General features: G+C 41.4%; 2 protein-coding genes across 4 annotated transcripts; one reads left to right on the plus strand and one right to left on the minus strand.

Moving 5' to 3' along the window:
* Positions 1-5931: 5931 nt before the first annotated feature.
* LOC124715975 (mediator of RNA polymerase II transcription subunit 4) lies at positions 5932-82255 on the minus strand. Its single transcript, XM_047243138.1, has 5 exons — positions 82038-82255; positions 81684-81918; positions 60319-60490; positions 27840-27959; positions 5932-6193 (listed from the first exon to the last, which is right to left on the minus strand). Exons 1-5 carry the CDS (start codon positions 82106-82108, stop codon positions 6021-6023), a joined length of 771 nt encoding a protein of 256 aa, XP_047099094.1. The 5' UTR covers positions 82109-82255; the 3' UTR covers positions 5932-6020.
* Positions 82256-82263: 8 nt separating this feature from the next.
* Positions 82264-121158, plus strand: LOC124715604 (3-hydroxyisobutyryl-CoA hydrolase, mitochondrial). 3 transcript variants are annotated; one of them, XM_047243111.1, is made up of 5 exons: positions 82279-82413; positions 94555-94682; positions 115066-116080; positions 119699-119852; positions 120992-121158. In XM_047243111.1, the coding sequence occupies exons 2-4, from the start codon at positions 94656-94658 to the stop codon at positions 119827-119829; spliced, it is 1173 nt and encodes a 390-aa protein (XP_047099067.1). In that variant the 5' UTR covers positions 82279-82413; positions 94555-94655; the 3' UTR covers positions 119830-119852; positions 120992-121158. The 3 variants fall into 3 exon arrangements, with proteins under 3 accessions (XP_047099084.1, XP_047099067.1, XP_047099075.1); XM_047243128.1 differs by lacking the exon at positions 94555-94682 and having other exon boundaries at positions 82264-82413; XM_047243119.1 differs by lacking the exons at positions 82279-82413; positions 94555-94682 and adding an exon at positions 83041-83104.
* The last annotated feature ends 738 nt before the right edge of the window (positions 121159-121896 follow it).

Below are 121896 nucleotides of genomic sequence, written 5' to 3' on the forward strand. Positions count from 1 at the left end.
TCGGTAGGCCTACATGTTTGGAGTCAACACATTAGTAATTGTACAGTATTGTTTTTGACATCTGTAATTCATTCTGCAGACGTTCGTAAACGATGCCAGGTTGTGCTGCATTTGATTGTTCCAATAGAGGCAAAGGTGGATTTCGCATGTTAGCATTTCCACGCAATGAAGAAACACGAAAGCAATGGGCAGTCGCAGTCAACAGGGCTGACATAAATCAAACAGGAGCCTTGTGGAAACCAACCAAGTACTCTTATCTATGTGAAGTAAGTCGTTTTTGCTTTTAACTACATGTAAAACAACTTGCAATATACATAGTTAAATTTGAAAACAGACCTGTAAATTGGCTGTGTGAAAATTATTATAACACATTATTCTTATAAACAAAGGCATTTAACGAATTATTTCGCCATATTGTCTTGTGCTTTTGATTCGGTGACTGTGTATTCCACTACTGGCCATTCAAAAGTCCCGCCCGCAGTTTGGCAGAAAAACGGCCGCCGTATCGTCCGACTGGCCACCCTCTCCCTATACAGGCTCTCTAGCAGCAGGTAGTGGTGGCAGCACTGACTACAAGCGGAGGGGAGTGGTAGGAAGGGGAGAAGCAGTAAGAATGAGGGAGTAGGGAAGCGGCACACATACTCAGGTGTGCCTGGCCAACAGCAAAGCATGACGTCTCAGTACACAAACCACTTCACGTACTGAGAAAAAAACGAGATTTTCCAGTGTTTTTTTCAAGTTTCTCTGATACTTCCCTGACATGTTTGAATTTCCCTGATTTCCAGAACTTGTGCCAACCCTGTGGGCGAGGGCTGATGGTCAGGCGTCAATGAGGTAGGCGGTTGTCTACTTTCCACTACAAATATGGCGCCTGGGTCCATCGTGGTATCTGATTGCTGGTACCTTGCTGCAATGGAGTCTTGCGAGCCTGCTGTGGGCACAGCATGGAGGGACTCGGCTGAGGCCAGAGCACCTTGGCAACTGTCAGTTGACCTGGCACTGCGCAGTGAGTGCTCCGTGGTGGTCTCCGTGGGTACTGCCAGTGTGCAGGCTGGCTGTAGATGCAACCAGTGTTGAAGTCGGTGCCGGATCTGATATGAGTGTTTATCAAAGCGTGATATTGTGTGAGGGCAAGAATGCAGGCAGCAAGGTGTATCCGGGTTTCCAGTGGTTTGTCCTTGTGCTTTAGCATGGACGTCTGTACATTTTAAGACAGCTTGAGAAGCTGTAGTGACCAGAGAGCATGCTCCAGTAAGAGGTCTTGTGTCAACACAGAAGTGTAACCTGCACCTGAGCGCTGACGGGGTATTGTGGCCCAGCAGTGTCTCAGCAATGGCTAGGTGGAGTTCAGGTGAACGTGAAAGGTGCTGTAGTATGAGCTTCTTCAATGTCTTGTAGCCGTCAGTGGTTGGTGCGTGCAATAGAAAGTCACTGATAAGATCAGTGTTGGTGAGGAAGTGGTTCAAAAGCTCGAAAAACTTGTCGTGGTTGTCTGTGATCCCGGCCGACTACATCATGCACTATCAGAATGCGAACCATAATTGCGGAGAACCAACTTGTAGCAGCAGCAGATGTAACTTGCTGTGCGGCTGGTGGTAACCTGCCTGATGGCGGGGAGCAGGGACCAATACGAGGTTGTTGTAATCGTGCGAAGAACATGGTGCGGATTCGTGAACACCATCTGGTGGCGCTGATAGAGGCGACAGCTGGTGACGCAGTAGGTGTCTCAGTAATGCAGGTGTCATGACTGATTATCATGGGATGTGATGCGGGTGTCGTGGCCGGTGATTCGGTGTAGTAGTGGAGTACCAAGGAATGCCATGCGGTGGATGGTCCTGGTTGGTGGCAATTGTGGTGGGTGGCGCACTGTGTAGGTCACCCAATGCAGCGGCTGTTGTAGGTACTCACTTGTGTTTCCACAGTCGTAGTTGCAGTCAGGCTCGCCATATTGATACGCTGTGATCGCAAGGTGTGAAAACTCTGCGCGGTTGCAGGTAGACACACTGTGCCTGGTTGGTGAGCGATATCAAGTGGCAGGCATGACTTGGAGCACAGTGCAGCCGTTGTTGGTGTGTGGTCGTCATGATGACGTGATGCGGATCGCAGTATGGCCGTAACAAGTGTGACATCACCCGGGTGACATACAGTATCGTGCGGAATGTAAAGTTAAGGCGTAGGCCGTGGAAAAACATGGTCTGGCACAGGGAGGTCACTTGTAGGGCAGATTTGTCTGTAGTAACTCATAAATATCAGTTCTCTGCAGTGGCAGGCAGTTGTATATGGTGGAGATTGTTTATCAACAATTGCGGTACTCTGGAGGGTGTACCATTTGGTACGCTGCCCACAGAATGTCGATACTCGCTGAGTCATTAGAATGAAAATGAGTGTGGTGTAGTTCATTAACACTGTCACCGATCGGTATATTAGTAGCACTGGTTGGGTGGGAGGTGGGGACGGCGGCAGCCAGCCAATGTTCACCATGATGGTCACCACTGATGTAGCACTGTTAATTACGGGGTTGGTAGGTTCCATGTCACTGCTTTCACTGATAACATCAGAATTGACTTGTAATTTAGTGCATTTGTCCATTTGGTGACAGGTAATGATGCCCTGGTTCAGTGGTTGTTGAAACAATGTGAACATTGTCAACTGTTTGAGAACCACAGTTGCACTGGTTATATCGTTTGGGAATCGGCGAGAACACCAAATGGTTGCACAAGTAAATCGTCTGTAGTGATGCCAGGCGATGAAGCACCATCATTGGGCGTATTCTTCGTGGCGTTAAGTTTGTATCCCAGGTGATCGGCAGTGTTTTGGTGCAAGTATAACTCGGTATTTTGCGGCGCAGTTGAAAAGGACATAACAGGATCTCCACTGCAGATAGTGGGGAGCAGGCTTAGTAATTACGGTGATAAATAATCACTTGCACTCCTATCACTTACTATGAATAATTTTATTCTCGTAGCGTATATACAATGTGTGTAGCTTAGAGCGTGTACTACAGAGAACTGATCTGGCAAAGATACAGTTGTGCTTACTGTAGTAGGGCAGCGATATTATTATGGGGTAGAGCCAATGGTTCTACGTCCTCACATTTCATTTGTTAGTGATTTGGTGAATAAATTAACTCATATGTACTCTCGTATTGAGTTATACTTTGTTTAGGGATGATTGAAAAACACTGCACCCTGAAAATGCTGTGAACTTGTCCAACTGTGGGGGCAGTTCACATTAATCCGTCTCTGTTACTGATGGTTTCTGTTGGGCCCTTCCATGTCGGAACGATGGAGGTGGCACTAGTCTCGAAAGAGTTGTAACAATAGGTTTGTTTAAGCAGCTGCCTTCAACCTTTAAAAAACTGGCATTAGCTACGATAATGTAGAAACCCGTGTTTGGTCTCTGCTCCGCTTGAACGTTTATCATCCAATTTCTGGATAGATTTCCACACATAGCAGTGGATGAACATCCAGTATGCTTGCCTTAGTACTGACAATGAAGTGTACACATGAAATAGCGGAATGCGGGAACTACAATAGCTGCGAAACAATTGAAAAATGTGCCACACGTCATGTGAAGTGTAACCCTCACTCTAACTCAGTCAGCTGTGCTCATGTGCGAATCTGGCAGCACCTGAAAAATTTTCGGTGTAGAGTCTGGCTGGCTAGCGCTCACTGCTTGTACATCAAACAGCAATACTCTTAGTAGCAAGAATCGGGGGAAGGCACTGCGTATACAAGATTTCAGCTCTGCGCATGCGGTTTGCTGTCTGGCAGCATGTCCTGTTTCAAAAACTGCTGTTGAAAGAATAATTCAGAAGTGAAGAAACCCACCTTCCCCCTGAATTCGTATATTTTCAAGATTATGCTCATCTTTTTTTTACTGAAAATCAGCATGTTGAAAAATCGCTACCAAGACAACTCAAAATTGTGTTTACAATTAACACTGCCCATGTCAAATCATCCACAGGAATTATCAATCATTATTACTAACAAACCATCTAGGCTAGTACTTTTGGCAGATATTTGCAATTTTGTTTGTGCAATGTGTATCTGGAGTAAGTCCAAACAAATGCTGCTCATCATGTCTTTCGTGTGATGCCCAGTGCTGATGGAAAGCATTGGTCTACAAATAAAATTATTTTTAAAGCATAATTTTATGTGCTCATTTGATAGAGTGGTTTCAGACCAATCTAGTGTGAGGTTTGTTTTATCGATATGTATTAACAGGGATCATAAAATATGAAGAATAACCAGTATCCCAGAATGACTGTGCAGCACTGCTGTACGGCGGTAGCAGCCAGTGTGGACTAAGATGGTGCTGTCGCTGCTGGAGTACTGCTTATTCTTCAAGTTTTAGCATACCTGCTTCTGGTAGCGCCATTTCAAAAGTAAGAACCAATTCGTAATGGAGTAAGAGAAACTTTATTTATGAACATAAATTGTATCACAAACAACAATATGCATATTTTTTTCACTTTTCAACATAGTCACCATGAACATTTACACATTTGTCAAGATGTGGCTCCAGCTTTCGCACACCAGAAGTCTGCCGCCTGACAGTTAAACCAGTTAGTAACAGTCGCTTTCAACAAATCATCATTTCCCAAGTGCTTTCCACCACGAAATTTCTTCAGTTTTGGAAAGAGATGAAAGTCTGATGGTGCTAAGTCACAGCTGTATGGTGGATGATCCCAATGAAACTTGTCCAGTTGCATACTTGTTCTTGCTGCAATGTAAGACTGACAATTTTCGTGAAACATAAGAGTGCCACTACAGAGCAGTCCCCTCTGGCGATTTTGCATAGCATTCTTAAGCTTTAACAATGTTTCACAGTACCTCTCAGCATTTGTTGTCATTCCTCTGGAGTATAGTGTGCAATCCACATTTCATCAGCGGTCAAAATGCGGCTCAAGAACTTGTACCCATCCTTGTGATAACAGTCCAAAATGGACAAAGAGCATGCCATTCAATTTGTTTTGTGTTCTTCTGTCAACATTTTCAGCACCCATCACACACACACACTTTTTGGAGTGAAGTTTGTCATAACAGTGTGACAAACTACTGAACTTGAAACTTGCGAAAATTTCTGATGCACCTCATCAACAGTGAAGTGCCTGTTTTGGTGAACTGCCTCATCAGCTTTTTGTGTCACATCTTCACTAATGACAATAGGCTGTCCAGATCATTCATCATCATGGACATTTGTCCTTCTTTCATTAAACAGCCAAATCCATTTACACACATTTCCATCATTCATTACACCTGCACCATAAACTTCAACAAGCTGCCAGTGAATTTCAGCAGGACAAACTTGTTTTGCATTTAAGAACCGAATAACCGAGAGCACTTCACAATCAGCAGGATTACTGATTGGCATGGTGACAAATGAAGCAGTATAACCATACAACCAACACTGGCAGAGACGTGAAAGATAATGGTGGCGTACTGAGAAACTGGCCAGGAGTGGCACCGTGAACAGACGTCATGGGACAGGATGCACGGACATGATGCACTATTGGTTCTTAGTTTAAAAATGAGCTTCATAATATCAGTTAAACAAATACCACAATAAACTAATCTGAGACCATTCTACTGAATGAGTACATAAAATTCTGCTTTGAAAATAATTTTGATTTTAACGGGAAGCAAACAGGCACTTTCCATTGACACTGCGTGTCACATGAAAGACGTGATGAGCAATATCTGTTTGGGCTGCTTCCAGCTATTCACAGCCAAAACATACATAAAATGCATGTGATGACACATTCTTTCTGGGCAAAGCCCGACTGGAGCTTGCCCTCTTTTCGGATGTGTGTTTCCTGTCATTGCAATGTATGCAGTTAACTCACAAATGCCTCTGTTCCCTGTACCACCAACAATGGAAACAAAACTGAAATAAAAATTCCAAGTTTTGGGAATTGAAGCACCAAAATTATATAAATAAGTAGTGATTTATTAATAAGCATACTATGATACTCATTATGAAAACAATTGTGACAATTGCATGAAAAATTACAACAATCACTGAGAATCACTTGATGAGCTGCTGCTCGAATCAGTAGACATCACTTCCACGTCTTCAGTCTCTTTATTATGATTTCGTGTGTCCATTGCTACACTTCCCTGACCAACAGACATATGAATTTCTCCAGATGGATGCCACGCAAACTGGCTTTGCTGTGATGCTGGAGGTTCTGGAACAGAAAATATATACTGTATTTTATATCAGAGCGGAATAAAAATGTTATGTTTTTTATTGACAGATCTTAGCAAGACAGATCATTTCATTTCATTATTACACCACTAACCCTAACGAAATGTTATGATTTCATTGCCACTACTGCCATTCATTTGAGAAATGTTTGGCTAGATATGATATTTTTATGCATTATTAAGGCCATTAGTGTTTCAATTTGTCAGATGGCATCCTCCATCCCTTTACAACCCGTGGTAACCTCTAGAATACAGCTGCCTTTAACACCTAATTGCAAATGTGCCATTTTTTATATTAGTGATAAGATGAGTTAGAGAACATGTCGTGCCCCGAGATATAAACTCGATATGGATGCAAGGCTTGTTATATATTAAAAGTTTGATAGTTATCTAACCAATATTTTTAGAAGGTAGGTCAATGTTATACCTTAAAGGTAAACATATTTCAATAGTATATCCAACGCTTATAATTTTATATTATCAATATGAATTTGGATAAGAATGAACCATGGACATTACCGTTGGTGGGGAGGCTCGTGCGCCTCAGTGATACAGGTGCAAGCGCAACGGAGGGGTATCTGTTGAGAGGCCAGACAAACGTGTGGTTCCTGAAGAGGGGCAGCAGCCTTTTCAGTAGTTGCAGGGTCAACAATCTGGATGATTGACTGATCTGGCCTTGCAACGCTAACCAAAACGGCCTTGCTGGGCTGGTACTGTGAACGGCTGAAAGCAAGGGGAAACTACAGCCGTAATTTTTCCTGAGGGCATGCAGCATTACTGCATGGTTAAATAATGATGGCATCCTCTTGGGTAAAATATTCCGGAGGTAAAATAGTCCCCCATTCGGATCTCCGGGCGGTGACTACTCAAGAGGACATTGTTATCAGGAGAAAGAAAACTGGAATTCTACGGATCGAAGCGTGGAATGTCAGATCCCTTAATCGGGCAGGTAGGTTAGAAAATCTAAAAAGGGAAATGGAAAGGTTGAAGTTAGATATAGTAGGAATTAGTGAAGTTCGGTGGCAGGAGGAACAAGACTTTTGGTCAGGTGAATACAGGGTTATAAATACAAAATCAAATAGTGGTAATGCAGGAGTAGGTTTAATAATGAATAAAAAAATAGGAGTGTGGGTAAGCTACTACCAACAGCACAGTGAACGCATTATTGTGGCCAAGATAGACACGAAGCCCATGCCTACTACAGTAGTACAAGTTTATATGCCAACTAGCTCTGCAGATGATGAAGAAATTGATGAAATGTATGATGAGATAAAAGAAATTATTCAGGTAGTGAAGGAAGACGAAAATTTAATAGTCATAGGTGAATGGAATTCAAAGAGTAGGAAAAGGGAGAGAAGGAAACATAGTGGGTGAATATGGATTGGGGGAGAGAAATGAAAGAGGAAGCCATCTGGTAGAATTTTGCACAGAGCACAACTTAATCATAACTAACACTTGGTTGAAGAATCATAAAAGAAGGTTGTATACATGGAAGAATCCTGGAGACTAGAAGGTATCAGATAGATTATATAATGGTAAGACAGGGATTTAGGAACCAGGTTTTAAATTGTAAGACATTTCCAAGGGCAGATGTGGACTCTGACCACAATCTGTTGGTTATGAACTATAGATTAAAACTGAAGAAACTGCAAAAAGGTGGGAATTTAAGGAGATGGGACCTAGATAAACTGACTAAACCAGATGTTGTACTGAGTTTCAGGGAGAGCATAAGGGAACAATTGACAGGAATGGGGGAAAGAAATACAACAGAAGAAGAATGGGTAGCTCTGAAGGATGAAGTAGTGAAGGCAGCAGAGGATCAAGTAGGTAAAAAGACGACGGCTAATAGAAATCCTTGGGTAACAGAAGAAATATTGAATTTCATTGATGAAAGGAGAAAATATAAAAACGCAGTAAATGAAGCAGGCAAAAGGGAATACAAACGTCTCAAAAACGATATCGACAGGAAGTGCAAAATGGCTAAGCAGGGATGGCTAGAGGACAAATGTAAGGATTTAGAGGCTTATCTCACTAGGGGTAAGATAGATACTGCCTACAGGAAAAATTAAAGAGACCTTTGGAGAAAAGAGAAGCACTTGTAAGAATATCAAGAGCTCAGATGGGAACCCAGTTCTAAGCAAAGAAGGGAAAGCAGAAAGGTGGAAGGAGTATATAGAGGGTCTATAAAAGGGCGATGTATTTGAGGACAATATTATGGAAATGGAAGAGGATGTAGATGAAGATGAAATGGGAGATACGATACTGCGTGAAGAGTTTGACAGAGCACTTAAAGACCTGAGTCGAAACAAGGCCCCGGGAGTAGACAACATTCCATTGGAACTACTGACGGCCTTGGGAGAGCCAATCCTGACAAAACTCTACCATCTGGTGAGCAAGATGTAGGAGACAGGCGAAGTACCCTCAGGCTTCAAGAAGAATATAATAATTCCAATCCCAAGGAAAGCAGGTGTTGACAGATGTGGAAATTACCGAACTATCAGTTTAATAAGTCACAGCTGCAAAATACTAACACGAATTCTGTACAGACGAATGGAAAAACTGGTAGAAGCCGACCTCGGCGAAGATTAGTTTGGATTCCGCAGAAATGTTGGAACACGTGAGGCAATACTGACCCTACGACTTATCTTAGAAAATAGATTAAGGAAAGGTAAACCTACATTTCTAGCATTTGTGGACATAGAGAATGCTTTTGACAATGTTGACTGGAATACTCTCTTTCGAATTCTAAAGGTGGCAGGGGTAAAATACAGGGAGCGAAAGGCTATTTACAATTTGTACAGAAACCAGATGGCAGTTATTAGAGTCGAGGGGCATGAAAGGGAAGCAGTGGTTGGGAAGGGAGTGATACAGGGTTGTAGCCTGTCCCCGATGTTATTCAATCTGTATATTGAGCAAGCAGTAAAGGAAACAAAAGAAAAATTCAGAGTAGGTATTAAAGTCCATGGAGAAGAAATAAAAACATTGAGGGTCGCCGATGACATTGTAATTCTGTCAGAGACAGCAAAGGACTTGGAAGAGCAGTTGAACGGAATGGACAGTGTCTTGAAAGGAGGATAAATATGATGAACATCAACAAAAGCAAAATGAGGATAATGGAATGTAGTCGAATTAAGTCGGGTGATGCTAAGGGAATTAGATTAGGAAATGAGACACTTAAAGTAGTAAAGGAGTTTTGCTATTTGGGGAGCAAAATAACTGATTGTGGTCGAAGTAGAGAGGATATAAAATGTAGACTGGCAATGGCAAGGAAAGCGTTTTGAAGAAGAGAAATTGGTTAACATCAAGTATAGATTTAAGTGTCAGGAAGTCGTTCCTGAAAGTATTTGTATGGAGTGTAGCCATGTATGGAAGTGAAACATGGATGATAACTAGTTTGGACAAGAAGAGAATAGAAGCTTTCGAAATGTGGTACTACAGAAGAATGCTGAAGATTAGATGGGTAGATCACATAACTAATGAGGAGGTGTTGAATAGAATTGTGGAGAAGAGGAGTTTGTGGCACAACTTGACAAGAAGAAGGGACCGGTTGGTAGGACATTTTCTGAGGCATCAAGGGATCACAAATTTAGCATTGGAGGGCAGCGTGGAGGGTAAAAATCGTAGAGGGAGACCAAGAGAGGAATACATTAAGCAGATTCAGAAGGATGTAGGTTGCAGTAAGTACTGGGCGATGAAGAAGCTTGCACAGGATAGAGTAGCATGGAGAGCTGCATCAAACCAGTCTCAGGACTGAAGACAACAACAACAACAACAACAACATGAAGACAACCACCAAATTGTTCAGTAAAACTGGCCCCTGAAAGCCTAGGAATGAACCAAAATGGGTCTTGCATCTATTGTTTGGCACATTATTGTTTAGCCATGGTAGAGTACACAACTCATAACCCTTTGGCTGGATGTTGTGGCAGGTTGCATCTCATATACTTTAACAAGAATAGAGTTTCAGCGGGTCCAAACACCTTTTCAGTTCTGATATTTCACAATTTATCTCATTCTTCCAGTTCAAAATTAATATTTCTTCTGCATTTTGGTCTACATCTACTGTTACTTATGGTCTGGCATGATCGTGTTCTTCATATTCTACTATAATTGCTATACTGTATAAAACTGACTGGAAAGGGCAACAAGCCATAGCGGATCAAATGCAAACCTAATGTCGGGTGTGCAATGGGCAAAAGGGCAGTTCTTGGGGGAACTGGGAAAGAGAGAGAGAGAGAGAGAGAGAGAGAGAGAGAGAGAGAGAGAGAGTGTGTGTGTGTGTGTGTGTGTGTGTGTGTGTGTGTGTTGGGCAGGTAGACTGCAGCATTGTTTGCACTGTGCAGGGTGTTGCAACAGTTCCTTTCTGTGGCTTGTTTGGGGTTTTAATAGGAAGCAGTGCAGTCTACATCAGGTACTCTATTTTGGCAATGTTCTGTAAAGGTTCACATCCCCCAAAGTTGCAAAACAATGGTGAAACCAGCTCCAAGGTAAGAAAGTAAAATTTCTCGTGAAGAAGCCCCCTCCCTGCAGATACCTACGCACATGACTATAAAAGTTCACAAAAATATGCCTAAAATTTAATAAATTTTGTATCAAAACTACATTCCCAGAGGTTCCATTTCAATAATACTCATAAAATCAGTAGTAAAAACTCAAATTTACATTACAATAACTTAAATATATTTACTTTCACTGCCTGTGATCTCCTTGATAAGGCCACTACAAAAAAAGCCGTAAGTCAGTATCTCCTACAATCACGTAGCATAATCTCCACGCTGACTGCTGCTTTGACTGCTACAATACACTACATTCGTAGAAGTACCAGTGAGCTTTATGTGTCTCACCTTGCAGGACATGTAAGGTTGGTAGCACATTCAAGTCTCACCTACATATGTTCCGTACACATGCTGTGGTAGGGGTGGGTTACAAAAGTGTTGTGTGTGTGCTGCAGCTGTTAGATGTGTTACTGTACTGTTATTGTGTAAGCTGATTTTTAGTGGAAGAGGTTTTCAGTGCAGGAGGAAACTTTATGGAGCATGTGAGGCGGCAATTTAGATTGCGTTTTCCTGCTTGGAGGTGTCCACATCATGACACTCTATGTGATTTAATATGCAAATTCCAGACAACATGTTCAGTTCATGATGCACCATGAAGTGGGAGGCCCACAATCTTCACCAAAGGGTCATTCCATGTCAAAGAGTCCAATATTAAAAAGTGTCCCCACTCGACCATCTCAAAATCTAATGAAATTTGGTGTGAAGGTTCTATATTGTCTTTGATGCTTATATACCAAACTTCATTCCAGTATTGTCAGTGGTTGAATTTTTAGGGGCTTGTAAAGAGAATTTACTCCTCTTCGCCTCACATACAAAGATGCAAATGCGCCAAATTTACTAGGCTTTTTCAAAAGTTCTAGCACTCATTTGGTCATTTCCTTTAATATACATAGACAACTTTTTGTGTTGAATCACACTGTGGCAAAAATTTGGGATTTAGCCACACCTAAATATAGATACAAGCCTCTAAAGTAGCTAAAAAATTTGACGTGCTATTCTGAGAGCCAAAGTTTGACCGTCTACTGCTACTTTTCATATGAACTATCACAGCAAAACTTGAGAGGGTTGTTCCTACCTATGATGTCTATATAGAGATCAAATTTAACTAACATTGGATGCCTAGAAAAAAAAAACATGCATCTGCAAAGTTGGCCAAAATTTTCTATGTGCAAATTTTAGGGTACTCTTGGGGGGCAATATCTCAAATGTGTCTTGTTTAATCCTCTTTTTCTTGCCACAGCTTGAAAGAGCATGCTTTAAGCTTTCAAAGCTATACTGTTTAATTTCTGGACCTTGCATATTGATGAGTAAGAATACCTATTCAAAAGTAGGGAAAATGGATTATTGGTTAATACAAAAAATTAATACAATTTGAAATTGCAAATCAAATATGTGTAATTATAGTGTCTTTTAATAGTTTAAGATTTGCCTGCTATTTAGGGAATGTAACTGTGCTAACCAGTATTTTTGCATTATTTTGCAGTATAGAATATAAATATAATAAAACCTCTGAAAATGCTCTTAAGATCATAAAATCTAGATGATTATAATGGAATGCTACGTTGTTTAGAATGTTTTAACTTTAAAATGCATCGTGGTGCATCTATGCATCGTCACTCAGTTTCCATCGAAATTATAAAGCAGCAGTAGTATTTTAAGGCTCTAGCCCTGCAGCAGTGGGACATTGCTGAAACACCACTTTCTACTGTTGCTTTCATTATTGCCAATTTTCACTGTGTCCATCATCTGTGAGGTGTAATCTTTGGTGTTGACATTGTACCACCTTAGTGTTGAGTACTGAGTGTTTGAATAATCAATAATCATTGTTGTAACTGAAGGTAACCACTAAAATAATATGTTTTAATGGCCTAATACATACAAGACTGAATCTTCTATGCTTCAAACCTGGATATTCATAAGCTTTCAAAATTGATTGTTATAGATTAATAAACAATTGTATAAAATAACCAAGAGACCCCTTCACCCAGCTACTTTGGTGGATCAGATGGAGCTGTTTGTCATAAGTCATCATCATCCTATTATGACAAAAGTCAACTACAATCAGTTAAGGAAATGTCACTGATGGACAAGGAGCTTCTACAATGTAGATCTGGGCTTGATGTTACTGAAGGTGCCCAAATTTCTCCCTACCATAATGCCTTGTTGATGACAAAATTTCAGTTCCTGAAGAAGACTTGCTGCTACCCATTTGGTAAAGAAAAACATGTAATCAAGAAGGCTTTAAGAGCAATGAACATTGCAATATCTGATAGGTTGAAGTTATTGACTAATGTTTTTAAATCTGGTCAGAAAATTTGTACCAAATGTAGACAAGAAGAGGCCTAAAAAGAATCATCCCACTAGATAAGCAAGAACCACCATCCACTGAAGACATGGGTGTCGTTGATGCTTGCTTTATTGCTAATACTTCATTATCATCACTTGTAGTGCCACCATTACAGGTTCTGCAGATCAGCAAAAGTGATTTAATGGGATATGTAAAGCACAAAGTTCTGAAAGGCCAAGTTAGCATTACTAAGGTAATTGCCACAGATACTGGTGTGAGCCAAGTAGATATTGCTCAAATACTAATGGAAGGGTGCCAAAAGTTTAAAGATATGGATATCTTAATTGAAGAACTTAAGCTCAAGGCTTCAAGAAATTGCAGTAAAGTTCAAATTTTGACACTGGCCCCAAATAGCTGGACTACTGAAAAAGTGGCTAAAGAATTTGCTGTTTCGAATAAAATGGAGAGAAAGTCTAGAAAATTAAAGATAGAAGATAGGATTTTGGCAACATGTGCAAACCGAAAAGGGAAAAAGCTCAATGATTAAGTAAAACAAAAGGTTCTCACTTTTCTTGGAGATGATGAGTTTTCTTGGTTATGCTCAGGCTAAAAGGATTGTGTTGCGATAAAAATAAATGGGAAAAAGATTCACACGCAAAAACATCTGCTCCTTTGAAAAATTTGAAAGAAATGATATGGAAATCAACTGAGCTTCTCAAAATTTTGTAACTTCAGGCTGAAATGGTGTACTGAAGTTGGTGCTTCTGGACCACATTCAATAAACGTATGTACAATTCATCAAAATGTCAAATTAATGTTGGCTTCAAAACATGCATCCAAGATGACTACAAGGCTTTGATAAAAAAAAAAAAAATGTATGCAGTTTGGAATCAAAAGATTGTATGCTGCAATGTTGTGAGGAATGTCTAGGAAAAATACAACTAGTGGCTTTTCTCGAAGATGCTTTTAAAAACTATGAACCTGAAGAAACAATGTAATACCATCAATAGGTCCACACACACACACACACACACACACACACACACACACACACACATTGGAGACTTTGTCAGAGAACTGTTGAAGATTTCATGGAGACATTGATTTTGAAAATTACCGGTTTAAGAAGCCATCACTTTGTGACAAAACGCTAGAGTTTATACCTTAAGCAGCTACTAATAAATCTTGCAGAAAATGAATCAATTATACTGGTGTGTTTTACTCAGAATTATTCATTTGTTGTTGACGATGCTGCACAAGGATTTCATTGGAAGAACAGTCAGACCACACTACTTCCATTTGTCATCTATTTTGATGGCAAGGAATGTCACAGTATTAGCGTTTGTATGATCAGCGATTGTCTCCATGATGATACCATTGCTGTCCATGCCTTTCAAATAAAGTTAATAGCATATTTCACATGAACAAGAAGATGTCCTCATCAGCTTTATGTACCCACCTGGTTCTGCTCGTTCCTTCCACTGGCTAGCTGCTAAAGACACCTGCTGGATTCCTGAGCAACATATTTGCATAACTTTAGAAGCACCATCACCAGCATCATCAGGAAGACAATAGTTTTCCTCAATCTGTCCTTGACAAAATTGTAGAACTATTTAACCAAAAATGGAACTGACTCTTTAGAGTTTTTGTTTTGCAAGTTTGCTGTGTTGTGTTTTATACTTGTTTTATGGCATATGTTAAATTAATTCTTGAAACTGATTTATATACTAAAAAAAATTAACTGTGGAGCTTAATCAGGGTGTATACGCAGACAAGGAAATAAATTTCCCGGATTTCTCGGTTAAAAATATGCTTTCTCCTGGGTGAAAACATACTTTTTCCCTGACATTATATTTTCTCTCGGAACTGTATAACTTTGAATGACTATGGTTTTATACTCGGGTGTAGAATTTCCTGGCACTTTAGAAAGCTAAACACAGGGAGAAAAACACGTTTTGGGAAGATCTTTGATGTGCAGCAACACGTACACTAGATATTTTCATATTACGAAAGTATAAATTCGAATTTCACCAAACACCACATGTTACTTTCCGAAGCATTGAAATCGAGATTGCGATGCGCTTTTGCAAGCCAGTCATAGCACATGTCATGTGATCTCATTAGCTGATGACAGCGGGTATTCAGAGCTTAGGACATGTGATGTAGTCAGCCAATAGCAACATCACTGTTAAGTAGTGCGAAGACACAAACAGAAAAAGTTAATGGTTTAAATTAATATACGTAGTATTGCTACACAAAACGCAAAGCTTTCACATATAATATTGGCCTATAAAATTAATACGCTGCAAGACAAGCTAAGCTTCCACACATAATGTTGGTCTTTTATGCGCATATTACAATTTAAGATGTATCACACAAATGTGCCAGTAAAATTTTTAATAACGACATAAATATCTGATCTTCTGGGCTCGAAATTCATCTAAATGGCTCGTCATCAAAGATCTGATTTTTAAATGAGAGTCAAACGCTCTGTGATTTAAGAAATTCAGCGTACATTCTCGCACATAGTTCAAGATCCGTAAAAGGAAATTTACTTTGATGGTAACGCTTTTCAAACCACCATTCGGAATATTTTCCCGCGACCTGTTAGAAACAGGTTCATTTCTGCAGTTGCCAGAGAGCGTCAGATGACAGGCACCACCGCGTTTGCACAGCTACGATGTCGCAGGGAGCCCATATGTTCGTACGTGTAAAACATTAAAAGATCTTACATTATGTCATAAAAGAAACAAGACATCAGAGGATACTCCAAGAGGATCGGAATTTCGTGACCCATACTAAAATGTGCACATTTAAAATGCATATTTAAAGTGCACATTCATATGTCTAGATTCCCAGTGAAGTAGGCCACTACCTGATGATATACTTTTCAATGTGGTTTTTGGGATGTAAATTTTCTTGGAGTACCAGTACTGTGTTATCTCAAGTTTGATTCTTTATTATGGCTTAATGCTATACGTGCTAGAAGTTGAAAACGAGCACTTGAAATGCAGCGAATAGTGTGTGGAATTAAACATTTCGTTTCAAATATATTGTCTGCCTCAGCGGGAAAGATTAATAAAAGGAAATTTCTTCAGCTAACCGACAAAAATAACTTCATTGTTCCGCAAGGCAATTAATGCTTGACTGTCAGAAAGGTGGAAATAAAATCTGCAACTAATAAAACATTTTAAAAAAATGGTTCAAATGGCTCTGAGGTCATCAGTCCCCTAGACTTAGAACTATTTAAACCTAACTAACCTAAGGACATCACACACATCTATGCCCGAGGCAGGATTCGAACCTGCGAGCGTAGCAGCGGACTGAAGCGGCTAGAACGGCTCGGTCATCGCGGCCGGCAACACATTTCAGCCTTCCATAATTATGTGAATGTATTTTAATTCACTTGATAGCTCCCGACCACAGCAAAATCACTAAATGTAAACACAGGTCACGTGGAGACTACCCATTCCCTCATTGTAACTCAGACTGCTCTGCCCATCAGCCTCGGATCTACGTTATTTCCGAACATGGGCAATACACCGCCACTCCCTCGAGCATTTGAGATAGGACGTCAATAATTAGAAAAAAAATCGAATTTCCAAAAATATGTTCATTTTGTAGCGCAGATCTTTCTGAAGAGTCTGATGCATAAAACATATGTGCTTGAGGAAATGTAAGACATGTTATTTGGCGGTAAGTGTGCCAAAGTGCAGTGCGTCGCCTCCTCTCACAGAATTCTTCTGTCGCACGTCACTGTATTTCGCTCTTTGGAATTGAAATGTGTATTTTGTAATGGATGCCATCACACCATATTCAGGACAGTGGAAATTAAAATGTCCTGTGGTGCCTCTCCTGCTTATAGTTGGCCGGTTTGACATCCTGTCCCTCTTTTTCTTTTTTTTTCCAAAAAAGAACTCTTCAGAAAATTTGTACTCTTTACTCCCTATCAGCTAAGTACTTGCTGCTTTGTGCGACATAATATTAAATACAGGTTACATAAACCCAATAAAGACATGAGACAAGCAAGACAATACACATTTCTTCAATCCTTAGCTCCTAGAATTTTTTCTCTCTAATCTTGCTACAGCTTTACGTGGTGTGCTTTCCTTTCTACTAAAGAATCTATTACCTCATCAAAGTTCGTCAAACGTTTTGCTACATGAAAAATCGAAATATCGTTGTCTAACACTGAAAAAGCTGTTAATACAAAGACAACCCAAGACTGGTGTAGTTTCCCAATCTGATTACATCTATTTTGTCACTGTCTGTTATATAAAAAATAAGCCTTTCTAATACCGCAAAAATTGTAATACACACCAAATAAACAAGACTGTTTTGGCACAAACGGTCTTTTTTGTAACGACAAAATATAATTCACGAAGTACCAATATAAAATGCTTATTACGACTACTACAAGCAAAAAGCTTTACGTTAGGAAATAGTTTCACACTTCATTCATACACTCCAGTTTCTCAAGCATTAGATAGAAAAGTAGTAGTACGAAATTTTTAAACTTCAAATCATCATATTGTTCCATAATTTGTGTGATCTCCCCGTTTCTTCTCCTTCCTCATTATAACAAACAGTCTGTCTTATTATCACTAACGCTGTAACTATTCCTGCCAATGTTAAAGCTTAATCGCCGGTTAACTTCACTAACTCTGCCGCAATCACCAGTTTAGTCATCCTGCGACTATTCTCCGTTTAGGTGTTGTTACACGTTCGTACAACGCGTTTTTCGCGCTTCTTCCAGAATAGAACTTAAGCAGCTGCTAGCCAGGGAATGTACAACTGGCCCTTACTAGTATAGCGATCTGGCCAAAAATTTTCGCTCAAAATTTCTTTTTCTTGGATACACCGAGAAGATAATACGTAATCTTTCTTACTTGTTATTCGTTGATTTCCACTCCAGTAGGCTGAATCTATGGATTTTGCTAGTAATTATAACAATGCTGATCATTTGCAAACCCTATCAACCACACAATCAAACAGTGGTTGGCATTCATCCGTTCGGCCTTACTCCGCTCAGCTCGTATAGCCCCTTTTGTCTGAAGGAAAGTTTGTTTCTACATGCGACGAGGATTCCCCTGACAGACATCATGTAACTATGCACACATTCACAAATCAACTTACGATACATTCAGAAATCAACTTAGAATGTGTTCAAAAATGTTAAAAAACCAACAGGGATACGTTTCAAAGTCATATAAATAATCGACAGACTAACATGCGCTGGATGCTAGTGGCTTTGTGAAACAAGGTTTTTTCCCTCAAGAATACGAATACTATTAAAAAGACACTATAATTAAACATTTTTTGATTTACAATTTCAAATTGTACTAATTTTTTGTATTTACCAATAATCCATTTTCCCTACTTTTGAATAGGCATTCATACTCATCAATATGCAAGGTCCAGAAATTAAACAGTATAGCTTTGAAAGCTTAAAGCATGCTCTTTCAAGCTGTGGCAAGAAAAAGAGGATTAAACAAGACACATTTGAGATATTGCCCCCCAAAAATACCCTAAAATTTGCACATAGAAAATTTTGACCAACTTTGCAGATGCATGTCTTTTCTTCTAGGCATCCAATGTTAGTTAAATTTGATCTGTACATAGACATCACATGTAGGAATAACCCTCTCATGTTTTGCTGTGATAGGTTCATATGAAAAGTAGCAGTGGACGGTCAAACCTTGGCTCTCAGAATAGCACGTCGAATTTTTTAGCTACTTTAGAGGCTTGTATCTATATTTAGGTGTGGCTAAATCCCAAATTTTTGCCACAGTGTGATTCAACACAAAAAGTTATCTATGTATATTAAAGGAAATGACCAAGTAAGTGCTGGAACTTTTAAAAAAGCCTAGTAAATCTGGCACATTTGCATCTTTGTATGTGATGCGAAGATGAGTAACTTCTCTTTACAAGCCCCTAAAAATTCAACCACTAACGATACAACGATACTGGACTGAAATTTGGTATATAAGCATCAAAAACCGTATAGAACCTTCACACCAAATTTCATTAGATTTTGAGATGGGCGGGTGGGGACCCTTTGGTCCCCTTGACGTGGAATAACCCTGAACAGAAGCTTGACAAGACTCCAACAGAGGGCAAATTGTGGAGCCCAGCAAAATCAGTGAAGAAAAAGTCACACATGGATAAAGTCTCTTGTACAACAGCAGCTAAAACAGTAACCAAAGAACTGTGGATGTTGTTGTTGTGGTCTTCAGTCCTGAGATTGGTTTGATGCAGCTCTCCATGCTCCTCTATCCTGTGCAAGCTCCTTCATCTCCCAGTACCTACTGCAACCTACATCCTTCTGAATCTGCTTAGTGTATTCATCTCTTGGTCTCCCTCTACGATTTTTACCCTCCACGGCGCCCTCCAATGCTAAATTTGTGATCCCTTGATGCCTCAAAACATGTCCTACCAACCGATCCCTTCTTCTAGTCAAGTTGTGCCACAAACTTCTCTTCTCCCCAATTCTATTCAATACCTCCTCATTAGTTACGTGATCTACCCACCTTATCTTCAGCATTCTTCTGTAGCACCACATTTCAAAAGCTTCTATTCTCTTCTTGTCCAAACTAGTTATCGTCCATGTTTCACTTCCACACATGGCTACACTCCATACAAATACTTTCAGGAACGACTTCCTGACACTTAAATCTATACTTGATGTTAACAAATTTCTCTTCTTCAGAAACGCTTTCCTTGCCATTGCCAGTCTACATTTTATATCCTCTCTACTTCGACCATCATCAGTTATTTAGCTCCCCAAATAGCAAAACTCCTTTACTACTTTAAGTGTCTCATTTCCTAATCTAATTCCCTCAGCATCACCTGATTTAATTTGACTACATTCCATTATCCTCGTTTTGCTTTTGTTGATGTTCATCTTATATCCTCCTTTCAAGACACTGTCCATTCCGTTCAACTGCTCTTCCAAGTCCTTTGCTCTCTCTGACAGAATTACAATGTCATCGGCGAACCTCAAAGTTTTTACTTCTTCTCCATGAATTTTAATACCTACTCCGAATTTTTCTTTTCTTTCCTTTACTGCTTGCTCAATATACAGATTCAATAACATCGGGGAGAGGCTACAACCCTGTCTCACTCCTTTCCCAACCACTGCTTCCCTTTCATGCCCCTCGACTCTTATAACTGCCATCTGGTTTCTGTACAAATTGTAAATACCCTTTCGCTCCCTGTATTTTACCCGACACCTTCAGAATTTGAAAGAGAGTATTCCAGTTAACATTGTGAAAAGCTTTCTCTAACTCTACAAATGCTAGAAACGTCGGTTTGCCTTTTCTTAATATTTCTTCTAAGATAAGTCTTAAGGTTAGTATTGCCTCACGTGTTCCAACATTTCTACAGAATCCAAACTGATCTTCCCCGAGGTCCGCTTCTACCAGTTTTTCCATTCGTCTGTAAAGAATTCGTGTTAGTATTTTGCAGCTGTGACTTATTAAACTGATAGTTCGGTAATTTTCACATGTGTCATCACCTGCTTTCTTTGGGACTGGAATTATTATATTCTTCTTGAAGTCTGAGGGTATTTCGCCTGTCTCATACATCTTCCTCACCAGATGGTAGAGTTTTGTCATGAATGGCTCTCCCAAGGCCATCAGTAGTTCAAATGGAATGTTGTCTACTCCCGGGGCCTTGTTTCGACTCAGGTCTTTAAGTGCTCTGTCAAACTCTTCACGCAGTATCTTATCTCCCATTTCGTCTTCATCTACATCCTCTTCCATTTCCATAATATTGTCCTCAAGTACATCGCCCTTGTATAAACCCTCTATATACTCCTTCCACCTTTCTGCCTTCCCTTCTTTGCTTAGAACTGGGTTTCCATCTGAGCTCTTGATATTCATACAAGTGGTTCTCTTCTCTCCAAAGGTCTCTTTAATTTTTCCTGTAGGCAGTATCTATCTTACCCCTAGTGAGACAAGCCTCTACATCCTTACATTTGTCCTCTAGCCATCCCTGCTTAGCCATTTTGCACTTCCTGTCGATATCATTTTTGAGACGTTTGTATTCCTCTTTGCCTGCCTCATTTACTGCATTTTTATATTTTCTCCTTTCATCAATGAAATTCAATATTTCTTCTGTTACCCAAGGATTTCTATTAGCCGTCGTCTTTTTACCTACTTGATCGTCTGCTGCCTTCACTACTTCATCCCTCAGAGCTGCCCATTCTTCTTCTACTGTATTTCTTTCCCCCATTCCTGTCAATTGTTCCCTTATGCTCTCCCTGAAACCCTCTACAACCTCTGGTTCTTGCAGTTTATCCAGGTCCCATCTCCTTAAATTCCCACCTTCTTGCAGTTTCTTCAATTTCAATCTGCAGTTCATAACCAATAGATTGTGGTCAGAATCCACATCTGCCCCTGGAAATGTCTTACAGTTTAAAACCTGGTTCCTAAATCTCTGTCTTACCATTATATAATCTATCTGATACCTTTTAGTATCTCCAGGATTCTTCCATGTATACAACCTTCTTTTATGATTCTTGAACCAAGTGATAGTTATGATTAAGTTACGCTCTGTGCAAAATTCTACAAGGCGGCTTCCTGTTTCATTTCTTCCCCCCAACCCATATTCATCTACTATGTTTCCTTCTCTCCCTTTTCCTACTGATGAATTCCAGTCACTCATGACTATTAAATTTTCGTCTCCCTTCACTACCTGAATAATTTCTTTTATCTCATCATACATTTCATCAATTTCTTCATCATCTGCAGAGCTAGTTGGCATATAAACTTCTACTACTGTAGCAGGCATGGGCTTTGTGTCTATCTTGGCCACAATAATGCCTTCACTATGCAGTTTGTAGTAGCTAACCCGCACTCCCATTTTTTTATTCATTATTAAACCTACTCCTGCATTACCCCTATTTGATTTTGTATTTATAACCCTGTAATCACCTGACCAAAAGTCTTGTTCCTCCTGCCACCGAACTTCACTAATTCCCACTATATCTAACTTTAACCTATCCATTTCCCTTTTTAAATTTTCTAACCTACCTGCCCTATTAAGGGATCTGACATTCCACGCTCCGATCCGTAGAACGCCAGTTTTCTTTCTCCTGATAACGACGTCCTCTTGAGTAGTCCCCGCCCGGAGATCCGAATGGGGGACTATTTTACCTCCGGAATATTTTACCCAAGAGGACGCCATCATCATTTAACCATACAGTAAAGCTGCATGCCCTCGGGAAAAATTACGGCTGTAGTTTCCCCTTGCTTTCAGCCGTTCGCAGTACCAGAACAGCAAGGCCGTTTCGGTTATTGTTACAAGGCCAGATCATGCAACTACTGAAAAGGCTGCTGCCCCTCTTCAGGAACCACATGTTTGTCTGGCCTCTCAACAGATACCCCTCCGTTGTGGTTGCACCTACGGTACGGCCATCTGTATCGCTGAGGCACGCAAGCCTCCCCACCAACGGCAAGGTCCATGGTTCATGGGGGGAACTGTGGATATATCTGCATAATATTACTGCAGTGCAACAACTATATTGTATGGACCATGCGAAATGATTATTTCAGCAATTTGGTAACTGATGTGGAGTTGGTATTTTAGATAGGCCTTTTTCACTGATGGGACTTGGTTTCACCTACCTGGCTAGACCAACTACCAAAATTCACAAATTCGGTCATCAGAAAACCCCACTGCATGCAGAGGAAATCGTAGTGTGGGTTGCCATAACACGTGCGTGAATTATACGCTGATCTTTTTTGATACTACCATCACTTCCGATGTCTATGGTTCCCAGACAATTTATCCATTTATTGCCCTGTTGAATGAAAATGACATCAATCATTCTCTTTTCCAACAACACAACACTACTGAGCATACGGGGCACCAGTCCCTATGATTTTTAGATGAAATCTTTGGAGATAGAGTAATTACAAAAGGTCTCTGGCCCCTGCGCTCACCAGATCTGTCTTTGCCCGACTATTCTATTTCCTTTGGGGTGCATCTAAAATATTTGTATATCAAAATAACCCAACAGCAATAGATGAACTGAAGAGAGCAAAATCGATTATCTGCATATGATTATATGTGATACATTGATAAAAGGTGTTCACAAATAAATGTTAATGAGTTTGATCTATGTCTTCTAGAAAGAGGAAAACATTTCCAGCACCTTCTGTGATATTGGTAAGTACAGTGTATTTAACTATAATTAATATAATTGTTTAATTTCTCTGTTTTAATTGTAATAATGATGAATCCCATCTCCCAACATGCCTGCAACCACTACCAGTGAAGCCTATGTCCGAGCTTATACCATGACATGAATGTGTTGCCAACCTTACATAAAAGACTACAATCCATGCAAATATCTTTGGTTATGCACAGTAACTGTGTACCTGACAAGTTCCCCTATGAGTATGGCTACTACGTGACTTACTAACAGCAAACATTGACTGAGGCATCTGCTTGATTAATTATCCTAATGCCAGGGAATTACCAAATGCACAGTACGCAACGCACAGTAATCTATTCCCATTTTTAAAAAACCCTGTCTGGACAGCAAAAGTAATTAGACACAAGAAAAAGGTGGCGATGGCTATGACTTGACGCACAAGGTATCTTGGCAGGGTAACGAGCAAGACAAATCTTGTGGTCCACCAATTAACATGAAGAGTACGTACACAGCCTTAAAAAATAAAAGAGAGAGAGAGAAAAGAAAAAAGAAAGCGCCCAGAAGAAATAGTCAGGTATTTTTACCGTTGTTTCCAGGTCCTATAGGGGTTATAAGGGGTGCCAGCAGTGTAGTCACTGTGAAGGACATGGAGATGCCATGTACTCTCATGTGGGATAGTGTTATCATCTTGAAAGGAGCCTCATTGTGGGTCTCCATTTGGCTGACTGACTGAATGATGCAATATCCAGATTTATGGGGAATTTGGATGTGACAGTGACCAGACTGCATTATGGCAGGCATATTCGCTGTCAAGGTTTCTGTCAAGCATGCCTGATCACAGCAAAGGTGGTTCACCCTATTGTGCACCAAGTAAATCTTAACCCCTTCACATTTGCACCTGTCATCCAAGAACAAATATTGGATTCCCTTCAACTTTCTGTCTCAACCCACACCATTAGTCGGTGTGTGGCAGCTGGATGAGGGAATTATTGTCCCATGCGTATGCTGCCATGAACAACGCAACACAAATGGCAGCGACCTGGGAGAGGTCCCATCTTTCTAATATTTTGGGGAGGCACAGCAGTGTGACTCCTGGCATCATGGTGTGGGGAACAATCGGGTATGACTTCAGGTAAAGCATGGTTGTGACTGATGGCACATCACGGACATCATCTGTTACCTCTCAAGTGGCAGTATACCGGTGTCCTTTTTCAATATGAAAATGCTCGTTCCCCATGACACGTGCCCTTATGAACTGTCTTTGTGATGTTGAGATATTCCTGTAGCCAGTAGGATCTCCAGATCTCTGCCTGATGGAGTATGTATGGGACCAACTAGGACATCAACTCCATCCCAGTGCCAGTAGCCACGATAACAAGGATCAGTTACAACAGTTGCGAGCCAACTTCCCTCAGCTAGCATGCATCTGGACCAGAGGGGTGCAATGTCACACTAGTAAGTGGCCTCAAACTGCCAAATTCTTTGTAAATTTCACTTGATTTTGCAATCACTGAAATAATGTCATATATTATTTCAATCCATGAGTTTTATTTTGTTGCCTCCTGCCCCTCTGGGTGCTCACTTAAGGCAATGTTTGAAGGCACAGGTGCCTCGAAATGCTTGGCTTGTATTTTTTTTTAATCCCCTTCCCAACACCAGAACTTCCAAGCTCAACTGAGACCAACTATATTTCCTGTTTGGCATCTTCCCAACCCTATATACCTTAGTTGTTATTTCTTCTGATTTTACTTCAACATACATCCTTTCAATTCTTTTCAGAGTTACCTTTTCTACTTTACTCTTCTCCCTTCCTCTGTAATTCCCATTTCTCTTGTCTTGTGTTCTCTATCATTCAATTACGTCTGACCTGCAATATTCTGCTAAGTTCAGTCCTCATTTTTGCCCTTACCAATTATGGCAGGTTAACTAGTCAACAAATTTAAACCTTTTATCTGCATTTGGTTTGTAAATGGGTGGATTCAACTAATTTTGGGGTGCTGAATTCAATGGTATAATCATTTTTTCTGTATAACGTCACATTTCTCAGGTACATAGCGGAATCAAAGACAGTACTTGCGAACATTTACAGAATTAAAACAAACAAGAAACAAGTACTCAGAACTCAATGCTATTTTATCGGTATTTATGGACAGGACACCAATAGAAGATCTAAATTAATTCATAACACATTTTCAACTTTAATCTCCTTTAGTATTTAAAAAATGTGATGATGATACTTTTGTCTATCATTTCACCACTGCCCCTTACAAGACTCATCATCAGAGGGTACCACTTTTATAATGTTGTTCTATTGTAAAGACATCTTGGTGAAAGTTCTCAAACCACTTTCTGCTTGCAGCTCCAAAACGTTCTGGAAAGAATTCAAGTGAGAATGTTAAAAGTGAATTTTAAGCAAAATTCTACACCCCATGTTCTTGTAGCTGCCTAACAGATAATTTACAAAGGAAACATAGTGTTCACTGCTTCTGTTGTCCAAAATGACCTTCATAATTGCCCTTTGAAAAATGGCTAAACAGATAATTTGATATTTGTGAATTTGGTATCAAAAGTTGTATCTTTCATCAATTTTATTACCTGTGGTCCAACAAATATACCTTCTTTCAGCTTTGCTTCACTCAATTTTGAAAACTATACTTTCAAATGATCGAAGACCTGGCCTCCTTCACCCACATCTTTTCCAAAGTTCTTCATAAGGTCCAACTTAAAGATTAATAGGAGGCAAAATGATGGACCGATTTTCACATTTTCCTTTCCAGATACTTAAGATCTTCTTAAAGGCCGTTCCCTGACTGTAAAGCAGTCAAGTTACGGCTGTCCCCATAGGCACAAAAAGAAAAAAAGAAAACAAAAAACAACACCAGCAATATTTTTTGAATCCACTCTGTAAACCACCTGTAGCTTGAAATTTACAGATAGGAAAAGATAGCCTTTCATTTCGCACCACCAGCAAATTCACTGAGATACGTTTACATCCTTTATTTTATGTCTAATTTTGCTAGAATGCCCTGCAATATCTGTGAGGTGGAGGTAACAGCTTCAAAAATGATCTTTAGGCTCACATCACACCACTGGAAAGCTGAATGGCATGGCTTGGCGGCCCCTTGTTCCCCAATGATTTGGTTGAAGTGGTGGAACAGGTTAGGCAGGCTATATGAGGTGCAAAGTGATTATGCTGATCACCAACAGTACAGCCAAATACATCATTTATATGCCTTCTTATTAAACATTTTGTTTAGGCCCTAAACGGAAGTACAGTAAACAGCTAAATACAGAAAATAAACAATAAAAAACAAGAACCCCTGAAAACTCAAAAATCTTACAAGCTAGAACATTTTGAAATGCAGATTTGGATACTACACACCAGAATGTATATTACTTGATTTATTTCATCTCCAGTGCAGTATGTAGTATTATTACTTATAGTCTACAGTTTTAATATCTTCTACTTTAGACTCCTTCCCTGCTACTTGTCTCTTTCTTGATTCAGTGTTTGCAAAAATGTTGTTTAACTAAATCTACATGTATACAGTATCATTTCTTTTTCCTGATTCCTCTCTTGGTTAGGGAACGACAAGTTAGAGAATCTTTAAAATCCACAAGTTACTGATATGACAACAGGAAAGTAAATCTTGCTTGCCTATATCAAGTGTAATTTAATTTTAAAATGTGAAATTTTCTGATGAAAAGAGACTCAAGTTTGCAGCTAAGCAAACAACATCCTTTCTTTTTAAATAACACAATGTCTTTCGACAACGATTTTCGACATCTAAAGTAGAATACATCCAATATACAAATCATTGGATACCAATATTAAAAATGTCCTTCAGAGGTATTACGGATAAATATTTTTATTTACTTCAAAATTTTGGGCACTCTACTTTGCATGATCTCACAATTCATCTTTCTAGAACCTGTGAAGTTCCTTGTTTTCATAACAAAATTCTACAAGGACATGAGGTAAGGAACATTTCCACTAGTATGTGCTACATATACATAATCATTGCTGAAACAGGAAAATTTTTAGGAAAATGGGGAAGAGTGTGGTATAAATTACACAAATAGTATTCCAAGGATGCTGCAAGGAAGGGTCTCTGGCATGTGGAAAAAGGTCAAGGATGCACATTTTACCTAAGCGTAATATAATGAAATGATTCAATGAAAGATTATAATACTGCAGTGACACTGTTAATTAGTAACACATTCAGTATTTGAGTAATGACAGAAACAAACAGAAACAAGATTTTTTCACTGCCTTACCAAGGAAAAAAGAAAATAATACTAGAACCAGTCCAATGATGATAACCTCTTAAAGGAAAAAGGGCAAAATTGCCTAATTCCTGACTTTCTAATACTGATTTTACTAAGTATTTAATCAGTAATTTACTATGTAGCTTTGTTTATTCTTATTTCTATTTTTATCTTGAGAGATTTAGAGGATATTTAATCAGTAGTTTATTAAGTAACTTTAATTATTCTTATTCCTATTCTTATCTTGAGAAATTTAGAGGATAAATTAAATAACAACTTTAACTACTATAATTACATACATTACTTATTGCGCTAAGCTTAGGATAAGCATGTATATTATAAAAAGCACTTACCGACACCAGCTGCATGCGTTCCCCTGTGGAGATCAGAGAGACTTCCTTGTTGTTGCATAAGATGACCATTCATGGGTAGATCACTCAGTCTTCCAAGGAAACCAAGACGCATTTCTATATCTTTTTTTTCCAATAAAAATGTAACGATATAAAATCATTAGGATTTATATTAACATTGAAACAATTATTTTCAACCTTAACTAAGAAAAGTAATATTATGGTACAAACAAAATGGGAGTAAGAACCAAATGCTGGTAAGAATAAACTAGTAGACAATAACACTGATGCATCAACAGAAAGCAATTAATGCACAGTAATAAAATTTCGATAATACATTTGTCTAGGTAACATAATTAAGTAATTAAGATTGTAAGATCAAAGGTTAATGTGTGTGCATGATAAGCCATTGCAAATGTGAAACACAGGTACATTAATAACTGGTGTAACTGCCAGAATGTTGAATGCAAGCATTTGTTGTGTTGTACAGGTGCTGGATGTCAGTTTGTGGGATGGAGTTCCATGCCTGTCACAGCTGATCAATACAGAGACAGTTAACGCTCTTTGTGGATGACGCTTAAGTTGTCGTCCAATGATGTTCCGTATGTGCTTGACTGGAGAAGATCTGGTGATCGAGCAGGCCAAGGCAACCTGTCAACACTGTGCAGAGAATGTTGTGTTACATCAGCAGTACATGGGCGTGTGTTAACCTGTAGGAAAAAAACCCTGGAATGCTGTTCCTGAATGACAGCACAGCAGGGTCAAATCACCAGACTTACATACAATATTGCAGTCATCGTGCGTGGGATAATGATGAGAGTGCTCCTGCTGTCATACGAAACTGTACCCTAGACCCTAACACCAAGTGTAGGTCCAGTGTGTCTAAGCACGCAGATTGGTTGGATGCAGGCTCCTAACTGGCCTCCTCCTAACCAATACATGGCCATCACAGGTAATGAGGTAGTACCAACTTTCATCAGAGCACACAAGGGACCCCACCCTGCCAATGAGCTCTCACTTGACACCATTGAAGTCGCAAACAGCAGTTGTTTGGGGTCAGTAGAATGCATTCTACAGGACATCTGGCTTGGAGGTGTCTTTGAAGTAACCTATTTGTAACAGTTCATTGTGTTACAGTGGTGCCAACTGCCGCTCAAACTGCTGCTGCAGATGCAATGGGAGCACCAGAGCCATCCATCAAACATGATAGTCTTCCCTTCTGGTTGTGCGCTGTGGCAATTCGGAGCCCAGCCTTTTTGTGACAGGATGTTCTCATGACCACTGTTGCCAGAAATCATGAACAGTGGCTTTATTCCTGCCAAGTATTTTTGCAGTATTGCAGAATGAACATACAGCTTTTCATAACCTTATCACATGACCTTGTTCAAACTCAGGGAGGTGTTGATAATAGCATCTTTGTCACCTTAAAAGCTTTCTTGATTAACAGCAACTCACCATGTCCAATCTCAAACGTAACTAATGCTCATGACCATTTCTGTAGAGAGTACTTAAAGCAAAACTGATTTGTATCCTCATAGTGATGCTACTAGTGCCACTCTCATGTGACTAGAGTGAAATTTGAATAGACATCATCTTTCAGAAGTAGAAACGCACCTACCACATTTCGTTTATGTTGTGCAACTCCTTCCTGGTGTTACTATTTCTTTTCCATCATTGTATAAATATTATGCGATCCACGAGCAATAATGGATTAAGACTTTAGTCTCCAGCTTGCATACACTACACTGACAGGTAGTATCTGGTACAAGCTTTGTTACATCACCACAAGCATTTGGTGCAAACTTTGTTACATCACCAAATAATGAAAGCACTGAAAACATATTTCATAAACATAGGCTGAATAGGGAGATACTAATATTTAGTAAAGACTGCAGTTAAATGTTGAATTTTTGAAACAACTTGCATTTCTAAGGGCATGGCACTGACGTAAGCATCTACTGCTAAACAGCATTTTGCAGGAAACTGGTCGATGTTATTTAGATCCTGAGTTATAAACATAGCAAATATGTTCATTAATGTAGTATTTAATGTGGCTAGTGAGTATTAAAATAATCGGTACACAACTGAAACACATTTTAAACATACTACTACTTCTTTGAGAAAGAAAGATGAACAACTGAAGACAAACAAGTCAATCATGTCTGTAACTGCAAGAGAATACAGACAAACAAGTCATCATGTCAACAGCTATGAGAGCACCTCAGCTGAAACTGCAGAATAAAACAGAGATCTCATACAATGTATACTTAATAAAGCAATAACGAAAACCTATAAAATCTGAAAATTAATCACAAACAGCTACACAGTTTTGCTTAAATTCTGTATGCAACAGTAAGGTTATTAATGCTCCTGCTAAAACAATTTGAGTTGAATATGGTCAAAATGGAGGCAAGTGAAAAATATTTAAAAATGCAAACTCAGCTAGAATCAGTTACTCACTCTCATTTCCATTCATATCCACTGACCCATATGAATATCACACAGAATGTAAAACTATAGACGTAGTCCAAATTCTACAACCCACATAAAATATGGATAAAGCAGTGCAGCAACCTGGTCCGGCCATGGCTACAGGTCAAAGAGCCCGGGTGTCAGAGTGGTCAAATGCTACACCAGTTGCATTTGTAACACAGTGGTATCTGGAATAACATTTATTTGCCAAGATGGGTATCAGAGCATTAAAGCTGCCACAGTACATCATACTGCAGCTGAGACTCAGCACATGCTGTGAAGAGCTGCTTATATGCCTCATCAGCATGACGCGTCACTGCTGGTGCAGGTCAGTGTGCCGCATTCCATTGTGTTGTCATGGGGGGGAGGGGGGGCAGTGAGAGGACGGGGAAACAGTGGCCCCGATATTGGTTGTCGCGAAGGATTGGCCCTGGTCACCCACCATGGGTCTACCAAGAAGCAGATGTTCAAGAGTTAGCCAAGAGCTGGGCGATCGCACCAAGCCTGAATAGCATGTAGATAACAGTTTGCAGATCATTCATGAATGACCCCTCGGTGGGTGGGAGGCTGGCTGCACACCAGTCTTCTCCTCATCTGCGACATACCAGTAGGCAGCAATGGTAGACCACAACTATTGTAGATTGCATCAAGTTGACTGCATCTCGGCACTGAAGTCAGCAAGCAGATAGCAGGCAGCCCAGTATTTATCAGCTTGTCGTGGCTTGGTTGGTTGGTTTGGAGATTAAAGGGCTATCAAGATATCTGTCCCTTTTTCTTCAGATTATCTGTCCCTTTTTTCAGTCACACAGGTCTCAGATTAAAACCATACCCCAAAGGACTCCAGGCCCCTGAAATCCACGGAACGGACAAAATGCATAAAACTATGTTTGTAACCACACTGAAGTAGAAAACAGAAGTATCAAAACAAAATTGAAAACATTAACTAAAAGGAAAAAAGCAGTAAAAGTTAGTAAAATAATACAGCAAAGGCCTTGACTGGCTGATCGCAAGAATAAAAAAGGATGGGCCAGCCATTCTGCATCACACTAAAACCCCAGCGTAAAAAAACACACAGCAAGAGAAACACTGATGGTGAAAGAACGGCCACCAAGGTGAACAGATAGCACAAGAGGGAGCAAGGAAGAGTTAAAATGCACAAAGGGTGAGGGCCTGGAAGATGAGGGTAAGGCACCCACCCTTCAATAGAATGATAAAGAAACCCTTCAGACGAAAAGCCCATTGCAGGGCACCTAAGTTAGGACAGTCCAACAAGATGTGGACCATTGTCAAGCGTAAACCACAGTGACACTGAAGTGGGTCCACGCAATGTCAGTGTGATTCAGGCATCAAAGAATATGAAGGTGCTGTCAGTATTTTACTTAAGCTGACAAAGATGAGGAAGCCAAGTTAAGCGGGCATTGAAAACCAGTCCTGAAATTGAAGAGTCCACTACATTAATGAGGTGGTCATCAAGATAAAGTTGTAAGTGCAGATGAACTGTCAGCTAAGTATGGCCGATGCGGAGCTGGCAAAGGACAATGGAGTTCTTGCGAGAGGTTGGCATGGGTAACCTCCACACATTCATTGTCTCCTTTACTATACGTAAGCTATGCAGCAACACCAGGAAGCACCATTCTGTATTACAGAGGCAAAAAACCTTGCGGTGTGACACCAATCAAAGATCAGATTCCGGGATGCCAATCTCCAGACTCGGTTTACAAGTAGCCTCTTTGGCTAGCCTGTTGGCAATTTCATTTGCTGGGATTCCAATGTGTCCCAGGGTCCCTACACAGACCACTGACTATCCACATTGTTTGAGGACATGAACTGACTCTTGGATGGCCATTACCAAAGGATGGTGAGGATTGCACTGGTAAAGAGCTTGTAAGGTGCTCATGGAGTTGCTACAAAAGAGGAAGGACTCCCTGACACGGGAACGGATTTGCTCAAGAGCGTGAGGGACGGCTACAAGCTCTGCAGTGAAAACACTGCAGCCATGTGGAAAGGAGCGCTGTTTAGTATGTCCTCCATGAGCATAAGCGAATACAACGTGACCATCAACCATTGATCCATCCATGTAAATTACCTCTGAACCCCCATCAACCATCGATCCATCCATGTAAATTACCTCTGAACCCTGGAACCTGTCAAGAATAGAGAGAAACAGGCAGTAGAGGGCCGCAGGATGAACTGAGCCTTTTGGGACTTGTGATAGGTCCAGACAAAGCTGTGGTCGAGGTATACACCATGAAGGTATCCGAGTGAACCCAGAGGAGAGGCAGTAGGGGGAAAATCTTGAGTTCAGTGAGAAGGGATTGGACACAGACTGCAATAGTAATCCCCACCATTGCGGGGAATGGATTGCCATGTTAGGGAAAAGGAGACAGTAATTCGGATGTTTCGGCGAGCTATGAATGTGTACAGTATAATTGGTAAGCAGTCGCTGCCACCCAATCTACAATGGAGGGACGCCAGCTTCCACAAGTAGGCTGTTCACAGGGCTTTGTCTGAAAGCTCCCACTGCAGGTTGAATTAAGTTGAACTCCACAGTGGTGTAAAGGTCCAGCATATGCAATGCTGTGGACAATGCTGATCCACACATTAGACTCCAATTGTCAAGAAGGGACTGTACAACGGTGTTGTACAGCTGCAGCAGTGTAGGACAATCTGCACTCCAGTCAGTGTGACTCAGGCATCGAAGACTGTTAAGGTGCTGTCAGCACTTTACTTAAGCTGACGAAGATGAGGAAGCCAAGTTAAGCGGGCATTGAAAACCAGTCCTAAAAACTGATAAGAGTCCACTACGTTAAGGAGATGGTCATCAAGATAAAGTTGTAAGTGCAGGCGAACTGTACGATGGCAACAGAAGTGTATGACACAAGAAAAGTGAAAACCATGGGTGAGGGCCCATGACTGCACCTTCAGTATGGCTCTTTGCAGTTGATGTTCAGCCACACAAATAGTAGATGAGAAAAGGAAATGCAAAAGTCATCAACAGATAAGAAGCGTTATACTGAGGACCCCACAGCTGGTGCCAGAACATTAATGGCCACTAAAAAGAAGGACGCTCAGGACCCCATTCTCCTGGATATGGGGGCAACTGTGTGAAGCACTGATTCAAACTCTGAAGGTGCGAATCGACAAAAAGTTCCACATAAAAATCAGGAGTGCGTCCCACAGACCCCATTCATGTAATGCAGTGAGGATGTGGTGTTGCCAAGTGATATCACAGACTTTTGTCAAGTCAAGAAAGATGGCAACAAGTTGATGATGGTGGGAGAAGGCCATTCGGATGGCAGACTCCAGGTATACTAAGTTGTCAACGGTGGAGAAACCTAGGCGAAAACTGCCCTGGGACGGAGCTGGAAGGCCCTGTGACTCAAGGAGTCAATATATCTAGCGAGTCCTTAACAGGTTTTAGCATTGGCATGATGATACTTTCTTGCCACTGCAACAGGAATTTGTCATCGCTCCAGATGCAGTTGAAGATGGCAAGGTGGTGGTGCTGGTAATCTGCTGATAAATGTTTAATCATTTGGCGATGAATGCCGTCTGGCCCAAGGGCTGTGTTGGGACAATGTGCAAGAGCACTGAGAAATTCCCACTCACTGAATGGAGCATTATATGGCTCAGGATGGCACGTAGTAAAAGACAGGTGTTGTCATTCCACCCACTGTTCTAGGGTATGAAAGGCAGGATGAAGAGGTTCGAAAACAATGATCTGCAAAACACTCCGTGATTGCGTCTGCATCACTATATACAGCTCCATGTGCGGAATCCCAGGTATACATGTAGAGGTCTGATGTCAAGTAAAGGCGCCTGAGCTTAATCCAAATCTGGATAAGAGAGGATCGTGTTCCAATGGTGGAGACATACTGTTCCCAGCACTCCTACTTCAATTACCTGACACACCCAGGCACAGAGCCGTTTGAAAGCAATGACATGCTCCATCGATGGGTGCTGCTTATGAGGTCGAACGACTTTCCTACGATCTCTGAAGGCCGCAGCTACTTCCAGCAACCACTGGGACACCGTCTTTCCCATGGGCAACCTTAGGAACAGGGCACATTGTTGATTCAGCTGCAGAAATGATGGTTGTAGTAACAGTCTGAATCAACGCACTGAAGTTGGCATGCAATGGAGATCCAACGGTGGTGGAAAGAGGTGAAAGCGTCCCATTTAGCCTTGGTAAGAGTCCAACAGGCAAGTGTACAGGTGAGAGATGCTGAAGGAGGGACAGGAAGAGAGGAAAGCGGTCATTACCACACAGGTCTTGCACTCTCCAGTGTATAGATGGTAGAAGGCCAGGACTGAAAACTGAGAGATCAATAGCCAAGAATGTGCCATGTGCCACACTTTAAACAATTGGGGGCACATGTATTTAGGAGGCAAAGGTCAAGATTAGTTAGCAGATTCTCAACATCTTTACCATGGCCTGTGATCTTGGTTCCACCCCGCAAAGGGTTAAGGGCCTTGATATCACCCAAAATCAGAAAATGTGGGGAGTTCAGAAATTAGTGTAGCTTCTATGTATTTCAGCATCTGGAGGAAGGTACCCTTTCAGATGGTAATTGCTTGCGTTGTCCTCACCCTGTCAGCCAAATCTTCTAAAGGTATATGAAGGAGCACAGGTTCACAACAGACAGAGGTAAGGACATAAATAAATACTCCACCTGAGACCCTGTTACAGTCATTACGATTTTTGTAATACACCTGATAGCCACAAAGAGCATGGTCTGCATTGCTGAAAACAAGGTTTCCTGAAGGGGAATGCAGAAAGCAGGTGCAATGCTCAAGAACTGTCGTAACTCAGTCAAGTGGGGGGAAAAAACTATCGCAATTCCACTGGAGGATGACACTTTCTGTAGTTTGGGAAGGCATGAAGGGACCAAGGAGACAGTTTACGCCTCATAGTCACCTACTACAACCTGTTGAGGGCTTGTAGTCTCTTTATTGATTGGTTCTGAGGTTCCGGTGAGATCTAGGTCCTCAGAGGACACTAGGATCTCCACCTCACCCTCTGAATTGGAACTTGCAGGAAGCAGTGGTATGGGGGCCCCATGATCTCTTTCTTCTTCATCTTTTTCTCATTTTCTTTTTCCTGTCCTCACGCTTCTATTTTGGTTTCTCTGGTGGGGAGGGCTGCTCTGAGTTTGTCTCAGGAACCAATGATCATTGTGAAGCCCTACATCCAGCAGCTTGTGGCTCCTTCAGCCAATGGCTGGTGTCCAGCTTCAAAGCAGCAGAATCTTTGGAAGGCAGCACCCCGAGGGACCACTTCCTTGTGAGAGGAGTTGTAGGAGAATGTTGCTTCTCCGTCTAAGGGATGGGGACCGATGTCCCCAATGGCTGGCGGGGTGTTGCTCCCAAAATAGATGTTTGAGGATCAACAGGAGGAGAAGCACCCCTAACCATCAAAAGCGCAGGCGTATACAGGCCGCCTGAGGACCCACTATATGAGGCACAGCTGGCAGGATGACCATCGCCAGAGTGGGTGACGTCCCTGTATTTTTGCCTCTGTGTAGATCAGTTTGTCCAGGGTCTTACACTCCATTCTTTTCTGCTCTTTCTGAGAAACAGTGCAGTCACAAACAGAGGAAATGGTGCTCTCCGCATCTGACACAAATGGAAGGAGTAAAAGGAATGTTTGTGTGTGATGGACGTCCACAGTCCCAACATGTGGGGCTGGTGTTAAGGGAAGACATGTGTCCAAATTTCCAACGTGCCCCAGGGAAGTGTGTTGGGATCCTTGCTGTTCAAGTTGTATATTAATGGTGTTGCAGACAATATTAATAGTAAAACCAGTCTTTTTGCAGAAATGCAGTTGTCTATGATGAAGTACTATCTGGGAGAAGCTGCATAAATATTCAGTCAGACCCTGATGAGATTTCAACATGGCACATAGATTAGTAACTTGCTCTAAATGTTCAGAAATGTAAAATTTTGCACTTCACAAAACAAAACAAAAAGGCTATGATCATAATATCAATGAGTCACTGTTGGAACTGGCGTACTCATAGAAATACCTGGGTGTAACACTTTGTAGGAATATGAAATGGAATGATCACACAGATTCAGTCATGGATAAAGCATGTGGTAGACTTCGGTTTATTGGTAGAATACTGGGGAAGTGCAATCAGTATACAAAAGAGATTGCTTACAAATGACTTGTGCGACCCATCCTAGAAATTGCTTATGTGTGTGGGACCCGTACCAGAGAGGACTGACAGAGGATACTGAACACATACAGAGAAGGGCAGCAGGAATGGTCACAGATGTGTTTAATCCACGGGAAAGTGTAACAGAGATACTGAGGGAACTGAACTGGCATACTCTTGGAGACAGATATAACTATCCTGAAAAAGTTTATTAACAAAGTTTCAAGAACCAGCTTTAAACATTCACTCTAGTGATATACTACAACCCCGTATATCGCTCACACAGGGATCGTGAGGATAAGATTAGAATAACTACTGTACACACACAGAGGCATTCAAACAATCATTCTTCCCATTCTCCCTACGTGAGTGGAACAGGAAGAACCCCTAATGACTTGAATAGTGCACCTCTCTGCTGTATATTGGTGTACAACTCGTCACCAGGCTGCAAGAGGAGACCTCTATGGAATATAATGCCCTGGACCATGTTTAAGCTCTTATGGGGAGTGATGGAAACTGGCACATCACCCAGCTTGTCACAGGCGAGCAATGCCCGCAACTGGGTAGGGGATGCTGTTTTCATCAATAATGACCCATTCTGCATTTTGTACATCCCTGCCACTATCCCAAATTTTTCCTCTCAGTTCTCTATAAAAAAAACAGAGGCTATGTTGTTAAAAAGGATTCCTCATCAGACCTGGCACAAACAAAATGAAGAGAACACACCTGTCCATGATCTTTAGCTCTCGTTCCTTCCATGGAGTAGCCAGGGAAGGGATCGGTATGCGATCTTATCTGTCATTATTGTACTGTCCTTTTTCTCACTTAGAGACTGCTGGGGCCATTCGACCACCAGCGGCAGACAACTTCATCCGCATCATAGCAGGTCATCCACCTACTCCAATCAGGCCTCTTGCCACAGGTGCCACCCAGCCATAGCAAAGGCCACCTGGCGTGATGGCCGTTGCTGAGAGTCCTGATGCCCCAAGAAGACGGGCATCTACTCCTTGGCATACGTGAGGAATTTGTAGCATAGGCATCAGCAGTGTAATCCCTGTGTTGTCAGAGGGCTACAACCAAGAGCGTGCATGACGATCCCTCCCCCAACCAACTGGCTACCACGTTAGACATAAGGTACAAAAAGATCCATTATTATCATGGGTGTAAAGTATGCACTCTCCAAGACATCCTTGCCTATAAGGCTGGATTACAGGTGCAGTTAGATTTCCATTACAATAATATGTGCAGAAGGTGTCAGCCAAGGGTGTATACATGATGCACCGCATAAGGCATCCTTCTCCAGAAGTCCCGCACTTCTTTAGAATTTGGAAAGGTGGAGGTCGAACCCTCAAAGGGGACCAGAACTTTTTAGTCCAAAACGTAGGAGACTCCTTTTAGTCTCCTCTTACAACAGGCAGGAATACCTCGGGTCTATTCTAGGCCCCAAACCCACAGGGGGAAGTTGTAGTTTCACTGATATTCAATAGATCGGTATTCTCTCTGCTTCTGGTGAGACGGACAGAATGATGGCACAACTAAATGTGTCCTTGAGCTCTGAAAGTCCCATTATTTAAAGAGCTGAGCCTGCATCTCAGGTGTGGTGGCTTTAGGGTATGAGCAAATTTGCTCTTGTTTATTGGTCTCATTAGCGCTCCCTGCCTCACTGTGGTGGTTCGCTAATTATACTTGGTCACCGAGCTTGTGTATTTTTGCAACTTTTGACTACTGCAGTGGTGCTTTGATGCTTAGAGGTACAGAATGTTGCTTCATACGGCCTGTTATGGTGTACTGAGGTGTTTGCTCTTTGCTTCTCTTGCTTGGAGGTTGCATGGCAGTACTTACCTAGTGCCTTGCCTTATGCTACAATGGTGGTACGCCATGTTGACAATCCGACTGGGACCCCGGCTTCAAGCTACCCTTCTTGGCTCTGAACTTGCCAGGTAAAATTTCACAGCATTTAGGCACGCACACCGAATTTATTCTGGGACACTCCCTTCTTCCAAAAAATTCCAAAAAATGCTTTCTGGTTTATGTAAGTCGGTCAATCAACAGGTATTTGATGTGTTGGTAGGTCCAGAAAATGGACACTTCTACACCTGAGACAGACGCTTCTACACCTGAGACAAATGTAAAGTAAGCAAACTGGTATCAGAAACATGGCAAAAATGGTGGTCTTAACGCTTATGGTTACAACATTTCAATGTTGGTTCTCCTCATACTGCAGAATGTCTTGAAACATTTGAACAATGGAAATTTTCCCTTGCTGAGATGCAACTAGTTTATCTGAAGAGTATGTGAGGTCAGGATTTAGGATGTTGTTAAGATAAAAGTAGATTTTGTGCTGGCAGTACTTCCACTGGTTTCTCTGGTAAATACAAGTGGATTAGTTTGTGCACTGTGATACCAATGAGTGTGGCTGGGAGATGGGAGTTCATCCATGCTATCTCAAATGTAGTACTGTTCAGCAAGATACTGTTGTCACCTAACTTGAACTTTACCATGTCCTTAGGTTTCCCATTCTCTTAGCACTTCATGATCATGGTGTCTGTTGCAAAAACTGAGTAGATCCAATGTGAACCTATCTTCTGAAAATGAGATTGCGGGGTGAATATTTCCTTCTGGCAATTCGTTGCTTCTGCTTGCTCAAGGAACAGTTGTTGCATATCTGCACAACAGTACAGTTGTTGCATATCTGCACAACAGTCTGCACTCTTCTGGCTGGACAAACGATGATGTTTTCCCATTGACACTCTTGAAGGTCCCCTAGTGACATAAGAGCATGAGCATTTCCATGTTCAGAAATTATTAATACTTCTTGAGTCATCACTTGTACCCAGTTACTCATCGGCCCCATCTTACAGGATAAGGGTAAACCATATGACACTGGTATCTCGTGTTCATTCCTACCACTGGTAGTTGGACCGATGTGTACAATCTCGCTCTGTCTTTACTCACTTCTATAGTTGCTATGTGGTAAAATAATGCCAAGCTCTTTTCTGCCACTTGAGGAAAGAAACTTTTAGCACACCCTACCTCCTTCACAAATGTGTATACAAAATAAAGCAACTGTGAGATAACCTGTACCCAAAAATGTAATGACCTATGGTAAAGTAACGTAAATATAAAATCACATACACTTGAAGAGGAACAGACAAATGCATTAAACAGCACTTAGGAATAACATAATGAAACCCAAACGTTATTATCTGTAACACAGTCTCAATGTGTATGGTACTCTATGCGCATCACCCTCCACTGGTGTGGCAGACTGTAGTCGAGCTCATGGCTGCTGATTATATGTACCATGTACACCAATGTCCAAGGGTATCTCTGTCATCATTACCGCAGTGGTTCTCCCATTGAAACCTGCAATGGTCACTTCCTGTAGCATGGGAATACAGGATACATTTACCTAGAGGCTAACATGGGTGTAGTGCCTTCATACCAGCATCATGAGAGAGGACATGTGTGCCCTTTCTTCTTTCATCGTTGATCAAGGTGTCAGTACAATCTGTGAATCTCTTCCCAGCAGAGGCACAATACAAAATTGTCAATGCTTTTGTGGCCACTAGTTGACAAACTGCTTCTTGGCTTCTGTCTTGTAAATTTCAGCTGATGTTTGTTTAATGATTTTTCTGACATTTTGCCAGCATGGGTGACTGGAAGAAGAAAGTGCGATTGATCGCTGTGATGGGGTGAAGGGGCCACACTAAATTAGGTCTCAAGGTGAATGGAGCCTGGATTGCCATGCTGTGGCAAGAGACTGTTACAGGCAGCAATGGGCGAACCACAACAGTAAAGACAATGGGAAAGCCCTTGGATGTTGGTGGGCCTAGTATATAAAGTCTGCAGCCATGAGCTCATCTCCAGTCTGCCACCAGCAATGGAGGGTAAAGCTCTGACAATGCCAGCCACTCGTGCTGGTGGAATGTCAGAAAAAGAATCTGAGACAGGAGCCAACAGGCAATTTGTCATAATAACTCAACATTTTAGAGATGGTTCTATGCACTCACTCCATTCTACCACTGGTTTGTCAATGGAATAAGCTTGTTTGTAACTTCCGGATACGAAGTACACAATGTAACTGTTTCATCAAGTCAGATATAAAATTCGTACTGTGATTTGTAATTGAGGTATCAAGCACACCAAATTTAGGTATCCAGCTAACTAGAGCGTACACTACTGTACTAGTCTGCTGATCAAGAATCACCACCATTGCCAGGAACCTTGAAAAATGATCTACACTCCTGGAAATGGAAAAAAGAACACATTGACACCGGTGTGTCAGACCTACCATACTTGCTCCGGACATTGCTAGAGGGCTGTACAAGCAATGATCACACGCACGGCACAGCGGACACACCAGGAACCGCGGTGTTGGCCGTCGAATGGCACTAGCTGCGCAGCATTTGTGCACCGCCGCCGTCAGTGTCAGCCAGTTTGCCATGGCATACGGAGCTCCATCGCAGTCTTTAACACTGGTAGCATGCCACGACAGCGTGGACGTGAACCGTATGTGCAGTTGACGGACTTTGAGCGAGGGCGTATAGTGGGCATGCGGGAGGCCGGGTGGACGTACCGCCGAATTGCTCAACACGTGGGGCGTGAGGTCTCCACAGTACATCGATGTTGTCGCCAGTGGTCAGCGGAAGGTGCACGTGCCCGTCGACCTGGGACCGGACCGCAGCGACGCACGGATGCACGCCAAGACCGTAGGATCCTACGCAGTGCCGTAGGGGACCGCACCGCCACTTGCCAGCAAATTAGGGACACTGTTGCTCCTGGGGTATCGGCGAGGACCATTCGCAACCGTCTCCATGAAGCTGGGCTACGGTCCTGCACACCGTTAGGCCGTCTTCCGCTCACGCCCCAACATCGTGCAGCCCGCCTCCAGTGGTGTCGCGACAGGCGTGAATGGAGGGACGAATGGAGACGTGTCGTCTTCAGCGATGAGAGTCGCTTCTGCCTTGGTGCCAATGATGGTCGTATGCGTGTTTGGCGCCGTGCAGGTGAGCGCCACAATCAGGACTGCATACGACCGAGGCACACAGGGCCAACACCCGGCATCATGGTGTGGGGAGCGATCTCTTAAACTGGCCGTACACCACTGGTGATCGTCGAGGGGACACTGAATAGTGCACGGTACATCCAAACCGTCATCGAACCCATCGTTCTACCATTCCTAGACCGGCAAGGGAACTTGCTGTTCCAACAGGACAATGCACGTCCGCATGTATCCCGTGCCACCCAACGTGCTCTAGAAGGTGTAAGTCAACTACCCTGGCCAGCAAGATCTCCGGATCTGTTCCCCATTGAGCATGTTTGGGACTGGATGAAGCGTAGTCTCACGCGGTCTGCACGTCCAGCACGAACGCTGGTCCAACTGAGGCGCCAGGTGGAAATGGCATGGCAAGCCGTTCCACAGGACTACATCCAGCATCTCTACGATCGTCTCCATGGGAGAATAGCAGCCTGCATTGCTGCAAAAGGTGGATATACACTGTACTAGTGCCGACATTGTGCATGCTCTGTTGCCTGTGTCTATGTGCCTGTGGTTCTGTCAGTGTGATCATGTGATGTATCTGACCCCAGGAATGTGTCAATAAAGTTTCCCCTTCCTGGGACAATGAATTCACGGTGTTCTTATTTCAATTTCCAGGAGTGTATAATTGTTACACATTTTTTCGCGGCAGGCGTTCTACTGAATGGTCCCGAGATATCAAGTACAACAATCTGAAAGGGTTCCAATGCCTCTAGTAGTCTTCGCAAAAGAATTGTTTGATAAGATCAGCTCTTTGGGCACAAGGTACACTGTCCTTTACATATGGCTCAACATCACATTTTCTTGTTTTCCAACAGAACCTTTCCGTGACTCATCTGTCCGTCATTCTGCATCCTTTATGATATTTTTAACATATGATCATGTGCATGTTGCAATACCTCACCGTCCACCAATGCCAGAACCAACAAGCATGGTCCACATTTCGTCGTTCTGCAGAGGAAGCCCTCATGCATCTCTTGATGTGGTTGTAACCTGAATGCCTGACAGTCTTTGTCAGACACCTGCACTTTCTGCCACTCCATTATACTTTTCCCTAGTGCATTCAATACTGCAGCCTCTCTACTCAATATATCTGTGTTTGTGTGTTTCTTACCCAGTTCATGAATCACCTCATAATAAAACTCTCAGAGTTTGAGTGCCCATGTTGTTATTTCTTTATTTACATGTCAAGTTCCGTACGACCAAACTGAGGAGCAAATCTCAAACGTCATGGAATTTGTCAGTACATGAAATTACAACATAAAAGTAATAACAGATAAAAATAAAATGTTTATGAACCCAAAAAAAGTCAATCATTAGTCTACGTAAACACAATCAACAATACAACAAGAATCAGCTTAACTTTTCAAGGAACTCTTCGACAGAATAGAAGGAGTGACCCACATGGAAACTCTTCAGTTTCGATTTGAAAGCATGTGGATTACTGCTAAGATTTTTGAATTCGAGCAGTAGTTTATGGAAAATGGATGCAGCTGTAATACTGCACACCTTTCTGCACAAGAGTTAAGGAAGTCCGATCCAAATGCAGGTTAGATTTCTGCTGAGTATTAACTGAGTGAAAGCTGCTTAGTTTTGGGAATAAGCTAATACTGTTAACAAGAAATAACAGTAAGGAATATATATATACACTGAGAGGCTAATGTCAAAATACCCAGACTCGTGAACTGCGGTCGACAAGAGGTTCATGAACTTACGCCACTTATTGCTCGAACCACCCATTTCTGAGCCAAAAACATTCTTTTGGAATGGGAACAGTTACCCATAATATAATACCATATGACATAAGCTAATGAAAACAAGCAAAGAAGACTAATTTTCGTGTTGAATGATCACTCACTTCAGGTACCGTTCAAACAGTGAAAATGGCAGCATTAAGTCTTTGAACAAGATCCCAAACATGGACTTTCCACAAAAGTTTGCTACCTATATGAACACCTAGAAATTTAAACTGTTCAGTTTCACTAATCATATGCCCATTCTGTGAAATTAAAATGTCAGGTTTTGTTGAATTGCATGTTAGAAACTGTAAAAACTGAGTCTTACTGTGATTTAGCATTAATTTATTTTCTACAAGCCACGAATGTAGGTCATATTTGAAACCGGCCAATGTTGCACACAACATCCTTAACTACCAAGCTAGTGTTGTCAGCAAACAGAAATATTTTAGAGTTACCCGTAATACTAGAGGGCATATCATTTATATAAATTAGGAACAGGAGTGGCCCCAACATTGATCTCTGGGGCACCCTTCACTTGACTGTACCCCACTCAGACCTCACATCACAGCCATTCTCAATATTGTGAATAATGACCTTTACTGTCTGTTGCTATAGTAAGAGGTGAACCAATTGTGAGCTACTCCCCATATTCCATAATGGTCCTACTTCTGGAGCAATATTTTGTGATCAGCACAAACAAACGCCTTAGTTAAATCAAAAAATGGGTCTAGCATTCGAAACATTTTGTTTAACCCATCCAGTACCTTGCAGAGAAAAGAGAATATAGCATTTTCAGTTGTTAAATGACTTCTAAAGCCGAACTGTAGATTTGATAGCAAATCGTGTGATATAAAAGGATCAATTATCCTTACGCACACACAGCATTTTCAATAACTTTAGCAAACACTGAAGGCATAGAAATAGGTCTAAAATTAACTACATTATCCTTTTCTCCCTTTTTAATGAAGCAACTTTACTGCTGAATACTTTAAATTGTTCAGGAAAGTAGACTGACCATTCCTAAAGGAAAAATTACAAATGTGGCTAAATACAGTACCTCAATATTCTGCTAGGCACTCGATCATATCCATGAGAGTCCTTAGTCTTCAGTGATTTAATTATTGACTCAATCTACTTGAATGGTCTTTCAGCACAGTCATTTTAATGATGTGTGATTGTCACAACCTTAAACTTTCAGCCATATGCTACTGGATGTTTCATTCCATCAATATTGTGGCTCACAGCCAAACCTCCAGGTGTCTGACACGCAGATTGGTACCAAATGTTGTATATCGACAGGGTACCAGCCAAAACTCCGATTTAGTTTGTACTAGGTGCTGTTGTCCTGCAGACTGTTAACAAGAAATAACAGTAAGGAATACATATATACACTGAGAGGCTAATGTCAAAATACCCAGACTCGTGAACCGCGGTCGACAAGAGGTTCAGGAACTTACGCCACTTATTGCTCGAACCACCCATTTCTGAGCCAAAAACATTCTTTTAGAATGGGAACAGTTACCCCTAATATAATACCATATGACATAAGCGAATGAAAACCGCCGCCGTTGGATAAGCAGCTGCAGCAGCGAGTCGTATACTCTTAGCTCACTTATTTGTTACATAGCTTAATTCTTAATTTCTTTGCGTGTTTTTGTTATTTGCGTTGTTTAATTCATAAATTTCGGGTGCATTGTAGTATTTGAGAGTTGTAGCATCGCGTTTTAGTACCTGAATAGTGTAAAATCGTGTAGTCTCCTTCCGCCGCCGAGCAGTGTGTCAGCAGTGCGCAAGTAGCAGCGTTACTGCATTTACTAGGCAATCTTGTATTTTAATAACCGTTTAAATTTTGTGTCGAATTGTTTGTGCTCTCTGTAGATTAGTTCAGACGTTCTTTGCACAACAGTTTTTAGCATGGATAGGGACTGCAACTGCTGTGTTCGGATGCAGGCTGACTTGACATCCCTTCGCTCCCAGCTTCAGGCAGTGTTGGCTTCGGTCACACAGCTTGAGGCTGTTGCCAATGGGCATCACTGTGCGGGTCCGGATGGGGGTTTGTCGGGGACAGCCAGCTCGTCCCACGCATCCCCCGATCGGACTACGACTGTGGCTGCCCGGGATACTGCCCACATTGAGGCTGATCCCTCACCTGTGGTAGAGTGGGAGGTCGTCTCGAGGTGTGGCAGGGGGCGAAAGACATTCTGGAGGGCTGAAAGGAAGGCCTCTCCAGTTTGTCTGACGAACCGTTTTCAGGCTCTGTCTCAGGCTGATATCTTCGGCCAGACATGGCTGCTTGTCCTGTTCCAGAGGTTGCCCCTCAGTCTGTAAGATCTGGGCGGTCGCAGAGGGTGGGCTTACTGGTAGTTGGGAGCTCCAACGTCAGGCGCGTAATGGGGCCCCTTAGGGATATGGTAGCAAGAGAGGGGAAGAAAACCAATGTGCACTCTGTGTGCATACTGGGGGGAGTCATTCAAGATGTGGAAAGGGTCCTTCCGGATGCCATGAAGGGTACAGGGTGCACCCATCTGCAGGTGGTCGCTCATGTCCGCACCAATGATGTGTGTCGCTATGGATCGGAGGAAATCCTCTCTGGCTTCCGGCGGCTATCTGATTTGGTGAAGACTGCCAGTCTCGCTAGCGGGATGAAAGCAGAGCTCACCATCTGCAGCATCGTCGACAGGACTGACTGCGGACCTTTGGTACAGAGCCGAGTGGAGGGTCTGAATCAGAGGCTGTGACGGTTCTGCGACCGTGTGGGCTGCAGATTCCTCGACTTGCGCCATAGGGTGGTGGGGTTTCGGGTTCCGCTGTATAGGTCAGGAGTCCACTACACGCAGCAAGCGGCTACACGGGTAGCAGGGGTTGTGTGGTATGGACTGGGCGGTTTTTTAGGTTAGATGGCCTCGGGCAAGTACAGAAAGGGCAGCAGCCTCAAAGGGTGCGGGGAAAAGTCAGGACATGCGGGGACCAAGCAGCAATCGGTATTGTAATTGTAAACTGTTGAAGCTGCATTGGTAAAGTACCGGAACTTCAAGCGCTGATAGAAAGCACCGAAGCTGAAATCGTTATCGGTACAGAAAGCTGGCTGAAGCCAGAGATAAATTCTGCCGAAATTTTTACAAAGGTACAGACGGTGTTTAGAAAGGATAGATTGCATGCAACTGGTGGTGGCGTGTTTGTCGCTGTTAGTAGTAATTTATCCTGTAGTGAAGTAGAAATGGATAGTTCCTGTGAATTATTATGGGTGGAGGTTACACTCAACAACCGAGCTAGGTTAATAGCTGGCTCCTTTTACCGACCTCACGACTCAGCAGCATTAGTGGCAGAACAACTGAGAGAAAATTTGGAATACATTTCACATAAATTTTCTCAGCATGTTACAGTCTTAGGTGGAGATTTCAATTTACCAGATATAGACTGGGAGACTCAAATGTTTAGGACAGGTGGTAGGGACAGAGCATCGAGTGACATTATACTGACAAGGGAACCTCCCCATCGCACCCCCCTCAGATTTAGTTATAAGTTGCCACAGTGGACAGGCCTTGAAAAACTGAACACAGATCAATCGAGAAAACAGGAAGAAGTTGGGTGGAACTATGAAAAAATAAGCAAAATATGCAAACTGAGTAGTCCATGCGCAAGATAGGCAACATCAAGAGCAGACTGAACTCAGGAGTGCCGTGGTCCCGTGGTTAGCGTGAGCAGCTGCGGAACGAGAGGTCCTTGGTTCAAGTCTTTCTTCAAGCACAGAGTTTAATTTTTATTTTCAGTCAATTATCAAAGTTCAGACACTCACACATAATCAACTTCGCTCTCCAAAATTCCAGGACATGTTCAGATTTGCTTGGACATATGCAGGATTTGACGGTCTACACATGGAAAAATTTGAAAACGTTAGAAACATATGTATGACAGAGCACAGGGAAAAGTGTGCGACTGTGAAACTGTTGGATTCATTTGTTACAGTTTATGTGACAAACTCTTATGTTTTCATCTCTTTTTGGGAGTAATTATCACATCCACAAGAAAACCTAAATTGGGAAACGTAGAAGAATCTTTTTACCCATTCGCCAAGTGTACAAGTTAGGTGGATCGACGAGATATTCCTGTCATGTGACGCACATGCCGTCACCAGTGTCGTATAGAATATATCAGATGTGTTTTCCTGTGGAGGAATCGGTTGACCTATGACCTTGCGATCAAATGTTTTCGGTTCCCATTGGAGAGGCACGTCCTTTCGTCTACTAATCGCATGGTTTTGCGGTGCGGTCGCAAAACGCAGACACTAAACTTATTACAGTGAACAGAGATGTCAATGAACGAATGGACAGATCATAACTTTGCGAAAATAAAGAAATTAAAATTTTCACACGAGGGAGGACTTGAACCAAGGTCCTCTCGCTCCGCAGTTGCTCACGCTAACCACGGGACCACGACGCTCCTGAGCTCAGAGTGTCCTTGATGTTGCCTATCTTCGCATACCTGAATATGGAAGTTAATAGGAATATAAAAAAGGGGAGGAAGGTTTATCTGTTTAGCAAGAGTGATAGAAGGCAGATTTCAGACTACCTAATAGATCAAAACGAAAATTTCTGTTCCGACACTGACAATGTTGAGTGTTTATGGAAAAAGTTCAAGGCAATCGTAAAATGCGTTTTAGAAAGGTACGTGCCAAGTAAAACTGTGAGGGACGGGAAAAACCCATCGTGGTTCAACAACGAAGTTAGGAAACTACTGCGAAAGCAAAGAGAGCTTCACTCCAAGTGTAAACGCAGCCAAAACCTCTCACGACAAACAGAAGCTAAACGATGTCAAAGTTAGCGTAAGGAGGGCTATGCGTGAAGCGTTCAGTGAATTCGAAAGTAAAATTCTATGTACCGACTTGACAGAAAATCCTAGGAAGTTCTGGTCTTACGTTAAATCAGTAAGTGGCTTGAAACAGCATATCCAGACACTCCGGGATGATGATGGCATTGAAACAGAGGATGACACGCGTAAAGCTGAAATACTAAACACCTTTTTCCAAAGCTGTTTCACAGAGGAAGACCGCACTGCAGTTCCTTCTCTAAATCCTCGCACAAAAGAAAAAATGGCTGACATCGAAATAAGTGTCCAAGGAATAGGAAAGCAATTGGAATCACTCAACACAGGAAAGTCCAGCGGACCTGACGGGATACCAATTCGATTCTACACAGAGTACGCGAACGAACTTGCCCCCCTCCTAACAGCCGTGTACCGCAAGTCTCTACAGGAACGGAAGGTTTCAAATGATTGGAAAAGAGCACAGGTAGTCCCAGTCTTCAAGAAGGGTCGTCGAGCAGATGCGCAAAACTATAGACCTATATCTCTGACGTCGATCTGTTGTAGAATTTTAGAACATGTTTTTTGCTCGCGTATCATGTCGTTTTTGGAAACCCAGAATCTACTCTGTAGGAATCAACATGGATTCCAGAAACAGCGATCGTGTGAGACCCAACTCGCTTTATTAGTTCATGAGACCCAGAAAATATTAGATACAGGCTCCCAGGTAGATGCTATTTTCCTTGACTTCTGGAAAGCGTTCGATGCAGTTCCGCACTGTCGCCTGATAAACAAAGTACGAGCCTACGGAATATCAGACCAGCTGTGTGGCTGGATTGAAGAGTTTTTAGCAAACAGAACACAGCATGTTGTTATCAATGGGGAGACGTCTACAGATGTTAAAGTAACCTCTGGCATGCCACAGGGAGTGTTATGGGACCATTGCTTTTCACAATATAGATAAATGACCTAGTAGATAGTGTCAGAAGTTCCATGCGGCTTTTCGCGGATGATGCTGTAGTATTCAGAGATGTTGCAGCATTAGAAAACTGTAGCGAAATGCAGGAAGATCTGCAGCGGGTAGGCACTTGGTGCAGGGAGTGGCAACTGACCCTTAACATAGACAAATGTAATGTATTGCGAATACATAGAAAGAAGGATCCTTTATTGTATGATTATATGATAGCGGAACAAACACTGGTAGCAGTTACTTCTGTAAAATATCTGGGAGTACGTGTGCAGAACGATTTGAAGTGGAATGATAATATAAAATTAATTGTTGGTAAGGCGGGTGCCAGGTTGAGATTCATTGGGAGAGTCCATAGAAAATGTAGTCCATCAACAAAGGAGGTGGCTTACAAAACACTCGTTCGACTTATACTTGAGTATTGCTCATCAGTGTGGGATCCGTACCAGATTGGGTTGACGGAGGAGAGATTCGAGCACGTACGGAGGATTTCAGACAGTCGTTCTTCCCGCGAACCATACACGACTGGAACAGAAAAGGGAGGTAATGACTGTGGCACGTAGAGTGGCCTCCACCACACACCGTTGGGTGGCTTGCGGAGTATAAATGTAGATGTAGATGTAGATAAATGGGTATAAATGTTAATTAAAAGTAACACCAGAACTAACGAACACAGGAAAAGCATATCTGTGAGAAACTAATATTTATAGCTTCTGTACGGAAGTCAGTTGAGCGCCGTACCAAGGGTCCTGGGTTCAAATCCCGATGATGACAATTTGTTTTGCTGTGTTATGCGTAAAGTGTTATATGGGACAACATGTTCATACCATGTAAAAGGGCTATTTGGAGCACATAGCAATGTTCTCCTGGCAGAGTGCTTTCACTTCATTTCTATGAAAGTAGAAAACCTATAGAGCACATTTGCAGTTTCACACAATACACAGTCACAACAGAAAAATAAAAAAGCAACTGCATCACATGTGCGGAAGTAGTAGTAGTAGTAGTAGTAATTATAATAATAAACTATTAGCAGTTATAATAAACAAAATAATACGAGCAGTAAATATGCACATAATGTTCAAAAATCAATGCAAACATGATGCCCCCCCCCCCCCCCCAAATCCAAACACACACACACAGTGTCATTCATTCATGAAAAAAGGCTTTGCAATAATGGTTGTAAATGAAGAAGTGTGTGAAGCAAATTACTTTTGAACACCAAGCACATTTGATGAATCCCACATTTGCACATTTATCCTGTAGATTGCAAAATGAAAGTTTGTGTCTGAAACAGAACTTTGTTGAAGTTTCAAGGGGTCTGGTTCATCAATGGGTTTAGCCATTGTCCATTGGTGACAATGAGAATTATAGAAATGTGGAGAACACAACTGATAGTATGTGAGGGAGTGAATCTTAAGAAGATTAGTCTGTTGTTGCAGACCAATCTCTTCCAAAGAATCTCCAGCAGCATTGGAAATTTTACGAATTGTATGCCTGTACACACTGAAGAAATGAAGATCAAGCAATTGACAAATGTAGGTTGTGTTTAAAGGAATAATGGGAATTGTGATTTGGTGTTCTGGTAGGTTATTCTGAATGTGCAGGTCACGCAGAACACTAGCGTATTTGTGGGGGCTGTAAGGATCCAGTATTAGCAGGTTTCTCTCCACTGATTTGTTCCACTACCACTTCTTGTGGAAATGCCCTGAACAGTTCTTTGGTCATTTTGTCAGATGAGTGAGAGTGGACAATTAAATTTGGTGCTAGAAACACAGACTGAAGTGTGAGTACTCAAAGAACGAGGCTCCTGAAGGACAACAAACAGCCTTAAACCAAATTTGCCTGTCTGTGAAAGCAATGGAATAACTGTGTACATATGTGTTGTCGCATGAACAGACTGTACAACCCCTACAATATTTTTAGAACCTCTAGCTGCAAGAGTGTGGCCCACAATCATCTCCTTGCTGAATCCCTTTCATCGATGCTGTAGATATTTGTCCTCGTGTAGGCCATCATGAGTGCGCGAGTTGCCTGTCGCCAGTCCTCTACCGTTTTCTGGATGTTGTTTCTGTTGTGGTACATTTTCACTGTAACAAAAGATTTGACTTTACAGCTTAAAAAGTTGTTTTTGTGCTTCTGGCAAAAGACCCAACTGTCACTGGCATCAAATCTTTGGAAATTAAGTGTCTCGCTTTTGTTTCCACCCACAATTTGATGTCTACATCAAGAACACATCGACCTTCCTGGTGATGGTGTTTGAAGGTCTCCATCGCATGCATTGCAATCTGTTTGTACTTTTCCTTCACAGAAGTTAATTCTTCACTTTCCCACTGCCTTTTCCATTCGTACAACATACACCATGCATGACATCTAGTGCGAAATCTGTTTTTCATTGCAGACATTGTATGACGTGCAAACGTTTGGGTTGGCTTTGGCTGCTTTTTGATGTTAAGCCAATATCAGAGCATTTAAATTTTCTTGTTTCTTCAATAAAACACTACCCTTTTCTCCTTCTGTGATGTTTCATCATTTCCATCGGTCGAGGACCTTCCTGGCAATGATATCGAAGACGTTGACTCTAAGAAACTTCCTGGCAGATTAATCATATCAGTGCACACTCTGCTGCTCAGTGAAAATTTCATTCTGGAATCGTTTGCTCTAGCCTATTCACTTGGTCACAGATGAACGATTCCACTCCACTGGGTGTGCGCTCATTGATATCTATTGTTTCTTCTTCAGTGATAATCGACACATTCCATTGACCAATTACATCCAGAACGAATTCTGCACACTTTCTCTCGTCTTCAGTTACTTTTGTTGCTGTACGTACACAACAGTCACTGTGCAACAGTTTGACAAAGATGTCAATAATGCTTCATGGATTCATGTTGCACAACAGCAGTACCAGTAGTGTACAGACTAGATAGCAACTGCAGGCTCATTTGCCTGTATGCACAAACACAAGACTAGCCAATGACCTGCAGTCAAATATTATTATTGTTACCACCACCACCACTTCTGTGAAATTACAAACGCACTAGCTGCTTCATCACGAGTGATGTCTGTTCTATTGCACATGTCTGACAAAACCCACACCTATCTATACAGATGTACTCTATATATTTGCTACTTTCAACTAATGAAGTGATAGCAAACTGCCAAAAGAACATTGCTACAAGCTCTGAAAAGTCCTTTTACATGTCATGCTCCCGAAGTTCTCACATATAACAGTTTCAAATGCAAGCACTTAAAAGAAATTGGAAATTGTCATCAGTGGGGTAGGTTTGAACGCAGGCCCTTTGGTACAACAGCCTCATACTCTACCAACTCACCCATGTGAGATATGCAAAACAATCAGTCACAGATATGCTTTTCCTGCGCTCCATAGTTCTGGTGTTACTTTTAATTATCACTTACACATGTTCTGCTGGATGACAGCATGAGTTAAATTGGTGTTTTGGTTGATGCTCTATCCACATACAGCATTTGGTACTGATCTGAGTGCCTGACATCTGCAGGTTTGGGTGTCAGAATAAAACAAACTATCCCACTGCTGGAGTCAAATGAGAGGATCAATTCCTTTTCAAAATCAGGAAAAATCAGTACTGGATGCAATCTTCAATGTTTCAAACACCGCTTGACAATCTGCTCATCATTGGAATATTACAGCCTTCCTCAACAACTGATTCAAAGGTCCTGAGATCTGTGCAAAATTCCTTATGAATCTGCAATGATAACTGCAAAACCCAGGAACGATAGCAGATGTTTCGTGGTCTGTGGCGTTGCAAAGTTCCAGTTTACTTCTGTTAGGTGAGGACTGGTTTGAACACCTTTCTCACTAATTACATACCGAACATAGTTCATCTATGGCTGTGCAAAAACACTCTTTGCTACTAAGCATCAGATGTGCAGATTGTAGCCTGCTAAATACATCTTCCAAGCACTTCATGTGTCCTGGATATCCTTCAAAAATACAATGATACTGTCCTTTCATCTAATAGCCTCTCGAATGTGGCTGGCATATTTTTAAGTCTAAACAGCATCCTTTGATGCTGTAATTTCCAGGTGGAACTGTGAAAGTGGTCTTTGACCTATCTTCTGGGACCATTTGTAGTCAATGATATCTGCTGTAAGGTACTGGCACTGTCCTAAATTGCCTAATGTTTAAATAATACTGGGAATGGGATTTGCATCAGTGACAGCTTTTGCACTCAAACAACAGTAATCTCAACAGAATCTGTACCTCTTAGTACCATCTGATGACTTTTTCAGAACAGGAAACATTGTCCCTCCCTTGTGCTCCATTATACGTAAAGCCAACTGTTGGTTTTTAAACTCCTCCATTATGGGTTGGAGATGGTTTGCTATGCAGTGGACTGGCGCAATACTACCTGTAGATATATGGTAAGGGACCATTAATATTGAACAAATCCATAAACAGTATTAGCAAAGCTTCCATTGTCTCACAGTCACTACTTGCAAGTGACCCTCTGTACACTGCTGCATCGATGCTTTGCTCGTGCTGGGTCATCAACATCCTCTTCATCTTATACCTTTCCCTCTAGACAGGCAATCATTCAAATTCATCATTAATACTGCTTACACTTGGTATGCTTACACACACCAAACAATGCATTTTGTCTAACTCTTCATTATCCACCAGTGCCTCTACCACTCATAATGATTCATATGGTAAATTGGTATCAACAGAAATCCAACTAACTTACCATAGTATTTTCTCAAGGGAGCCAACCATTAGCACACAGTCTCGCTTGCAATTATATTCCCCAATGGACACAGAATCCTACTGAGTTCTACTGTATACAACAAAAATTGATTTTAGCACAATTCTTTGAAAAAATCCAACCCAAGAATCCATGAATATGCTTCACCTATATGCAGTAACTCTTCGATATGCTTACAAAAAATTTTAACTCAAATATTAAAATTAAGCAGCTTCGTACCTAGCGACACTACATTATTGTTGCCTACTCCATGTAATTAGTAACATGGAGAGACTGAAGCTTACTTCTGCATCCAATGTTCAGACTGACGACTGACACATATGCACCCACGTCTATCAGAAATTTATGTTCCTTGCTTTCTACAAAGCTTGCAAAGCTGCATTGCATTTGTGCATCTATTTGCACAGTGTTCTGTCCAACTGGAAATGCTTTCTCATGGTTGAAGCACTCTCATTTACATTTTACAGCTGCTTCTGCTGATGTCATTTCCTCTGCCTTCAATTACCAAAGTCTTGGGCTCAGTGTCCAGTTTGTCCACACTTGTTGTATTCAGGTTGCCAACATTGCTTCTGTACATGACCTTTAAATCCACATCTATAGCACTTCACCTCTTAAGCAGAAACATGGTGGTCTGTACATACTTTTGTGGCAATGTCAATTGCTCCAGTTGTGTAGGGGCCTTAAGAGCCTTTCCCCACGACATCTTGGCAGAGATATTGAGAAGTGGCTAGTCCCTTGGATTCGCCTCCCTTTCATCGAACTGATCACAATTATGGGCAGCATGCAGATTAGGGCACTAATGTCACATACAGGAGGCACAGTGATCAATTCAATTAATCGTATAGAGGATTGATCGTGATTAGGCACATGTTGGTGGCACTGTAATTTTTCACGCAGTATTTTGATGTGAAGGAATTGTGCTCATGCTGGAAATGTGTCTTCATAATGGACTGCTAAGGCTGCTGCTGGGGGCAACAGCAGCCACCAGTATAGACAGCACAGCAGCCACTTTATTGCTGGCAATTTGAAGAATTAAAGAATACAAAGCTCTGAGCCCAGGTATACTGGGGCGACGGGTGAGGAGTCTTGGTCATTGATTCCCCCTGCAGGGAGGGGGGAGGGGGGTAAGCGTGTGTTCAGCATGGATGTGCATTTAAGACAACACGGGCCTTTTCTGTGCAGAGGCCGGCGCCAGAGTTTTTATGGCTCCTTTGCCAGATCACGACGGAACAGGGAGCTAGTAAATTGATCCCTGCAGGGTAGAGAGTGCACCTCAGCTTTTCAGGCAGCCCTGACAATGTTTTTCCGTTAGCCTTCCCGAGAATGCCAGATCGACCTGTGAAATAAAACATTTCACTTCGGGCATCATAGTGGGTCAGTATGGCATGATGTGCACTGCATAGGCATTCTAAGATCTGCTGAATCCTTTGAAGGACACATAGGCTCCCATGGTAGTGTTCCGATGTGAATTGTGAATCTATGTCTTGATTTGTGAGCTGACTGTGATGTCATGGCATGCACTGGAGGGCACCCATTTTGTGCCGAAATAGAGAAGACAGGTGGAAAAGGATCTCGCCATCTGTTGGAGGGAGGCAGCATTGAGTATTAAAAAACACGCTACTTGTGAAACGTACTGCCCACACTCTGCCATTGCCGGAGTGTGCTTTTTGAAGGACCTACACATGGAGCACATAGTTTTTCGTAAAGTACTAATGAGGAGGGTGGCAGTAAGTAGCAGGAAGCCAGAGAGAGAGGACAGTCATGGTCAGACAACTGAAGTGAGACTTGTAATCAAACAGAAATGTAGCTGTTGAGCAGTAGCCACATGGCCCACCATACATTTGTTGATATTTGGTTTTTTGCTGTGAGGCAATCTGAGTGAATTGTCTGACTGAGAGCCTTGGCTTGCATGGCATCACAATTTTGTGTCTGGTTTGGAGACACAGTTCTGTGACTTATATTGACGAATGGGCTACTTTGGTTGAGTCACAACTGTGGTGCACAGTTCACTGCATGGCAGACTCTACATGCTGCATGGTAAATGCTGGGCTGCTCCATCTTGATAGGAATTCTAGGTGAATTTCTCACTGCATACGGTGTTCGCCTCAGCAGTTGTAGTACCACATATATACAGAACATTAGCGCATAGTTTGTCGTTCACAATCTCTGTCAATCCACTGAATTTTCAGTCAGATAGTGTTATCCACATTTTAAGTGGGAACTGTGGTGTATTAACTTCACCTATTCCTGAACTTTGTCAGCTGCAATGCAGCTCAACTAATTTCATCTCTGTGTAATCACACTTGATATCCATAATTTGATTAGAAGTCAGACTATATTAACGCTTTTTAAATTAATTTATGTGGGAGATACTTTCAGAAGTTGAAAGTCTGTTACATTACGTCCACTGCAATTTCAACATCAAGGCCAAAATATTGATTACAGTCAGATCTCCATTGTGCATAGTTTTATAGTGGTGCAGCTGAAGGTTGGTTCTGTCACATGATGTATTACTTAACAGACAGATGTAAGGAGTGGTATTCCATATTTATTACTCACCCCTCAGACCTTTTGTAGTATCATGCAGAAAAACAACCAATGTACAATTTTCACCCTCCTGCATTAATATTCTATCAGCTTTTGCATTCTGTGTCATTTCATACGCCTGCACATTGATCATTGGCATCCTATCCGAGAAGGGCATCTGCAACTGATAATTAATTTAGAGAGATCTGCTTCAGCTGCAGTATATTTATTCAAACTACGGCTGGTTTCGAGACTTTAACATCCCATCTCCAGGTGTATGAAATTATATTATCTAGTAATACAGGGCTATTCATTCAAAAAGAAGGAACAGATTTCAAACATTTATTGCTTCCAAATGACAAAAGATAGCAACACATTCCTGGAAAGAGAAAAGTTCAAATTTTTATGCATTCAATGTGAGCACCAAAATGGTCGCTCATTTCCTGTCACACAAAAAGCAACTAATCTCTCGTTATCAAATTCACAGCTTCAACAATGTGAAGTCACAGACTTCTAAGAGTGTCAGGCATAGGGATAAAAACACGGTCTTTTACGTAACTCAACAGATAAAAGTCACAAGGTATGAGGTCTGGAGACCTGGGAGGCCAGTGGCGATGAAGTTCATTTTCTGCTCCTCCTCTTCCAATCCAACGTCCTGGAATGGTGTCATACAGGTAATGTCAGAAGTGCTTAGAGAATTTTCTAAGTATTTCCAATGTTACCGGAATGACACCATTTCAGGATGTTGGATTGGATTAGGAGGAGCATAAGATGAATTTCATCACTGGTTGCCTCTCAGGTCTCCACACCACACACCTTGTGACTTTTATCTGTGAGGTTATGTAAAAGACCGTGTTTTTATCCCCCCTATGCCTGACACTCTTGGAAGTCTGTGACTTCACATTGTTGAAGCTGTGAATTTGATAACAAGAGACTAGTCGCTTTGTGTGTGGCAGGAAATGAGCCACCATTTTGGTGCTCACACTGAATGCATAAAAATTTGAACTTTTCTCTTTCCAGGAACACTGGAATTGTGTTTCTACCTATCATAGTTTGGAAACAAAAAATATTTGAAATCAGTTCTTTCTTTTTGAATATCCCTGTACATAACTGTGGTCAGATCAATCAATGCAAAAGTTCCAACCACTGCATGTTGGCAGAAACTGTCTGCTTCTGGGCAGCCACATGGTACGAATGCCAACCGCTACTGTGTATACAGCCATGCCAGAGCTCTGGCACTGCACTTCCAGATCTTTAGAATTTAATTACTAAAACAAATTATATGATGTACTCATCGCTGAAGAGAAGATAAAAGTCACAACAACAATGAATTAGAATGAATACAAGATTTGGAAAAGAAATTTGAAAGTTGTAAGGAACTTATGAGTAAAATTTTGTATTATTGTGCAATTTTTACACTATTATGAGTCATCCAAAAGGCCTTCTTTTGAATCAGACAACACACACACACACACACACACACACACACACACACACACACACACACACACACACACATGACCACTGTCTCTGGCTGCCGAGGTCAGACTGCGAGCAACAGTGCATGGTGGGTGGAGCAATCTGGATAGTGGGTGTAAGTAGGAGACTGGGGGGGGATAGGAGGTTAGGGGACGGTTAAGTGCTGCTTGTGGGAGCAAACAAGAATAACATGGGGAGAGGGTAGAGCAGCCAGGTGCAGCCTGGAGGTTAGACGGAGGGGTGAGATGGGTGTGGGGATGGGGTGGGTGAGCAGAAAGGGGAAGAAGTAAAAAGATTGTAAATGCGTTGATGGATTAGAAGGCTATGTAGTGCTGGAGTGGGAAAGGGAAGGCGATAGGTGGGTGAAGGACAGCAACTAATGAAGGTTGAGGTCCAGAGGGTTACGGGAACATAGGATATATTGCAGGGAGAGTTCGCACCAGTGCTTTTCAGAAAAGCTGGTGTCGATAGGAAGGATCCAGCTGGCACAGGCTGTGAAGCAATCATTGAAATGAATAAAGTTCTGCTGGTGCCATTTGGATCCCTCCTACCAACACTAGCTTTTCTGAATTGCACAGGTGGGAATTCTCCCTGCAATATATCCTACATTCTAGTAATCCTCCTGACCTCAACTTTTGTTAGTCACTGTCCTTCACCCACCTGTCCTCTTACCTGTTCTCACTACACAGCCTTCTATTCCACGTATGCATCCATAGTTTTTTTAATTTCGCTCCTTTTCTGCTCCCCCCGTCTAACCTCCCAACTACATCCAGCTGCCCTACCCTCTCCCAACCTCATCCCTATATGCTCCCACAAGCAGCACTTCACTGTCCTCCAACCGTACCCTGCTATCGCTCCCCGTTCCTGCGCCAGCCTCCTCCTTATCCCCACCACTAAGATTGCCTTTCCTAACATGCGCTGTTGCTGGCAGCCAGAGACAGTGGTCACATGTGTGTGTGTGTGTGTGTGTGGAAGGGGGCGCATGCATATGTTATCTAATTCAGAAGAAGGCCTCTTTGTCGATAGCTTTGTTGTTTATCGGTCTTTTATGTGCCTGTCTGCAACTCAACATCTCTACCATATTGTGAGTAGCAATCTATCATTTTCACAATATTGTAATTATTCTATCCTGTGTTATTTTTACTTTCTGTTTGACTGGATTCTGTTTAGTGCACAAAAAATATTTCATGACAGAGACTGTTTGAATTTCCATGGAAGCCATAATGATTCTACACTAATTTTGAGCCATGTTCATTGTCAAGAGATATGTGAATATAACTGAGTTGGCAAAAATACTTGAATTTGACACTAAAATTAAGTTGCTATAATACTCAGATCACTTCACTTACATTTGTATGTGTACTGCCTTACATGGTGGGAGCCTGGTCATGGGGTATAAGGGATGACCACCATGGCCCATCCATCCTCCGATCAGTCCACTGCTGTGCCACTCCAGTTACTGCCAGCATTGAGGTTGACCCTCACCTGTGATCATGTGGGAGGTCATCTGAATGTGCGGCAAGCACCAAAAGACTTTCTGAGGGGAAGGCACGATCGAAAAGCCTCCCCAGTTCATCTGAGAAACATGTTTCAGGCATTAGCTGGTAAAGATCCTGAACCAGATGCAGGTGCTTGCCTGTTTCAGAAGAAGCCTTTTGACCTCCAAGTTGTGGGCATTCACAGAAGGTGGGATTACTGGCAGCTGGAAACTTCAATGTTAGGTATATAATGGAGTTCAGCAGGGATGTGGCTGCCCTGGAGGGGACTTGAGTCCATGGTGTACCCTGTGTGCGTAACAGTGGGATGTCATCCCAGATGTGGAATGGGTGCTTCTGGATGCCATGAAGAGCACTGGGTCCAGTGGTAGCTCATGTCAGTGTTCATGATGCCAGTCGTTTTGGATTGTGATGATGATGATGATGTTTCGGATTGTGGAGCGCTCAACTGCACAGTTATCAGTGCCTGTACTAATTCCCAACTTTTACTCAGTACTCTTTGGTACAGAGACACATGGAGGGTTTGAAATGAGAGGCTCAGGCAGTTTTGAAGCCCTGTAGACTGCAGATTTCTAAGACTTGAGATGTAAGGCAGTGGGGTTTCACATTCCGCTTAATAGGAGTCCATTACACATAGGAGGCAACTATACCAGCATTGGGAGCTATGGGGAGAGGACTTGGCAGTTTTTCAGGTTAGAAAGTCTCGGGGAAACACTGCTGCTATCTAAACTTTATTTTCATAATGGAATGAGTCACAAATGATGCCTCTCTATACTTTTGAAAGAGTATGAGTCACTGATTGGTACCGCAATAAAAGGAATATTATTTTCCAGCATCCTTTAGCATGTCCGCTAACTGACAAGACTCATACTCCTTTAATGTCAGTTTGTACAGCTACAAATGTAATATCTGAAGCAATAGCACACTCAAACTCCTCAAATAATGGATTGACATCCTTTAACAATTCAACTAAGATATTAGATGTACTAAGAGAATGTATGTTCGAGAATAGTAACTCCAGTAGTGATGCAATGTAGACACCAGTGCTGGAAAACTCACCTGTGGGATATGGTCTTCGGGGATCACCTTGCTGCCACGTCAATGGAGCGCAAACAGCATTTGAAGCACTAATTCGGTGAGCAAACTTTATTAAGTCCTCTGATGGAACAGGCCTTTTGTTGGCTCTTGCAATTGACTGCAGTTTTTGTTTTGCTTGAAATATAGCAGTGGCCTGTTAGATAAAAAAATAACACAATTTCAAATGAAAGGTATTATACTTACTTCTAAAAGACTGTATATCAGTAAGCTACATAAAAAGTGAAGAGATGAAACATTCTCAACTCCTGTAAAACCTAAATACATCTATACTTCAAAAGGCGCCTAACAGTGCGTAATGGTAGGCACATTTGGTGCAAAAAAAAAAAAGAAGCACTTAACTGGATCCGAGTTAAGACACTATATCACAGTTATCAGACTGAAAACATTACATGGGAAGGGTGACTGTCAGTATGCCTGTGTATGAAATCTGACAATATTGTGAAAAATACAGATTTTTAGTCATGATTTACAGGAGATGTTGAGTCACAGACTTTCACAACGAAAAGACTGCTAAACAGGTGAGCTTTTGGAGAAATGGACTTCTTCTAAAGTAGGTAACACACACACACACACACACACACACACACACACACACACACACACACACACACACACACGACTCCTGTCTTTGGATACTGAGTTCAGAGACAACGGCCATGTGTGTGCGAGTGTGCCTGCATGAATGTGTGTGTGTGTGTGTGTGTGTGTGTTTTGTCTACTTCAAAAGAAGACCTATTGGCCAAAAGCTCACGTGTTTAGCAGTCTTTCTGTCGTGCCTGTCAGTGACTCATCATCTCCTCCAACCTCAGCTGTCAGGCACAATGGTTGTGTGTGAGTTGGGCTTGCATGAATGTGTTTGTGATGTCTACTTTAGAAGGAAGCTCACACATTTAGCAGTCTTTTTGTTACGCATGCCTGTGATTTAACATCTCCACATGGTGCGCAGAATCTACCCTTTTCATAATATTGTCATCATTCCATCCTGGATTTTTCATTGTTTGGTTATGTATGAGCTCTAATTACACTGATTTTCCACCATGATCATTTTGTGAGTTGTCTATGAGGGAGAAGTAATATGGTACCTGACTTCTTGGAATGCCTATGTCCGAAATTTTAGCAGTAGTTTTGAGTGATGTGGCTTTTTGGTAGTTTTCGCCACTGAGTTTGATGAGCATTTGTGTGACGCTTTTCAACATACTCAACAAAAGCAAAAATGGCAAAATGCACCACTCTTCTACATATTTTCTCTATATCCTCTATTAATATTATTTTGTAAGGGTCCCAGAATAAGAAGTGCTCAAGACTTGGTCGAATGAGTGTTTTGTGAATCACTTCTTTCTTAGCTGAATTATACTTTCTAGGCTTCTTCTCTTGAATCTGAAGTTGGTATCTGCTTTCAACTATTTTTGTGTATCATTTCTCTGTTGGTCTCGAGACATTACTCCCAGCATTTTATGGTAGTAGTTGTTTTCACTGGTTAATAACCAATCATGCAATCAAACACTAATGAGTGTGTCTGCCTATTTATGCGCAATACATACATTATGCATCAGCACCATCTGCTAACAATTTCATCAGATTCCTGCACTGGCCTTTCAGAAGTCAAGGACTAGGCATCAACCTGGCCACAGTTATCTGGCCCTATGGATCTCATCAACCAATAAAGTGAGCAGAATTCCACATCATTGTTTGTGGAATCAATGTTGATTCCTATGAAAAAGATCATAACACATGAACATAAAATATTTTTCATGGACTATCTGATAAAAAGTATCCGGACACTAGTTCATGGACATTAATATGAGATATTTTCAGCCTTCATGATGGCTTGAACTCTACTGGAGACATTTTCAATGAGGTGGAGGAATGGCAGTCCAGTCTTCCTCAAGAGCTGAAACCAAGGAAGGCAGAGATGTTGGACAATGGGATCTGAAGTGAAGTCGACGTTCTAATTAATCTCAAAGGTGTTCCATTCGGTTCAGGTCGGGCTCTGGGCAGGCCACTCCATTTCAGAGATGTTAGTGTCTACAAACTATTCCTTTCCAAATGCTGCTTTATGACAGAATGCACAGTCATACTGATACAAACAGTCATCATCGCCAAACTGTTCCTCTACAGCACACTACACACAATCCTGTACAATGTATTCATATCATTCAACATTTACCATTTCTTAAATGCAATAAGAGGATCACAAACTAAATATGACCCCCCTCCCCCCAATACCATAACACAAGCTGCTCCATACTTAAATGTTGGTAAAACACACGATGGCAGTCAACTTTCTCCAGACATTTGTCAAACCCAAACACTTCCTTTTGATTGCCACAGGGTATATCCTGACTCATCACTCTTGCTTCCAGTCACTCATTGTCCAATGGCATCGCTCTACACACCACCTCAAGTCTTGTGTCACTCAGATGTGTGGTTTATAAGGAGCTGCTTGGCCACTACACCCCATCTGTATTATAACTCCCTATGTACAGACATTGTGCTAGCTGGACTGCTAGTAGCACTCTGGAACTTCTGGTGATTCCTTCTGCTGATTTCGAATGATTTTTTAACAACCTCCCTGACCACCAGTAAATGAGTTCTGCCTACAAATATAGGGGGTGGGGGGTGAGATGGTGGAAGGTGGTAGGAAGGAGAAAGGCAACTGGAAAGGAAAGAAAGGAGGGGTAAAGCAATGACGAGGACAGGGAGGGTGGGGCTGGAAAGAGGGGATGAGTGGATGAGAAGACAAAATATAGCGGATTATAAGAAACCATAAGCGGTATTACACAGTGAACCCATAATTAAAGTTAGTCAAAAGACCCTAAATAATCAAAATTCAATAGATGACTAGGATGTTTGGACAACATGGTTGTGGAGAAACAGCGATTGCTATAAATTAACTCAGTATTAAGGAAACAGTCTTAATCGGACTTTTTATTTATTTAGCGCCGACCAGTTTCAGCCCATTGCAGGGGCCTTCTTCAGGGCGAACATAAGGTCGACTGCTGCTGGCGTCACGTCTACCGAGGTGTGGCAGAAGACGACTAGGATGTTGAAGATATGTTGGATAATGGAGATGTCTGCTTACTAACTCTTATAATCTGTGCATCTTTTAAGTCTTCCAGTCTTTTGAGTAAAAATTATATATAAAAACAAAGATGAGGTGACTTACCGAACAAAAGCGCTGGCAGGTCGATAGACACACAAACAAACACAAACACACACACAAAATTCAAGCTTTCGCAACAAACTGTTGCCTCATCAGGAAAGAGGGAAGGAGAGGGGAAGACGAAAGGAAGTGGGTTTTAAGGGAGAGGGTAAGGAGTCATTCCAATCCCGGGAGCGGAAAGACTTACCTTAGGGGGAAAAAAGGACAGGTATACACTCGCACACACACACATATCCATCCACACATACAGACACAAGCAGACATGTCTGCTTGTGTCTGTATGTGTGGATGGATATGTGTGTGTGTGCGAGTGTATACCTGTCCTTTTTTCCCCCTAAGGTAAGTCTTTCCGCTCCCGGGATTGGAATGACTCCTTACCCTCTCCCTTAAAACCCACTTCCTTCCGTCTTCCCCTCTCCTTCCCTCTTTCCTGATGAGGCAACAGTTTGTTGCGAAAGCTTGAATTTTGTGTGTGTGTTTGTGTTTGTTTGTGTGTCTATCGACCTGCCAGCGCTTTTGTTCGGTAAGTCACCTCATCTTTGTTTTTATATATAATTTTTCCCACGTGGAATGTTTCCTTCCATTATATTGATATCAGTCTTTTGAGTAACTTTAATTATAGGATTGCTGTATAATTCTGCTTATGGTTTCTTGTAACAAATTATACAGTTTCTGTTTTCTCCTCCACCAATCCCCTCCTTCCAATATAACCCTCCCCTCACCTCGTTATTTTCTTCCCCTCCTTCCCCGCTCTCTCACAAACCATCACCCCCTCTCCAGCTCCCTCACAAACCATCAACCCCATCCCGTTCCTCCCAACTCCCCCTCAAATCTTTCTCTTATGTACTATCAGTTTGCGTCCTGGTTCTTAGAGTTTGTATTTTATACATTTTGTGTATTAGTAAGTCTTTATACACAATGGCATATTAGTATCTTTTATATTTTTACCGTTATCTATGGCAACACAAATTTATAAATTTTTTTATCTACTCTGTAGTAAGTGAGTCCCTAGGTCCAATCAGCATACTACTTTCTCAGAATCCAACAGTGGTAGATTGCACTCACGCCTTGCACTCCTGTTGTTATCTGTGCACCATACTGGTTTACAGTGTTCAGTGGTCCACTGTTACCTGGACTCCACATTTCGTCACAGAGGCTACGTCGTCCTTTAACCCAGGAAGCCAATTCTGACAGCCTTACTACCATGCAGAATAAATGTTCATTCCTCACACACCAGTACCTTCTGATAAGCGTTCTCCTTAGGTCTTGTTTCCTTCATATTATTTATGATGGTGAGTCTCACAAAGACTTTCATTTTAGGAACACACCTACTATTTCTGATGACACATACATAGGTGTTGTCAAAATGGGAGCAGCAGACACTGGTGTATTCTTCGATGTCATCTCAATGTTCAGATGTTCAACATTCTAGACAGTTTCACGTAGCACACGAGTCCAAGATTATTATTTTAATTATTCTTTCAGTTAGATCTACTTATAACTCCTAGTTGACCTCCCTCACCCTAACTTTTATAACATTTTTATATTAGGGGCATTGGCACTCTCTGAATGTAAATTATCACTGACAACTGGCTTTATTCAGGTGGACTTAAATTGGTGGTTGTGTCAGTACTGCTCACTGCACTTTGGAATATCCATGGAGATATTTAGATAACATGGGACATTAGATTTTATAAGTATTTTTATAGTATCTGAGTGACTACAATAAAACTGCTAATGTGGGGAAACTGGCTCTCAATCAGTTTTACCAATGCAATTCAGTGCCTCAGCATAATTTGATTTGTTTGAGTGTTCCTTTCAGTGTGTAAAATTATTTTAGTTGTGGATGTCCTACTTATAAGACAGTCTGCATCAAATATAAAATTAAGAATAATCTTTACAGTTGACACCTTTAAAATTTAATTCCGTATATTTTAGAAATATGCTCAAGTACTAATGTCAGCCCTGTTTATTTCAAATAGTTTGGCCATCTTGTACAATGAGTGAGTGAGTAACCAGTCATGCACTTTAGCTTTGAAAATAGTATAGGGCAATGTCCAAGCAAATATTGAAAATTTACAAGAAGTTGTGGGCATGTTATTTTGTGTGAGTTTGCAGTCTTTGTGAGTTCGTGTCTCGGCATAATAAAGTTCAGTTTACCTCTGGTATTGTGAGGGTGTATAGTCTCTCTACTGTTGAACTCACTTATGAAATAAGGCAACACTGAGCAGATGTATAGACTAACAACAGTTAATGTCTTGATAAAGAGTGGACAGCACTTTTCATTAGATTTCACTTTGCTCATTACTCTGATTACTGCTACTGCTACTTCTCCTTCTCCTCTTTCTTCTTCTTTCTTTTGCTGACATGGTGGTACGTTCCTCTCAGTTCAATTTCAAATCAATTTGAAAGCCTATCACCTGATTTACGTTCCACAGCTGTAGCTAAGCCCAGAATTGCTTCCTATGTTTTATTAAGATCATAGAGGAGTTCATTCGGAAAAAACACACTTCATTGCAAGTTCTAATTTTTCCTGTTTTGCCTATTGCAGTTCTGCCATGTCATAGCCTGTTTTGAGCAGTGTTGTGTCATCTGCATAACACACAATTGAAACTGCTCCCACATGGTAAGCTGGATCATTAATTGCAATGATGAACAGAAAGGGACCTAGGACAGAGTCCTGTGGCACTCCAGTCCAATCTTCCTTCATAAAGGAGCATCTATTTTTAACTGATTCAATGTGCCTCCTGTTGTTTGTATATAACTTGATTATAGTTAAAGTTGGCATGTATGCCATAAATGGTATACAGTCAAAGGCTTTGCTGAGACAACAAAATGCAACTAATACCAGATCCTTATGTTTAAATGTAATTAACACCTGGTTAACAACTTCAATGACAGCAGCAGTGGTATTATTTCCATGTTGGAACACAAACTGCAGGCTGGAAAGGAGATCATGCTTTCCAAAATAGTTATTTAGCCGGTTGTATATTAGATTCTCAAAAACTTTGGAGAAAACTGGGACAATAGAAATACTTTTGGGACAGGTGATTATGTCCCTTTTGAAGTATTGGTACCACTTTAGCAATTTTGAGTGCATCAGGGAAAACTCCAGATTCTAAACATACATAAAAGTGACAGAAAGAGGCTGACAGATATGATGTATTATTTTTTTAAATTACATTGTTAGAGAACCAATAACAGTCCTTACTTCTTGAGTTTGAGAACCTTGACACAGCTTTTATAATATCCAGGTGACAACATTCCAGTGGGAGGCATACATCTTATGAGGCTCGACACCCGGAAGATCTAAAGCACAAGTGCTTTTTGCTTAATTTTGTATTTCTATTCGTCCACTGAGGTTTGAATGTAAGCATCTACTTCTTCTAGGTCCAGCAATGCATATTGTGTGTGAGTTTGGGATTTTTCTGAGCTGATGATGTTCCATGCTGGTTTCCATTTGTTGGGAGCACCTTCAATGTAACATAGACATTAAAGTTCTTTGGCCATGATCAGTTTGTCTTTACAGTTCTTTTTACACCATAAATAAATTCTATAAGAAAAGCCATACTGCTCAAGACTTTATTTACAATAATTTTCATATATTCTGTGTAAGTCTGAGCATCTCTTCCTTACAGTGAGCCAGCTCAACCGTACAACATTTTAATTGTTTCTTTTTCTATTTATTCTTAGGGCTAATTTTTATTAATGCAGAAGTAACATAATTGTGTGAGTTTCTGTGGGAAATTATCAAAAACTGCTTCTCAGACACCCTTCCCAGGTTGTATGTTGTATACGAACTCCCAACTAACATCTGCTACTATGTCAATAAATAAATTAATATAATCAAAAAATAGAAAATTAAGGATGGAATGTACCAATATTATGAGAAGGAAAGTTGCTACTCACCATATAGTGGAGATGCTGAGTCGCAGATAGGCACAACAAAAAGACTCTCGCAATTATAGCTTTCGGCCATTAAGGCCTTAGTAAACAACAGACACACATACGCACACGCACAAACACTCATGAAAATGTAATTCACATACAAGAATCGTGTGTGTGAGTTGTGTTTGCATGAGTGTGTGCATGTGCGTATGTGTGTCTACTGTTGATGAAGGCTTAATGGCTGAAAGCTATAATTGTGAGTGTCTTTTTGTAGTGCCTATCTGCGACTCAGCATCTCCACTATATGATGAGTAGTAACTTTCCTTCCCATAATATTGTTAATAAATTAATCTATTCATATTTCTGGCTTCTTATATGTGTAGCATTAGATTTGATGCTGGCTGATGTGTCTGACTTAGACAAACGATCACAGCAGAATGTTAAGAAATAGTGGGTCGTGATCTGCTAGTGCATCACTACCAAGCCTGACATCATCATATATATCTATAGAAAAATTAACTAAAATATCATCCAAGCAGGCACTATTCCCTGCAAATCTGTAATTGTAAAATTTAAACTTTGTAACGTGTTCATCATTTCAGTGTTGAACAACCACAGATAATGACTTTTGTTTTAGATTTTAAAATTTTCCTCATAAGCAGTTCAAATCTTTCAAAAAATTTACATCTCCTATTGGAGATCTGTACAAGCTATCAACCTGCATTAAGTCGTATACAGTTAAATTCTGCATCTAGTTTATCACAGTAAGAGATAAAACCTAGTGTAAACCATTTTAGAACCTCTTAAGGCTGGAGCTTCATCTGTGGTAATGCTTACAAACTTGTGGATATGCATTTTCACAGTTAGGATGAGTTGCTCCATGGTAAAAAAAAAAAAAATCTTCTTCTCTTGTATGATCTTCCAAATAAATCACTTTCAAAGGTTATTCTTTGACAGTAAATGAATTAAAAATCATCCTTACAGAAAACAGCAACTGAGCAGTGCCTCTTGCATTAGTGGACCCATCAATTGCATGAAAAACAGCAATACTCATCCAGGTCTCTTTTCACTTAGAAAAAACATCATTAGATATTGTTTAATCTCTTCTTATGACTGTTCTTAATGGAAGTTGAGGGGATTCAATGGCAGCCACTATTTCAGACTTGTTTTTGAAATTCAGAACAACTCACCAGCAGCTCAAAATGCTTCTTTTCAAGTGAATCACTTGATGTCTTTCTTCTGTTCAACTTTGCGCAACTATGTATGCAAATTTGTGCATAGGCAATTTTCTCAAAATGGGAGGCTGTGTGTAAAAGCTTAGTGCTTCCTGGGTTTGGTGGGAATCTCTTGCACTATTTCGGGTGACGACGGGTGGCTGGGGACCCTGTGTGTTTCATTTTGTAGTGTGTTTACGTTAAGTAGTGAGGTAATTTGTGTGCAATAATGACTGCTGACTCCAAAGGAAGCATGCTTAAATTTATAGATGACTACAGACATAGAGAAGTCATATGAAATGCCGCTTCTAAAGATTGCTTGAATAATAATTCGAGGAGTGATACCCTCAGCATCAAGTGTTAGATAAAGAGTCTCCAGTAACATATTGTAAATTTTGAAGAAGGAAAAGAGAGAAGAACAAGCCAGAAATTTATGAAAAGTGTATGTAAGAAGTGTGTGTGAATATTCATGTAATGACAACTTAATAGTACAAGAACTGGGCAACCTGACATCTGAACAAAATAAAGGCTAGGGCATGTATAACACTTCAAAAAACTAGAAACTGAAAAGAAGGACATTGATAATGCAAAAAATACAAAATTGGAAAACACAACCTCTATTCTAAGGAATTCTGGCGTCAACGAAATTCCCAAATTTGTCGAGGCCAAGGGTGTTAATCTACACATAATCTTTCATTATTAAAGTTGTGTAAACAACTTTTTCATAGAATAAAATACACATGACACGGTGAAACTTAATTAAGCATCACATAATGGATAAGAACCTCCCTCAAGTATTTCTCAGTTTCAGGGATCACTGAAATGCTTTGTTTCGAAATGGATAGTCAAAAGATCAAAATAGTACATAATTCACCAGTTACTAGCTACTGAAATGTTACTGTTCAGGCTTATTGCTGCAGTTTCTCAAGCAACAAATCTGAAATTTGCAAACAAAACATTGTTGTCACCTAGTATTTGTTGTACCTCTGTTATTTAGACACTTTTTTACCCACAGTCACCTTTGAGTTTTCTTTTTCTGCTCTCTTTTCATCACAAAGTGCATAACACAAACTCCCAAGCAAAAAAGGGGATCCATAGCAGACTCCCTGTGCAATAAGGCAGTATAGGACAAGAGAATGTCCTTGGGTAAATGCGTTCTTTCCACAAATTTTTATGCATTCTCTTTTTTCTCGTGCGTCTGCGATTGAACGTGAAGAAAAAGGAATCATGTGGACACGCCTTTGCAAACGCACCATCTTCAAAGTACTTTCTCCTTTTCGCCAGTACATTCAGAATATGATTTTAGGGAACAGCTCATGGGATTAACACAGAAACACAATAAGTCAGTAGAAGTGTTCTCTGACAAAAATCTTAAGTTATACCCACAGAGTTACGAATTGATGCACAATGCGGAGATGGACAAAGTCTTCTTGTGGGAAGCAGAGAATAGGCCTTAGATGCTTTCGCTAGGAGTACAGTGAATATGTCAAACAGGTGAAGACGGAAAATCCTAGCGATTTTTCCTCAGGTATCAGAACTGAAACACAGCTGGAGGAGATCAATATTGCAACTGAGAAATGGAGTGCCGGGGTGTCTTCTCCTCTGAGGTCAAATGCAACAGATTTGGATGAGCGGACCACATGAAGAAGCAATGCTATCAGCTACAATGCTTTGAATGTGATGAGATTGGGCATAGGGCATGTGACTGCAAATGTGGAAAGCAGGACAGCCGCAATAGAAAGAAGCACGCTTTAAAAGCAAACAGGGGTGCCCTGATCTGACCATCACAGGTCATTTAAAAAAGAGCACACTCCAAGGACTTGTGCAAAGACAGATTGTTGCTAGAGTGTTGCAGTTAATCATAAGAAACAAATTCTTGGTAAACACATATGCACATTTGTCAGTTTCAGTCTGGACCTATTGGGTAGGAAGAGACTTCAGTCTCTACAGTACAGGTTAACACGGCATATATGACAATGGCGTGAAATCAATCGGGACAAGATTGCTCACTTCTACCACTGGGTTTGAAACATTTAAGGAGCATACTGAGGTGTTGCCACACTTTGATGAGGTGTGCTGGACAATTCTTGGACTTGATTTTCTAAATAAGCATCATGCGTATGATTGAGCTTGGTGGAGCTTTGTTTCCACTATGGAAGAGAGCTGATAGTGACACAATGTCACAAGCTGCGCCTGTCATGAAGGTGTTACCAGCTAAACTGCATACATGTATATCAAAGGTTAATTCATTCGATATCATACCAGTAGGTACAGGGAAATTGATCTAGGTTAGTGTAGGTAGTGTAGGTACCAACTCACCAAGGGAATTGTGCATGGAAGAGCCATCGGCCTGGAACGATGAGCTATATAAGTTGCACTGTATGGTACGTAGGAGCATAGTGTGTGTTACAGATATAGATGGAGAATTTATGGTTCCTGCGAGCTTGGAGAATTTTGACAAGGACAAGGTTAGTCTGCTAAAGGACCAAACGGTTGCCAGTTTGTCTTGGAATGGTTATTATATCATACAATGTATTACATACTCAAATCAAACAATGGGAAATCCAGGATGGAATGTAACAATACCAGAGAAGGAAAGTTGCTACTCACCATATAGCGGAGATGCTGAGTCGCGATAGGCACAATAAAAAGATTCACATAATTAAAACTTTCGGCCATTAAGGCCTTTGTCAGCAGTAGACACACATACACACACACTCACATAAATGCAACTTGCACACACATCTGCAGTCTCAGAGAGCTGAGACCACACTGCGAACAGCAACACCAGTGCATGATGGGAGTGGCGACCTACTATATAAAAGATAACAACCATTTCCTCAACCGACTCTCCACAGTTCCTGTCCCTTTACCACATGGTGCCCTGCTCGTCACTATTGATGCCATCTCCCTGTACACTAACATTCCTAATGCCCATGGCCTTACTGCTGTCGAACACTACCTTTCCAGATGCCCTATGGATTCCAAACCAACAACCTCCTTCTAGTCTCCATGACCAACTATATCCTCACCCACAATTACTTCTCCTCTGAAGGCATTACCTACAAACAAATCCGCGGTACGGCTATGGGCACCCACATGGCACCATCCTATGCTAACCTATTCATGGGCCATCTAGAGGAATCCTTCCTAAAAACCCAGAATCCTAAACCCCTCACCTAGTTCAGATTCATTGATGACATCTTTGCTATCTGGATTGAAGGTGAGGGCACTTTATTCACATTTCTCCAGAACCTCAACAACTTCTCCCCCATTTGCTTCATATGGTCCGACAAGCCACCTTCCTAGATGTTGACCTTCACCCCAGAGATGGCTTCATCAGTACCTCCGTCCATATCAAACCTACTAACCACCAGCAATACCTCCACTTTGACAGCTGCCACCCATTTCATACCAAGAAGTCCCTTCCGTACAGCCTAGCTACACTTGGTCGTCGCATTTCCAGTGACGAGCAGTCCCTCACAAAATATACTGAGGGTCTCACTGAAGCCTTCAATGACCATAATTATCCTCCCATCTTTGTACAAACACAAGTCTCCCGTGCCTTATCTTTCCAGTCTCCCACCACCTCCCAAAGTCCCACAGTCTGGCCACAGAGGAGCATTCCCCTCATAACTCAGTACCATCTGGGACTGGAGCAACTGAATTACATTCTCTGCCAGGGTTTTGATTACCTGTCGTCATTCCCCGAAATGAGAAATGTCCTCCTCACTATCCTTCCCACCCCTCCTACCATGATAGGTGTCGTCGTAACTGCCGTCTGCTGTGCAGCGAGCTAAGTTAATTTAAGTATTAACTGTATTTTTCTTACTTGTCACTTATTCTTCCGTGTGTTTTTGCTTTTAGGAAGCTTTAATTGTCGAGTGCTAGTAATAGTGTTCCATAGATTTTGTGTTTGTTTTGAATACAGTCAGAGAGAGTCCCTTTAGTCAACCATAGTGCCAGTAGTGCTAGTGTTTGTTTTCAATACAGTCCAGAGACAGGTAGTGCTATTTTCATTGTTTTCTACAAGAAGTGTCTAGCAACCACAGTTTAGTCAACAATCAGCTGCCTTTAGTGAATTAGCAGTCTAGTTAAAAGTTGATTAACTCTCTACAGTAAATTGATTTCTTAGGATGGATAGGATGTGTGACTGCTGTGTACGGACGCAGGAGGGGCTGGCCACTGTTCGCGAACAGCTGAGCGTGTTGATGGGTGCGGTCAGCCGTCTTCAGGCTGCTGCCTCAGAGTGTAGCGGCAGTGAGGAGTCTGGTGTGTCGCATGGTACACCCCAGGTGCTACATGCTTCACCCACTGTCCCTGCTGTCGAGACATCTTCGCGGGTACCGGGTGCGGTTGCGCCACCCTCTCCCCAAGGGGAGTGGCGGGTTCAGCGGCGTTCGCAGCGCATGAGGCGGAGGGTCAATGTGGAGGCTGGCCGTGTGGCGTCGCCCGCTCTGCCTGTGAGTGGACATGTGGCCGCTCCTTCAGCAAGGTCCGAGCAGGCACACGGGGGGAGGGGTTTATTAGTTATTGGGAGCTCCAACGTTAGGCAGGTGATGGAGCCCCTTAGGGAAATAGCGGAAAGGTCAGGGAAGAAGGCCAGTGTTCACTCTGTCTGCTTGCTGGGGGGTCTCATCCGAGATGTGGAGGAGGCCCTGCCGGTGGCGACAGAGAGCACTGGGTGCACCCGACTGCAAATTGTTGCTCATGTCGGCACCAATGACTCCTGCCATCTGGGTTCAGAGATCATCCTCAGTTTGTACAGGCGGTTGGCGGAATTGGTGAAGGCAGAAAGCCTCGCTCGCGGGGTGGAATCTGAGCTAACTATTTGTAGTATCGTTCCCAGAACCGATCACAGTCCTCTGGTTTGGAGCTGAGTAGAATGCTTAAACCAGACGCTCAGACGACTCTGCGGAAATCTGGGGTGCAAATTTCTCGACCTCCGCTATCGGGTGGAGAAATGTAGGGTCCCCCTGAATAGGTCAGCCGTGCACTAAACGCCGGAAGCGGCTACAAGGGTAGCAGAGTACGTGTGGAGTGCACATGTGGGTTTTTTAGGTTAGAGAATTCCCTCCCTAGGCCCAACAAGACGTCTCCTGAGATGCGGCAAGGTAGGAGTAGGCAAAATGCAACAGGGAATAACAATATTAATGTGCTAATAGTAAACTGCAGGAGCGTCTATAGAAAGGTCCCAGAACTGATCTCATTAATAAACGGTCACAACGCCCATATAGTACTAGGGACAGAAAGTTGGCTGAAACCAGAAGCAAACAGTGATGAAATCCTAAACTCAAATAGGAATGTATACCGCAGAGACAGGCTGGACAGTGAAGGGGGAGGCGTGTTTATAGCGATAAGAAGTGCAATAGTATCGAAGGAAATTGACGGAGATCCGAAATGTGAAATAATTTGGGTGAAGGTCACAGTTAAAGCAGGCTCAGACATGGTAATTGGATGTCTCTATAGGCCCCCTGGCTCAGCAGCTGTTGTGGCTGAGCACCTGAAGGATAATTTGGAAAATGTTTCAAGTAGATTTCCCCACCATGTTATAGTTCTGGGTGGAGATTTTAATTTGCTGGATATAGACTGGGAGACTCAAACGTTCATAACGGGTGGCAGGGACAAAGAATCCAGTGAAATTTTTTAAGTGCTTTATCTGAAAACTACCTTGAGCAGTTAAACAGAGAACCGACTCGTGGCGATAACATATTAGACCTTCTGGTGACAAACAGACCCAAACTATTTGAAACAGTTAGCGCAGAACAGGGTATCAGCGATCATAAAGCGGTTACTGCATCGATGATTTCGGCCGTAAATAGAAATATTAAAAAAGGTAGGAAGATTTTTCTGTTTAGCAAAAGTGACAAAAAGCAGATTACTCAGTACCTGATGGCTCAACACAAAAGTTTTGTCTCAAGTACAAATAGTGTTGAGGATCAGTGGACAAAGTTCAAAACCATCGCCCAACATGCGTTAGATGAGTATGTACCAAGCAAGATCGTAAGAGATGGAAAAGAGCCACTGTGGTACAACAACTGAGTTAGAAAACTGCTGCGGAAGCAAAGGGAACTTCACAGCAAACATAAACATAGCTAAAGCCTTGCAGAGAAACAAAAATTACGCGAAGCGAAATGTAGTGTGAGGAGGGCTATGCGAGAGGCGTTCAATGAATTCGAAAGTAAAGTTCTATGTACTGACTTGCCAGAAAATCCTAAGAAATTTTGGTCTTATGTCAAAGTGGTAGGTGGATAAAAACAAAATGTCCAGACACTCTGTGACCAAAATGGTACTGAAACAGAGGATGACAGACTAAAGGCCAAAATACTAAATGTCTTTTTCCAAAGCTGTTTCACAGAGGAAGACTGCACTGTAGTTCCTTCTCTACCTGATTGTTGCACAGATGACAAAATGGTAGATATCGAAAAAGACGACAGAGGGATAGATACAATTAAAATCGCTCAAAAGAGGAAAGGCCGCTGGACCTGATGGGATACCAGGTCGATTTTACACAGAGTACGTGAAGGAACTTGCCCCCCCTTCTTGCAGCGGTGTACCGTAGGTCTCTAGAAGAGCGTAGCATTCCCAAGGATTGGAAAAGGGCACAGGTCATCCCCATTTTCAAGAAGGGACGTAGAACAGATGTGCAAAACTATAGATCTATATCTCTAACGTCGATCAGTTGTAGAATTTTGGAACACGTATTATGTTCGACTATAATGACTTTTCTGGAGACTAGAAATCTACTCTGTATGAATCAGCATGGGTTTCGAAAAAGACGGTCGTGTGAAACCCAGCTCACACTATTCGTCCACGAGACTCAAGAGGGCTATAGACACTGGTTCACAGGTAGATGCTGTGTTTCTTGACTTGCGTAAGGTGTTCGATACAGTTCCCCACAGTCGTTTAATGAACAAAGTAAGAGCATATGGACTATCAGACCAATTGTGTGATTGGATTGAAGAGTTCCTAGGTAACAGAACGCAGCATGTCATTCTCAATGGAGAGAAGTCTTCCGAAGTAAGAGTGATTTCAGGTGTGCCGCAGGGGAGTGTCATAGGACCGTTGCTATTCACAATATACATAAATGACCTTGTGGATGACATCGGAAGTTCACTGAGGCTTTTTGGAGATAATGCTGTGGTGTATCGAGAGGTTGTAACAATGGAAAGTTGTACTGAAATGCAGGAGGATCTGCAGCGAATTGACACATGGTGCAGGGAATGGCAATTGAATCTCAATGTAGACAAGTGTAATGTGCTGCGAATACATAGAAAGATAGATCCCTTATCATTTAGCTACAAAATAGCAGGTCAGCAACTGGAAGCAGTTAATACCATAAATTATCTGGGAGTACGCATTAGGAGTGATTTAAAATGGAATGATCATATAAAGTTGATCGTCGGTAAAGCAGATGCCAGACTGAGATTCATTGGAAGAATCCTAAGGAAATGCAATCCGAAAACAAAGGAAGTAGGTTACAGTGCGCTTGTTCGCCCACAGCTTGAATACTGCTTAGCAGTGTGGGATCCGTACCAGATGGGGTTGATAGAAGAGATAGAGAAGATCCAACGGAAAGCAGCGCGCTTCGCTACAGGATCATTTAGTAATCGCGAAAGCGTTACGGAGATGATAGATAAACTCCAGTGGAAGACTCTGCAGGAGAGACGCTCAGTAGCTTGGTACGGGCTTTTGTTAAAGTTTCGAGAACATACCTTCACCGAAGAGTCAAGAAGTATATTGCTCCCTCCTATGTATATCTCGCGAAGAGACCATGAGGATAAAATCAGAGAGATTAGAGCCCACACAGAAGCATACCGGCAATCCTTCTTTCCACGAACAATACGAGACTGGAATAGAAGAGAGAACCAATAGAGGTACTCAAGGTACCCTCCGCCACACACCGTCAGGTGGCTTGCGGAGTATGGCTGTAGATGTAGATGTATTCTGCCGTCCACCGAACCTACACAATATACTCATCCATCCTTACACAACCCCTTTCCCAATCCCTTACCTCGTGGCTCATACCCCTATAATAGACCTAGATGCAAGATCTGCCCCATACATCCTCCTACCACCACCTATTCCAGTCTGGTCACTGACATTACCTATGCCAACAAAGGCAGGGCTACCTGTGAAACCAGTCATGTGATTTAAAAGCTAAGCTGCAACCTCTGTGCTGCATTCTATGTAGGCATGACAACCAACAAGCATGAACAGCCACCGACAAACTGTGGCCAAGAAACAAGTGGACCACTGTGTTGCTTTACATGCTGCCAAACATGGTATCCCTCATCTTAATGACTGCTTCACAGCCTGTACCATATGGATCCTTCCCACCAACACTAGCTTTTCTGAATTGCGCAGGTGGGAACTTTCCCTGCAATACATCCTACATTCCCGTAACCCTCCTGGCGTCAACCTTCATTAGTCACTGTCCTCACCCATCCATCCCTCTCCCTGTTCCCATTCCAGCCCTACACAGCCGTCACTCCACCGCCACACCCAGTCTTTTATTTTCTCTCCTTTCTGCTACTTGCCCCCTCCACCCTCCGCACCTTCTCGCCTGCCCCCGTCTCAACTACAACACTTGACTGTCCGTCACTCCCACCATATTATCCCTCCCCCTCCCCACCTCCTCCTTACCCCCACCCAGTCGCCACTCCCATCATGCACTGGTGCTGCTGTTCACAGTGTGGTCTCAGCTCTCTGAGACTGCAGATGTGTGTGCAAGTTGCGTTTATGTGAATGTGTGTGTGTGTGTGCGCGTGTGTGTGAATCTTTTTTATTGTGCCTATTGCGACTCAGCATCTCCACTATATGGTGAGTAGCAACTTTCCTTCTCTGGTAATTTATTACATACTACCTGACTTCAGTATAAATTCAGTGCAGTAATGCAATCACTGTAAATGGATCATTCCATGTCAGTTCAACGCACCTCTCAACCTGACCCTCTCAATTTTTTTTTTCAAATTTGGTGCATTCAATGACCCAGATAAGATATGGAAAAATGCCAATTTGCAAATGTGTATTACAACTGTGAAGAAAGTTACAGGTCTGGAAAGTTTGGAATTTGTGCTAAATTTACATGTGTATCTCACAACATAACTGATGTAATTCTGGTTCTAATTCAGTTACAGCAATTAAAATGGTACCACTGGAAAGCTAACGAATAGATCTTTACATTGATATGCCACATGGCAGGTTTCTAAGAATTTTCATGCTAAAGGTCATTGACCTTGAATATCTCAAACACCTCATCTTCAATTTTTTTGAAAAAAAAAATAATAATAATAATTGCTCCAGTATGTTACTATAAATATGGTAAATATCAGGACAGCACACCAAAGGCATCAGGCACAAGAAATTATTTTGTCAACTTAAGTACACCATCAACATGCAGTAAGCAGCTATGTATCCAGTTTTTTCTATAACACCAGCCAATAGCAGTTACTTTTATTCAGACAAGTTCTTTCATATTTCTCCCTAAGAACAGCCAATCAGAGAGATTTTTATTTCAGTCAATCAACATTATCAGCCTGTTTTAGTGAACAGGCAATCAGGTAGACTGTTATTTCAACCAGTCATCATTAGTCCACTGATCTCTATATATTATGCAAATTTTGTTTCATATGTTTTATGGCTGTGGCTTGTTTAACAAAGTGCAGTGTAAATGTCTCATAAAGTAATATTTAGTAAAAAATGGATTTCAAGTCAAAATTGTATTGCTGCAATCCGTTTAGGAAAGAAGGCCATGCAAGAGTGCAGAAGAATTTAAGGAATGTTCAGGAGTGGATGATATACATATATCCTAATGTATTGTACGGTGGAAAAATTTGCAGTAAATGTAGAAAAAACAATACAGCAAAACCCAACAATCACTGCAGGTGTTGCCTCAGTTGTTCCAGGTACTTCCGGAGAAGATTTAAGTGAAGATGAAGTAGCATCAGATCTGGCTTCAGTATTTAGGTGAATCTCCTGTGAAGAAAACAAGCCTTCTGAGTGAGAAAAAGTATCGAAAGCAAAACTGGAAAAAGAAGAGAGTGTAAATAGAGAAAGTGAAATTATCACATAGCTGAAAGATAAGTTTCACAATTCAGACCGTATGTGTGACAAAACACAAATTGTAACTGCACTTCCAAAGAGTTGGAGTATAAGGAAAACTATGAAAGAATTTTCTGCTTCAGATTACATGGTACAGAGAGCAAAACAGTAGCAGAACATGGTATATTAGTGACACCAAATCCAAAGCCAGGTAAGACATTATGTGAGAAAACTGTTCATGAGAAGACTTCGCGTCTGTGAAAGAAAATTGTAATTACAATACATAAACAAAAGCAGCTAGTGTTGCACAACCTTAAGGAACTGTGTGCATATTTCAAAGATAAATACCTATATATAGATATTGGGTTCTCCAAATTTTGTGAGTTGTGGCCAAAGCACAGCGTTCTTGCCAATGCCAGTGTTTGTGTGTGTGTCCTGCACCAGAATTTCAAGTTAATGATTGAAGGTTGTAAACTTAAAGCACTAACACAGAGTGAAGAATACACATTACCATCGTACAAGCACTGTGTAGCATTTGTTACATGTAATTCTGCACTACCAGCATGTTTCTTAGGTTCATGTCCCTATTGTCTAGGTGTGACAAGACTAACTGATTATCTGTATGGTAAGAACTGCATTGACGAAATTGCATGTTAGTGTTGGTTAGCTACAGGCAGAGTAGTTCTAGAGGGCTATAACGAAGTCAACAGATGATTTCATTGAGGTGTGTGCACTGAGGTTACAACAACACTCATTTATCTCCCAGCAGCAGTCACATTTCTGTAAAATCACTAAAGAAGGTCTTAAGTCTCTTGTTCTTTGTGACTTTGCAGAAAATTACTACTTCACCATTCAGGATGAGGTACAAGGATTCCACTGGAATAATTCACAGGCTACATTTCACCCATTTGCAGCTTACTACAGAGACTCAGGCACTAATGAAATACAACATGTATCATATGTGGAAATATCTGACTGCCTTCGGCATGATACAGTGTGTGTTTATTCTTTCCAGACAAATTTCATCAATTGCTTAAAATGTCAGTTTTCAAATACAAAGCACGAAAGAACTTTATGAATCTGTCTTACCATTAAGAAGATTTTGATGTTACAGCAGAATGGCATTTTTCTGCTACAGTGCTTGGTAAAGAACATTGTGATGGGATAGCAGGGACTGTAAAGACATTAGCAAGGCTTCCCAGCCTCAAGTGACCTTACAAAAATAGTATCTTGACATCATGACAATTGTCTGAGTGGTGCAAGGAAAATATTCCTTCATGTGTCTTCCATTATACATCAGTTTCCAATCATGATGAAGATATAGCCAAACTGAAAATATTTCAAAATTGCAAGGACGATTCCAGGTACCCATAAGTTTCACTGTGCAATACCTGCTAACAACGGTTTAGTAAAGACTAAGACATATTCTGCATATTCAGCTTCTTTAGTGAGTAGAGTAGAGTCAGTGATTGCTATGGTGAATGAAATGCTGTTAACAAATATACATGGATTTGTTGCCTGTCTGTATGGCAGTCATTGGGTGGGTTGCATATGTCTTACGAACATGTGAAGAACCAGGTGAAGTAAAGGTCAACTTCTTGCATCCACATGGACCATCTCAGTCATTTGTTTCCTGCCAAACCAGACACTTGCATCATCAGAAAATGTGACATTATGACAAGAGTGGATACAGTGACACCAACTGGAAGGACATACAATCTCCCTGCATCAGATCTGGCAAACATTAACAATTTAGTTGGAGAATTGTGAGTAGTACTTATCATACAGACAGTAGGTCTCCCCTGATGAGTGGTTCTGGGTGACTTTCCCAAAATATACCTCTTTTCCTAGACCTTTCCAGTCCTTTGCCTTCACCCTTCTTCCTTCCCCTTCAACCATTCTGCCTGAAGAAGGGGCCACTGGCTCCGAAAGTTTGCCAACCACAACAATATTTTATGTATGTGTTCTGCCACCGCTTGGTGAGTAGATTGTTTATCCATCCAATTGAATAAATGCTGTAAATAAGTGTTGTAAAATAATATATGATGATTCATGGCTACAATAGCCCAAAAATCATCATATGTACATTAGTATACTGAACATTTACATGTGTCGTAACAAGTTTGTTGCTACCTTTTAAATGAAGATGTACCTTTCATATATGATGTGTACCAAGAATGGAAAGATGTTTGGCAGAATTTTGCTTCAGCGTATTCTCGCCACATTACTGATCATACTAAATATGTGAATGGATTTGGTATTCACAGGAAATTGTGGATAACCGTGCATGAAGCCCATACATGGCAGGGAGAGTTTGGGAATCTGTATGAATGGGAGTTCAAGGACACTCCAATGTGTGACTGTAGGGTTGCTGTGCAAACTGCTCAAAACCTAACTGTAGAGTTTTTATTATCAAAATTTCTTGGGGAACCCAGCAAACTGCCTTTGGTGACACTAACATGTGTGGGCTGGTTAAGACCTGTATCTTCAGTTATAAAATTTTTGTATGTTTGCTTATAGTGCGAATTTTTCAATACGTTTAACAATTTATTTATGATGTCCTTAAACAAGAATTTAATGTGGCCATGTAAGCCATACTACTACTACTAATAAAAAATAAAATGAAAATATTATGACCTTTTAAAATATTCCACATTCATAACAAAAAATTGTCAAAACGATGGCATTAGTAAGCACAGTGAGTTAAATAAGCCAGGGCAAATAGAGAAGCAAAGTGGCGTACATTAATTAATCTGCGCCGTGTACTCTCACGACGCTCCAATGACTATCTCTTGAAAATGTTTGTGGCTGAAACCGGTCGTTGTGATTGAAAAAGTGGAACTGGTGCTGTCAGTTGGTTCCAGGTAATTAATTAATCGTAGTCAAGTTAGAAGGTCCTCAGTTGACGACCAACAAAAACAGCAATACAAAAAGCTGTCTGAAATCCGAGGAAATTTCAAGATTGTAACTCTACAACAAAGAATAAAATCTATGAAGGGCTATTCATTGTTACTCACTAAAATCTGTTCAGCTTCTTTCAGTTGTCTCTGCAAGTTCTGAATGTACTGATCTTGTCTTTCCACTTCTGCTTTCAGGGCTTCCATTCTTTGATTAATTTTTGCTTGTTCTGCTGCCAATTTGAGCGTCTCTTTGAGCTGCTTGTCCTTTGCCAACAACAATTCCGTAATTTGTGCATGTTCTGAATTTGACAGCTTCTGGTGTTTCTGGACTATTGTATTTTCGATTAGCTCCCTTGAAATGAACAAATTATGAGGTCTACTACACAAAATTATCTTGATTAAAAAATTAACAATCTGATCGTTATTAACGGCAGTTCTCGATAATAATTTATACACTACTGTGTTACATACTTTGCTATGATTTCTATGTCATCGATTAAAGCAAGTAAACTTTCCCCTGTGCTAATATTACAGGCAGTCATGACTGCTAACGTTTTTATGCCACTCTAACATCAACACCCACAACCTCATAACACCGCACTACCATCACAACATCAACAACACTGCAATTTGCACAATGCGTCTGTCGTCTTTCAAGATGCACTTTCTGCGCGTCCTACGCAGATGAAGATCTTTGGCGTAGCAAGCTGGTGGTGGGGAGATTGACGCCAACACCTACCAAATTGCCACTCGACGACTCGAGTATGAGCAGTTGAGTTCGAAGTACACGTGAGAAGTTACAATTGGAAAGTATACTGACGTGTAGTGGCAACGCAGAGCGAATATGGTGAGGTTTTTTTTTGTGTTGGTTGCACAACTGTGAAATGCTTTCTGAGCGGCAACAGTACTTATGCGTTTTGCTGCGGCAGTTGTTTGCGAAATTTTGTATTTGGAACGAATATCAGATAAACTGAAAGTTGAGATGCCGCTTGTATAAACGTTTCAGTAAACCTTGCCCCTCATTCATTTCTGTGTGTGGTGTTGATGGCATGATGTGGCAGAAATTCGATGTTCGCTGTCCATCTGTCAACAGGAGGAGTTGGACGCATCCATTTGTCCTTTGCTGAATGGGCGAACAGCAGCTGATACTACGTTTTTTCTAAAGGGGGGTGGAGTGGTATGGTATGGTATGGTATGGTATGGTATGGTAATAGGAACACCGTCACGTCCAGTTTATTTTTTAAGCCACGGTTTTGGCGATGTAATATGCCATCATCAGTCCCTAAACAACCAAATTACCAGCAATATTACCAACGAGAGTTATATAAAAAAAAGGCACAAACTGTATATGCAAGAGAGTATATTTGTCATTAAATAGTAGTATCTGAGTAAGTGTGAAAACAAGGGTACCACATACCGATATTCCACAAACTGTTTCTTATGTAATGTGTTGGATAACAATATGAAAGTCTCTGAATGTGGATAAGCCGATAACGGAGTAGTTAAAATGTCCGTGACCACATAACAGATTTATGCAGGCAAGTTTACCTAAAAGAGTGTGCACTAATCAAACCTAATAATTAGAACAGTGTACTGTGCACAGTGTTACACGAAGTAAGGTCTCAAAATTACGTGCATTCCCAGCCACGAAGAAACGTTTCACACAGATACCCCTGTTTTGTGGTTTGGGGCCCGATGACTGCGTGTTATATCGCCGGAGTCGGTAGCCTATAAAATAAATTGGAGATGATCTTACAGAGCGCGGTGTTGTTCATATTTTTTAAGATAGGAATTTGTGCGGTTGAACGAAGCAGCCTTTGTGATAGCATAGCACCCAACAAAACCATAAACATGACAGTAGAAAGCGGCACGTGTACAGCTCACGAAAAATTCAATTTTAAGAAGTTCGTATTACCCTTCTAAAAAACTGTTTGGGAGCAGTAGGATTGCAGATTTGTTTGCAGACCTAGCTAGCTCTCGCCACAAATTAGGTTTCACAAGAGTCCATAAACCTTTTTCCCCATTTTTTTGTCGTTTTATGCCTTGTTGCAAATAAAATGTTTCATTTGTTTGTAATGACGAAGAATTTGATAAAATTGACCTTTTAGTGCCACCCTATAGCAATCCTATTGATTTTGAGGTTAGATATGTGTGCATCAGTTTTGCGGTATGTGCATCACCGCAGTTTATTATGAACCTTCTTCAGCAGCAGTGTTCATTGATGTCATCTTACATGTTATGAACTCGGTGGAAAAGAGTGTGATCCTAGATAGATTGTGTACCTTGATGATAAACGTTTAAAAGCAATAAAGTCTGCAGTGTGTCAACAACACTCTTTCACTTGAAGTTCTGCATTTTCAACTGAAATAAGACATTTAGAACAAAATATTAATCGTAACTGAAATTACGTTCCTACATAGCCTTACAGTAGTTAACATTATATTCCTAGCAACAGAGGATTGACAGTTTAAAAACTTTTAGTTGGCTTGGTGAAACCGTTGACTACTCCATATTATTATTGCACAGCAGAAAAATATTGTTGTGCAGGCTTAAACTTTAACCAAAGTTCCACCAGGGAGCTTTGAACAGAGTAGGTTAGCACTGGGCTAGAGTGCCAGTCGTTTGTCAACAAGGCTTACCACCAATGCAACAGACCTCAGAATGGGGTAGACAGTAATACAAGCACTGCTGTGCTACTTAACAAGGTACTGTGAGAAAACACTGTAACTTTGCCTCCCAAATGCTGCTACAAAATCGATCATAGGCAAAAACAATCGAGCTCAGCAACCTGGGATCATTACTGAAATTACCACAGCACTGCAAGGAGCACTGATGGGTCTGATAATTAAAGACAACAGCACTCGTACATCCAGAGCCACTACGTCATAGGTCCACAGGTCAACCCATTAAATAGACAGACTTACAGAGCTCAAGAACGCATTCAGTTGTGCTGCCGTTCTGTCCATGTCTCTAGAACCACAGGGAGAAAGACAGTCTATTGAGTTTAAGTGAAACAACATAATACTGATCGATGATGGCCAGCTTGCTACATGCTTGCTGACTTCAGCATCAAGAGGCAGCAACATGATAATTTCCGCAGCTGTGGTCTGCTGTTGCAGCCTTCTGGGTCATCGCAGGTGAGAAGATTGGTAAGTGGCCAGCCCTCCTCCACTACTGAGTCATCATGGATGCTCTGCAAGCAGCCATATTTGTACCAGTGAAATGAGGTGCATCCGCGCAGCCTCCTGGCTGACTTGCGAGCATCTGCTGCAGTCTTGGTCAATCAGTGGTAGGTGACTAGTGCCTAACATTCACGAGAACTGGAATCCTGGATGACAGTTGGCAATATATGCCTGAGGGCACAACAGGCTCTCATTGAGAGCACCTAGGTGGTAGCTGCACTGGGTCGTCACAGCATGTCTGGGTGGGCAGCCCCTTCCTCACTCCGCTACTGTCACTAGCACAGCATGCAGCTATGGCACTAATCTGTGGCAGTGCTGGCACAACTTGCTCATAAGGCATCCTCACTCCTTCATGGCCCATGTCCTCACTGCCAACTTCGGCTCTGAAATCAGTTATAACTTTGTAAACTCAGCTCGGCCAATGAATGGTTTTACATCACTTTATCATGGATGCCATATGGTATGCACTGGACCACTTACCCTCAATGTTCTCTCGACGTCCTGATCAGAAGACAATGGCAGCACTCAAGCTGCAACATTGGTGTCAGAATTGTCTGCACCTCAAGACTACAGTGGCAGTGAATGTAAATCTACAGCTCTGTTTAGCATACCAGCACAATTTGTTGTGGTTACTCACAGTTTGTTGTGATGAGTAACTTTTTTGTCATTGAAGGTATGTGGAGTGTTTTTGTTTTGGGCCATGTCAATTTACAGAGACAGCAGTAGCACCTTTAAGGTGTCATTTGTTAAAGCACAAGAGCCTGCGGATTTGTGACTGTTTGAAGGAAATGTTAGGGAAAATGAAGAATTGGATAGAATACATTGCTTTGTGTGTAGAACTGTAGTGTGTGCAAGTTATATTAATCTGGAATTTATGGCTCCTGTAAGCCTGGTTAAGTTCAGCATGGGCATGATTAGGCTGCCAAAGGGCCTACTGGTTGCCACATTAGAAGTATGAGATGAGGAACATATTGGTAGATCATTTGATGGCCAGAGCAGCAAACCAACCATCAGTCCTGCAGTTTTAAAAGTAAAAGTGGATCACTGGAAGGCAGTGATTAGCAGGTAATGAAAGTTTTATTACTGCCGTTTGTGGGTTTATTTCAAATGTAGGGTCCTTTACCAGTAACATCAGTACCCAACACCACATACCTACAGGTAACAGTGTGCCATTTCGTAGGAAGCCATACCACATAGCCAGGCACCTTCAATCTGTAATAGAGGAATTTATAGGTCAGCAGCTGGCATACAAGGTATTATTGAGTACGTTGACAGCCTATGGCGCCTAGATGTTTTCATTGTGCCAAAAGGTCAACAGATGTTATCAGAAAGTACAGATTCTGTAGCAATTACGGCTACCTAAATGCAAAGACCGTGACGGTTGCATATGTGGTTCCTAATAATACAGAAACATTAGATAACCTAGGAGGATACCTACCAGTACATTACAACAATGGATTTCAGAAGTGGTTACCACCAGCTGGAGGTAGTCTTTGAGGATAGAACCAAGATTACTGTCATGGTCCCATGAGGACATTATCAGTGTAAACAGATACCATTTGGATAAGGTTATAAGTGAGTTGAAGCTGAAAACTGTCATAGTATATATGCATGATATCATATTCTCAAAGGATTTACCAGAGCATGTGAATCGCACAAAAGAGTATTCAACGGGCTGTGATCTCCACAACTGATGCTTAGTATAGATGAGTCCCTTTTTGTGCAGATGCATGTAAATTATCTGAAGCATGTGATTAGCAGGAAAAATGTTGAAACCAATACTTGCCTAACAGAGGCAATCCGAAACTTTACATCACCACGAAGAACAAAACTACAGCCATTCATGGGTTAGTGCAATTATTATTGCAAATTCGTAAAGGATTTTGCAGAGATTGTAGAAGCCCTTGAATCTTTAACATAATGCAGCGCGTCAGCAACCTTATATGTATAGAAAATAAACAATTTTTTCAGCCTTCAGTTGCAAGGTAATTTTTACTCGTTTACCTAGGTTTCGGTTCCAGTAATGGAATCTTCTTCAGAACAAAAAAATAAATTATTTTGAGAGCCAAACACTGGCCAGTCACAGTTTAAAAATATGTGTTGAGGCAGTTGAATGAAATGGAGCACAGCTATTCCATTCTGGAAAAGGTGGTGTTGGTGATAATACGTGGGATAGTGTACTTTCGATGCTTCTTGTGTGGATGGAAATTGTCACAAACTACGCTTCATTAAAATTGTTGTTGGAACTAAAAGACATGTCTAGTAGGTTAACAAGATGGGCGCTCAAAATGCAGCAAGTTTTATTTTCAGGTAGAATACAAACAGGACAAGAAGCACACAAATGCAGGTACGCAAAGTAGGAAAGTTGCAGTTATAAACATTTTAGGAAAATGTTCAACACACCTGCAGAGAGCACAAGTGGCCAACAAAGACTGTCAGGCATTTAGGTCAAACCACAGTTTACGATGCAAGTGAGCTTGCTCTGCAGAACGATGAAATGCGAACCATGCATAGTTGTTCCAACAATGTTCGAGGAAGTTCAAAGTGCTCAGCAGGTGGATGACCATGTGTTGACAGGTTGTGGAGGACGCCAGACAGACAGTGTAATGGAAAGATTCTGGCAGCAAACAAGGAAATGTGATGTCAAGCAATACATAAGACTGTATGTCTTGTGCACAAAGAGCTGATCTTAGTCTTCAAAAAACCCCATTGCAAATGCTACCGGAAGTATTTAAGCATTTTTTGATGACTGAACTTGATGTTTAAGGACATTGTAATAAGACACCTGCTGGAAATAAATATGAAATGACATTCATAGCTAATTTTTCAAGGCTCTTAACAATGGTGGCAATTCCTGATCAGCAAGCTAGTACAATAGGGAACAGCTGGATCTAAAATTTTGACTACCTAATACCGTAGTTACAGATCAGGACACATATTTTGGGGATTAGAGAAGTGTCCCATTCCACCCGTCTTTGACCCATGACATCATCAGTATGATGGAAATGGCCATTCTAAGCGTCTCCGATCTGGTGCCATCGATGTCACTACATACACACGTCAACAAACCCAAAAATACACATAGATAAGACATTAACATCTCCCTCCAAAAACAGTCAAATTAACGGGACAACTGCAGGAAATTGGGGTTTTAGGGTGGGGACATGCTAAATATAACAGTAAAAACACACACACACACACACACACACACACACACACACACACACACACCAAGATCCGAAAACAAACAAAATGGGGAAAAAAATTACAACATTCTGTTACACCAACAAAATATACAGGAATCGGACACTTCCCTTGACCTATATAGCTCAACCACAACTGTTGATACCACAAAAACAACACCTTCATGTATGAAAATTGTAATTGGGCATTCTCTTGGCCTCTATAGGTCAACCACAGCTGACACTACCAAAACACCAACACCTACAACTGAAACTACGAAAATGAACATTTCCCTTGACCTACATAGGGCAGCCATAGTTGACAGTACCAAATCACCAACACCTTCAACTAGAAAAAATAAAATCAAAACCGCAACACCTCAAAAACCCAAAAATCAAACATTCCAACATGAATTAAAACGCAATGAATACATCATAAATACGCACACACAGTCTCCCCCCCCCCCCTCCCCTCCTCCCCCCCCCCCCCACCACCACCACCAGAGGGCATGATTAAACACAACAAGACAACATCTACAAACACAACCAACTCATAAACCCCGCAACATAATGAAGGCACACACAACAACACATGGGTCAAAGCAGACAGGCGGAATCTGACACTTCCATTGACCCAAATTATTTTGTATCAGACTTGATGAAACAGGTCTGACATTACTTCATATCTGGATATTATGAACAAGCTTGTTCTATCCACAGACTAATTGAGCATGGAGCACTTACATAATATCATTTCTAAATTGTTGAGCTATTATGTGAACAACAGTCATACAGACTGGGATATACATTTGCAATACATAGTTTGCATATTTAGCTCTTTAAGTTCATATCTGTACATCTGTACAGGTATCTCCCCTTGCAGGGGGGGGGGGGGGGGTGTTACAGTAGAAAAATGCTGTCACCTTTTGATGTCATGGTTCCGTAGTTAGGACTGGACAATTAACTAATTAAGAAATTTGCTAAAAGAATATGGGAAGTATGGCAGAAAGAAAAGAAAGTCTATACTAAAGCTTTGGAGTGACAGAAACAGTCAACACAGCATGCAAAATTATTGCAGTATCGAATGGATCAGTAGATATTGGTCACAAACCCCAGCATACCGAAGGGAAAGATGACAATATTTTTGATTAAGTGTCAGAATCATTATCAAGTCATAGAGATGACTTCTCCAGTAAACATTTATTTTATTTTTAATTTATTTATTTATTCATTCAGTGATCATCTCACAATGATGTAGGAATTATCAAGGTAATACAATGCCAGTCAATGGGCCAAAATAAAACAGTGTACGTAACATGCTTTGAGAATAGGACAGTTGGTCAGCCATGGCCTTGATTAAAGCATCCTGACATTTGAAACTTCCTGGCAGATTAAAACTGTGTGCCCGACCGAGACTCGAACTCGGGACCTTTGCCTTTCGCGGGCAAGTGCTCTACCAACTGAGCTACCGAAGCACGACTCACGCCCGGTACTCACAGCTTTACTTCTGCCAGTACCTCGTCTCCTACCTTCCAAACTTTACAGAAGCTCTCCTGCGAACCTTGCAGAACTAGCACTCCTGAAAGAAAGGATAATGCGGAGACATGGCTTAGCCACAGCCTGGGGGATGTTTCCAGAATGAGATATTCACTCTGCAGCGGAGTGTGCGCTGATATGAAACTTCCTGGCAGATTAAAACTGTGTGCCCGACCGAGACTCGAACTCGGGACCTTTGCCTTTCGTGGGCAAGTGCTCTACCAACTGAGCTACCGAAGCACGACTCACGCCCGGTACTCACAGCTTTACTTCTGCCAGTACCTCGTCTCCTACCTTCCAAACTACAGAAGCTCTCCTGCGAACCTTGCAGAACTAGCACTCCTGAAAGAAAGGATATTGCGGAGACATGGCTTAGCCACAGTCTGGGGCATGTTTCTCATTCTGGAAACATCCCCCAGGCTGTGGCTAAGCCATGTCTCCGCAATATCCTTTCTTTCAGGAGTGCTAGTTCTGCAAGGTTCGCAGGAGAGCTTCTGTAAAGTTTGGAAGGTAGGAGACGAGGTACTGGCAGAAGTAAAGCTGTGAGTACCGGGCGTGAGTCGTGCTTCGGTAGCTCAGTTGGTAGAGCACTTGCCCGCGAAAGGCAAAGGTCCCGAGTTCGAGTCTCGGTCGGGCACACAGTTTTAATCTGCCAGGAAGTTTCATATCAGCGCACACTCCGCTGCAGAGTGAATATCTCATTCTGGCATCCTGACATTTGCCTTAGAATCCAGGAAAACCTCCGAAAACTGAAATCGGGTTGGCTGGACGGGAGATCTCCATCCTCCCAACAGCTGCCCTACCTCATTCAGTAGTTCTCTAATGAATACATTCACACACAAATTGCTCTGTGTAACTTGCCATATAAAACAGTTTCCTCCTTCACTGGCGCCACACACTGAGGGCACCCGGTGATGACTCCTGACTGTTTCTAGTCACTTACTATGTAAAACATAAATGCAGTTTCCAACTAAAATGTCTATTTCCCATGTGAGTAGAGTTAAAACCTTTAGTTAAATGGTGGATTCATTGGCACAAGTCAAGAGGACAGAGTCAGGGTGCACAAAAGTGACTAGAGAGGTTCGGAAGCGTATACCAGTACACAAGCAGGATATGCGTAGCATACCCTATGTATTGTCATGTGACAAATTTTAGCATTTAAGTTTAGCCGTGTTATGTCTAAAAGTTGTTTTATTCTTGTCAAATGTATTCAAAGTTGTGTTGTAGGTTGTTATAGGTCTGTAATTGCCACATATTATTTCTTTTCTTTTTCATTATTATTATTGTTATTATTACTATTACTATTATTACTATTGCTTAGGTGTTCTTGAAGAAGGGAGGAGATGATGGATGTTGCTTTTCGTAGGTGGTGAATCACTAGGAGCAACCTGATGGGTTGTGGTAATCCTAATGTTGCTTCACAATATGAATGCAGGAGTGATGCTTGCAGTTAACATTCTACCATTGGAGGCAGAGGTGTTATTTTCTTGACAATCATGTGTGTTGCTGTCGAGTCACTAATGGGCATTGATATGTGGGAGATAGGGAATGATGTCTATAGATCGCAGGAAGTGTTCATACAGCTGCATGAGGAAGTGCAGGATAACAAACTTCAAAAATAGAAAACATGGTCCAAGTATGCTGTAGTCTGTTTATTATTTGTGCAATTAGCCAGTTTCAAATGTTAGTCACTTTCAAGCACATATTTTAAGCTTCATGCAAAGTGAAGTGTAAAGCTTAAAAAATGTGCTTGAAAGTGACCCTCAGCTGAAATTGGCTAATTGCACAGATAACAAAACAGGTTACAGCTTACTTGGACTATGTTTTCATTCTAAAATACAGCTAGGCTGTGGACTCCCTACAAAAACAAAATTTTAATAAAATCCTCACTGAGGCGCAGGGTGAATACGAGGAATTGAGGTTGTCATATTGCAAACTAAGAGTCTGACACAAATCACTCACATTGTACCACAGAAGGTAGTTCATAGGATGAGAGGGTGGTTGGACGCAGGAAAGAAAATATTAAAAACTTATTTGGAACAGCAGACAAGGAAGATATCCAGGAGCTGAATAACATGTTTGGGCAGGTTCAAACTTTGACAGGCACTACCAAAGCTATAGTAGGGTGTCATACAATTCAGTTGTTGAACTTAGAGTGAGATGTTACAAACAACACCAAGATGGTACATGGCGTTAGCCCAATACACCCAGATACAGTGAAAAACAGTAAACAGTGATTTGGGAGAAATACAAAAACAATTGAGTTCGCTGAACAGCAAATTAGCAGCAGTCAGACTCTTACAAGCATTAGCAGATTGTCTCAATGATGCAAGAATTGAAGTGAGGTCACTACAGCAAGCAGTCTACCATGCAGTAAACAAACAGTTGAGTTTGGTATTACTGAAGCCATAACAATTCTTGACAGGGTTGCAACTAGCAGAGAAAGAATTCCTTGCAGAACTATGACAAATTGCAAAAGTATTGGAGGAAAACTTAGCAATGTTTTACCACACATCGCACGTGGATGTAAATACAGACCAAGCAAAGTTAGCTCAGCTACCAGAGATCCGAATGTACATGCAGTATCGATGTGACATGGTTCACCCATATCCAAAAAGATGGACAGTGATGGGGAAATAGGTTCTAGTAAAGATATGAGAGGTGTTCCGTATTTCTGAGCACGGAGAAGCTCGTGCTTTTATGTCACTAAGGAACCTCCGAGAACGTTTGAAGGAGGACATCACCATTTTTTGAGCCAGAGAAGTGTAGACTGATGCACAGACATGCAAGATGCAACTGTTTCTGAAGAGAACAAAGACAGCGGAATGTCAGACAGAAATATTGGCACCAAGGCCAAATTTTCAAAAGATAGGAGAACATTGGATATACTCAGTTTTTGCACTAGAAACTATAATTAGGGACTACTATAAGGAAAGGAAACCTCAGGACATTGTATAATTAGAGTTACGTGATAATAGTGTTTTGATGAAAGGCACAACTTGCAGGAAAAAGTTCTTGCTCCCAGTTACACTCCCACAGGTAAGATTGTACTCCAGTTCATTCCCTCTGCATTGTATTGGCCAGAGAAACTGTTTGAGGCTCTGCCAACACAAAATCTAACTTACCTAACGACACCCTGAATCCTGATCTCGTAAATTTCTTGGACACACTGATAGCATCTTTTGGGCAATTGTTGCAACATATTCAGCAATATCACAAGAACCAACTCTGAGATGTGGTAACCATAAGTGTTATGACCACTAGTTATGCCATGTGATTGCAGTTTACATACTCTAATTTTGTCTTGGGCATAGAAGTATAATCCTCCAGATTTACGGACCTATCAGATAACTGTCAAGTGGTTAACTATCATAAACTGAGCAACTTAGAAAAATAGAACTGTAAATTAATTTAACTTGTAAGGAATGGAAATAAGCATGATGGAACATAACTGAAAAAAGGAGACTCAAACTTTAGAATGATAATGTGTAGTAAGGAGGCGATCCATGTAAGTCAGCTTCAGAGAGCAACAAACTTTTGCATCATGTACAATTATGTAAGTAGATCTAAGAAATAGTGTAGAGGACAAACAGAGATAAAATTCAGGATGATTTTTTGAAGTAGGGGAGTAGTGTTCCACAGCAGAATAATTGTACTGAGTAGGCTTAAAATTTAGTTTGTAAAGTTCCATCTGGTGAGCCAAAAGCAGAATATAGTTTACTGCTGGGGTGATGTCAGTCACTATGTCAACAAGACACACCACCAATGCAGCAGACCTTCGAACAGGGAAGACAGAAATGCAAGCACTGCTGTGCTGCTGAAAAAGGCACTGTGAGGTAACAATATGTGACTGCACCACTCGAGCACCACTACAAAATCAAACGTAGGCGGAACAAACCAAGCTCAGTGACCCAGAATTATCACAGCAAGGCCAAGGACCCTGATGGTTCTGGAAAGTGGTGACAAATGTGCTCATACAGCCAGAGCTGCTATGTTATAGGTGTACCTCTTAAATAGATGGGCTTACAGAGCTCAAGAATGCATTCTGTCGTGCTGCCATTCTGTCCGTGTCACCATAACCAGAGAGAAAGACCGTCCATTTTAAGTGAAACCACAACACGCTGGTCAACGGTGGCTAGCTGACTTAATGAGAGGCAGCCAACCTGATGCGTGCCACAGCTGTGTTCTCCTTCTGCTTCTTTTCCTTCTGCTGCTGCTGCAGCCGCCACCGCCACCTATTACAGGGTCATCGTGGATGAGGAGACTTGTGAGCGGCCAACCCTCCTCCAGTACTCGGTCATCATGGATAATCCGCAACGTGCCATCTTTGCATAGGCCAGACAAAGTGTGTCCAAGCAGCATCCTGGCTGAATTGTGAGCATCAGCTGCAGTCTTGGTTAATCCATGGTGGATGACCAGAGCTTAGCCTTCATGACAACCAGAGTAATTGGATCATAGTTGGCTGTCCCCATGTGAGTGTATGATGGGCTCTCTTCCAGAGCATGGGAGAAGTAGCCTCACTGAGTCATCACAATACATTCGGGTGGGCAGCAGCGCAGTTGCTTATGCCCACCCCGCCAACTGCATCTCTGGTGAAGTTATACCTGTATAAACTCTACTCAACCAGTAAATGTTATTACAGCTATTGCTGTATCACTAAAGTCCCCGGGCATGCACTGGACCACTCGGTCTCATTGTTTGCTTGATTTCCTGATCACATCACAACCCCAACTCTCGAACTGCAATATTGGCATCAGGGAGTGGTCTTCTGATAACTGGATGCCACAACATTTACCACTTTGTTATATATGTATGCTAGAGGCAGAAGTTACCAGGTAGCCTTTCTATTACATTCAGTACTTTGCTTAAGAAACGGCATAACAGAATATCCTAATACATTATGGAGAGCTGTGTCTGTGACAGCACAATATACAATGGCTCACTTTTATTCATTACTCACTAAAAGTCACAATGTAGGATACAAATTATAATTTCATAAGTGTAGAAGGCTTCAAATGATGGTAGCTGTTTGGCTTTACATAATGAGAGCAATCAGACAGATCCTGAAACTGATCATTCTTGTTTCAGATTGTTTTACGTGAATTTCCAGTGAAATGATGGACTGATAAGCAAGATGTTTACAAGAATAGTACGCATAAAAAAGGAACAGAAAATTGAGGACTTGTTAGATGGAGTTAAGTTTGGCTTTTGGGAAGGTAAGATGCCGAAGAAGCAGTTCTAACTTCTTGCTAGATAATTGAATCAAGAGTTAAGGAAAACCAAGACACCATCATAAGATTTGTTGACTAAGAAAAATTGTGTGATAACGTGAAATAGTGCAAGATGTTCAAAATAACCTAAGACAGAATATTGAGAATGAAAGATAAAGAACTACATGCTCATATTAAAAAGGATGTAAGAAAGGGATGTAGTCTTGGGGCCCCTACTGTCAGATTTGTGTGTTGAGGAAACAGTGGTAGAAAGATTATAAAGGTTCAATACTGAGATTAAAATTCAGAGTGAAAGTGTATCAGTGATAAGATTCACTGAAATTGAAGTAGTCTTGCAGACTTTTGTTGAATGGAATGAGTAGTCTAACAAGTACAGATTGTGAATGGAGATAAAACCCAAGAAAGATAAAAGTAATGAAGAGTAGCAGAAATGAGATTAGTGAAAAACTTGACTGGTGATCAAAAAGTGGGGCAAGATAAGGAATTCTGCTACCTTGGAAGCAAAATAACTTAAGACAGAGGAAGCAAGGATGGCGTATAAAACAGGTTAGCCCTGGCAAAGTGGGCATTACTGACCAAAATAATTCTGCTAGTATCATACATTTTATTTTTGAGGAAGAAATACCAGAGAATGCACCCTTGGAGCACAGCTTTGTATGGAAGTGAATGATGGAATGTGGGGAAAATTGGAGAAGAAGAGAATCAAAGTGTTTGAGATGTGGTGCTACAGAAGGATGTTGAAAAATAGGACGACTGAAAAGATGAGGTGTGAGGTTGATCTCTGCAGAATCAGCTAAAATAGGAAAATGTGGAAATCGTTGACAGGAAGAAGAGAGAGGATGATGGGGTGTTTGTTAAGATATTAGGGAATGACTTCTATAATAATAGAGGGAAACATTCCACGCGGGAAAAATATATCTAAAAACAAAGATGATGTGACTTACCAAACAAAAGCGCTGGCACGTCGATAGACACACCAACAAACACAAATATACACACAAAATTCTAGCTTTCGCAACCAATGGTTGCTTCATCAGGAAAGAGGGAAGGAGAGGAAAAGACGAAAGGATGTGGGTTTTAAAGGAGAGGGTAAGGAGTCATTCCAATCCCGGGAGCGGAAAGACTTGCCTTAGGGGGCAAAAAGGACGGGTATACACTCGCGCACACACACACATATCCATCCACACATATACAGACACAAGCAGACATATTAAAAGGCAAAGAGTTTGTGCAGAGGTGTCAGTCGAGGCGGAAGTGCAGAGGCAAAGATGTTGTTGAATGACAGGTGAGGTATGAGTGGCGGCAACTTGAAATTAGCGGAGATTGAGGTCTGGTGGATAACTGGAAGAGAGGATATATTGAAGAGCAAGTTCCCATCTCCGGAGTTCGGATAGGTTGGTGTTAGTGGGAAGTATCCAGATAACCCGGATGGTGTAACACTGTGCCAAGATCTGCTGGCCGTGCACCAAGGCATGTTTAGCCACAGGGTGATCCTCATTACCAACAAACACTGTCTGCCTGTGTCCATTCATGCGAATGGACAGTTTGTTGCTGGTCATTCCCACATAGAATGCGTCACAGTGTTGGCAGGTCAGTTGGTAAATCATGTGGGTGCTTTCACACGTGGCTCTGCCTTTGATCGTGTACACCTTCCGGGTTACAGGACTGGAGTAGGTGGTGGTGGGAGGGTGCATGGGACAGGTTTTACACCGGGGGCGTTTACAAGGGCAGGAGCCAGAGGGTAGGGAAGAAGGTTTGGGGATTTCATAGGGATGAACTAACAGGTTACGAAGGTTAGGTGGACGGCAGAAAGACACTCTTGGTGGAGTGGGGAGGATTTCATGAAGGATGGATCTCATTTCGGGGCAGGATTTGAGGAATTCGTATCCCTGCTGGAGAGCCACATTCAGAGTCTGGTCCAGTCCCAGAAAGTATCCTGTCACAAATGGGGCACTTTTGTGGTTCTTCTGTGGGAGTTTCTGGGCTTGAGAGGATGAGGAAGTGGCTCTGGTTATTTGCTTCTGTACCAGGTTGGGAGGGTAGTTGCGGGATGCGAAAGCTGTTGTCAGGTTGTTGGTGTAATGGTTCAGGGATTCCGGACTGGAGCAGATTCGTTTGCCACGAAGACCTAGGCTGTAGGGAAGGGACCGTTTGATGTGGAATGGGTGGCAGCTGTCATAATGGAGGTACTGTTGCTTGTTGGTGGGTTTGATGTGGACGGATGTGTGAAGCTGGCCATTGGACAGGTGGAGGTCAACGTCAAGGAAAGTGGCATGGGATTTGGAGTAGGACCAGGTGAATCTGATGGAACCAAAGGAGTTGAGGTTGGAGAGGAAATTCTGGAGTTCTTCTTCACTGTGAGTCCAGATCATGAAGATGTCATCAATAAATCTGTACCAAACTTTGGGTTGGCAGGCCTGGGTAACCAAGAAGGCTTCCTCTAAGCGACCCATGAATAGGTTGGCGTACGAGGGGGCCATCCTGGTACCCAAAGCCGTTCCCTTTAATTGTTGGTATGTCTGGCCTTCAAAAGTGTAGTAGTTGTGGGCCAGGATGAAGCTGGCTAAGGTAATGAGGAAAGAGGTTTTAGGTAGGGTGGCAGGTGATCGGCGTGAAAGGAAGTACTCCATCGCAGCGAGGCCCTGGATGTGCGGAATATTTGTGTATAAGGAAGTGGCATCAATGGTTACAAGGATGGTTTCCGGGGGTAACAGACTGGGTAAGGATTCCAAGCGTTCGAGAAAGTGTCTTTGATGAAGGATGGGAGACTGCATGTAATGGGTTGAAGGTGTTGATCTACGTAGGCAGAGATACGTTCTGTGGGGGCTTGGTAACCAGCTACAATGGGGCGGCCGGGATGATTGGGTTTGTGAATTTAGGAAGAAGGTAGAAGGTAGGGGTGCGGGGTGTCGGTGGGGTCAGGAGGTTGATGGAGTCAGGTGATCGGTTTTGTAGGGGGCCTAAGGTTCTGAGGATTCCTTGAAGCTCCGCCTGGACATCAGGAATGGGATTACTTTGGTAAACTTTGTATGTGGTGTTGTCTGAAAGCTGACGCATTCCCTCAGCCACATACTCCCGACGATCAAGTACCACGGTCGTGGAACCCTTGTCCGCCGGAAGAATGATGATGGATCGGTCAGCCTTCAGATCACGGATAGCTTGGGCTTCAGCGGTGGTGATGTTGGGAGTAGGATTAAGGTTTTTTAAGGAGGATTGAGAAGCAAGGCTGGAAGTCAGAAATTCCTAGAAGGTTTGGAGAGGGTGATTTTGAGGAAGAGGAGGTGGGTCCCGCTGTGACGGAGGACGGAACTGTTCCAGGCAGGGTTCAATATGGATAGTGTCTTGGGTAGTTGGATCATTAGGAGTAGGATTAGGATCATTTTTCTTCGTGGCAAAGTGATATTTCCAGCAGAGAGTACGAGTGAAGGACAGTAAATCTTTGACAAGGGCTGTTTGGTTGAATCTGGGAGTGGGGCTGAAGGTGAGGCCTTTGGATAGGACAGAGGTTTCGGATTGGGAGAGAGGTTTGGAGGAAAGGTTAACTACTGAATTGAGGTGTTGTGGTTCCAGATTGTGTTGATTGGAATTTTGAGGTTTTGGAGGGAGTGGAGCTGGAAGTGGGAGATTGAATAGATGGGAGAGACTGGGTTTTTGTGCAATGAGAGGAGGTTGAGGTTTGCTGGAAAGGTTGTGAAGGGTGAGTGAGTTGCCTTTCCGGAGGTGGGAAACCAGGAGATTGGATAATTATTTGAGGTGGAGGGTGGCATGCTGTTCTAATTTGCTGTTGGCCTGTAGGAGGATGCTTTGAACAGCCGGTGTGGATATGGGAGAGGAAAGATTGAGGACTTTTATTAAGGATAGGAGTTGATGGGTGTGTTCATTGACTGAGTTGATCTGTAGGTGAAGGATTAGATGGGTGAGGGCAATGGATTGTTTAGTTTGGAACTGGTGTAGGGACTGATGGAAAGAAGGGTTGCAGCCAGAGATGGGAACTTTAAGTGTGAGGCCTTTGGGGGTAATGCCAAATGTCAGACAAGTCTGAGAAAATAGAATATGGGAGCGTAATCTGGCTAGGGCGAAGGCATGTTTGTGGAGGGAATGTAAATAAAACTTAATGGGGTCGTTGTGGGGGTGTTGTGAGGGTGACATGGTATTAGAAGGTGGAAAGTGTAACATGAGGCTTAAATGAAAACGAAAATAAAAATAATAAAAATGAAAATAAAAATAAAAATATATGGGGAGAGATAAAGGTGAACTGGAAAGTAACTGGAGATCTGGTGTGAAAAAAGGCGATAGGTGTTGGTTACAGCTGGGCTATGTTGGACTTGGGTTGGTAGACAACGATGTGCACAAAGGTTAGGTGGTTGTGTTGCTGCCAAAACACGTTAAAGGACAGAGAAATTCGGGAAAATTTCGAAAAAACTGCTTGTAAATGTATTAAAAGGAGTGGTATTGTGGTGGCAGATTATGAAAATGAGGCTAACAATTGTCTGACGAAGAAATAATGACGTCAAAACCTGTGGGAAGCGGCTAAAAATTATCAGTGATGTGGGAAGAACGGAAATGGAAATAAAGCAAAAGTTATTAGAACTAGCCGAAATGGTTGTTTAATAGGTGAAAGGAACTGTTTGTGAACTAGAAACGGTGGATTTTATAGCAGCGGTAGTGATGAAAACGGAAAAAAAAATTTTTTTTTGGTTATGTTTTGGAAGTGGGTTACGTATTATTGAGTATATATAGGCGGGATAAAATTGTATAGTAGATTACGTCCATCCACATCAAACCCACTAACAAGCAACAGTACCTCCATTATGACAGCTGCCACCCATTCCACATCAAACGGTCCCTTCCCTACAGCCTAGGTCTTCGTGGCAAACGAATCTGCTCCAGTCCGGAATCCCTGAACAATTACACCAACAACCTGAAAACAGCTTTCACATCCCGCAACTACCGTCCCGACCTGGTACAGAAGCAAATAACCAGAGCCACTTCCTCATCCCCTCAAACCCAGAATCCCCCACAGAAGAACCACAAAAGTGCCCCACTTGTGACAGGATACTTTCCGGGACTGGATCAGACTCTGAATGTGGCTCTCCAGCAGGGATACGACTTCCTCAAATCCTGCCCTGAAATGAGATCTATCCTTCATGAAATCCTCCCCTCTCCACCAAGAGTGTCTTTCCGCCGTCCACCTAACCTTCGTAACCTCTTAGTTCATCCCTATGAAATCCCCAAACCACCTTCCTTACCCTCTGGCTCCTACCCTTGTAACCGCCCCGGTGTAAAACCTGTCCAATGCACCCTCCCACCACCACCTACTCCAGTCCTGTAACCCGGAAGGTGTACACGATCAAAGGCAGAGCCACGTGTGAAAGCACCCACGTGATTTACCAACTGACCTGCCTACACTGTGAAGCTTTCTATGTGGGAATGACCAGCAACAAACTGTCCATTCGCATGAATGGACACAGGCAGACAGTGTTTGTTGTTAATGAGGATCACCCTGTGGCTAAACATGCCTTGGTGCACGGCCAGCACATCTTGGCACAGTGTTACACCATCCGGGTTATCTGGATACTTCCCACTAACACCAACCTGTCAGAACTCTGGATATGGGAACTTGCCCTTCAGTATATCCTCTCTTCCCGTTATCCGCGATGCCTCAACCTCCGCTAATTTCAAGTTGCCGCCGCTCATACCTCACCTGTCTTTCAACAACATCTTTGCCTCTGCACTTCCGCCTCGACTGACATCTCTGCCCAAACTCATTGCCTTTACTAATGTCTGCTTGTGTCTGTGTATGTGCGGATGGATGTGTGTGTGTGTGTGTGTGTGTGTGTGTGTGTGTGTGTGTGTGTGTGTGTGTGTGTGCGCGCGCGCGCGAGTGTATACCTGTCCTTTTTTCCCCCTAAGGTAAGTCTTTCCGCTCCCGGGATTGGAATGACTCCTTACCCTCTCCCTTAAAACCCACATCCTTTCGTCTTTCCCTCTCCTTCCCTCTTTCCTGATGAAGCAACCATTGGTTGCGAAAGCTAGAATTTGAGTGTATGTTTGTGTTTCTATCGACCTGCCAGCACTTTGGTATGGTAAGTCACATCATCTTTGTTTTTTATATATATATATATATATATATATATATATATATATATATATATAAAAACTGAACACCACAGCCACAATTCCCTTATACACAAGAAATGTCTGGTATAAAGATACGACAACAATAAAAATTAAATTTGGGTAACGAAATACAGAAAAAGTGGAAACAGTGTGTCATGTTATTAACTTCAACAGGACACCTAACCCAGAAGCACTTAAAAATGAAATAAGTGGACTAATATACATAGTCAATTAAATTAGGCATTGCAAGATGACACATTCAGCTAATTCATTGTAACCATCTGTAAAGCAGAACACAGTCCGTTAAACAGGAGTGTTTCACTCAGGGAGTCTTAAGCTCAGGGCATGCAGCACAAGCTACAGGCACTGTCCAAGCACGTCATCCAGAAGATTTCCACAGGTACCAGGAACAAAACTGACTGGAATCCTCCCATCGGCACTCCTTTCTCTATGTTGTCCTCCCTCTTTGACTGCCATTGGACTGCCCCATTGCTCATCTCATTCATCCTCACAATATGCCACCAGCCACCAAGTGTCTTCCCCGTGTCATTCCCTATAAAGTACAGCCCTTCTTGCTGCCTAGGTGTCAGTCATTCTGCTGCTCTCTGCAAGACTCCGCTCCTGTCTTTATCTTGTGGACAGCAGTGATGCTAGCTGTGGGGCCTTTAAAGTCTCCAGTGCCTTGTCACCCACAATAAGAAAACTGCCTGCTGATTTTTGGCATCATCTGCTGAACAGGTTTGGACTTCCACTGTACCGCAATTATCACGGGCCCCAATGATACTAGTTTAGTGCCCCCTTTTCCTGTTTTTAAACAAGGGAGGGCTGTCTCACTGTAATGCTAACATATCTCAAGTTGTTTTTAGTTCAGTTACAAATTACTTATGTTGCTATAAAGGTATAAGGAACTTTTCCGAAACTGCATCCAACATATGAATACACAAAGCACCTTACAACACATTCTATCAATCATCCAAGGTGTGTGCAAGTTTGAGCTGAGAAATATGAGCTCAAAACTTCGTTGCTAGTGCAGTTTCCTTTAGAACAGCCTGAACTGGGGCAATAAATCTGAGAATTTGGTGAGGCCCCCAAAACTATGGTAAGAACTTCTCCGACTTAACTAAGTCTGCAAAAATTTCTAGGGTAAACTTGATCCCCTATCTCATTTCTATTAGGGTATCTTCCTTTATTATAGTTCTTATATTTTTTCCATATGGGACCCTTAAATGTCTCTTCTGGCCTAACACCATTTCTCCAGACTCTCTTAAGAAAATATCTTGTCATGATCTAAAATCTGAATACTGGTTTGATGCAGCTTCCTACACTAGTATATCCTGTACAGTCTTCTTTATCTCTGCATAACTATTGAAACCTACATCCTGCAAGCTACATCCATGTCAGCTGCACTGTGTTCATCCTTTGGTCTTCCTGTACAAATTTTACCCACTACACTTCCCTCCATTACCAAACTGACAATCCCTTGATCCCTTTAATATTTGTAGTATCAAATGGTCGCATCTTTTGATCAAGTTGTGCCATAAATTTTGTTTCTCTCTAGTCCCATTCAGTATGTCCTCGTTAGTTATTTAATATTCCCATGACCCCATCTAATTTTCAGCATTCTCCTATGGTGCCACATTCCAAACACTTCTATTGACTTCTTGTCTGATCTGTTTACCATCCACAGTTCACTTCTGTATAAGGCTACTCTCCAGACAAATATCTTCAGAAAATACTTGCTAACACTAAGCTTTACATTAGATGTTAACAATTTACTCTTTTTCATAAATGATTTTCCTGCAATACCCAGTCTGCATTTTATATCTTATTTGACAGTAAATCTTCAGTAGACCACAAATTAGATAGGGATTAATTAATCTGAAAAGCAAACAAAGCCCGATGGAGTGCCTCATGGTTGGCAGCGTTGAAGCCATTCATCAGTCACTGGAATGTCTCATCCTAATGAGTATGACATTGGCATTGGTAAGTGATGAACAGGTGTTTCAAACTGTGGTGACCTGGATGTTTCCATACAGGCAAATGATGATTTCCAAGTAGTATAATAACAAAGCTAAAACAAAAAAGTTTGAATGACCCACGCAATACAGTCTTCTCACATAAGGATAAACGAGAAAATTATGTCACTGAGATTACTAGTTTATTTTTTTGTAGTGAATAATATGTGAATTATTCTAAGTCATAAGCTGTTGTCTCTGAAGGTAATGTCTTGAAACAAACATCAAGTCCAAGTTCAACCATCCGAGGAGCTTAGTGTCTTTTGAGGCCGTGGTTGGTAGAGACGATGGCTGTGGTAGTGATTGCAGGCTGCTTGTTGCGGGGCTGCTGTGGATGTGGTGACTAGAACTATGGACATTGTGAGAAGTATGCCCCATTGTGGCACCATGAATATAACTGCCTTGCTATTTGCCCAGTGGCATCTTAAGTACACAGCCAGCGGACAGATAACCTGCTCGACACTCGATGTGGTGCACAAAGGTAAGGTAATTTTGTGAATGCAGTGCTGTGACAGTGATCTGCTGTAGGCTAACTTGTAAACTTTGTGGATAGTTGGTGTGTGTACACTGATTATATTTATTTACATTTAGCACATACTGGTCATTGTTGTAATTGACAAGCTGCACTTGCCAGCCCAAGTGTGTCTACAGAATGGCAACCTGCTGGTATCGGCTATGTTGTCATGTAGTTGTAATCATAGGTGTGAGCCTGGGTATAGGGCATCCACTCCATCTTAGGGGAGAGATGGTGGAACTGCCTTGATGTTGGGGGGGGGGGGGGGCATCCAAATGGGACCTAGTAGGTGATGTCCTTGGGTGTGAGTGCCCTCATCGGTTGTGGCAATCACTGGACTAGTGGCCCTGAGGTCTTGAAGAGCCTTCCTGCTATGGTCAGCCAAGATGTGGCCATTAAACTGAGGCTGGCTTGGAGGAAACATGTCAGAACTGAACTGGGAAATAGAAAAAGTGCAGAATCATTGTCATGGAAAGATTGCAACGGAGGCACTTCCTGGCAAGGGCCAGTGTTTATGCTTATTCCATGAGGAAGCAGCTGAAGGGCTGGGGAAATCATGCTGCCAGTCATCATATGTCGTTGTGGTGAATAACAGTACCAACTCTGCATAATGTGAGAGGTGCCTGTGAACGACCCAGCCGGTGTCGCAGGGTGTGAATTGTTGGGTAGCATGCTGTGTCTTGCAGAATCTTCCCCCTAAAAATAATGCAAGTGTATGAGAGGTGTTTGTTCATCAAATACTGTGTGACCTGCAGTAATGAAGTTGAAGAGCATTCCATGAATTTCTGCTTTGGAATGTCTGTAATAGAATCCTATGGTGACGAGGGCATATCCTGGAATAAGTTTTCTGAACTGTATTGATTCGATCAAAAGGTCCTTGGTCTGTTTGGTGAACATTAAATGAAGGAGTGAGTCAAGGAATGTTGGTCTGTGATAATGGAGCAGTGGGTGGGTGGGCACCACTGTTGAAAAATTGTCCTCTTCATCCCCAGTATTACGAAGCATGTGCTTTGTTTCCCAAACAATGTGATAGCCTGTAGTATCAAGTCTTGAACCTGTATAGTCACCACCACTCAACGCTGGAACTGACATTGGTAATGAATAGTCTGGAGAAGTTTCCAACACTTGGGTGATATGTAGGTCTGAGAGGCTATGAGAGCATAATTGTAACACTTACCCATTGCTTAGTCCATGTCTGAAATGGCAGTCCTGAAATAATGCCAATTCAACTCAGACATGGGCAGAACATCATCTGCAGGTGACAATAACAGTGTTATCAATGATGTCATTGGAGCCATCAAAAATTCTTGGGACCCAAGCTCATGAATCGATGAAAAGCATTCAGATGAGCCATCTGATAGTGGAGCAACATCTAATATATTATGGAACGGGAGTTTCCATGGAGCCTGTGAGTACATCCACCATCATTGCTTCAGTGTCCATTTGGACAGACCCTAACCATTGGCTGTGTCACATTACACTGCAGGGAAGGCAGTAATTGGCACAGAAAATGAATCATCACAATTGATGGAAACTCCTTCCTCTGAGACTAATGTCTTGGAAGTGGTATCACAGGGGAAACATGGTTTAAGCAATAAGTGTGAGAGCCCATGTTAGTAGGAATTTGTAGATTTATTCTGTCTGGAGGTGGATATGGTCCGTGTGGCAGCAGAAGTACCTTGGGCTTAAGAGTTTGCTGACAAGTGTGAAAGACTTGCAGGAAATCCTGGAGCATCATGGATGGCATTACAGATTGTTTACTGTGCTTATGATCACTGAGAATGTGTGAAGCATAATAGGTGTTTAGTCAGGCCTTTAACTCAACATTTGACAGGTACTAGGATCTACACCAGGATTAAGTCTCTTAAGAATTTGATACATACCAGAGTGGGACTTGAACCCATATTTCATACTTTATGCAAGCACTCGTCTTAACCACTTCAGCTGTTTGAACAAGCTTTCTGGACTGACCCACACCTCCATATGTCACCATGTGTCCACCCCCTGCACTCACAGTTGCTGTGATTCCTGCCCAAGGAAAGACTTATTTGTTATTGTCACAACCTGTCTAGGCATGTAATATTATTTTGTGATTAAGATGACCATGCACATAAAGTGGGAAATCTGGGTTTCAGTCCTTGTCTAGCACAAATTTTCATGTGTCACCAATAAATTGTGCAGCTGAAGTCTAATTCTATTTGCAGTTACGAATGCATTTCTTCTATTTCATGCATCTGCAGATTGTAGCAATGTCTGTTCCCTCAGATATGCATGTATGTCTGAGGGGCTTTTCATAATATACCATAAAACACAGATACTGAAAAAGAATAGGCTACTTGAAATGCAGAGGCAGTGTTGTCCTTACCCGGGGTAGGGTAACCTCCAGCTGGGTGAAAGTTTTCGGAAGTAGTTACTGTTCTTGATGAAGTTGCTAGAAGGTGAGCAGTAACTGCATCAACATGTCCAGTTTGTGTTGCCATACTGGAATAAGAATATTTGATTAGTATAACTGGAAATTGTGCTGACAAATTTTACTGAAGTTTTGAAAATGTCTTTGTATGAGTCATCTACTCTGGGAATGTATGTAAACATTGGAGTCCTAACAATCTCATCATCATTGAATGGTGGGCTGAAACTTTGGGTCCAGTTATCTTCATGACCATTAATTGTGGTGACCTGATTGCAGCCACACTTGCAAATGATGATTCCCAAGTAGTGTAATAACAGAACTTTATTTCTGACACAAAGAAGGAATAGAAGTAATTCACTGTAAAATGCTCACAGTGACACTAAAAAAGCTTAACTCGTCAGACAGGCCTCAGAAGGCCCAACAGTACTGACCTAGCGTCGTGTCATCCCCAACTGTTAGGCATCATTGGATGTGAATAAGGAGGGGCATTTGGTAAGCACACCGCTCTCCCAGCCATTTTCAGTTTTTGTGACCAACACAAAGATACTAGTCTGTATAAATGTGAAAGACACATGCAATACAGCCTTTACAAATTGGGAGTCATAAGAAAATTATAAATCACTGAGGTTATTAGTGTGTATTTGTTGTAATGAACAACGCTTGGATTATTCTAAGTCTAATAGGAAGGTATCTCTGAGGGCAGGGCTTGACACAAGAACCAAGTCTAACTTCTAAGTTCAACCAGCATACACCATCTAAGGTGCCCACTATCCATTGAGACCATGGACAGCAGAGGCGACAGCTCTAGTAGCAATTACTGATTTTCATTGCAGGGCAGCTGTGGAGCCTCTGTGGTTGGTGCTGCAGTTGGAACTCTGGGCACTGTAAGTAGTAGATATCATTGTGACTCAGTAAATATAACAGCCTTACTAACAGCTGGGTGGCATCTTAAGTACACGCCCAGCAGATGGATACCTGTTCTGTGCTGTGAATGGACACATGATCCAAATAGATAATATGGTACTACAAATGTGGTATTACTGGTGCCAATCCAAGCGCCATGGATTATGATGCTGGCACCATTTGTTTCCAGGGAATCTGCTGTAGGCTGGCGTATAAACACTTTCCTGGTTGGTGTGCGTGTGTAGCAATCTTTGCATCCATTTACATTTAGCGCACACTGGGCAGTATTGTGAATGACAAGCTGTACCTGCCAGCCCATGTTGAGCTGTAGATCAGCAACCCTACTGGTCTCAGCTGTGTTGCCAAGTAGTCATAGTCGATAGTTTGCAGATACAGCACAACCAATCAATGGCCACCTGCGGTGTAGCTGCATGGGTGGGAAACAGCTAAGAAAACCTTTAAAAGGCTTCCATGCAAACAAATACGTACTTGTGTCACAAATGTGAAGGAGGAAACGGACCCACAAAATCTACATGTCTTTCCTGATTGCATCCTTGCATCCCTGTTGGCTGTGCAACATTGGGGGGGGGGGGGGGGGGGGGAGATTACTAACGGACCAAGTTCTATAAATCTGTACCATCACCAGAATCCATACCATTCCAAATATAATTATCAAGGATTTTGACAAGAGTTTTCTATACTGTTGTCAAAATAAGTTAGGCAGGAACTTCTGGCAGAGATCATTCCTGGCCATGCAATACAAAATTCCATCATTCAACAAATATGGTGTAGCCTCTTCTCCTCTGGATAACTTGTCTGTTATCTGTCTCATAGTTTCATCATTCTCTGATATCTGTTGGTTCATTCAAACAAAACCAAAATGCCCCTAAAATTGGATTAATAATATTAGAATTCAGGAGCTGCTCCCCCTCCCATATGGCTACATCTACCTTAAAATCATCTGGTTCAGTCTTACTTTAGACTATCTGTAATTAGATTGTCAGTGACACAACATGATTGACTTGCAACTGAAATTTTGAAATATGGGTAGTCTAGCTTGCTATCCTACCAGCACATGCATGGGTAAGCTCAAACCCAACTCAAGGCCAGATTAGGAGTTTTGTGTGTCTGCAACTCATACACAATATTTTCCCTTAAGAGATGACAACCCAGAGGAGACATAGAATACAGTTCGCCCATCTTCTTGATCATCTTCAGTAGGAGAGCTGTAAAATCAGTCAGTGAAACATTAGTCTGGTCACTGAATAGGGTGTACACCAAAGCTTTGTTAAGCACTTCAGAAGCATCTTTCTGAGGCACCTTCCATTTAAACTTGTGCCCTTTTTTCCAATTCATTCAGGAGCATGGCTTTCAGATTAAAATTTGGAATAAATTTTCGAAAGAGAGAGAGAGAGAGAGAGAGAGAGAGAGAGAGAGAGAGAGATAATATTACTATTTTCTTTGGATTCATCAGCAGTGGGCTTACCCTTTATTGCCTCAGTCTGACTTAAGTCACCCTAACTCTGTCTAGGGTACCATATGACACAAAATCATCATCTATGTAAATGCAAACTCAAACTAAGCAAGTTTTATCAATAAACCTGCTCTCCCTTAATTGAGTAAACTCTTCCATCAGGTGATGTGTGTGTTCCCCCCCAATTGCAGATGAAATTGCTCTATTGTCTAGGAAGCATATCTCAACATCTAAATTTGATATCCAAAGACATAAACTCCAGCAATTGGGACATAACAGAGGCTTTGATTGTGAGACTAAAGTGTAATGGATTACATTTGAAGAGATCACAATTAGTAGTAAATGTTGTAATATATTTGGATCCCCCATCAAGCACAATCTGATAGTAAGCTTGGTTGAGAGTCAAGGCAGAAACAACTTGTACACCCACATACCAACAAAAACAGATGTGCATAACTGCAGTGGAATAGACCTAAGGACCACCTGCTTATTTAGCTCAGCCTTGATGTGCCAGGATCATTTGGCACATTGAAAATAGGTTCTGAACAGGGTGAGTTTGAGGGGTGGGTCATGCCCTATTCTAATATTTCCTCTATGACACACTTCCATTCTTTCATAATCGCAGGGGATAAATAATGAGGTCATTTTCTCAATGGAATTGTATACATAAGCTCAATCATTATAAAAAATGAGACTCAATAACCCCAGTTTTATCAGTCAGCCCATCTGTAAATTCAATAAATACACACAGCTATTTCTTCTAATACAATAGCATATGATCCAACCTTACAGTACTATCAATACCTTCCTTTACCTAGGTAGAAACTGATGTTACCTAGGTAGAAACTGGTGGATACTTCATTGGTATGCAAAATAAAAAGGTGTGATCTTTACAAAATTTAAATGTAAAGTAGTCCTCCCTCATTTGAGATTAACCTGGTATTGTGGATAACGTCTGAACCAAAGATGAACTCGGTAGACAACCCTTGAGCTGAGCTGTTTTTAATATAACAACACAGGTAAATTTTCGAATACGCAGTTTCATCTTCACCCAACCTAATGTGTGCACTGAAGTGGAATTAACTAGGACATGAGACTGATGCTGGGTCCAACTTCGGTTAGCCACAGTCAGATTGGTGAATAAGAACAACCATATCGCAAGATGGGAACAAAACTACCAGTATCCAAAAGAGCACAAAGTGGCTTGTTATTAATTTCACCATATATGAATGGGGTCCAATTTTGCTGTTGAGCCTGCATCCCTTTACCCATACCTAGAGCTGTAATTGACACCCCTCATCTTAGTTTCATCCTTGATTCTCTATTGTCTTGTCTCCCTTGCGGACAACACTGTCTAAAATGTCCCTGGTCTTCACACGCCAAATAACTGACATGTCTCATGTACTGTAGGCAGGACCTTTCACCTACTCTACCCACAGTAGTCCCTACTCCCTGCCTGCCAACAATGACTGATGTACCTAATTCCATTAATTTTTTAAACCAAGGCTTCCAAGTACAATAAGCTCTTGGGAGGTTGGGCAATAATTAATGGCAACCTATTCAGTGTATAATTCCCCTCTCCACTGTCTAATTTTATGTCCTGTTCCATATACGAAATACAAGGCACTTGCTGTGTATTTTACTCTGTTCATGTACTCACCAAAGTGTCCCCATCACATATTCACAACCATAATCCATAGCAATCAACTGTCACGCACGTTGCACTTCTGGAAATTCCTCTTTGGAGATCTGTCTAGGGAACTTCCAACTGTTTCCTATGATACAGTGGTCCTAGCCATTCCCTGGACTAACCTCGCCTTTATTTGGGTACTGTATCTGCAGGATTTCAATAACCCAAAGCCTGAACACTTCTTTATGCTCACTAAGTGGGAAAAAAAATCATCATAACTGAAATAGCATCAACCAAAAATGTTTCCCCTTCCTTCATTCTTCCTGAAGAGGACATGGTAACATTGAAAACTTCACCCCACTAATTAGTATCAACAGAAAGATCCCCTACTTCCAAATCGTGGCTACCTTCACCATCCTGCTCCTTGTTTACCAAGGCCCTATTGTCCTGTACTGAAATGATAGTATGCCATTTAGCATTAACTCTACCTGTGCAGCTGTTGCCTTGAGACACTGGGCTACATATCTTTGATCCCCCTCCTTACATAGTAACTTCAAAGCACACAAACATTCACATAATGTGCTATCCGACCTGCAACCTCCTCAGTTGGGACCACGAAGGTACTTTCCTTTCCAGAATGAATTAATCTCGCTCATGGCTAATTGAACAGCGGCACTGTTGTTCCACAGAGTTTAACCGAATTGATTCTGGCTAAGCTTACTGGATCAACTCAGGTGCCGTAATTCTAGGAGCCTGCCCATGAATTGATTGATTGGTTGGTTGATTGATTTACCCATGGAGACAAAACAATAGTGATCCTAGACACCTGTTACCCACACAGAAATTGCGTTTGTTGTACTAAATCTTTCTCTGTCAGTGGAGAAGAGCCAACTAGTACCCTTAAAGAGTAATGCAAGTCCCTTTCCTATATCTGTGTTAGCCACAATTTCTTCAGGAATTAATGACATAAAAATGTGGTGTCTTTTGGTCTCCAGTGCTTCACATCAGAAGATTAAATGTGGAGCAATTTCATCCCCCATACCATATAATTCACAGTTAGGTGCTACTTTTCTCTACCTATCAGGTGCAGATGTTTCCTTAAGTTCCCTTGGCCAGTCATTAGACCTCCCATGAGTTTAATCTGCCTCCTGTTCAAGACCAGGATTTCAGAACTTCTCTTAAAACGTGATTTCAGCATCATTAGCTTGCTATATTTTTGTTTTTTCTGAGTTTTTGTGAAATATTTTGCATGCTGCCTGCTGATCCAGTTATGTAGCTTAGATTCTACCATCATCCTAGTGATAGTTAAGACAGGTTCTGGTTCAACAAATGGAGTTATTGCCCCTGTGCTGGCCCACCTATCAGCTTGTATGTTACCTGTAATTTCTGAGTGCCCAGGCATCTGCAGCAGGTTTACGTAATTGCTTTCCCCATCATCACAAGGATTTCATGGCATTCTACAACGATCTTTATTTAATTACACAGGCTGATGGAGATTTCAGAGCTGCTTGGCTATCTGAATGAAAGTAGATGCTATGATCCTTGTAATTTCTATGTAGATTCTGCTCTTCACATACTGTGATAGTGAATATCTCTACCTGGAATACTGTAGCCAGCTCCCCTAGGGAGATTGCACTACATAATTGAGGCTGCATCTCATGTGCCTTTAGTCCAGCACTTTTGTCTGATTTTAACCCATCAGTAAACCAGACGAAAGCTATCATGTATGTTTCACGGCTCCCTATTTAATATGGTTACAGAGGAAGGTTTATTGAAGCAGCTGGAAGTTCTTGTATAGCCTTGAACATGACCAGTGATACCATAGGCCAAGTCATTATCCCAAAGTCACTACATCTAAGGAACATCACTAACAGCCATATCTGCAAGAGCACAGAGGCAGAAAGACACAAATTCTCTATAGTTACACCACACACACACACACACACACACACACACAACACACTCACACTTTCCTTCTCTAAATATACCTGGTATTAATATGTCACAATAATGACAATAAAATTTGCTCAAAGGCAAAAAAAAAAAAAAAAAAACAGTGGAAGCAAGTTGTCACGCCACTAACTTCAGCAGGAAATCTGAGCCACAATCACTATAAAATGAAATAAGTGAACTAAGATACATAATCATTTAACATTAAGCATGGCCGGATAGTGCGTTCATCTAACTCATTGTAATTGCAGAAAAAAGCAGGGAATTGTCTGTTAAACAGTAGTACTTCATTTGGGTATCTTCAATACAGGGCACACAGCACAAAGGTACAGGCACTTCATTCATAAGAATCTTGCAGACACCAGGAACAAAATCAACTACATCATTGGTACTCTTCTGTGCTGTTGATGTTTTCTGCTGTTGCCCCCAGCTAAACTCCTCTAACAGTGTAGGTGTCCAGTTCATTCCATTGCTCTCTGCAAGTCTCCACTCAGTCGCTCCTGCCACTGCTTCGTGGACACCCAGGGCACTAGGTGCAACCCCTTCTATATCTTACACTTACCATCACCATGCAGGTATGGTATAGTATTTAAGTGATCTCTATATCATTGGAACTTTTGTTGGGTGACTCGAAAGTATTGGTATGATGTTTTCAGACATCACTTACACCTCACCAGTGTCCGCTGCAGGATGCGACATAATGGCAGTGTGTCTTGTAGACAGCAACAATTCACAGAATAGCAACCCAGACTGCTGAATTCTTTGTGAATGTGGTTCTGTGCATTTAGGTCATTGGTGTTATACATTATCAACAATGTGCCACAATGTTGGAACATATTGGGCAGAGGAACAATGGAAACTCACTGAATAGAATGCTGTTTCGTTCTCTCATAAGTTCCAACTGTATCAGGAGACACACGCACGTGCACGCATATGACTCTAAGTACTGCATATATTACCAGTATTGGTTGAGTGAAATGTTTAACTTCTTGTCAAGTAGTACATTCTTGTGAATCCAATGGTAATGATTTTCTGTCTTACAGTATTGTTTCCGTGTTACTTGTGATTTTGTAGTCTTCAAATTTATTAGCCTTTGAACATTGGTAGTAGGCAAATGCAGAGGTTGAGGTGTGCAATCTTGATGGATGGTAGAACCAAACAGTCTCCATATTCTAAAATCTCCTTGTTTTTAGCTGTTTTTGTTGGGGTACTGCTTTTGAGTGTGGGCTTGCCCCAGAATATTATCACACATTACATTGATGAAATAAAGTACACAGAGTAAGCTCACCTCCTGATGCAGTCATTGTCATAGTCGGTAATTGCACATATGGTGAATTTGGTTGAACTTCAGCATTAGAATTTGTAACAGCCAGTTCAAATTTGTCAATATACACATCAAAGAATTTTTGGACAAATAGTTTTAGATTTTATTTTTTATATTTATATTTTTAGCCCTGTTGTTTGTTATATCCTGCCTTGTGCAGAATTGAATGCATTGTGTTTCTACTGAGTGACACACCATTTGCTGAAAACAAATGAAGGCTTTTGATGAAAATTTCATTTATCATTTTATTTTGGTGCTTCTTTACTAGGCTTGATTGTGATGCTTGTGTTATCAACAAACATAACTGTTTCAGCTATCAGAATTAGATGGGACGTTATTTGTGTATACTGAGAGTGGGTTCGATTTAGAATCTCAAGGTGTAACTCATAATTAAGCCTATAGATCAAAATGGTATTGAATGATGAATAGTAACTGTTTTATTACTCTTATTCACAAGTGAAAGCTATAACTTGACAACTAATAAACTGCTCTGTCAAAAACATTAAAACAAAATGTAAATGAGTACAAGAAACTCATTATGTAAATGGGTGGTGGATGGATGAGAAAGGAAAGGGAAGGAACTATTGATGTCAGTTGCATCTGACTTTATGCGGAATCAGTGGTGACAAGTGAAAATGTTTGCTGGACCGGGATTTGAACCCAGGATCACCTGTTTACTATTCTGTGTCTGGGTGGTGTAGTGGTCAACTGCCTAGTAAGAAGAAGATCCTGGGTTCGAATCCTGGTCTGGCACACATTTTCGCTCATTGCCACTGATGCCGCATAAAGGCCTGTTGCATCTGACATCAGTAGTTCCTTTCCTTTCCTCCACCTCCAACTTACATAATATGTATAACAGCTGCAGATTCTGCGTGGTATGTTCTTTTGGACATGCCAAAAGGAACAGACAACACATTCATGTAACAAAAACAAAGCCATTGGACCAAATAATAATCAATATTTCATTTGCTGTCCATAGCAGGTGTCTCCCACAAATCTATTGGAACACTAGGTGTTCCTCCCCCCCCCCCCCTCCCCACCCCCACCCCTGATGATACATTATGAAAACCATCTAACGTGACCCTTCGCGTCCTGTCAGCTTTTAAATATCGTATGAACCAAATACTCATTATCATTATACTTTGAAAGCCATAACTTTTTAAGTTTCTCAAAAAGGATCCTGCAATTTGCTTAGTCAGATGCCTTAAGCAGATCATTTGTAGTAGCCAAAATTTTGTTGTCTACCTGTTCCAGTGTCACTCAGTGGTTCAGTGGGGTCAGTGTCAAATTAAAATTCCAAAGATCTCAAGTTGTCCTCAGTCAGTCCTCGATCTCCTCTGCTTCTTCCCCCCTGGAAATGATTTATTTATATGAAGGATGCCAAGTTGTGTTGTAGTTCATAGTTGATATTGAACTGTAGGTTCCCTGTAAGTGGGTGGATAAGTCACTACAAAGCCTGAGGAATCATCTACAATAGGATCATGCCTATTAAAGCACTTAACGTTCAAGCTAACTGTTAGATTGAGGACAGCTTTTTAATTTTTGGTCTGTGAAGTGGTAGATAGCATGTTTGGTAGAATGGTCTTTTGGAATCCAAATTGTAGATGACTCAGAAAATCATATTTGCAGATGTGTTGAATTATTGCTAAGAACAGTACTCTTTTGAAATTTTTGAGAAGGGTGTAAATAATGAAGAGAAGCGTTGCTACCTGTGTCAAAAAGGATATAGAACAAAAGCATACATAAGCCTGTTTTGAGAAAAAAAAAAATAATTCTGGGAAAGCGATGCATTACATGTGACTAAATAGACCTATATCAGGAAAACATACTTTTTGAAATATTTTGTGAAATGTAATCAACCCTTGAATACTTGGTTTCAAAAGAGTGAATGATTTTCTTGATGTCCATGGAAGATATTGGAGTGACCTCAAATCACTGTTGTCTGTGTTACATGAATTTGGACTGTTCTTTTTGCATTGCATATTATTGATTATTCCACCAGTAATTGCTTGTTTCTTTGCTTTTCAGATCTGTACCTGCACTTTTCCCTTACGTCTCAGCAGGAAACACAATGCTATTCGTAAAATAGCATTGTGTCTGAGAAGACAGATGAGTTCTACAAGTGAAAATGATGTAATTATTGAATCTGTGAATGATAAAGGAGTCATAACACTTAATCGACCTAAAGCATTAAATGCTCTTAATTTATCTATGATACGAAAAATATTTCCAACTATGAAAAATTGGGAGAAAGAGAAGAGCTTAGTGATAATGAAAGGAACAGGCGAAAAGGCATTTTGTGCTGGAGGTGACGTAAGAGCTGTAACTGAAGCTGGTATAAAAGGTACAAACCTGGGAAGGGACTTCTTTCGTGAAGAATATACGCTTAATTCTCTTATTGGCACATATCATATACCCTATGTAGCATTTATAGATGGCATAACCATGGGTGGAGGCGTGGGACTTTCAGTCCATGGTCACTTTCGTGTAGCTACAGAGAGAACTCTTTTTGCAATGCCAGAGACCGCAATTGGATTATTTCCCGATGTGGGTGGCAGTTACTTTCTTCCTCGATTAGGTGGTAAGTTGGGTTTGTATCTTGCATTGACAGGATATAGACTGAAAGGACCAGATGTTTTGAAGGCAGGCATTGCAACTCATTTCTGTGATTCCGGTAAACTTGTTGACTTGCTGGATTCACTTTTAAAGTGTCCAGGCACTCAGAATGCAGTAGAGGAGGTATTAAATAAGTTTTCAAAATCCAGCACGTCAAAGACATCTGAATTTAGTCTTACACCATACATGTCAATAATAGATTCCTGCTTCTCAGCACCAACAGTGGAGGAGATATTAGAAAGGTTAAGAGCTGAAGGTTCAGAGTGGTCTCTGAAAACAATAGAGACCTTAAATAATATGTCTCCAACTTCATTAAAAGTTACAAAAAAACAACTAGAAGAAGGAGAAGGCAAAAGTTTATTGGACTGTCTGAAAATGGAGTACAGACTTGCTGTTCATGCATGTGAGGGTCACGACTTCTATGAAGGTTAGTACCATGCTATGTGATCAAAGCAGTTACATTATATGAATTAAATGGCAAATGTGTAGGATATCATTATTATAATGCTTGATTCATAATAATACATCTTTTGTCCTTATTAATTTCCGCACACAATACAGCAACCTAATGGATGTATTAATCAGTTGCCTTAACAAGGGTACACCTTACCCAGTTGAATCCCACATTGTAAAACATGCACTATTTTCCATTTACACTTTTGATTCTTCTCCATTGTGGTATTAAATCCTCTGCAGCTTCATCCCATCTTCCATAGCACTCCACACCCTTCTGACAAGGGAACCTCCCCATCGCACCCCCCTAAGATTTTGTTATAAGTTGGCACAGTGGATAGGCCTTGAAAAACTGGACACAGATCAATTGAGAAAACAGGAAGAAGTTGTGTGGAACTACGAAAAAATAAGCAAAATATACGAACTGAGAAGTCTATGTGCATGATAGGCAACATTTAGGACATTGTGAGTTCAGGAGTGCCATGGTCCCGTGGTTAGCGTGAGCAGCGCCGGAATGAGAGGTCCTTGGTTCAAGTCTTCCCTCGAGTGAAAATTTTACTTTCTTTATTTTCGCAAAGTTATGATCCGTCCATTCGTTCATTGACGTCTCTGTTCACTGTAATAAGTTTAGTGTCTGTGTTTTGCGACCGCAACGCAAAACCGTGCGATTAGTAGACGAAAGGACGTGCCTCTCCAATGGGCACCGAAAACATTTGCTCGCAAGGTCATAGGTCAACCGATTCCTCCACAGAACAACACGTCTGATATATTCTATACGACACTGGTGACGGCATGTGCGTCACCTGACAGGAATATGTTGTCGACCTATGTAACTTGTACACTTGACGAATGGGTAAAAAGATTCTTCTACCTTGCCCGATTTAGGTTTTCTTATGGATGTGATAATCACTCCCAAAAAAGTGATGAAAACATAAGAGTTTGGCACATAAACTGCAACAAATGAATGCAACAGTTTCACAGTCGCACAGTTTTCCCTGTGTTCTGTCAAAACATCTGTTTTTAATGTTTTCAAATTTTTTCATGTGTAGACCGTCAAGTCCTGCATGTGTCCAAGCATATCTGAACATGTCGTGGAATTTTGGAGAGCGAAGTTGATTATGTTTGAGTGCCTGAACTTTGATAATTGTCTGAAAATAAAAAATTAAAACATTTCACTCGAGGGAGGCTTGAACCAAGGATCCTGCGTTTTGCAGCTGATCATGCTAACCACGGGACCACGGCGCTCCTGAGTTTACAGTATCCTTGATGTTGCTTATGTTGCGCATGGACTACTCAGTTTATATATTTTGCTTATTTTTTTCATAGTTCCATACAACTTCTTCCTGTTTTCTCGATTGATCTGTGTTCAGTTTTTCAAGGCCTATCCACTGTGCCAACTTGTAACTAAATCTGAGGGGGCTGCGATGGGGAGGTTCCTTGTGAGGTATCTCTAGATAGATTTGAGCCCAAATGGAGGCTAACTGCAGTTGTTCCTCCGAAAACCATTCTAGATTTAGATGTAACATGCTCCTCCACCTCTTTGGTAAGCCACTCATCCCCTCTTTGCTGTATCAGTCCTCACCTCTGCGGTGCCAGTTCCCAGAAGCTGGTCTATCATTCCAGATGGTAGTCTAAGTGTGTAGGCTGTGTTAGCCCATACATAATTATTGCAGCTTGCTGCTATACCTCATACATTCTATCATCCATATGTGACAATTATTAGAAATCAACATGCTGAAACTGAAGCACAACCATTGGTGACAACTAGCTATTTTAAGTCTTCAACACCAGATTCCTCTTGACCTCTCAGGTCCAGTTTCAACACCAGTTTCCTCTGTACCTCCCAGGGTCCAATTTTGTGTTGGAAAAATTGTGCAACTGTGTCACTTTATCAACATAAGAAGCTCTGAGATAGTTATGTGCAACCAGCTGCTAGTACATATGCAAAAAGAATGCATACAATGGTAGGAAAGATCACTATGTGAACAGCCAGCACATAATGGGTAAGCTTCAAATTTCTGCCATATATGACAACTGCATAAAATTCAGAGTTTTATGAGAGAACAAGTCTCTCACTGTAAGAGGTTGTGCATGGACAAAAATTTCTTACTCCCCTTAAAATTAGAGAAGACCTTGCGAGGTACAAACTTTCACAAAGATTTAAAGTCACCTACTTTGGTTCAGAAAGGTGTCCACTATTCAGCTATACATATTTTCAACAACATGCCAGCAAACATGAAAAGTTTAACTAATAATAAAGTTCAGTTTGAGAAAAGTCTAAAGGAGTTATTGGTGGTCAACTCCTCTTGCTGTATTGATGAATTTCTTAGCCGAACTGATTGATGCATGTATGGTATTAATAATACCATAAAATGTGAATATTGCACACAATCTGACTTCTGTACGAATTTTGCCCATTTCTTATAAATAAGTGCTGTAAAATGTTTTTTTTTTTTTGTTTGATGATGCATGTTTATGGTAGCCTAAGAATTATGATAGGCACCTAAATATATTGAATGTTTAATATTTGGTGAAAAGTTTTAGATACCTTTAAATAAAAAAGGCTCAAGGCCCCACCTTTTTTACCAATTCCTCAGCCACAGAGGCAATTTCATTTGGTATTTGTGGAATATACATTACTTTGTAAATATTTGTGTGCAAATAAGAATGAAAAGTACTTCTAATCTTGTCTCACATTCTGGTGGCTCGAGAAGAAGGTTAATATTAAAGCCGTGGATTGACAGGAAGCTTCAGTGGAGACCACTAAAATTTTATTTTAAGTATATTGTGTGTTTCTGACCAAGTTGTGTACACCTGAACGAAAAAAAAAAGGTCACCGACTGTACTTGACAGCACAGAAATAATTTTTGTTGAAGTTCAAGCTACCCACGATGATGTGTGAAAGCCAATCATGCTACAGAATAACCAGCACTTCCTGTAAAAGGGTGACACGTGTAACTGTGCAAGTATTTGAATGAGATAATAGGGTTGCAGTTTTATTTTTCAAACTATGTTTTTTTACAAAGCATTCTCATCACTTTAAAAATTCCCTCCATTATACATAATACAGTTGTCCAATTGGTGAACTCAGGGTAGGAAATAATTTTTGCACTTATTGACAATGATAGCTGGCAGCTCATCCCTAACATCATCATATCGGATCCCTTCTGTGCACTTCATGTGCAGAAACAAGAAGAAATTATGCAGAATTATTCAAGTGAATAAGGTGCAAAACCAAGGGAGTTGCGCCAGATTTTAGCCACAGACTGGTGCATGGTGACAACTGTTTGAGCAGACGTATTGTCTTGCCAGAAAATTGTTGCTCTTTTTCCCCCTCTGATGCATTGTGCATTACTGTAATTGAAAAATGAAGTTATGTTTTACCCATTTGTATTTGAATGTTTTTGTTTATTTATTGTTTTTTATTTATGACAATTATTGGCAGCAAGTGCTTGCTTTCTATTCTTGGATGTCAGGCAAATCTCTTGATACATCGTTTTAAGTTAGAGCTTTTGTATTGGCGTGCTTTGCTAGGCTTGAGGTTCTGAATATCACTATATATCTCTTATGGAAAATTTGTTATTTTACACAGGAGTAAAAGCATTATTGATAGACAAGGGACGAAAACCTAACTGGAAACCAAGCACTTTGTCAGAAGTTACAGATGAATTTGTAGATGCACAGTTTGCTCCATTATCCTCAGGTGAAGAATTGAAACTGTAAGATGTACAACAATTGTTTCACTGGTAAGTTTTAATTTGTGTTAAAGTATACATACTTACGTGTGTGCCACCCCAAAACTATATTTAGGCAGTCAACATTATAGATTCAGTTAAATTTGCTGTGCGGTGTCAATTTAAAATAAGCAAGAGGGGCAATTTTAAGGTGTGTAGCAGAAATAGATGTAAACGGGTCCCATGAAAATAGTTAGCAGTGAGCAGAAATATAATAGTCACTTTTATAATGTTCTGTCTTGGTGCTGTCAGAGATGAAAGATGAAGATTTTCATAGCAATTTTATTTCAGATTGATAGTATGCAATATATTGTTTGCTGAGGCGTCTATAGTAGAAAAAGTCTGACACTATGAGACACGTATCAACAAATTGTAATTTACAGAGATTTTTTTTATTAATTATTTGCAAAATAATGTTTGAATAAGTGGTCTCCTTTAATCTATAGGTGCTTGAAAATATTGATAAACATTTAACAGTACTGTTGCAAATCTCCCCAAACTTAAGGATAACAGTAATATGTTAATAAATAATACAGCTGTATGTAAAGACTTGACACTGATATGTATTGTTTCATTATTTCTGTAGCCAGCTCTTCCCTTGTATTTTATCCAAACTGAATTCAATGTAATCTCACTCACCCAGGTCACATTTTTATGTTATTTTTAGACTGTAAACATTAAGGAAACATTCATACAATAGTTATGAAACAAGAAAAGACAGACCACCACTCATCTAACAGTATTTTTTTCCATTATTGGAACAATGAACCTGTAAAATTTACTTCAGGCAGTAGACTTGCATTCTGATGGTGTTGCATTTGCAGTGAGAAGCTAGGTGAGTAGTTTCATTGAAAGAGTAAAGTAATGAAAGAGATATATGAAAGTTGTTGGGATGCAAATGTGCTTGTAAACTGCAGTGGGCACCTTATGTAGAAATGTTCCAGATACAAATAACACATGAAAATCCTGTAAAATTTCATTTGTATTTGTTGCACAGCATGGAAATTTGTGCCTTACTTTAAACTGTACTCAGCTGTTGTTTCGTTGATAAGAAAATATCATTAAAAATTCATAGAGTACAAAAGTGTGTTCTAGTGGAGGAAAAGCACTCTGTATTCATTCAGTGTATTTATGAATTTTTCTATTTGCAGGTGTGCTTATCTGAATACAAATAACTGCAAGTTACTGGGGGCAAAAATGGGAACAGAAAATAAATGGTAACTTGCCACAATGCTGTGAGTGCCTCTGAAGAAATTTGTGTTGGCTTATTGTAAGCATTTTATGTATGTCAAAATAAATATATATTTTTACTTTTTTATAGGCGAGTTGTAGACTTTTTATTGCCTTACTCTCCAGCGGTTTTGCACAAATTGGTCCACGTCTGTGTATTTCTTTATACAGGGTGTTACAAAAAACGGCCAAACTTTCAGGAAACATTCCTCACACACAAAGAAAGAAAATATGTTATGTGGACATGTGTCCGGAAACACTTACTTTCCATGTTAGAGCTCATTTTATTACTTCTCTTCAAATCACAATAATCATGGAATGGAAACACACAGCAACAGAATGTACCAGTGTGACTTCAAACACTTTGTTACAGGAAATGTTCAAAATGTCCTCCATTAGTGAGGATACATGCATCCACCCTTGGTGGCATGGAATCCCTGATGCGCTGATGCAGCCCTGGAGAATGGCGTATTGTATCACAGCTGTCCACAATACGAGCACGAAGAGTCTCTACATTTGGTACCGGGGTTGCATAGACAAGAGCTTTCAAATGCCCCCATAAATGAAAGTCAAGAGGGTTGAGGTCAGGAGAGCGTGGAGGCCATGGAATTGGTCCGCCTCTACCAATCCATCGGTCACCGAATCTGTTGTTGAGAAGTGTACGAACACTTCGACTGAAATGTACAGGAGCTCCATCGTACATGAACCACATGTTGTGTCGTACTTGTAAAGGCACATGTTCTAGCAGCACAGGTAGAGTATCCCGTACGAAATCATGATAATGTGCTCCATTGAGCATAGGTGGAAGAACGTGGGGCCCAATCAA

This window comes from Schistocerca piceifrons, chromosome 1 (assembly GCF_021461385.2).
Source record: "Schistocerca piceifrons isolate TAMUIC-IGC-003096 chromosome 1, iqSchPice1.1, whole genome shotgun sequence".
Lineage (NCBI taxonomy): Eukaryota > Metazoa > Arthropoda > Insecta > Orthoptera > Acrididae > Schistocerca > Schistocerca piceifrons.

What these genes read in the sequence shown, in the direction of transcription:
- LOC124715975 (XM_047243138.1), bottom strand. Translation starts at nt 82,108, where the DNA reads ATGACTGCCTGTAATATTAGCACAGGGGAAAGTTTACTTGCTTTAATC. An exon ending in CCGAAGACCATATCCCACAG is followed by an intron (nt 27,960 to 60,318) that starts GTGAGTTTTCCA and finishes TGGAAAAAAAAG; the next exon opens with ATATAGAAATGCGTCTTGGT. An exon ending in AACGCATGCAGCTGGTGTCG is followed by an intron (nt 6,194 to 27,839) that starts GTAAGTGCTTTT and finishes TTTCTGTTCCAG; the next exon opens with AACCTCCAGCATCACAGCAA.
- LOC124715604 (XM_047243111.1), top strand. Translation starts at nt 94,656, where the DNA reads ATGGAGTTAAGTTTGGCTTTTGGGAAG. An exon ending in TAAGTTTGGCTTTTGGGAAG is followed by an intron (nt 94,683 to 115,065) that starts GTAAGATGCCGA and finishes TTTGCTTTTCAG; the next exon opens with ATCTGTACCTGCACTTTTCC. An exon ending in GGGTCACGACTTCTATGAAG is followed by an intron (nt 116,081 to 119,698) that starts GTTAGTACCATG and finishes TATTTTACACAG; the next exon opens with GAGTAAAAGCATTATTGATA.